Source organism: Nomascus leucogenys, chromosome 4, assembly GCF_006542625.1.
Source record: "Nomascus leucogenys isolate Asia chromosome 4, Asia_NLE_v1, whole genome shotgun sequence".
Lineage (NCBI taxonomy): Eukaryota > Metazoa > Chordata > Mammalia > Primates > Hylobatidae > Nomascus > Nomascus leucogenys.
In genome coordinates, this window is record NC_044384.1 from 77,963,014 (window position 1) to 78,107,192 (window position 144,179).

The following is a 144,179-nucleotide window of genomic DNA, read 5'->3' on the forward strand; positions in this document are numbered from 1 at the left end:
TCAGGATACTGACAATGCCTGCTTGCTTACCTTCTACATTACCTTGAAACTCGGAAACTCCAATATTTTCACTTTTGCACATACGAATTCAAGATTCATTGTCCCCTTCCCGCTTCTTACCAATATCCAGCTTTTAAAGTATTCACATCTCCTCCACAAAGCCCTTGCGCTTTCGGAAAACTTAGTCCTGCTTGTAACTTTGGAAATAATTCAGTTTGGTTTAAGCCAAGCTGCCGAATCCATTCCCCCGCAAAAATTACTGGAATGTGACCTAGGCTAGACCAGTGAGGATGAATCCCAGAACTTTTGCTTGCACATGCTCGATAAAAGCACTCTTTCTCCCCCTACTGGTTATGAAAAACGAAGCACGCGCTGGCAGCCATCCTACAGCTCCAAGAAGAGTGTGTGATAGAACTTGGATGGAAAAATAATTGTTGTCTTTATCAAAGTATTACCTTGGAAGAGACTAAATTTACTTCAAAGAAAAACTGACCAAACTAATTGAGGGACTCCCCTTTGAGAATACAGTGCCAACTCTAGAGCATATTCCTTTCTATACATTTATATTCACTGGTGGAAAACCCCTGTCCTGTGAGGGTGGGTTTTATTTTTTAAACACCCTAGAAGTTACTAAAAACCAAAAGTAAGTAGGTACGTGATCAATTTTAGTAATGGCATTTCCAGGGTTTTTAAAAAGCAGAACTTTTTACTTGTGAGTAGTTTCCTTATTGCTAAAACAGTGGTCCTGAAGTCAGTATCTCTTTTCGAGCAAATAAAACTACTTCCGTTCAATGTGGGAAGAAAGTGTTTTCACTTCTTAATTGCATCTTAGTGAACTCCGGATTTTCTTTGACATTTAAAAATAGTTAAATTCTATTGAATCTCAAAATAGCTAATCCTTTTTTAAAAAGTTTTAGCACCTGTACATTTCTTTTTAAGGGCTAAAACTCCAAGTTTACTTTGTCAAATTGCCAAGGCAACCAAGAACATTGCCATATTAACACCTGCGTGCGACATCGTTGAGTGAAGACATTGCAAAGAGGATGTTTAAAAGTTGAATGTGTGTTCTGCATAGTCTGGCGCTCTCAGACAGCCAAACAGGATAGAGGCCAGATGGTTCCGTATCTGTGTGGCCTCCCACATATCTTACATGAATTTGGAGTTCCTATTTTATAGAATTAACTGTTGCCAATTCCTTGTAACTCTTAAAACCCCCTTATTATCCATTCCAACAAAGGACATAGATATAATAAAGTTTGGCAAGAAACATTTAATCCATTTCAGCTGTCCCAAGTAGTACTATTCCTCTATCAATCTAAAGACACCAAATTTTGTCCTATTTTTAAAAATACCTCCAGTGAAGGAGTTTTCGCCAGTAACTTATCTCAGAATCAAGGATTCTAAAAGTCTGGTTTTTGTTATAACAAATAATCACACAATTATTTTTAAGACCACGGGAAGAAAGATATTATACTGATCTTCTCAATATCCCTTTTGCAGAAAGATGAGTCCTTGTGAAGCTTACTTTTATAAAAAGTAAACTGTAGGACAGTAAACTGACAGGACATAAGAAAGTCAGATTCTCTGATAACCTGACAAGCTTTTCTACATATTTACTTACAATATTTTGAGATGAACAAATGATTAAGAGGAATTTTTCTTTGAGGCTTGGCTTTCCTAATTCTAGATAATAATCATTTGAGCTTTTTTTATAGCATCTTTCTTCACAGATGCTCTAAGAACAGCCATCTCATTTGTCTTCAGGAGGCAAATATGAAATTGTGTTTCATTTTTTACTTTAGAAATGAATTTGTGGCTAGGCGCAGTGGCTCACGCCTGTAATCCCAACACTTTGGGAGGTCGAGGTGTGTGGATCACCTGAGGTCGAGAGTTCGAGACCAGCCTGACCAACGTGGAGAAACCCTGTCTCTACTAAAAATAGAAAAATTAGCCTGGCGTGGTGGCGCATGCCTGTAATTCCAGCTACTCAGGAGGCTGAGGCAGGAGCATTGCTTGAACCCAGGAGGCGGAGGTTGTGGTCAGCCGAGATCATGCCATTGCACTCCGGCCTGGGCAACAACAGTGCAACTCCATTTCAGAAAAAAAAAAAAAAGGAAAAAGAAATGAATTTGTAAGGTATCTAATGGAGAGCCAGGGTTTCTCCTTCTGTAAACAAAGTAATAAAAACAATTTTAAGAAGCTTTGTCATTTTAAAAAATGATTCAATCATCGAAGTCTAGAAAATAAAATGGTTATGGGACCAAACTAAAAAGAAAAATTAGTGAAAAGGAGGCCCTCCTTTTAATTTCTTCCGATTAAAATTTTTAAAGTGTGCATTGGATGGAAGGAAACAAGAGGTATGACATAATCTTAATTGTACATAGTGCCTAGTATATAACACGGGAAGCAAAAAGTTTATCTCCCAAACAAATATGACAATGAGTTATTGAAACTGCAAGCCAGTTTATTTATCAATGATGTCAGTACTCAAAGTTGTCCAGTTAAAATCTACTTCCTCTTGAAAAACAAAAATACACTGAAGGAAGATGCAAAGAGCTAAGAGTGGTATCATGATTCCACAGCAGTGATTGTAAGACAGTGAGCCACAAGGAAATGGGAAAACTTGAAAAGAAACAAGTATCAGGACCAAATTAGAGAAGATATGAGTAGGGCCATCACTAGAGGTGAAAACGGAGAAACCTAAGAAAACCAGTGTTGGCATGAATTATGCAAGTGGAAAATACATCTGTAGAGGGACTAGATAGAAGGACCTAGATCTAACTCCAAGTACTTGATTGGAGAAGAGAGGGAGAAAGAGAATTTATAGAATTAACTGTATAGAAGCCTAAAAAATAAGATTATCAGCCTAGTCAGGTAAAGTCTAGAAGTTCCTTTATTTGCTCATCACCTTTCCTTTTTCTATAAGACTATCAAGCAGAAGGTCAGTAACAGCAAATTTACCCTTTCCTCTCCTCTCTTGGTTTAAATTTTATAAGGAATCTGAAGAGGCTGTGGATCAGTTGGCATTACAGTGGGAAGAGCTTATTGAAGCAAGGTTGACAATAGGTCTTGTCATTCTGCTCCCTGAAAATGCCCTTCGACAACTGTGTCAGGCAGAAAGCACACACAAAGTGCTCAGGATGGAACTTGTACCCCATGGCACTGATACAACGGCCAGTGATGGGCTGCCCACATCCATGGCAGAGCGTTCCCCGGCGGTGATGGTAATGGAGCTCACAGAATGGACGTCCATCCAGTTCAAAGAAGGAGCCAGTAGAAAAACTGGTGAAGCAGTCCTAGGGGTAGAGAGAAGAGAGAGAAAAGGAACGCAAATGTTAAGAGGTAAAATGTCAGCAAAGTAAAATTTTCAGCCTTGAAATTCCTGCCAGTTACCTGCCAGCTACAGGAATTTCCCTCAGGTTCTTGACAAACGGAGACTAGATTGCCTGCTTGCAAAACAGACAAGCAAATGGATCTGTATCTCATTTCTCCTTTAGGATGCCCACATCCATTCCTCATTCAGGACTGTGAACCCTTTCACTAACTGCAGCTCTTCCTCTCAGAGAGGAGAACCCTTGATTTTCCCTAAGTCCAAAAGAAAAGTGATTATACAGACCCCACAAACAAAGCACTCTGGGTGCCAGACAGTGTCCATGGCTGAAAGGTAGTTTTCCAACACTGGGCGATTGCAGCCACCACACTTGGGTGAGAACATGGCTAAGAAATCCTTTCGGCAATATGGCTTCTTGTCCTTCTCATGAAAGCCTGGAGAGATAAAATCAGGAATTCACTGTTGCAGGTTGAGCCCTGAAAGCTACACTGGAGACTGAGAGGAGGCCCTTTCAATCTCAGTGTCCTCATATTCAAAATAGGATGATTATCGTTACCTAATTCAAAGGGTAGTTGTAAGAAATAAATGAGATAATGCAGATGAAGTGTTTTGGCATTGTGTCTGGTTCATAGTAAACATTTAATAAGTGTTAGGGGCTATTGCTCCTTAGTGCCTTTGTACTAAGTATTCCCTCAGCTTGGATAGTTCTGTCCCAGAGCCTGATATAGTTGCCCTCTTCATGTGATGCAAGAATCACTCAAATATCATCTTATCAGAGAGGCATCTCTTCAGTCCCTCCTTGTCACATCATCTTCTTTCATTGTCTTTATGGCATTTACCTTTATCTAAAATCATCTTTGTGGTCTGTCTCTCCTTACAGGAACATTAGCTCTGAGAGAAACTAGATATTGTTGATCTTGTCACCATTATATCTCTAATATCTAAAACAGCATCTGGGAAGAAAAAAAGTGTCTGATATTTTAAAATAAAATACTACTAAATAATAATTTCCAAATGGATGCAAGATCTAAACACAATGACTCATACCATATATTTGAATTAAAAATAGATGTATTCCTCTTTTTTTATTTTTTGTATGGGTATATTATTTTTATTGTTTACCAGCAGTGTATGAAAATCCCAGTTATTCCTCAGTCTTTACATCACTTGATATATCCATATATTTCCTTTTTAATCAATCAAATGGATGTTATCTATCTATACAATGTTATCTCATGGTAGTTTTGATTTGTGTTTCCCGAAAGGCTAATGATACTTAGGGTTTTTTTAATGTGTGCATTTGAATTTCATATCTTGTCATTAATGATGTATTCCTCTTTAATGTGGAAATAGAAAAACTGTTATAAATAGAGCCCAAATTCCAAAAGCAAGTTAAGTATTAATAAATTTAGCTACATAAAAATATATCTGAATGACTTACACATGTCAAAAAATCACCATAAACAAAGAACAGTCTGAAGAAAATATTTGCTAATTATATTCCAGAAAAACATAGCTAATACAAGGAGCTCCTAAGTATATGTATGGTTTCAATTATTGTTGTACATAATTAAAAAGTGAAAAAATTGTCCGGGCGTAGTGGCTTGCACCTGTAATCCCAGCACTTTGGGAGGCCAAGGTGGGTGGATCACGAGGTCAGGAGATCGAGACCATCCTGGCTAACATGGTGAAATCCCGTCTCTACTAAAAATACAAAAAATTAGCCGGGCGTGGTGGCAGGTGCCTGTAGTCCCAGCTACTTGGGAGGCTGAGGCAGGAGAATGGCGTGAACCCAGGAGGCAGAGCTTGCAGTGAGCCAAGATCGCGCCACTGCACTCCAGCCTGGGAGATAGTGAGACTGTCTCAAAAAAAAAAGAAAAAAAAGTAAAAAAATTAAAATGGAAAAATATGAATCCCTAAAAAATTGAATCAAATTGAAGAAAATTAACTGTATATCAAACTGATGACATGAGCAATAAAATAAATAATTTGGAGATTGCTGGCAGGATGACCGAATAGGAACAGCTCAGGTCTGCAGTTCCCAGCGAGATCGACCCAGAAGGCAGGTGATTTCTGCATTTCCAACTGAGGTAACCACTTCATCTCATTGAGACTGATCGGACAGTGGGTGCAGCCCATTGAGGGTGAGCCAAAGAAGGGTGGGGTGTCACCTCACCCAGGAAGTACAAGGGGTCAGGGAACTTCCTCTCCTAACAAAGGGAAGCCATTAGAAACTGTACCGTGAGGAACAGTGCACTCTAGCCCAGATACTGTGCTTTTCCCATGGTCTTCACAAACCGCAGACAAGGAGATTCCCTCTTGTGCCTACGCCACCAGGGCCCTGGGTTTCAAGCACAAAACTGGGCGGCTGTATGTGCAGACACTGAGCTAGCTGCAGGAGTTTTTTTTGTTTTTTGTTTTTCATACCCCAGAGGCGCCTGGAATGCCAGCAAGACAGAACTGTTCACTTCCCTGGAAAGGGGGTGTAAGCCAGGGAGCCAAGTGGTCTGGCTTGGAAGGTCCCACCCCCATGGAGCCCAGCAAGGTAAGATCCACTGGCTTGAAATTCTCACTGCCAGCACAGCAGTCTGAGCTCGACCTGGGATGCTAGAATTTGGTGGGGGGAGAAGTGTCCACCATTGCTGAGGCTTGAGCAGGTGGTTTTACCCTCACAGTGTAAACAAAGCCACTCAGAAGATCAAACTGGGTGGAGCCAACCGCAGCTCAGCAAGGCTGCTGTGGCTAAAGTGCCTCTCTAGATTCCTCTTTTCTGGGCAGGGCATCTCTGAAAAAAAAAAAGCTAGCAGCCCCAGTCAGGGGTTTATAGATAAAACCCCCATCTCCCTGGGACAGAGCACCCAGGGGAAGGGGTGGCTGTGGGCACAGCTTCAGTAGACTTAAACATCCCTGCCTGACAGCTCTGAAGAGAGCAGCAGATCTCCCAGCACAGGGTTCGAGCTCTGCTAAGGGTCACACTGCTTCCTTGAGTGGTCCGTGGCCCCTGTGTCTCCTGATTGGGAGATACCTCCCAGTAGGGGCTAACTGACACCTCATACAGGAGAGCTCTAGCTGGCATCTGGTGGGTGCCCTGCTGGGATGAAGCTTCCAAAGGAAGGAACAGGCAGCAATCTTTGCTGTTCTGCAGCCTCTGCTGCTAATATCCAGGCAAACAGGGTCTAGAGTCGACCTCCAGTGGACCTGTAGCAGAGAAGCCTGACTGTTAGAAGGAAAACTAACAAACAGGAAGGAATGGCACCAAATCAACAAGAAAGACATCCACTCAGACACTCCATCTGAAGGTCACCAACTTCAAAGACCAAACGTAGAAACATCCAAGAAGATGGGGAGAAACCAACGCAAAAAGGCTGAAAATTCCAAAAACCAGAACGCCTCTTCTCCAAAGGATCACAACTCCTCACCAGCAAGGGAACAAAACTGGACAAAGAATGAGTTTGATGAACTGACAGAAGTAGGCTTCAGAAGGTGGGTAATAACAAACTCCTCCAAGCTTTATAAACGAGCATGTTCTAACCCAATGCAAGGAAGCTAAGAACCTTGAAAAAAGGTTAGACAAATTGCCAACTAGAATAACCAGTTTAGAGAAGACCTGATGGAGCTGAAAAACACAGCACGAGAACTTTGTGAAGCATACACAAGTATTAATAGCTGAATCGATCAAGCAGAAGAAAGGATATAAGAGACTGAAGGTCAACTTAATGAAATAAAGCAAGAGGAAAAGATTAGAGAAAAAAGAATGAAAAGGAATGAATAAAGTCTCCAAGAAATATGGGACTAAGTGAAAATAACAAATCTACGTTTGACTGGTGTACCTGAAAGTTATGGGGAGAATGGAACCAAGTTTTAAAACACTCTTCAGGATATTATCCATGAGAACTTCCTCAACCTAGCAAGACAGGCCAACATTCAAATTCAGGAAATACAGAGAACACCACAAAGATACTCCTCAAGAAGAGCAACCCCAAGACACATAATCATCAGATTCACCAAGGTTGAAATTGAGAGGTGACAATGTGCTAGCAGCCCTTGCTTGCTCTCGGCACATCCTTGGCCTCAGCGTCCACTCTGGCCGTGCTTGAGGAGCCCTCCAGCCTGCCGCTGCACTGTGGGAGCCCCACTCTGGGCTGGCTGAGGCTGGAGCCAGCTCCCTCTGCCTGCGGGGAGGTGTGGAGGGAGAGGCACGGGCAGGAACTGGGGCTGCATGCAGTGCTCATGGTACAGCGCGAGTTCTAGGTAGCACGGGCTCAGCAGGTCCCGCACTCAGAGTGGCCGGCCAGCACCGCCGGCCCCAGGCAGTGAGGAGATTAGTACCCAGGCCAGCAGCTGCGGAGGGTGCGCTGGGTCCCCCAGCACTGCCGGCCCACCCATGCCATGCTCGAATTCTCACCGGGCCTCAGCTGCCTCCCTGTGGCGCAGGGCTTGGGATCTGCAGCCCGCCATGCCCGAGCCCCCCCGCGGTGGGCTCCCGTACGGCCCAAGCCTCCCCGACAGATGCCGCCCCCTGCTCTGTGGCGCCCAGTCCCATTGACCGCCCAAGGGCTGAGGAGCGTGGGCACACAGCACGAGACTGGCGGGCAGCTCTGCCCGCAGCCCTGGCACGGGATCCACTAGGTGAAGCCAGCTGGGCTCCTGAGTTGGGTGGGGACTTGCAGAACTTTTATGTCTAGCTAGAGGATTGTAAATGTGCCAATCAGCACTCTGTGTCTAGCTCAGGGATTGTAAATGCACCAATCAGCACTCTGTGTCTAGCTAAAGGTTTGTAAATGCACCAATCAGTGCTCTGTGTCTAGCTAATCTAGTGGGGACTTGGAGAACTTTTGTGTCTAGCTAGAGGATTGTAAATCCACCAATCAGCACTGTGTCTAGCTCAGGGATTGTAAATGCACCAATCAGCACCCTGTCAAAACAGACCAATCAGCTCTCTGTAAAATGGACTAATCAGCTCTCTGTAAAATGCACCCATTAGCAGGATGTGGGTGGGGCCAGATAAGGGCATAAAAGCAGGCTGCCCGAGCCAGCAGCGGCAACCTACTTGGGTCCCCTTCCACGCTGTAGAAGTTTTGTTCTTTCACTCTGCAATAAGTCTTGGTGCTGCTCACTCTTTGGGTCCGCACTGTCTTTATGAGCTGTAACACTCACCGCAAAGGTCTGCAGCTTCACTCCTGAGGCCAGCGAGACCACTAATCCACTGGGAGGAATGAACAACTCCAGATGGGAGGAACGAGCAACTCCAGATGCACCGCCTTAAGAGGTGTAACACTCACCGCGGAGGTCTGCAGCTTCACTTCTGAAGCCAGTGAGACCACAAACCCACCAGAAGGAAGAAACTCCGAACATGTCTGAACATCAGAAGGAACAAACTCCAGACGCACCATCCTTAAGAACTGTAACACTCACCGTGAGGGTCCGCAGCTTCATTCTTGAAGTCAGTGAGACCAAGAACCCACCAATTTCGGACATAAAATGAAGGAAAAAATGTTAAGTGCAGCCAAAGAGAAAGGTTGGGTAACCCACAAAGGGAAGCCCATCAGACTAACAGCGGATCTCTTGGCAGAAACCCTACAAGCCAGAAGAGAGTGGGGGCCAATATTCAACATTCTTAAAAGAATTTTCAACCCAGAATTTCATATCCAGCCAAACTAAGCTTCATAAACAAAAGAGAAGTAAAATTATTTACAGACAAGCAAATGCTGAGAGACTTTATCACCACCAGGCCTGCCTTACAAGAGCTCCTGAAGGAAGCACTAAACACAGAAAAAAATAACTGGTACCAGCCACTGCAAAAACATACCAAATTGTAAAGACCATAGATGCTATGAAGAAACTGTATCAACTAACGGGCAAAATAACCAGCTAGAATCATAATCACCAGATCAAATTCACACATAACAAGATTAACCTTAAATATAAATGTACTAAATGCCCCAATTAAGAGACACAGACTGGCAAATTGGATAAAGAGGCAAGACTCATTGGTGTGCTGTATTCAGGAGACCCATCTCACGTGCAAAGACACACATAGGCTCAAAATAAAGGGATGAAGGAATATTTACCAAGTAAATGGAAAGAAAAAAAAAGCAGGGGTTGCAATCCTAGTCTCTGATAAAAAAGACTTTAAACCAACAAAGATCAAAAGAGACAAAGATGGGCATTACATAATGGTAAAGGGATTAATTCAACAAGAAGAACTGACTATCCTAATTATATATGCACCCAATACAGGAACACCTAGATTCATAAAGCAAGTTCTTAGAGACCTACAAAGACTCTTAGACTTCCACACAATAATAGTGGGAGACTTTAACCCCACTGTCAATATTAGACAGATCAATGAGACAGAAAATTAACAAGGATATTCAGGACTTGAACTCAGCTCTTGGCCAAGCAGACCTAATAGACATCTATACAACTCTCCACCCGAAAACAACAGAATATACATTCTTGTCAGCACCACATCACATTTATTCTAAAATTGACTATGTAATTATAAGTAAAACACTCCTCAGCAAATGCAAAAGAACAGAAATCATAACAAACAGTCTCTCAGACCACAGTGCAATCAAATTAGAACTCAGGATTAAGAAAGTCACTCAAAACTGCACAACTACATGGAAACTGAAAACCTGCTCCTGAATGACTACTGGGTAAATAAGAAAATTAAGGCAGAAATAAAGAAGTTATTTGAAACCAACGAAAATAAAGACACAAAGTACCAGAATCTCTGGGACACATTGAAAGCAGTGTGTAGAGGGAAATTTATAGCACTAAATGCCCACAAGAGAAAGCAGGAAAGATCTAAAATCGACACCCTAAAATCACATTAAAAGAACTAGAGAAACAAGAGCAAACAAATTCAAAAGCTAGCAGGAGACAAGAAATAACTAAGATCAGAGCAGAACTGAAGGAGATAGATAGAAGAAAAACCCTTCAAACAATCAATGAATCCTGGAGCTGGTTTTTTGAAATGATCAACAAAATAGACCACTAGCCAGACCAATAAAGAAAAAAAGAGAGGAGAATCAAATAGACACAAAAAAATTATAAAGGGGTTATCACTACTGATCCCACAGAAATACAAACTACCATCAGAGAATACTGTAAACACCTCTGTGCAAATAAACTAGAAAATCTAGAAGAAATGGATAAATTCCTGGGCACATACACTCTCCCAAGTCTAAACCAGGAAGAAGTCGGATCCCTGGATAGACCAATAACAAGTTCTGAAATTGAGGCAGTAATTAATAGCCTACCAACCAAAAAAAGTGCAGGACCAGGTGGATTCACAGCAGAATTCTATCAGAGGTACAAAAAGGAGCTGATACCATTTGAAACTATTCCAAACAATAGAAAAAGGGGAAATCCTCCCTAACTCATTTTATGAGGCCAGCATCATCCTAATACCAAAACATGGCAGAGACACAACAAAAAAAGAAAACTTCAGGCCAATATCTGTGATGAACATCAATGTGAAAATCCTCGATAAAATATTGGCAAACTGAATCCAGCAGCACATCAAAAAGCTTATCCATCATGATCAAATCGGCTTCATACCTGGGATGCAAGGCTGGTTCAACATATACAAATCAATAAACATAATCCATCTCATAAACAAAAACGATGACAAAAACCACGATTATCTCAATAGACGCAGAAAAGGCCTTCGATAAAATTTAACACTCCTTCATGATAAAATCTCTCAATAAACTAGGTATTGATGGAACGTAACTCAAAATCATAAGAGCTATTTATGACAAACCCACAGCCAATATCATACTGAATGGGCAAGAACTGGAAGCATTCCCTTTGAAAATTGGCACAAGACAAGGATGCCATCTCTCACCACTCATATTCAACATAGTGTTGGAAGTTCTGGCCAGGGCAATCAGGCAAGAGAAAGAAATAAAGGGTACTCACATGGGAAAAGAGGAAGTCAAATTGTCTCTGTTTGCAGATGACATGATTGTATATTTAGAAAACCCCATCATCTCAGCCCAAAATCTCCTAAAGCTGATAAGCAACTTCAGCAAAGTCTCAGGATACAAAATCAATGTGCAAAAATCACAAGCATTCCTATACGCCAATAATAGACAGCAAAATCATGAGTGAAACTCATTAACAATTGCTATAGAGAATTAAATACCCTGGAATACAACTTACAAGGGATGTGAGGGACCTCTTCAAGGAGAACTACAAACCACTGTTCAAGGAAATAACACAGGACACAATCAAATAGAAAAATATTCCATGCTTCTGGATAGGAAGAATCAATATCATGAAAATGGCCATACTGCCCAAAGTAATTTATACATTCAATGCTATCCCCATCAAGCTACCATTGACTTTCTTTGCAGAATTAGAAAAAACTACTTTAAATTTCATATGGAACCAAAAAAGAGCCCGCATAGCCAAGACAATCCTAAGCAAAAAGAACAAAGCTGGAGGCATCATGCTACCTGACTTCAAACTATACTACAAGGCTACAGTAACAAAAACAGCATGGCACTGGAACCAAAACAGATGTATATATCAATGGACAGAACAAAGGCCTCAGAAATAACACCACACATCTACAACCATCTGATCTTTGACAAACTTGGCAAAAACAAGCAACAGGGAAAGGACTCCCTATTTAATAAATGGTGTTGGGAAAACTGGCTAGCCATATGCAGAAAACTGAAACTGGACCCCTTCCTTACACCTTATACAAAAATTAACTCAACATGGATTAAAGATTTAAATGTAAGACCTAAAACCATAAAATTCCTAGAAGAAAACCTAGGCAATACCATTCGGAACATAGGCATAGACAAAGACTGCATGACTAAAACACCAAAAGCAATGGCTACAAAAGCCAAAATAGACAAATGGGATCTAATTAAATTAAGGAGCTTCTGCACAGCAAAAGAAACTATCATCAGAGTGAATAGGCAATCTACAAAATTGGAGAAAATTTTTGCAATCTATCCATCTCACAAAGGGCTAATACCCAGAATCTACAAAGAACTTAAACAAATTCACAAGAAAAAAAAACAACCCCATCAAAAAGTGACTGAATGATATGAACACACAATTCTCAAAAGAAGACATTTATGTAGCCAACAAACATATGAAAAAAAAAGCTCATCATCACTGGTCATTACAGAAATGCAAATCAAAACCACAATGAGATACCATCTCACACCAGTTAGAATGGTGATCATTAAAAAGTCAGGAAACAACAGATGCTGGAGAGGATATGGAGAAATAGGAATGTTTTTACACTGTTGGTGGGAGTATAAATTAGTTCAACCATTGTGGAAGACTATGTGGTGATTCCTGAAGGATCTAGAACCAGAAATACCATTTGACCCAGCAATCCCATTACTGGGTATATACCCAAAACATTATAAATCATTCTACCATAAAGACACATGCACACGTATGCTTATTGTGGTACTATTCACAAAAGCAAAGACTTGGAACCAACCCAAATGCCCATCAATGATAGTCTGGATAAAGAAAATGTGGCACATATACACCATGGAATACTATATAGCCATAAAAAAGAATGACTTCATGTCCTTTGCAGGGACATGGATGAAGCTGGAAACCATCATTCTCAGCAAACTAACACAGGAACAGAAAACCAAGCACCACATGTTCTCACTCACAAGTGGGAGTTGAAGAATGAGAACACATGGACACAGGGAGGGGAACATCACACACTGGGGCCTGATGGAGGCAGGGGACTAGGGGAGGGATAGCATTAGGAGAAATACCTAATGTAGATGATGGGTTGTTGGGTGCAGCAAACCACCATGGCACGTGTATACCTATGTAACAAACCTGCACATTCTGCACATGTACACCAGAACTTAAAGTATAATAATAATAATAAAAAAAATGAAATAGTTCATTTAAGTAACTTTAAATGATAGTGTTCAGAGTGTACAGTCCTAATGATGCAATCTAAAGACAAAACAAGCTACAAAGAAATCTTAAACTGTTTTTATATATACTGGAAATTTGCTGAGAGTAAATTCTGATGCTCTTACCATATACACATGAAAAGGGTTACTATGACTGAGGATGGATATGTTAATTTGCCTAACTGTAGTAAATATTTCACTGTGTATATCAAAATATCATGTTGTGTACCTTAAAAATATACAATAAAATAATACTATATACACAATAAAAATAATTGGTTCATTTATAATATTTATGTATTTTTTGAAATTATTACAGGTAGGTTGCATAATAAAGCAAATAATTATATTAATGCCTTTGGAAAGCAAGATTTCCAGCATTAAAAAGACACAAGTAATCAAACAAATCAAACAAAAAACTATTATCATTACACTATATCAGATATATTAGTATGAACTCATGACTTACTTTTCTTTAAAAAAAAAAACAACAACAGATTCTATCTGGGCGCAGTGGCTCCTGCCTGTAAAAGCAGAACTTTGAGAGGCTGAGGCGGGAGGACTGGTTGAAGCCTGGAGTTCGAGACAAGCCCTGGGCAATGTAGTGAGACCCACTCTCTACAAAAAATTTTTAAAAATTAGCCAGACCTGTTGGTACACATCTGTAGTCCCAGCTACTCAGAAGGCTGATGTGGGAGAATTGCTTGAGTCCAGGAGTTCAAGGCTGTAGCAAGCTATGATAGCACCTCTGCACTCTAGCCTGGGAAATAGCATGAGACCCTGTCTCTATAAAATTTAAAAACCTTAAAAAGTAGATCTGAATCTCTGTCCACTGAAAAACCTAGAAGAAATGACATCCCAGAAATAATGAACACTCCTAATTTTTAAATATCCTCAATGAAGCAGTCCTTTTGGAGAAATGGATGATTCCAAGTATGTGGCAGAGTTGACAAGATAGGCCTGATATATCTTGTTGTGCCAAGGAAATAGGAAGATTACTGGGATCATATCAGAAAGATACAGTAACTAAATTGAAGGGGCTACTTCTGACCTCAGATAAAAAAATTTGAGCATTAAAAAATAACTAATTCAATAGATCAAATTATACCAAGTATATATAACTCCGTGAGTTCATAATGTTTTTTTAAAAATAAAAATTTATTAGTCTCCACTGGATATTGTTAATGAACCCATTCATTACCCTTATAATTACTCTTATTAATAGAAAGTGTCAAACACTTATCTCACCTTTCCTGTATGAGATATATTCCAAGATAACCCAGTAACTGATGATAGAAAGTTTTTGTAGAACTCAGCTAATAAATACAGAAGGAATAATAGAAAATTCAGCATTTTACTACCTATTCCATTGGATTTAGGTAATAGTCATCAATGGGGAACTTTAAAATAGAGGGATCAGGATGACACTGCTTAAATTTAGTGGTCAATGTTAGTATCAATAAAAGTGGTCAGCCAGTCATTATACACTTCTTGATGTGATTTAACAAGAAGTATACTGCACCCACCACCTGAAACCTATTCTTGTCATCCAGACCCCCGAAAACTGAACCTAAACCTAGTCATCTCTAGGTCTAAATTAATAGTTTAAGGAAAATATAGGAGATGGGGGCAGGAGTAAGGCAAGTAAGTTAAACAGTATCATGAGAAAGCAGCCAGTCAAATAGAGAATATGGGATATTTTATGGGATATAGGTTCTGGATTCATTAACAAATCAATGGTATAAAAAAGCAGCAAAGAGAGGACTAATAATAGAATTTTTTTAATTTGAGAGACAAAACAGCCAAATGCAATGCATTGACCTTGCTGAGATCCCAATTCAAGCAAACCAAGCCTGTGACATTTTCTTAGAAATTTGAATAGGAATTGTAAATGATAATAAGGAATTCTTAATTTGTTAAGCATAAAGGTAGTTTTTTTTTATTATTATACTTTAAGTTTTAGGGTACATGTGCACAACGTGCAGGTTTGTTACATATGTATACATGTGCCATGTTGGTGTGCTGCACCCATTAACTCGTCATTTAGCATTAGGTATATCTCCTAATGCTATCCCTCCCCCCTCCCCCACCCCACAACAGTCCCCAGTGTGTGATGTTCCCCTTCCTGTGTCCATGTGTTCTCATTGTTCAATTCCCACCTATGAGTGAGAACATGCGGTATTTGGTTTAAAGGTAGTTTTTAAAAAGACCTTCTCAGCTAAAAGTGATGCATGCCGAAGTATTTAATGATGAGATTACATGACTTCTAAACTTGCTTCTTAATATTCCAGCAAGAAAAAATGTGGATGGATGGGTGAAGGTTAATAGAGGAATCCATTTGGCAAAACACTTATACTTATTGAAGCTAGGTAAGGAAGCACATTTATGTTTAGACTGTACTATAATAAAAACATTTAAAAAGCAATTTGCTGAGGTATAAGAACTTTCTCTTTAATACATGAAATTTTCACTGTTAAGACATATATTAGATCTCGCCACTGCACTCCAGCCTGGGCGACAGAGCGAGACTCCGTCTCAAAAAAAAAAAAAAAGAAAATTCTTGGCTTGAGGCTTACTGATCCCATGTCCAGGTAATGGAGCTACAGTGAGAATGAGAAACTCATGGTGATTGTTTTTTAAAACCTCTTAAAACAAGTGCACCTCACAAATCAACAAATAGCCGCAAAATAAATACTTTTAATAATAATATGTTGGACATCATGAGTAAGTCAGGAAACTCAAAAGAAAACAATGAAGTTGTAATTTTTGCTAATTAGTAGTTGAATTCCTAATTTTAGCTAAGTAGTAAAAACGTGTTAAATAAATATACTCAATACTAGAAGATATATGGAATGATCCATATATTCATATATTCCTGGTAACAATATTAACCATATTATTCTTTTGGAGAGTCACTTGATAATCTATATCAAGGTTTTTTTTAAAAAAGATGTAGACATCTAAGTCCTAGGAATTAATTAATACAGATAATTCAAAGGAAGAAAACATTATGTTTAATGATATTTACTATAGTACTACTAAACACCAGAAGTAATCTAAATATGATACTATTGTTAATACATTTAGTTGTTTCCAATGTTTGGAACTATAATAATGCTTCAGTGAAAATCTTTAGGCATATAGCATTTTATTTTTTGTTTATTTACATAAATCCCTAATGGAATAACTGATAATGTTAAAATTATTATAAAACTATTATGAAATTATGATGAAACAACATGGAGAAATGCTTAAGTATAAAAAAAGAATTTTTGGCACACAATAACTTACGTGTGCACACATATATGAATAAATGTAGAAAAACCTTGGTAGGAAAAGTTTTCTGTATTGCTTTAGGTTAATAGGGTAATAAGTTAAAAACAAAAATTTCTGCAAGGTCTTTTTATTGTCTTTACACTTACAAAAAAATTAACTAATTAATCCTTAAGCACTTATTCAAGTGACATATTTGCTCTGTTTTGAAACTCACTTCCCTGAGATACCCAAATGGCTTAGTCCTTTGCTTACCTCAGGGGTCTGCTTAAGAGAACAAGTGACTCAACCACTGTGTCTCAAATACTACCTAATCACTCTCTCTCGCCATGCAGAGTAGGTAGTAGTTAGTTGGCTAGTTTGATTACTGTTTGTCTCCTCCACCAGAATACATTAATCACGAGGGCAAGAACTTTCCTTTTCGTCACTATATCCCTAGTACTTAGAATAATGCCTGACACATATATAGTAGTTGCTCAATAAATATCTACTGGATGAGCGGACATAAGAAAAATATTACAATAGCAAAATTGAGATCATCTGCTCCAGGTATATTGCAGTTTAGAGTCTCACTTCAGCCTTGACTAGAATATGCATAAATAGATTAACCTTTATGTAAGAATCCCTTCTTAGTATTTACTTAGAGAGATACCTAAAATGAAGACTATATTATCAGCAATCCCATTTATGGAGCATCTGCGTTGTACTGGTTCCACTGAAGGCTCTATCTATACTACTAAATTAAAATGAGATTTTTTCAGAGCAACCTTCTGAAGTAGGCTTTAGCCCCATTTAACAAATGCAAAAAGACAGCTTAGAGAATTTACACCTGACTAGTCAGTAGAGGAGCTGAGATTCAAATCTAGGCCTAACTTCAAAGCCTAACTTCAATGTCATACCTCTAACTTAAATGCATCCTGACTTTGACCTCTCTGTGGGAACTGACAGTATCAGCTGAGCACAAATGTTATAGCCCAATAATTTTGTAAATATGAGAGTTCTACCTCTTCCCCACTAAGACAGTATGTAAGCAAGGCATGCACAGTGTTCCGTAAAGCAGACTATCTAGAAAACACTATTTCTAGAAATCAGCTTTGACAATAGCAGCCAGATCACAACATGACAATAGAAGCAGCTAGGTGTTGGGACCCAAACCATACAGCTGCAGTTTTTCCATTACCTCATCACTTTTTCACATGCCTTGCTTTGTTCAACTTTGCTTTCTTTAAAAAGCAGACAATTTAGCAGAATTCTGAGGCCTACAGATCTGAATCTAAACTAGTAATTTTATATGCTGTCCTGTGTTCTTCCTCTAAACCCCTGAGACACAGAAGAGCTCACTTTACTTTTTATTTACTCTGTCAAATGATGTCTAAGGTCTATTCAAGGGAAACTGAATACCGTAAGTCCTACTATTTAAGAAAAACTAATACCTGCAACCACCTGTCTCAATTTTGTGTAGCATAATAGTGTTTCTCAAACTTTAGTGTGCCTTATTCATCTGGGAACTTGATAAAATGCAGATTGCTGGGTCTTTCACCCTGAATTTTTGATTCAATAGGTCTGGGACGGGGCCCAAGATTTTGCGTTTCTAAAAGTCCCCAGGTGATGCTGATGCTGCATAAAGCAAATGACACAAAACTGAGCTTGCCTACAGGTAGGCATTACTTGAGAAAACTGTAAGACATGCCAACTATCTGAGAAATGACCCTTATCTAGGCATCTGCTGGACAGCTGGTTTCAAGAGTGGGATAGCAGGGGAGTAACGGCCTCTGTTTCAACTTGGGTAAATCTCAGGAGAGAAATCAAAAGCAATCACCCAAACTTGCTGTGATACCCCTGCATTTCATAATCTAATAAATTAAGAAAGTTTCAGCTCTTGCTTTCTTGGAGGATCTCTCTGGGACCAATTACCTCTAGAGGAAGAATGAGAAATACTGACAATTAAAAGTGCCACAAAAAGAGGGAGAGTGTTTATACTCTGGTGAGGCTCTTAGCCACAGGGGAAATTAGGGAGCACCTGCATGACCTGGATAATGAACAATTAAAAAGAAACACAGGTAGAAATTGAAGAGCTCATCCCTGTGGGAGGAAGCCAAGGACCAATGACTTGAGCCTTAAAGAGGAATTGTTTGAACTGATGAAAAAAATGCAGATGAATTTAATTTCCCAGGAGGCTCAGAGGTTAAACTATCTTTATAGAAACTCTTTGTGACTATGTAACTTGGGGTGAGGCAGGATGACACCTAATTAATGAACTGATCATATGGCAGGAGACCTTTTTACAGAAAGCCAGGCATAAAAAGGAAAATACAACCCAAGTGGAGCTTCTGATCAATAAATGTCACTTTTTGTCATGTGACTCTATGTATAAATATGTTTTAAGTGTTGTTTCATGTTTATATAAAGCCATAAATGACCCTGTCAGCCCTGTCTGTCTAGAAGGGGCCTGAGTCAAGAAAATGAGAACTAGCTACCTTAATGGTGCTTTCTGGTCATCCTAGGGATTGGATATTTTTTTGTGTGTGTATCTAACTTATGTCTCTACTTGGAATATGCCTATGCCCTGTTGTTCTGCTTTCAGGCAACTTCTCCATCATAATGATCCATGGGCAATACAGTATTCACTTGCTGACTGTTGTACTCAACTAATTCTCAGACTTTTATGGCTACCAGTACAATATAAATTTATTGTGAAATATTTTAATATGATTTGGATTAAGTGTCAATGAAAAATGCTGCTTAGGTAAAACACCATCTAGAAATGAAATACCTAATGATTTGTGAAAAAGCACTGAGCAAGCTCCAGTGAACAAGCAAATTACTACAGAGCACTTTGCTAGTGGATTATGTCAGTGCCACTGTATCTGGGTCTATTCTCAAATAAAGCATATTGTGTTGGTACCACAAAAGTAAAGAGATCCAACAGCAGAAGAAGAATTGAGTTCCAGTCAAAAGGCAGTTGTGATGTTTATAAAAAACATGGAACTTGCAGAAATGATACCCAAGTTGAAATCTTGCCTCTCCAACTTTCTAACTGTGTGACTTTAAGAAAATCACTTTACCTACCTGAGACTCATCTATAACTAGGTAAAATGTTGAATAAACTTGCTGTCACGACTATGGTGGCATCATATAAATTATTTTTAACCATATACATAATAATATGCCTGATATTTAGGAAAGTCTCCATATTAGTAAAGGGCCTAAACACATGGGATTTTCTTTACTCTCTCCTGAAACATCATTAACATGACAGTTAAGGAATTATGTAAATTATAAAGAGCCATAAGGAAAGAGAAAAAAGTAAAGCATATGCCACCAGATGAGATATTAACTAAATTTTCAAGAATTTAAAGTAGGTCATAAGAGTGGTAACTGGCTTAACATAAATAAGAAAACTGGAACTTATGTCTCCACAGATGGGAGAGGCCAATAAAAATCAAGCCATCTTGAATACGATAACATCAGAGGGGCTCAGGAACTGAATGCATGAGATACTCTTCAAGGCTAGAAACAGGACTGGTTGAAAGTCTAAAGAACCATTAGAAGGTTAGATGCCTTATCTTACCATAATATGCAGTGATTATTTCTGTAAATATTGAACAAGAGAGTCTCAGTGATCAGAGATGTTGGACACCATGAGGAAACGAGTCAAGCTCTCTACTGAAAAATGGGAATTAAGTAAAAGTTGATATGCTGAATGGTGAAAAGCCCATTCCCCCATCCCCTTTTTCAATCTCAGAATGCTGGCAAAGAGAACATCTCTTTAGCATAATTGACTCAACAGAAAAGACCTAAGATTGTCATATTCAGAAGTCACTCAACAAAATGGCGAGAGCATCTTACCTGAGTACCATATAGTCAAGTCTACTAGTCAACAATTTCTGTCTATATCCATGGAGTTTGCAATTAGCATTTTAGTGTCTCATTCTTAAATAGTAATAGACAACCATGGATCAGCAGTATTCACAAAGACCAGTGTAAACAAATGTAAGGCACCAAGATGTAATATATATCAAATTCCAAATTGAACTGCAAAACATCCCTCCGAACAGGTAGCCAAAGATTATTTGTACAATTCTGGAATTCCTCACTCTTGTTCAGGGGAAAACAGGTAAAGAAAAAGGAAAACTGAGAGAAGGATTCCTTTGAAGAAAACTGTGCTATGAGTGCCCCATCACCACCAAGAAAGATGAGGTATAGTTCTTGATAACCTCAGGTTAAAAGAGGGACTTCAGTGGGACCACTCAGAGAGTTGGATATGTATGCCTTGGCATTAGTGAGATGCAGTTAGTGGTATCAGAGTTACCCCTGGAAAAAGTCCATAGATGAGTTTGGCTGAAAGAGTCTATGGCAGCTGAATAGAAACATGCAGCTAAAAATTATAACTCCACTGGCTGTCAGAGAAAAGAGTAGGTTATCCATGGTCCTTCTATGAAAATATGAGAGGAAGAGATGATCTGGAACCACGTTAATAATTTCTAAGGGTTCACTAGGAGGGAACAATGAAAGCCCCTTGAAAAAAGAATCTTTACAAAACAAATCCTCAAAGAAACATGACAAGGAGAGAATAGCCAGTCAAGACACGTAAAGGGCAATCAAGAGTTCACTGCCAGACCTGTCTTAATCCCAAAAAGAATTCAGGGAAAAAAGTCAGAGCTAAACACTGGCTGGGCCTGGAGAGCATAAAGCCAATTTAACAACAATCCTAGACAAGTTAGACCTTCCTGCCTTCTATTCTCATCTCCATCCTCCCTAGTGTTTCAACCCTAGAGCAGGCAGGTGTCAAGGCTGGCAATAAGGGGGAGGGTGGTAGATAACAAAGCGGGGTCAGGAGAGAGGAAAGGCCATACCCCTGTCCTCGCCTCCTGCAGCTTGAAGGTCCTAAAAAAGAGAGGGAGTGGCTACCACTTTTAAAGTGCTGGAAGTCTTAACTATTACACAGACTGAATTTCCTAAGGGCTCAGTTTTTGTGTTTTGTTTCTTAAATTGATTTTATATTTAGAACTGTTTTTTAAGAGTAACCAGAAAAGACAGAGGACTGCACAAGCTTTTATTTATAAGAAAGGAGAAATCCTTCCCCACTGAGTTCATTCTAAAAGGACAGGAGAAAAACAAAGTAAAGCAGCTTTCTGATTCCATATTTGTTCAAAACAAACATAAAAAGAAGAAATTTAAAAAAAAGACAATTCAGAAAACACATGAAACAAACATACAAAGGGGGAAGAATGGGTCATGTAGAAAGGATCAAGGATAAAAAAATTTTAATAAAAACTTGCCAATCATGGAAGCTAGAAGACAGTGAAGCAATGTCTTCAGAATTATGAAGGAAAATAGTTTCCACTTAGAATTCTATGCCCAGGCAACTTAAGGGCAATGACAGAATAAAAATATTTTCAGATATTCAAGTTCTCAAAAATTCTTTCTCAGACAGCTACTTACTAGGGGATGTTCCCCACCAAAATAAAGGTGGTAACATGTATAAAACATAGACATGGGACCCAGGAAACAGAGCATCCAAAGAGGAAAGTAATAAAAGGAATTTCCAAGAGTAATTACTAGATATAATTCTAAGTTAATGAACCAGAATGACTGCTACTCAGCAGGAAGAAATCATTTCATGTTGATTCAGGAGGAGGAAAGTCTCCTGGAGGGATATCTCCAGAAAAAAAAAAAAAAAAAAAAAAAAAAGGAAGAAACTGACTTATTGTCAGATGTAGTTGGCCATTTTGAAAAGAATTTCACAGTTCCGTTGCATAACTTAGTGATAAGTGCAATAAAAACTAAGCCAATTTCAAAAAGGAATCAAATGTTAACTTTAGAAAAAAATGAATTTATACCAAAAGGACACTGTGATAATAATATTAACATTACTATACCTCCGTGTGCTTGGCACTATTCTAAATACCATGCCTGTATTGTCTTTAAATCCTCATAACAACCCTATAAGGTAGGCAATTCCATTAGGACTATTTTACTGAGGAGGAAAGTGAGGTACAGAGATGTTAAATGACTTGAACAAATACCACAACCCAGATTTGAACCTGGAAGTCTGACTCTAAAATCCAGACTCTAGTGTAGTCAGTTTGCTACATGGCTTACTTGTGAGCAGTATTCTATGATTGTCGACATATGCACACTTAATACTGACCTAACCTGTAATTATGACATAATTATATATTGAAAAAACAGGGGAGGGGAAGTATGTTAGGAGTGAGTGGGGTAATAATAACATTTCTAAATCTCATCTTCCCTCTTAGACAGTCAATACATAATGGTTAAAACTGGAAAAATAAAACAATCTATAACAATATAAGTTATTATTTAAAACACATAAGCAGGCCAGGCGCAGTAGTTCATGCCTGTAGTCCCAGCACTTTGGGAGGCCAAGACGGGCGGATCACGAGGTCAGGAGTTCAAGACCAGCCTGGCCAATATGGTGAAACATTGTCCCTACTAAAAATACAAAAATTAGCCAGACATGGTGGCAAGTGCCTGTAGTCCCAGCTACTCAGGAGGCTGAGGCAGGAGAATCGCTTGAACCTGGGAGGTGGAGGTTGCAGTGGGCCGAGATCGCACCAGAGATCGCACCACTGCACTCCAGCCCGGGCAACACAGTGAGACTCCGTCTCAAAAAACAAACAATAACAACAACAACAAAACATTAGTAAATATCAGAAGAAACAGCTAAAATAATTTGGAGAGGAGAACTGGATTTGGAGATGAGAAAGGGACTTCTTCAATATTCAACAAGAAAAGGTTTTTTCAATATTACCCTTGAAGTAATATTTGAGTTTTTAAACTATGCATTTGTATTTCTGTGATTTAAAAAATCAATTTAAAGGGAAATTATAAATGTTGGAGAAAGGTAGAGAGGGATGGTATCTAGTACTGAAATGGGCACGTCGATAGTAGTGATAGGAACCAGGACTCCCATGACTACCAGGAAAGGTGTTGCTGGTCTTCTAACTACCCACTGGGGTGTGGGATACAGCCTGTCAAGACGGGTCATACCTTCTGCACCAAACACCTCTCCACAGTGAGAGCAGAAGAAGTGCTCTGGGTGCCAGGTCTGGTTCATTGCTGTCAGCACTTTCTGGAAAGGGAACACACAGACATTATAATGATGCAGAGTTGTAAAGCATGACTCTGGTTCTAAATGAGTGACTGAAAGCTGGAGAGGAGTGGGGATTTACTTACATCCAAGATGGGAGCAGCGCAGTAAGCGCAGCGTGGAGAAAAAAGTTGGTGGTAGTCATTGGGGCAGTAGGCCAAGCCACTCCGCTCAAAGAAGGGACTGGTGCCAATCTCTTCTTTGCAATGAGTACAGACAAAATGCTCAGGATGCCACGATTGACCTAGAGCATGGATCACCTGTGGAGTGAAATGAAGCCTGACACAGGAGGCCAGTTGAGTGCTCTACAGCCTATAGGTTGCACAACTCTAGGGAGCACTCTTCACACTGTACCCCTTGTAGACAACACCCCTGGAATTATACAACACTGAGGCCTAGACCTAGGTTCCACCTAAGGCCATTTGTTGTCTGTGCTTTATGGATTGATAATAAAAGGATACCCGCTTCCGGGACTGATCACTGTGATGAAAGCCTGTAAATGTTCGCAACCACTCCACTGCCACAGGGGGTGGCAGAAACAACATAGAGCACATTGATGACAGAGAAGTTGTAACTGTAGCCTTGGTGTGGAAGGGACCCCTGGAAGAGGAAAAGGCCAAATGACAGTTTTTATTCCTCTAGTTTGAACACTTTATTCCATGCCCCATGCAGTCAGGTCCAAAGCCTTTTATCATAGCTTTGGTGAAGGACGATGCAGAACAGGAGTTTGCAGCTGTGACTTAGAGCTGAGTTCAGCTGAAAATTGTAATCAATCAATTTAGACTGGGAATGTTTGAACAAAGGGAGCAGTGAGAAAGGTCATCTCAGTAAAGGCAGTACAGAAAAATGGTTAAGAACTCAAACTCGGGAGAGAGTCTCCTGGTTTCAGATTTTACCTCTACCTCTTATTAGGCCTTGGACATGTCCATTAATGTCTCTGAGTCCTCAGTTTCCTCATCTTTACAAAGGGAGTAATCCTTCTTCTTGAAGGGCTGATGTGACCATTAAATGAGGAAATACTTGTAAAGCACTTAGCTCAGTAGCCAGAGCACTGTAAGTGATTAGTAATTATTAATGCTAACTAAAATATCTTAAAATATAAGGGGAAAGAGCAATCCTTGATGAGACAGAGAGAGACAAAGAAGGCTATAGGACCAAAATTTCAGCCCATCTCACCTTCCCAGCAATCGGTTTCTGGCAGGATGCACAATGGCCCTTGGGCACTGTGGCAATGCCAAGGTCCTGCAATTCCTGCTCCAGACCCCCAAGCATTGAGTCTAGGGAGGTCTTGTGATCCTGCTTGTCTGGTAAGTGCTTCTTGCCAGCATCTGCTCTGACTGCAACCTGGCCCAAGGGAAGAACCAAGAACAGAATCAGCCTCATGTATTTTTATTCTCACTGGCATCTTCTAATGACTCTATAAATTCACCTCTACTGACTGATCTCTTAGCCTTTCCCCAACCTTCCTGCAAGACATTGGAAGAATCTAAAATTTCAACACTAATAAAAATCTTTTCATCTCCCTTTCATCCTAAACTACTCAGGCCAAATAAAATCTGACTAATTTTATATTTGTAAATCTTAATGTAGGAAATTTAGTACATGAGGATCATACCCTTTGAAGATCTTAGGATGACCCCAGTTCAAAAATTAGTCACATCTCCCTTTTACTCATTTATTTGACAATATTTGTTGAATACCTGGTTTGTGCCAATCACTGCTCTAAGCACTTGGATTAAAGCAAGGATAAGACAGACCAAGTGTCTGGCCTCATGGAATTGCATTCTGTGGGTGATAGACAATAAATAATTAAACAAATAAATATATGTTGTAATGTCAGACAGAGATAAGTTATAGAGAGAGATAGAAGGGACACAGCAAGATGGTGAGAAGAATTGATTTAGATGGAGGTAATAATCAAAGAAAGCCCCTCTAAGGAAGTAGTATTTGAGTAGATACTTGCGACTCAGAAATATTGACATTTATGGGAAAAGCATTCTAGGGGGAGGGAAGGCCCTGAGGAATAAAACGACTTGGCACATTTGAAGAAAAGTCGAAGAGGTCAGTAGGGCTAGAGCAGAGGGAGTGAAATTGAACACGGCAGGAGAAGGTGATGGAGAGAGAGGCAAAGATCACATAGCAACCTCATGGTAAATGCTTGGGTTTTACTCCAAGGTGATGGGAGCCATTGCAGGATTTCAAGCACAGGAGTGAAGGAATCTGGAGGATCCCTGTGGTAGCTGAGTGGAGAATTAAGTGTGGACAAGCAAGAGTGACAAGGAGATTATCAGATAATGACTTAGATCAGTGTTAAAGGAGAAGGTGGTGAGAAGTGGTCAGATAAGACTTGTTGATGCATTGGAATTATTTAAGCAAAAGCCCAAAATTATTATAAACCATTCAAAAAAGTATCCTCAAATTTAAAAAAAAAAAAAAAAAGGCTAACTGACCCTTCATAACCTCATAACCTGATTCTGGCTCTCTCTCCTTTCCAGCTGGGCGACTGCTACCATCTATCCACAGAATACTTCACTCATCAGAAAACTACAATGGCTCTCCATTGCCGCCACATCAAGTCTTCACTCATCAGACAAACATTCAAAGCCTCCCATCCACTGTCCTCCCTTTTTATCTTTCCCAATTTCATCTTTTATTAATACTACATTGTAAAAGGCCTCTGTTGTTCAGGACAGCTGGGCTCTTCATCTCCTGAATGTGACTTGTTACTGTCTGCCTTAAGACCTCTACTTATCCTACTTTTACTGCCTGTTATAACATCACATTGTCACCAATCAAAATGCTCATTTTCCTTCGAGACATTTTGATCATCTGACAGACGTCCTTCCTCCTCTAATATATGTCAGTTAATATTCAAGAGGTTAGTGTTCAGAAGGTTAGTGTCTGAAAGGTCTGAACGGGTGACTGACATTAATTATGACAAATAAGTAAAAATACAATATAACTACATCTACACCTACATCTCTATCTCTTCACTGGTATCTTCCAGAATACTTCTGAACAGATATAGAAGAGACAGGAAATTCTGCCTATCTCCAGTGGGGCAGAACTGGATGGCTAGGGTGCAGAGCTGAGAAGGAAACAGTTCAGTGCAAGCTTTTTGCACTTTTGATTTGTGTACAATGTGAAGGTGCAGCTTATTCAAAAGATAAATGGGGCCGGGCGCAGTGGTTCATGCCTGTAATCCTAGTACTTTGAGAGGCCGAGGCAGACAGGTCACCTGAGCTTAGAAGTTTGAGACCAGCCTGGGCAACATAGCAAAACCTCGTCTCTACTAAAAATACAAAAATTAGCTGGGCATGGTGGCGCACGCCTGTAATCACAGCTACTCAGGAGGCTGAGGCACTAGAATCGCTTGAACCCAGCAGGTAGAGGTTGCAGTGAGCTGAGATCACGCCACTGCACTCCAGGCTGGGTAACCGAGTAAGCATCTGTCTCAAAAAAAAAAAAAGATGGCGTTGTAAATTAAAAATTTAAATAAACCAATACACATGCTAAATCAATTAGAAATGCAACACAATTAAATCTAACGTACATTTTTTTCTAGTATTTTCAGATATACAGCATAATGAGCCAATCTACCCAGCTTTATTGTTGACACTGGCCCATCAAAGGATGTTAGTCATTAAGGAAAACTTGTTTGTGATGTTTATTTATTCATCTCTCTAATAAATATGTGTTGCTCACGATGTATCAGGCCCTGTGCTGAGCATTGGGAGTCCCAAGGTGAGCTCTAAAGATAAGGTCCCTGCCCTCTCCAATCACATACATTTTTATATACTGCTTTGAAATTATTTCATAGTCACCTCATGAGTATATATCAAATCCTCCAACCAGATTTAAAATGGTTGGATTCTCTGCCTTAAGGATTCTGGATTATATTTCCTTTAATAAATCTTTAAGCCCATTTATCTGAGATTTCCATTCCATGCCAGACTATGTGAGCTCACCACTTTAGAGGTGTTCTAGAGGCTAGAAAAAAGAAGCAGATTTTATCTCAATATGGGCTTGGGACTTCTCATCCTTCCTACTGTCAGAGGCATACTTTGATCTCCCTTGCTGTGTCTCAGCTTGCTCACTGGTCTCCTCTGTCCTGCTTAGTCAGGTCTCTTTAACAGTCCTTTCAGCCGGGAGCAGTGGCTCACGCCTGTAATCCCAGCACTTTGGGAGGCTGAGGCAGGTGGATCACGAAGTCAGGAGCTCGAGACCAGCCTGGCCAAGATGGTGAAACCCCGTCTCTACTAAAAATACAACAAAAATGAGCCGTGTGCAGTGGTGGGCACCTGTAATCCCAGCTACTCGGAAGGCTGAGGCAGGAGGATCGCTTGAAACCGGGAAGCAGAGGTTGCAGTAAGCCAAGATAGTGCCACTACACTCTAGCCTGGGCAACAGAATAAGACTCCGTCTCAAAAAACAAACAAACAAACAAACAAACGAAAAATCCTTCCACATCATCAAGCCCTCAGGACTCACTGCAACTAAAACCACCTTTCTTTCCATCTTTTTATGTCCAAACTCTGCCAGTTCTTCAGAGTCCATCCCAAGTTTCAACTCTCTGATTAAATCTCCAAAATCTCTCTATGTCCGTAATGCTTGCTCCACGTATGTTTGCTAACCACCTGGCTTTTATTCTATAGATGTTAAGAGACTTACGACTCATTTTGCCAAGCACACTCCAGCTCCTTGAGATCAAAGTCTGTATTATATATTAATTTTTGTGTCCAAATAACATATAGTACAAAGATGGGTTAATTCATGGAATTAAATTTAGTCTGGAAAAAGCAATGACAACTTAGGAAAATTCCTAAGTGAGAGAATGGAGAGCTGAGTTCCACAAAGATAAACTGGTGACCCCATGGGCCCTGTTTATCATCTGGACTGCACTCACCTTGGCCTGCATCTCAGTCAGGTGAGCCATGAGCTCATCCAACTGAGCAGCTGCTGACGTTTTAGAAGGTGGTGGTGATTCCTTTGGCTCTTGGGCTTCACTATAGAGGGAAAACAAAAAAGTCATATAACAAATCAAAACTCAAATAATGTTAAGCCACACATAAATTACTGCAAATGCAATTGTAATAATGAATCCCTTGGATATGAAGCTAAAATCAGAGATGGCGGTATTTTAAAAATATATTAATATGTACTAGACCAAAAATATAAACAAGTTCTCTCTGCCTTTTTTCTCTATTTCTCCCTGGTCATCTAAGTTATAAAAAGTATTATATCTCCTGTCAGTTTTTGTCAAAAAATAAAAATAAACTAGAATATAGAGCAGGCATCAACAAACTAAGGTCCTTGGATCAAATCTGGCCATGTCCATTCATTTATCTACTGTCTATAGCTGCTTTTCTGCACACTTGGGTAGTTGCTACAAAGACTTTATAGTCCATAAAAGCCTAACAAACTTACTATCTGCCTCTTTACAGAAGAAGTTTGCAAATCTCTGGTGCAGAAAATTTAGATAATATATATGATGATGATTTCATATTCACATAATTGTAAGTAAATTATAAATAAATAAAACTTTGGACCCAATAAACAGAATACAGATTCTATTCAAGTAGCTGCATAAGCGTTAGTAAAAGTAACTATGTATGAAGGTACAAAGTAAAGCTCAATAAATTTTTTAAAGTACATCATATAGACCATATTCTTAGATTGGAGTGAATAGAAGTACAAATTAATAATAAAAACTATCCACTTAAGAAAAAACAAAGCACTTCTAAATAATTCTTGGGATAAAAAAAATTAAACTGAATTTTCAAACCAGTTAGAAATAGCAATGAAAACACACACACACACACTCACACACATGCACACACACACACACACACACACACCTTTGGGAGTTGAAAGCTAAATGTTATTGAGAAGAAAATATATAAATAGACTTAAGTGTGATATTAAAAAATGGGAAAGATCAGAAATAAAACTTCCAAGTCAGGAGTCTCAGAAAAATCTAAAATAATTGAATAGAAGGAATAAATGCACAAATTAGTGAAACAGAAAACAAGAAATAAAACAAAAACTGACAGTTTTTGGGGGATCATTGTATAAAATTCCCAAATACATAGAAAAATATGGAACATTACCTAATTCATTCTATAAATAGCACAGAAACTTTTTAAAATCAAAGAAAAAATGGTGTGCATGTGTGAAGAGAGAAGGTTAAATAAAATTAGCTGAAATGTGTTTTTTTTTAAAAACATAAAAAATTTTAACAAGTCATGGCTAGGTGGTATTTATACTGGTCATCCAAAAATAGTTTGAAATTCAAAATCAGGAAAAAGATTAATATAATTCATTAACAAATAGGAGAAAAGCTTTATAAACACAATGATATGTGCTGAAAAAGCAGTGGAAGACATTTAACAACCATTCCTGTTGTTGAATATCAAGAAAAATAAGAAAATGTCTATAAACTGATAAAATGTTTCCATAAGAAATCTATAGCAAGCCTCATAATTATTAAGCAGATTTCTAATTAAGAGATAAGTTGGACATAGATCCTATTATCACTGGCAATCTTCAACATTATTCTAGAATACATTATCAAACACATTTAAAAGTAAAATAAGAGAAATATATATTTGAAAAAAAGGCAGCATATCCTCATTCTTTCTTTTAAAATAGATGGTATAATAATTTGCCAGGAAAATGTGAGATAAATGACTGAACAACCATTGGAATGAATTAAAAAGATCAGGGTGGTGATTAGATACAAGAATGAAATGAAACAGTCTCTTTCCTATTGATCATCAATAAGCAGTTTGAAAATCCAATGCGAAAAAAAGAACCTGTTCACAATTCTAACAAAAGTTGTAAAATATCAAATAATATATTTAACAAGAAATGTGTAAGAATTCTATGAAGAAAAACCATTGGCAGACATAAAGGAAGATCCAAATATCCAATTAAACAATGAGCAAAGGACCTGAATAGATATTTTTCCAAAGAAGAAATAAAAACGGCCAAAAGGTATATGAAAAGATATTCAACACCACTAATCATCAGGGACATGCATCAAACTATTATGAGATACCACTCACAAACAGATGGCTATTCTCAAAAAGTCAAAAGATGGCAAATGTTGGCCAGGGTATGGAGAAAAAAGAACCCTTTACACACTGTTGGTGGGAGTGTAGATTGTTACAGCCATTACAGAAAATAATATGGAGGGTTCTAAAGAAATTAAAAATAGAAATACCACATGACACAGGAATCCTTTTTCTGGGCATACACAAAATAAATGAAATTACCACTTCGTAAAGATACCTGCACTCATATGTTCATTGCCACAATATTCACAATTTACAATAGCCAAGAGGTGGAAACAACTTAAGTGTCCATCAATGGATGGACACCAATGGAATAAAGAAATTGTGAAATATGCACACATACACAACAGAATATTAGTCAGCCTTAAAAAAAGGAGATCCTGCTATTTGTCATAGCATCGATGAATTGGAAGGACATTATACCAAGTTAAATAAGAAAGAAAAATATTGCATGATCTCACTTATAGGTGGAATCTTTTTTTGTTATTTAAAAAGGTCAAATATGTAGATACATTGGTGATGAGGGACAGGAAAGGGGGTGAAAATGGGGACATGTAGGTTAGAGAATATGAAGTAGCAGATATGTAAGATGAACGAGCCTAGAGATCTAATGTACAACATAAGAACTATTGGTAAGGAAATTGTATCATATTTAGGATTCCTGCTGAATGAGTAAATTTTGGCTGTTCTTGCCACAAAAACAAACAAACAAAAATGTGTAACTGTGTGAGATAATAAATATGTTAATTTGCCTCACTATAGTAACCATTTTAATAACTATTCATATCCCATAATATTGTACACCTTAAATATGCACAATAAAATTTATTTTTAGAAAAGAAGGCCTACATAAATGAAGATAAATATGTCAATTCCCCTAATTAAATGTAAATTCGATGTAATTCAAATAAAAATTCTGATATAATTATTCAAGCTAATTAATAAGGTGATGTTAACATTTATGGGATAGAACACTCAAGACAATTTTGAAAAAAAAAATAGGAGGGGTATGTGGTGTCTCACACCTGTGGTCCCAGCACTTTGGGAGGTCCAGGTAAGAGAATCACTTGGGACCTGGAGTTTGAGAACAACCTGGGAAATGAGAGAGACCTGGTCTCTATAAAAATTAAAAGTTTTAAAGAAAAAAAAAAAACAGGAGGGAAGATTTGTCTTGATAGATGTGGTGTCTTATAGAGTAACAATAATTAAATTTGTATGATGTTGGTAAAAAAAAAATAGATAGGGCTGGGTGCGATCATTCATACCTGTGATCCCTTTGGGAAGCTGAGGCAGGAGGACTGCTTGAGCCCAGGAGTTTAAGACCAGCCTGGGCAACATAGGAAACCCTGTCTCTACAAAAATTTAAAAGTCAGCCAGATGTGGTGGCACACACCTGTCGTCTCAGCTACTCAGGAGGCTGGGGCAGGAGGATCACTATGGCCCAGGAGGCCAAGGCTGCAGTGAGTTGTGATCACACTACTGCATGCCAGCCTGGACAACAGAAGCAGAATGAGACCCTGTCAAAAAAAAAAAAAAAAAAAAAGAGAAGAAAGGAAAGGAAGAAGAAAAAGAAAAACAAATAGGTCAAAGGAGTAGATTAGAAAACCCAAACACAGGCTCCTGCACCTAAAAGAACTTCCTATATGATCAATGTGGCATTTCAAATCATCCAAAACAGACTATTCGACTCAAAGAATAACAACCTATTTGGGACAAAATAAATATGGATCCCCAACACACCAAATACATGAATAAATTTGAGACAAATTAAAGATAGATATAAATATTTTTAAATGTAAAGATAATAGAAAAATGAAGAATATATTTTACAATTTGGGGTAATTAAGGTTTTCCTAAGATGGACATAAAATTCTGAAGTGATTTCAAAAATGAAAAAAATATTGATACAGCTAAATTCACAAAACTTAAATATAAATAAATATTTAAAACATAATATTCAAGATTTTAAAGAAATCTATAAATAATTTATAAAAACAGAAAACTGAGCTAAGGATTCTTTTAAAAAGCAGGTTTCAGAAAAAGAAACTCAAATGTTTATTACTATATAAAAATACCCTCAACCTCATTAATCTTTAAATTTGCAATTTAAAGCAATGAGATACCAATATTTACCTATTAGTTGAAATTTTAAAAGAGGGATAATATGCAGTGTTGGCAAAATACGAATTTTATATATATACACATACACATTTATATATACCATAGGTGGTTATGTAAATTTATAAACACTTTTGCAAGGCAGTATCTATCAACATTTCAGATACATATACCACTTGATTCAGCAATTTTGCTACTAAGAATCTATCCTACAGAAAAATTGGACATATATATATAAATATATGTGCAAGGTCATTTATTAGGGTACAGTTTCTATGAGCAAATTGGAAATAAACCAATGGAGCTAAAGTAAAATAAACTATGGTTCATCCATGCTATAGAATAACATGCAACTGCTAAGCAGACATAGATTTATGTGAACTAAAAAAGACTTCCAACATACATTGTTAATGTAAAAAAGAAAAGCCCAGAACAATATGAAAATTATACATCCAGCCTGGTGCAGTCACTCATGCCTGTAATCTAGCACTTCAGGAGGCTGAGGTAGGAGGACTGCTTGAGCCCAGGAGTTCAAGACCAGCCTGGGAAACATAGGGAGACTCCATCTCTATGAAAATTTTAAAAATTAGCTCGGTGTGGTGGCACGTGCCTGTGGTCCCAGCTACTTGGGAGGCTGAGATGAGAAAATAACTTGAGCCCAGGAGGTCAAGGCTGCAGTGAGCCAAGATAACACCACTGTACTCCATCCTGGGCAATAGAGAGAGACCCTATCTCAAATTAAAAAAAGAAAAATATATACTTCCATTTATATAAATTTATAAGCTCACGTACATGAGTGTGAATATGCACACACATAAGTCTGTAAGGAGAAGAACCTGACAGCAGTTACCCGTGGAGCTGGTAATGAGTTGGTGAGAGGAAAGACTCTAAGCGGAGTGGTCTCAATTTTCACCCTATATATACATTTCCGAATTCTTCGACTTTTTACGCACATGAGTTTAAGAAATAGTTTTGTATCTTAAGTTTTATTTTTAAAACAAAACAAAACACAGGTCATCTATACTAGGAAAATAGCTAACATACATGGCCAACAGATGAAGTGGTGGAGGTGTCAGATGAGACATCAGTAGTGCAATTCACCTGTATATCTCAGTTATTACACACACACACACACACACACACACACAATGGTTCTACAACCTTCAGTAAAGCACATAAATACAGTCACAGTGTAGAGCTTTCTATTTAAAATTGTTTTAAAATATAAAATTAGTACATGTTAAGTGTAGAAAATTTGAAAACTGCAGAGAAATATAAAGAAAAAATTTTAAACACATATAATCCCCTTTCCAGGAGGCAATTACTCTGGACATTTTGGCTGATATCATTACACTTAACTATGATTGTGTGTAATTTTAGAAAACTAAAATTATACATTTTTCCTACTCTTATGCAAACATTTTTCTATCTTCTGCAACCATAATAGATAGCATTTATTGAATGTCTGTCTGCACTATGCCTGACACTCTATACAGAGCTTTACACAGGTTCTCTTTAAATCTTTTATAATAACAACCTTAAGAGCTAGGTATTGTCACCTCCAAATGAAAAACTGGGGCTTAGAGAAGTTAAAAACTTTTTTGTATATAATATAGTTGGCAAGTAACAAAGAGCTTGGGCCTGCAAACTGCAAAGTCTGTGCTGTGTATCCTGAATTATCTGCCAAAATAATGTTTAAAGGCTATATGTTTTGAAATATATAATGTATTATATAATTTATCAAACCAATAATTTATTGCTGGACACCTAGATTGTTTTCTAACTTTCGTTACTATAATCAATACTGCCAAACAAACATTTGCACCCATGTTTGATCATTTACATAGAGTAAATTTTAAGAAGTGAAATCACTGGGCCAAAAGGTATAAAAAGGTAACTGACTGTGGAATCATGTTGGTAATCAACATTAATCAACAGAGGTTAGCTAACAACCCACTAAACCAAAACCCTCTGTCTCACGACTACTCAAGCCTTTTCTCTCTCTCTCTCATCTGTACAAAGATGCAAAGCCATAAATAAAAGTAAATGTTGTCTTTCACTTAACATATTTTCAAAAATGAAAATATACATTTACTATTTATCTTTATGTAGTTACCAGCCAGAAAAAAAATAGAAGAAAAGTGGATACTTTTCTCTCTTAAGAAGAAAAGACTATCTTTTGGATATGACATGTCTTATGTCCACCTATTTTTGATCACTTAACAACAAGGAAAATATAAGAGGAAAATGGATATCTCTTAATATAAAAGATTTATCTTTTAGGTACAACATGGCCCTCTACTAGATGCAAGATTTTTTGTTTTAATCGGAGAGCAAACACGGTCAAGTATGCAAGTAATTGATTCAATCCATCGTGGACGTTTCCAAGAAGGTACACTGGAGCTTTTTCTCACAGCTCGATCAGTCATAATCCTTTCATAGCTGCTGCCACAGGCAAATGCCTTGGGAATACAAAAGGCAGAAGGACTGTGAACACATTCTGCTGCCCTATGCCCAAATGCAGAATAAATGCAGTTTCTTAGCAGGGCTTGTATATTCCTAAAAAACCTTCCAATCTCACAGTTGGGACAAATTTGTGCTTATTCAAAGAACTCCCACTGGTTTTTAACTAGAGTCCTAGTGCAGTGTAGAAAGGGAAATAGATCATTGTTATAATACTCCAACGGTTATTGAGTCAACAGTATAAAATTCTACATAAGAAATGACAGACCTTGAAGAGTTAATGATTACAAATTAGAGTGCCCACTGCAGGAAATGTTCCTGAAAAGAGAAGAACCTTTGATTTGTTCCCTGACCTTTTGAAGATAGTAAAGATGCTTGGCTATGTCATCAGCAGCAACTTACTTCACTGCTCAGAGATTTCAGTAACACATATCACAACAGATGCATCTAAAAGAATCCAGACTTAAGCAAGGGGCTTCATTGTGCTGGGTTTTTTTCCCCTACTTATTTCTCTGCTATATTTTTATGACTTGTTCCTCTCTATTATTAGCAGAATTATTTTTGTTTATGTAAAAGATACATTTCTAAATTATTGCTCATGTTGCTATTGATATATAACTATACTAGAAATGTTATTCCATTGTTATATTCAGAGCCAGTATTGAAAATACTTTGAAGGTATGTTAAAAGCAATATTTAGTTCATTTAAGCAAGCCAGAGTAAATAGTAGAAACAGAATGCAGGAATCTAGTTTGTGTGTCTAATATTCTATTTATATGGTAGCCTTGCCAGCTCAGAGTGATACCAGTCTCAGGGATGTGCATCTATCTATTACATATTTCCTAGGTCACCTGGATTTTATGTCACTCTCCCACAGAGGCCTGCCTACACAGCAAGTATCATTCAGTAATAGGAAGTACATCAAAGGCCAGTCAGGGAAACACAAACCACGTGAGTACACAGAATTTAGTCCAGAAACTTGATTACACAGGTGAGGGGAGAGCTAAGAAGCAAAACAGAACACACTGAGTAACTCAGAAGTCACTACTACCCCTAAGCCAAAGGGAAAAAGAAAAGAGGAAAAGTTACCAGAGCTAGGGGCCCAAGTCAACAGGCAGAAGCTGAAACCACAGCAGACCTGTTGTGCTCCAGCTGAAGTCATAAAGAAGATAAAGCTGCTGACAGAGATCCTGTGGAAATAGAGTGACTTGGGGGGGAAATGCCCTGGATTTCGCTGCTTTTTACCCTGCAGTCTTTCCACAGTGCCTCCCATTGGTTGAAGACAGTGAGGACCAACTGATCCTGAAGCTTGGAAAACCCAAGGGGTCAGCTCCCCTGGAATATAGAGCAAGAGAAGGAGGAAATCATGGGAAATAGGCCAGAGAGGCCCATACTATGACGAAGAGGGTATCAATAAGTTAGTATTGGTACACCATCAATTAATCACTGTGCCAGATATACAGGTTGTTGGTTGGGCTAGTTTTCATGTTATATGTTCATGCATTCACTCGCATTTCTATTGGAGTCTTGGTTTCCTAGATTTAGGAAACCAAATATTTACTGAGGACCTATTGTGTGCCAGCCACTTTTGTTATTGTTTTGCTTTGTTTTTATTTTTCATTGGGGCTTCAGGGACTGGGGAGGGACTAGGAGGAATTCTCACCTGGCAACATCCTTGGAACTAGAATAAACTGGCAATACGTATCAATAAATTGGCCTCACCTTCACCAAAGTAAAAAGCATCCTTAAGAGGGAAGTTTTAAGAAAACTTCTTGTAGCACAGTTCTTGCCTTATTTTTGCCTTGCACGTGTGCACTATTGACTGCAATCCTGAAACCAAATAAGGTGTGGTCTAGCACTGTTTCCCAAGCATGAATCTTTACTATCTATATTTTATGCCCTTTAATTTGTTTTCCAGAAAGTTGTCTGATGTTAAAAATTGCAGGCTATACTAAGGAGAGAATAAGTAAATTAATCTTTTTATTTTTTCAGACTGCCAATTCTGCTTTAGCCAGGAGAAATGATTTAGTAAGTGTATCTGTTTTAATATGGAACTTCTCATAAAAGGAAATCCCTCTACCCACTATATAAATTTTGAGCAAATATGGAAAGAAAAAGTAAATACTCATCAGTTGGCCATGGAGACCCACTGTCTTTGTTTAACCCCCATCCTAGCTCTGACATTGCTAGAATCTTGCTGAAGTTTCTTCAGGTGTGTTTTATCTTTCAGGAAACTGAAGCATAACATCTGGAATAGCGTGGACAAAACATCTGTGGTAATTCTGGGAGTATCTGCACTTCTTTAGGTGGTAATGGACATAGCAGGGCCCACTGGCCTAGACAACCCCTCCAGAAGCCAGGCACCTTGAGAAGTTGTCAAGTCAGCTTCACAGAATTCTACCTATGCTCAAGGACTATGGAAAGAGGAGGATGATATACGAATTCTAATAATAAACACTTGCAAAGCAAATTATCACCCAAAGACTGATAATAATTATCTACTAACTTTAATTTTTAAAAGCATTTAATAGAAAAAAAATACCTGTAGACATTGAGCTCCTGGATATTGGTAGTATACACAAGCTGCGCCTAAGATACATGTGACAAGAGAAGAAAAAGAATAAATTTTTGTTATCAGAATGTTGAGGCTTAATGATACCCACAGTTAATAGATGTTTGTAGCTTTTAAAGGGGACTGACAAGTGGCATATCTATGAGCTCTTCTTTCACAAGCCAGAGGAATTACCAGCTATCCCACAAAGAAAAGCCAAATTCTAAACAGAGTAGTTGGCATGTGAACAAATACTAGCAGCCCCTCCTTGCCTAAAAACCACTGAAATAGAGAAGTTGATCCTCCTTAGATAAGAACCATAAAACAAATAAAATGGGTCAGAGCTAAGCCCCTTCAACTAAACAGGATGGTGCCTAGGGGGAGACTATAATGTTATTAAACTTGACATATGAAAAGAAATAACATGTGAATCTAAAAGATGGTTGGCTGGCAATTCATTTATTTATTGAACAAATATGTATCAAGGGCCTGTCATGTGCCAGGGCTGAGGATGTAGCAGTCAAAAAGCAAAACAATCAAATAAAAACTGTAAGCCCTGGAGCTTACATTCTGGTGGTGTGAAACAGATAATAAAGAAATGGATATGTAAAAGTAATATTTTGCATAGAGGATGGGAAGTGGGGAGAGACAGCAATTATAAATATACTGATCAGGGAAGGACTCACTGAGAAGAGAATGCTTGAGCAAGGACTTATGTAGGAGGTGGGGAAAGAAAGCAAATATCTGGGGTCACATGGTTCAGGTGGAAAGGCCGGCAGGAAAAGCACCTGGAGCATCTGTGGAACCACAAGAAGGACAGTGTGGCCTGAGCAGAGTGAATCAAGGGCACAGGGACAGCAAGTAAAGGGGCCAGATCATGCAGATGGGGTGGCCACATCACCAAATGTTCAGAATGGGGTATTTTTTAGAAAGAAAATGGGTTCCAAAAATAAGTCATATTGTATCATTTTTAAAATATGTGTTTATTGGCCAGGCGCAGTGGCTCATGCCCATAATCCCAGTATTTTGGGCAGCCGAGGCAGACGGATCACAAGGTTGTATCATTTTTAAAATATGTGTTTATTGGACGGGCGTGGTGGCTCACGCCCGTAATCCCAGTACTTTGGGTGGCTGAGGCGGGCAGATCACGAGGTCAGGAGATCAAGATCATCCTGGCTAACATGGTGAAACCCCGTCTCTACTAAAAATACAAAAATTTAGCTGGGAGTGGTGGTGCGTGCCTGTAATCCCAGCTACTCGGGAGGCTGAGGCTTGGAGAATTGCTTGAACCCGGGAGGCAGAGGTTGCAGTGAGCCAAGATCACACCACTGCACTCCAGCCTGGGTGACAGAGCGAGACTCAGTCTCAAAAAAAAAAAAAAAATGTGTTTATTGACCCGAATTTGGTATTATTACATTGGTGGACCTATAAGATAATTCTATCCAAAATTTATTTTCAAAATAAACATTTCCTGAAATATCTTAAAATGATAGTGATACAAAGTTATGAACACTCAAGCAACTTTAAAAAAATATTGGTCAGGCATGGTGGCTAACGCCTATCATCCTAGCACTTTGGGAGGCCGAGGCAGGTGCATCATTTGAGGTCAGGAGAATTTGAGACCAACCTGGTCTCATGTGACCAGACATGGTGAAACCCTGTCTCTACTAAAAATACAAAAAAATTTGCCAGGTATGGTGGCGGGCGCCTGTAGTCCCAGCTACTCGGGAGGCTGAGACAGGAGAATTGCTTGAACCCAGGAGGCGGACGTTGCAGCGAGCCGAGATCTTGCCACTGTACTCCAGCCTGGGCAACAGAGTGACACTCTGTCTCAAAAAGAAAAGAAAATTCATTATCTGAATATTTTTAAATGGTTCAGACAATTATTCTTGATATGTATTCACATACCTTAATTGGTTATTTAGATATTATTGTCTCTAGCATTGGGATGTGGACATTTTTCAGGAACGTGTTTTTTTTGTTGTTTTTTTTTTAAACAGTTATTATTTTTATAAAGCTGCAATCTTTTTCAAAACTTCATTTTATGGTTAATATATTTGAAATTGTGGACAACTTTAACTGATGCTTCACTGTAGACTGTAATGTTTTTAACTGAGAACACATTTCCTGTCTAGATACTGATGAACCTGTAAGTTCTGCTAAATGAATAATCTTCTCATTTTTTATATTAAAATATGTAAATATTTCAGGCCAATATCATCATAGGTGCTGTCTTTCTACCTTCATTCAAAGCACTTTTGTTCAATAATTTTCTTACAAGATAAAACTTTCAAGTTGTCTATATCTGTGACTGTTTTAACATTTCACCAAATCTAGATACTGCAAAATCATAGACTTTCACAATTTTTCTCCATTTTGGTAGAGAATAAAAATTTATCCAAATAAAATTAGAAGTCAAAATACATCAAAGTCAAGATTTTTCTGAAGCACAATTGTCAAAATAGATAATTAAACCATATCTGCGGCCGGGCGCGGTGGCTCAAGCCTGTAATCCCAGCACTTTGGGAGGCCGAGGCGGGCGGATCACGAGGTCAGGAGATCGAGACCATCCTGGCTAACACGGTGAAACCCCGTCTCTACTAAAAATACAAAAAATTAGCTGGGCGTGTTGGCGGGCGCCTGTAGTCCCAGCTACTCGGGAGGCTGAGGCAGGAGAATGGCGTGAACCCGGGAGGCGGAGCTTGCAGTGAGCCGAGATCGCGCCACTGCACTCCAGCCTGGGGGACAGAGAAAGACTCCATCTCAAAAAAAAACAAACAAAAAAAAAAAAAAACCATATCTGCTTTCATCTTTTGATTTGTTCAATTCCTTCTTGGCTTTTGTAGGGAGAAATTTGAGCTTCTTCCTTTGCAAGCCTTATTTTACATAATTGTAACTTGCTAAAAGCTTCAAAAGCTGAATTTTCATGCTACATTCATTGGGTAATCGATTAAAAATTTCCAACTGGTCTTGAACATAATGCAATCTAAATTTGGGTTGCCTTACAAAGTGGTTTTTCAAAGGCTCAGGCATTCCCAAAATCCAATTGATGACATGCAACACAGACAGGAATATACATATAGTCATTCTGAAATGTTCCTTGCATGGTAGTGTTCAGTATCAGCTTCTGTCAGAAAGGTTTTGTAGATCAGTTACTTATATAATCTGTGTGTGTGTGTGTATATATATATATATTTATATTTATACATTTTGACAATTTTATTTTCTGTTTTGACTGACAGAATACTGCAGCTTGTTTGAATGCAGTCACAAATTTTTTGCACATTACAACCAATTCCAAGTACATTTCTGCTCCATAGCTTAACTTGGTTAAGAACATTTTTAACACAATGCTGTGCTCTATTAACATTTGTATTCATATTCTTACAACAAAAACAACAGTTTACCTTCAATGTTGAGCTTTTCAACTAAATTTACAGTGGCATTAACAATGTCAGATGTTTCACTTTTTGACTAGGAAATAAATTTTCACATATATTATTTTGATTCTTTGAATTAGATAAAAAATAAAATTGAAACATTTCAGAATTAATACATTTTCAAATTGAGACCTTTAACAACGCTATTATAAAAAACATTATTTGAAGGTTTGCGAAGGGAAATCACTCATTAATTATTACCAGTTTACTTACAAGTACAAGAAAACTTGGAATTGAAAATGAGCAAAATTAATTTATGAGTTATTTGATACTAATGGGAAGGTGTGCTTCACAATGACATGTACATAGGCCTCCTGCAGCTGCCATGTTGAAGTCATTTTAAGGCATATTCTTCTTAAATTATTAACTTTGGAAATAGATGCCAAAGCTGCTTCACCATATTTGTACCTTCTGGTTTTCAAAGGGATAGTGATCTCTCTACTTGCCTGCATGGTGCATGGTAAATATTGACAAATATTTTCTGCACGTTGCATATTCATTATCAGCTTTCTTGAGACAAACATGTGGGTTTTGTTTTGAGCTAACTGCTGAAAGGGTTTATTGTAAAATTCAAAAGGCATTATCATATAATAAAACAAATAGAGCTTCACATATACAAATAATAACAAAACTGCTTTAATAAAACAATTAGGTTACACTATACCCTATGGCAAAATTACTTAGCCTCTATTTCCTAAACATAATTTATATGACATTAAGCCACAATTTCTCCCATTTTCTACTGACTCTGAGGAGGTTCCATGCATCTCACAGGCCACCCACCACATGACCACGGGAGGGCATGAGTGGTGGTTCACCAAGTGGCCAGCAGGGGGAAAAGCCTCAGAAATTTTTCTGCTACCACCTAAGATCAGAAGAGTTAGCTATCTCTGACTACTTGTGCTTGAGCTCTTAGCTTTAACAGCCAGCACCCTGCATATAATTCTTGAAAGGTTGCCGCTAGCTAGGTTTCATCTGAACGGAATCAAGAAAAAAGACAAGTTATCATTAGCCATCTTTTGCATTTAACCATAATTAAGTCAGAATTTGGCTGGGCACAGTGGCTCATGCTTGTAATCCCAGCACTTTGGGAAGCTGAGGCAGGCAAATCACCTGGGGTCAGGAGTACAAGACCAGCCTAGTCAACATGGTGAAACCCTGTCTCTACTAAAAATACAAAAATTAGCTGGGCATGGTGGTGCATGCCTGTAGTCCCAGATACTCAGGAGGCTGAGGCAGGAGAATCACTTGAACCTGGGAGGCAGAGGTGGCAGTGAGCCAAGATGGCGCCACTGCACTCCAGCCTGGGCGACAGAAAGAGACTCCATCTCAAAAAAAAAAAAAAAAAAAAAAAAGAGCACTGTTCACTGAATATGTGTTTCATACACTGTTAGATGAGACCATGGAAGAAGCTGGAAGGAGGTCTGTTAAGCCATAGTGGCTTACTTAATGCAAATACTGATAAGAAAATTTTAAATAAACTTGAAAATCTGGGATAAAAATAAAGTTAATAGGATGTGAGAAAAACAAGCATAAACCCAGGACTCTTTCAGGTAAACCAGGATATATGCTCACCCCAGAAAGATCAACATAAGACTATGGCTTTTACTCCAAATGAGATGGGGAGTCATTTTGGGGTTTTGAGTAGAAGAATGACAGGGTCTGACTTTAGTTTTTAAAGGTGACCCTGGCTGCTTGAGAACAGACTGCAGTGGGGGAAAGGGCAGATCACTTAGGAGCCTACAGCTATAATCTAACACTGAGAACAAAGACATTAGTTTCCTAGTAAAGAGATAAATTCGTATCCTTAAAACTGTGTATGTGTCTGGAGAAAAGAACAGTTAGGGGGTAAACTACCCCTGAGCTCAAATTTCACGTCTGTGCTTCTGGCCATTTCATATAGGGAACAATGATGAATCAAAATATCATAGTACAAAATTACCAGCTATGAAAAGCAACTACTTAATTCATCTTACACTAATTCTATTCTCATCAAGCAACCTTTTAATTATAATGTACATCCATATAGACTTATCCATAGGAAGAGAATGCATATAGGAGTAAATATAGCTGTTTTACTTGATAGCTTTAACTGTAACCATAAATTAATAAATTTGATTTCTGAGTTTTGTTTTTTTGTTTTTTGTTTGTTTTTTGAGACAAGCTCTCATTCTGTCAGCCAGGCTGGGATGGAGTGGCGCAATCATAGCTCACTGCAGCCTCGACCACCTGGGCTTAAGCAATCCTCCTGCTTCAGCCACCTGAGTGGCGGGGACCACAGGCATGCGCCACCACACCCTGCTCATTTTTTAATTTTTCGTAGAGACGGGGGTCTCACCATGTGGCCCAGGCTGGTCTCAAATTCCTGGCTTCAAGTGATCCCCCTGCCTCAGCCTTCCAAAGTGCTGAAATTACAGGCCTGAGCCACTGCACCTGCCCTGGGTTTTTAAAATATATATATAATCACTTGTCAGTTTGGTTAGTTTGAGTTGGTTCTCTAGAGCTTCATCATCTCTGTATAAACTAATAATTGAATGTCCTAATCTATTCAGCAGAAAATAAGACCTGGGAAGTAGTGACCCTAAAAAGTCACCCTGAGAAGACTTGTCTACGCTGCCACCTGGCCTTCCTCAGGTGATCTCTGGCCTGAATACCATTCCAGTCAAACTGCAACATGCATCTCTGATGCCCCCACAGTAACATCAGAATATCCCCAGTGAATCAGACAATACTCTGCCTGTGACCATGTGCTCATTAGAAAAAATTTAGTTCTTGGCTGGGCGCAATGGCTCATGCCTGTAATCCCAGCACTTTGGGAGGCTGAGGCGGGTGGATCACCTCAGGTCAGGAGTTTGAGACCAGCCTGGCCAACATGACGAAACCCATCTCTACTAAAAATACAAAAATTAGCTGGGCGTGGTGGTGCGTACCTGTAATCCTAGCTACTTGGGAGGCTGAAGCAGGAGTATCGCTTGAACCTGGGAGGTGAAGGTTGCAGTGAGCCGAGATTGTGCCACTGCACTCCAGCCTTGGAGACAGAGTGCGACTCTGTCTCAAAAAATAAAAATAAATAAAAATAAATAAAAATAAAAATTTAGTTCTCAAAAACTCATTCCTCTGTGATGATTTTCTCAATTCTCCTCCTCTTTCCAAAAACATCTTTAGATAAACATTAAGGCATTATTTTTTCTCTTTCTTGGATATATTATTCTCCTTTCATATCATTTTGTGTGAGATACAGTTAATTTTCAGAAATGCACTCAAACATCCATGTTTAAGGACTATAATAAATGAAAAGTTACCGGCAAGGGACTTGTGTTATCCTGAACAGAAAGGACCTCCGAAGTCTCATCAAGGTTATTCTCCTTTCTGGAATGCTGATCCAGCGGAAGAGGAGCTGGGCTGGAATATTCATCACTGTCCTGAAGGGTGGAGCGTTCCAGTTCCTCCAATAAGGCATCTACACCATAAGAAGCAAGACAATTATGACAGAGAATATTTAAATCTCTACAGTCATTTTCTCCTTAAATATCTTCACTGTGCCCACATTCATCTCCTTTTCTTCAGTTATGGCTATTTTCAGCTACTTTCCCTTATTTCTTATTTCACTTCAAGAATGTGGTGAATCCTACCAAGAAATGTTTAATGCCTCCATAAATTGTGGTTTATTTCTTACTTTCTATGGTTGCATTCAATTCCATAGTCTTATGCTATAATTTGATTTTTTATACCACAGGTATTAATTTTCATCATTCATTTAGAGTAGATTGCCCACAAATATCCTTAATTAGAAAAAAATAAAACTGGGCTGGGTATAGTGGCTCATGCCCATAATCTTAGCACTTTGGAAGGCTGAGGCAGGAGGATCCCTTGAGCCTAGGAGTTCCAGACCAGGGGAACACAGCAAAATCCAGTCTGTACTAAAAATACAAAAAAGTCAGCCCAGCATGGTGGCACACACCTGTGGTCCCAGCTACTTGGGAAGATGAGGTGGGAGGATCACCTGCGCCTAGGTGAGTCTGCGGTGAGTCGAGATCACGCCACCACACTCCAGCAGCCTGGGCCAAAGGAGTGATACCGTCTCAAAAAAAAACGAAAGGAAGGAAAGAAAGAAAGACAGACAGACAGAAAGAAAGAAAGAAAGGAATCCTAAATGCTTTTTTCTATCAGAAAAATATAAGCAATTATATTACCATTTTTCAAAACATACGACGGAAATAACACTTATTCTTAATCCTAATGATATTTTTTCTTAAATCTTAACAATTATCCTGAGCACGTAACAAAATTTTCAAAGCAAGGTATAAGTATCCTGTCTTTTAGGGTGTGGAGAGAAAAAATGGCTGGGGAGAAAACTGAGATATTGCAAAATCAAGTAAGATGTTGCAATTTAAATAGTTGGGATTTGTTACTCTTTCAGTTTTTTTTTTTTTTTTTTTGGAAAAGTATTATATACTAGTATCTGTTACAATGAAATAAATAATAATTAATAAAAATTAATACATGCCAGGCACTGTGCTCAGGAGTTTACACATTTCATTTAATCATCCTAACACTTTGAGGCAGATGACATTATTGTTCTTATTTTGTAGATCACAAGAAAGAGACAAAAATAATTTGCTTAAGCTCATGAATGCAGAACTAGGACTTGAATCTGGGCTATCTGATCCCTAGCCCCTGCACTAACTGAAAGTTATAAGTTCCAGTCTCCTGTCTTATACATATTCTCTGGGTTACCTTGAGCATGTCATGTCCTTCTCTGATGCAGTTTCCTCATCTACATAACAAGGCAATTTGATTAGAACAGTATTTTTCAAATTATGGCTCAATACTCATTAGTGGATCTCTAGCGGATTTCTTACCACAGATTGTAGCTTTCAAACTTTAAACACAGAATTATATTATTTCTAAGGACCTGCCTACATCTAAAGTTCTCAGATAAGGAAAATAAACTTCACAGGTCATTAAAAAAAAACAAATTTTTCATTTATTTTAGATTTTGGAGGAATGAGTATTTCTAATGGTTATAGATCTAATCTTTTTTTTACAAATGAAATATACAGATCTTTCATAATCATCCATTTATCAAAAATGTTCACTTTTATGTACCATTTTAGAGATAAGCAAACTGAACTAAACTTTAGGGCAAATGAATAACTGTAATGGGAAAAAACAGATGAGGGGGAACCTATAGCATTAAAAAGTCGAGAGACTTATAATAAATTTCAGTGTATGAACTTTATTTGGATCATTAAATCTACTTTAAAAATGAAACAATCAAGACTATTGAATACTGTCTGGATATTAAATAATATCAAGTACTGTTTATTTTAGGTGTGATAATGATATTTGATAATATTAAGTAATTCCGTTAAGTTTTTAGGTGTGATGGCATTTTACAATATTAAGGAATTACTATTAAGGCTGTTGTGGTTATGGCAATGGCATTACAGTTATATGTATAAATATATATTTATTTATTTTAGAGGTTAGTGTTAAAATATTTACAGATAAAATGACATCTGAAATTGTTTTAACATAATTACAGGGGTGAAAGGAATGGGTGGACATATATATGAAATAAGACTGATGAAGAACTGATTGTTTCAACTGGTTGATGGGTATATCAGAATTCATTAAACTATTTTCTCTACTTTTGCTTACTTAAATTTCTTTATAATAGAAGTGTTTTAAAAAGAAAGACAAATAGGCCGGGCACGGCGGCTCATGCCTGTAATCGCAGCACTTTGAGAGGCCGAGGCGGGTAGATTGCCTGAGGTTGGGAGTTCGAGACCAGCTTGACCAACATGGAGAAACCCTGTCTCTACTGAAAACACAAAATTAGCCAGGCATGGTGGCACATGCCTATAATCCCAGATACTCAGGAAGGCTGAGGCAGGCAAATCGCTTGAACCTGGGAAGCAGAGGTCACGGTGAGCCGAGACCGTGCCATTGCACTCCAGCTTGGGCAACAAGAGCAAAACTCCGTCTCAAATAAAAAAAAAAAAAGAAAGAAAATAAAGAAAAAAGAAAACTAAGGTAGAAAACGAAAGAAAACTTTTTGCCTCAGATTTTTATTAGCCAGACCCCACACCAAATTTGAGAATTTCAAATTTTTATTCTGCATCTTTCAATTAAGCTAGAGCCCCTTTCTTTTCTATTTTCTAAGCTTTGCTCTAACTAGAAGCCAAAGATCCTCCTGAGCTCAAAATAAAAAGTCATTTACAATAAAGATTATAAGAGAGAGGAAACCATACCACTAAGAGTAGGAAGTTGCCCTCAGAAGCACCAGCTAACCAAAGTTATCAAAACCTTTCTTTCTGGGTCATGAGTTACAGGCTTTTCTCTTCCTGTTTCATATGAGTGTGCATATCACCAACACTCTGAGGTTATTATGCCTTTTGCCAGATTTTGTAATTTGAAGACGGCTAATTTCAGTATGACAAATATGGGATTCCTGGACAGTGGGGGTGGGGGAAGCGGGGACTAGACTGAAGACTCTATAATTCTTCTCTGTAGTCTTTTACTGTGGAGATGAAATAATATCAATATTAACATGAAAGGAGTAAAGTGAGGTCTCTTGGGAGTCTCTGTGGGTTGCATGGATTTCATTCGGAGGCAGAATCTGCTCCTGGTTCCTCTTTATCTATCATGCCTAATGCCTATGTAATGAAGGTTTAGGTAAAACCTTCTGGATGTATACAAGCTGCTAGCCTCTGAGGCACTACTGCAGACAGGAAATATTTGCTCACTTGAGCCAACCTGTCCTCGATGCCATTTCTCTGCCAGCAGGAAGAAAGATCCACACCAAGTCTCAAGTGTAGTTACTGGGCTGATGACAATTTGAAGAAACTGCTGAAGTGTAGCCATCAACAGCCTGTGGAGATGCAGCCAACTGGATAATCTGCACAAATGTTAGCTTCCAGGCTACTTGGTACTTTCTGTATTTCCGGACAAGATTTACCTAACATTTAGCCTGCTCAGGAGATGCAAAACAATATAAATTTCTGTTAAATCTGGCTTACTTCATTGGCCAGAACACCAGAACCAATAAACTTCTAAAATAAGAGAGCACCTTGTTGCTTAGTTTTGGTGTCAGGTGTTCCCGACAGTGACACTGAAAAAGTCATTTTGTTTTTCTTAGTTTTCTCATCTGAAAAAGAAGTGGATAATACCTATTTCAGAGGGTTGCTGCAGACACTAAAATGATTAACATATGTAAAAATGTCTAGTTTTTGCTTGACTTACTAAATAAGTATTAGTTTCCTTTTGAATTATTTGCCATGAAAGCCATTTGGTGTCTCCCCTGCCCAAAAAAAAAAAAAAAAAAAAAAAAAAAAAAAAACAGAAAGAAAAAAAGGAAAAAGAAAAAAGGTCCTAGCCCTAGTGGAACTCAAGCAGAAATTCACATATTCTCCCAGCACTCACGTAGGATAAGAATTAGAATTCTACCCCAAGTCCAAAAAAGAGTCTGGCCCATTATCAAAATAGACTTTACCTCCAAAGCAGTTTGATATTTATTAAATGCTACCTTTTTCTCTTCATTAACATCTCCTGCCTCCTGGTAATTTGCCCTTTACTTTTCCTCTGTTTCTCCCGCTTTGAAATCACACACCATTTGTTTTAAGACAATGTAACAATGTGCAAGATAATTTTTGTTGCTGTTTTTTGCACTTTTGACATACCCCATCCCTAAACACACCCCAAACCAGGGCACTGTGGAATTAATATAGTTTGGAATTTGGGTATAGTTTAGTGACTCAGTGTTAGTTAAGATGCTGGCAACAGATGTTGGCAAAGGCTATGGAATGAGTTCCAAGAATGACAAACCTTACATTACTCCAAAGGTTTGAAATCCAGGATTTCTCTGCTTAATGTGGCTAATAGTTCCACTGCTGGTTTTAATTGCCTTAGAGTGGAAGGAGGTGTCATATTTTCAGGCCACAGTAATCTCTTCCTTCAGAATTCTGAATAAAAAGCTTAGCAACAAAATCACTAGAGTTAGAATGCTATGCCTTCTTGATTTAATACTAAAACATGGAACAAATGAAACCACTCTGGCCTTTTTCCAACCTCTACAGATCCCTCATTCTCATACTTCTAGTCCATCTTTTCTTCCTCATAACACCCCAACTCCCTTTTTGCTCTTTCTTTTCCTCCTCAAATCACATCTCTGCATTGTCTTGCTATGTGGCCACCTTATGATCTCCAGTGACCTCCAAAGGGCAAAACGCCCATAATAAGACAATTGCAGTAACAATCCAGTCCAAAAGTATTTGCCAAGAGTTTATTCTGCAGTTAGCACCAAACTCTCCATCTATTTTGCCACTGCAAACAGTGAACCCGTAGTTCCCCAAAACAATCATAGTTCCTCATGCTTCACTCTTGGCAGGGCTGAGGACAGGAAAGAAGTGAAAATAAAATCTTCCATTACTACCCTCAGTCTAGCCAGAAGCATACCCCACCACATAAGGAGATGGCAGCCAAGTCTTCACTCCCTCAGTTTCTCCTCCAAGCTCCTCACTCACCTAACTCTTCCATTGTCCTACATCCAAGATGCTCTTGTCTCACAGGCCGTGAGGAACAGCTTTGGCATGTGCTGAAGAAGAGGACCACAAAGGAACTGGATGAGACAGCATAAGGCAGCCTCTATAACCCTTTTTGGTTCCTGTATTTGCTTAGCACTTCCTCTCTTCTGATTTGTTTTTTTTTTTTTCATAGGTTACAGTTTTAAAAATGGGACTGACACAGAAAGGTAGATAGTAAGATTTGCGTTATGGCAGTGCATTGGCCAGGGTGATAAAGGGATTCAAAATTAATTTTGCAAAATCTGAGGACCTACTCTGTGCCAGGATTCATCTTGGATTCATGGGAATGGCAGACTTATACTTGGGTTTTTTCCAAGTGTACGTACCCCACTCTGAGCATCTTTCTTTTTTTCTTTTTTTTTTCTGTGAAGCTGGGAGACCATAGAGGCATAGTCTCCTTCTTAAAATTTCCATCAGAGTTGACCAGCATCCATTTCATTTTGTTGTCTTATTTATTCAGAAATTATGCTTATCTGCTTTCCTGCATGGAATGTAAATCCTTAAAAGTAGAGCAGAAGTGGATTCATGCTTGGATTATCAGGGCCTGGTTTACTCAGTGGTCCCAAAAGCGAACATCTACAGGGGGTCACAAAGAAGGAAGCCAGGTTTGACACCAGATGTTAAACTGTGTGTATCTCAATTAAGCATAATCCCTGCCTAGATACACTGCCTTATAGCAATTTCTTTGGAAAGTGACACTGAGGTTAACTCCTCACCTTTTTACCACTGTGATTTATTCACCTTGAAAGAAACATTTACAAAAGGCCTACTATAAAAAGGCAATATGTAAGGAACTATAATTATGGCCCTGTGAAATAGATTTTTCCCCTTTTTTACCAATGGTGAAATAGGTTCATGTAATAGCAACTTGCTAAGATAATTAATTGGTAGCTTTGCTACTTACTATAATTGCAAAGTCTGCGATCTTTCCTTTACAACACAGCCTTTTTTTTTTTTTTAGAGACAAGCTCTCTGTCACCCAGGCTGGCGTGCAATGGTACTATCATAGTTCAGTGTAACCTCCAACTCGAACTCCTGGACTCAAGCGATTTGCCCTTCTCAGCTTCTGGAGTAGCTGGGACCGTAGGTGCATCCCATCACGCCACTAGGTTAGCTTAAAAACTATTTTTATTTTTTATTTTTTATGTAGAGGGTGGTCTCCCTATGTTGCCCAGGCTGGTCTGGAAGTTCTGGGCTCAAGGGATCCTCCCACTTTGGCATCCAAAAGCGCTGGGATTCTGGGGGTGAGCTACCACATCCAGCCCACAGTGGCTTTTTTTTTTTTTGGAATAATTCATTCTCCATTCCACTGTCTGTACATTTTTTTTTTTTTTTTGAAAGATTTCTCCTCTGTATTACTTTAAGCATCCACTGGATGTCAGCACTGTTCCTTCCAAAAGTCTGCTCACTGCAAACTCAATCTTAAAAAATTTCCACTGACACTATGCCAATCGATTATTACAACTGAAAATGACATTAGCCCTATGAAAATGCAAAATACTCAGTAGAGAATATAAAACATTTGTCTAATATGAAGTGGTATCTGAGTCAAAGTACTGGAAGGAAAAATGTACTTCAGCACTTGTCTACAGTTTAACTTAATATTAATGTGAAATTTAAAATTGGATCCCCAGATCTTGTTTCCAGCTTCTTTCTTTTGGGACTTTTAGCCCTGGATGCCTTATTTTCCAGAGGTAAAGGATGTTCTTGCAAATCGTTCCTTGATTGTAATGGATGAAAAGAAAAAAGAAATGGGAGAGGCCCACTGCATCACCAACTGCAACGGAAACTCCCTTTGATGAATCAGGAAGACAAATTAACGTCACACGCTAGTGTGCAGAAAGGTAACTTCTGATAAAGTTGCTACTGTATAAACCGCAAAAGCAGATGGCTTCCGGCCGCAGAGCTTAAGAGACCCTTCAGCTTCTCGGTGTAGGTCACCAGAGTCACGTCACGCTAACAACCCTTTCGCCTCCCTCTAGGTCAGGCACTGCATCCAAGTTAAGCAACCGACGCCGGCTCCTTGGTGTCCCAACAAGGTCTAGTAGAAAAAGCAACTTTATAATTTGTTTCACAGATTTGATTAAGAGCCAACTGAGTAGTGGGCCTTGTGCTAGGGCTCCGAGGACCCGAGGACCCCATGGAACCAGATTCAGTCCCTGACCTCTAGGAGCTCACAGGTGAGTGACTCACACACAGGACGACGAGATCAATAATGTAGACATGAACGCTGGCTAGCCAGTCCCAGAGGAGGTGTCATCTGACCAAACCAAGGTAAGTCTGGGCAGTTACGCAGACACCCCGAGAAAGGTACAACGCCCAGATAAAAAGTAAGAAAAAGTAGGAAAAACCCTCCCATCAGACCAGCAATTGGCTCGACGTTTGAGCCCGGATGTACGGCACGCGTCGCGACCTAACCCGGAAACACTGCCTCCCGAAAAAAAAGGAAACTCTAGACTGCGGAAAGTAAACTACCTTTCCCGTCGTGAATCAGTCAGAACCTCCCGGCATCCTCTCCACCTCTGGTTTCCCATCTATTTTTCCTAAAGCCTAGGCGAAATAAGACTTCATCTCCCAGAAAGCCTTTGGTTAAGTTAACGGTGCGCATGCGCCAAGAGGCAGTCCCTCGTTGCCCCCATAACCCCGCCTCCGTTTTGCCGCCGCCATTTTTTCGGAGACTTTCATCCGGCAACCGACGGGGCTTTTTTTCTTAAAGGAGAAGCGACAGCTCAAAATACTACCCCCTTCTCCGCGCAAGATCTGGCGGCGCTGGGGACAGAAAGGCCAAAGACAGGAAAGTGGGGTAGGGTGGAGGCGGAAGAACGCCCAGGCTACTTCTGCGGCCTGAAGAAGAACAGAAAGAGCCCTTGTGGTATCAGTGGCTCCTTAGGGAGGCAGGTGCGCGCGCAGCCAGTCTAGGGTTTGTGTGAGGCGGGGAAAGAGGTGCGATTTCTTCTCACCCGCCTCCCTCGCGAGACCTGCCCCTCGCACTGCCCCTAGCGCGCATTGAACTCTGGAGGGGGGAAAAAGGTCACTTAGGGATTGTCGCGAGACACAGCCGTTTAACGGTGAGAACGGGTGCGCGGGGAAGGAAACCTCGCGCGCTCCCTTTTAGCCGTTTCCTGATTGGCTGAAGGAAGGGGTGGGGGCGGGAACCTGGGACGCCACTGCGTGTAAGACCGCGAGGGGCGGGGTGAGGAAGCCTGTCCTGTTCTCCGATTGGCCCGCTGAGCGTCTGTGGCGGGCGCGCGCGCGCCGCCAGCAGTAGAGGACCTTGAGTGGCAGGGGGTGGGGGGGGCGCCCTCGGAGCCGGGCGGAGGGGAGGGGGGAAAGAGGAGCGCAGGGTGAGAGTGAGCCGCAGGCTTCGGGAGGCGAGGGGGCGGGGGGAGCAGCGCCGAGGCCGCCGCCTCCGCCTCCGCCGCCTGGGACTAGGGGGTGGGGGACGGACAAGCCCCGATGCCGGGGGAGACGGAAGAGCCGAGACCCCCGGAGCAGCAGGACCAGGAAGGGGGAGAGGCGGCCAAGGCGGCTCCTGAGGAGCCCCAACAACGGCCCCCTGAGGCGGCCGCGGCGGCCCCTGCAGGGACCACTAGCAGCCGCGTGCTGAGAGGAGGTCGGGACCGAGGCCGGGCCGCTGCGGCCGCCGCCGCTGCAGCTGTGTCCCGCCGGAGGAAGGCCGAGTATCCCCGCCGGCGGAGGAGCAGCCCCAGCGCCAGGCCTCCCGACGTCCCTGGGCAGCAGCCCCAGGCCGCGAAGTCCCCGTCTCCAGTTCAGGGCAAGAAGAGTCCGCGACTCCTGTGAGTAACAGTCTTTCAGGCGGTGGGAAAGACCCCCCTCTGTCCGTACGCAACCCTCTCGGCTCCCGTAGCGCCTGCTCCACGTGACATCCTGCCTGGTCTGCCCCCTGCCGGCTCCGCACGCCAGATGTGTCACACCGTTTCCCCGGGAGCCTTCATGGCTCTTGTCTGCGCCACCCTCCTCGCTCCCGTACCCTCGCCTGTCGGGCCGTTTCCCCACTCCCCGAAATCATCTTTTGATACACCCCTGCACTCGCTAGTGATCCACCTCCTCCCTGCCACCCGCAGGCTCATCCCTCTTTCTGGCATCCGCACCCCCTTTGTCAACCTATCCCTTTCCTTCAGGCGGCTCTCCAGTATTACATCACATGCCCTTTAGGGAATCCACAGCCCGATCGTAGCCTTCAAAAATGTGTCCCCCCCCTCTTCGCGTTAGCTCAAGAGCCAGCTGTACTAGTATGTTTATGTAGCTTTTTTTTTTTTCACTTTTCTAAATTTTCACAACCCTTCTCATTCTTTTGAGAAATCTGCTACTTATTATGGTCGGGGTAAAAGCCCACTGCTACGATTTTAAGTATGGAGTCTTTCACGTAAAATTATATGAGTATTCTTTAATGTTTGTTTTTACTAAGTAGCATATGTTTTATCTTTTTGTTTCGTGTTTTTAAATGTAGGAACTTCATCCTTAAAATTGGAATCATCTGCGAGGAATTCCTTTACCTAGACGTAATAGAGGAAACATGAACAGGTGGCCAGGACCATTGTTTTAAATTGTTCGTTAAAATAATACTCATGTTAAGAATACTGAAGCACACAAGTTTGTAAATTGTAGAAATTAATCACATTAACCATTCAGTTCATGACTGAAAACGTCATTAGTGACCTTTGACTTTTGAGTGAAAACAAATTAGTTAAAACAGAGAAAATTGAAGTGAGGGGGAGTCAGTTTTAAGTGTTCCCTTTCTTCCAGTAGAGATAGTGGCAAGGTTTGACTTAAACCAGACCTAATAGATTTAAAACTTGAAACAGACTTTGTCCAAAATTAAGAGTTAAGCCTGTGTCTTGGCATGCTTGCCTTAGAAGCCTCTCAGAAAGAGAAATAAAATTCAGAGGTAATCATATTGTGGTATTAGATATGCTTTCAAATTTTTGAGTGTCCGCTAAGTTAACATAATTTAGAGAATTTATTGTAAGAACTGCAGTTCTGTCGACAGCAAAAATCTGTACTTAACAGATTCAGCTGCAATTAGACTTCTAATTGCTGTAGATGCATTTCATCTTACAAAAATTTTATAGTTCTATATTGTTTAATCTCATAAATTTGAAAAGATACATGTATATCATTGACCTCATTTGGCTATGAATTCCGTGAGCAAATTCCTTAACCTACCCAATGCCTTAGTTTCCTTACCTATAGAGGGTAATCTCTACAACGTGAGTTTGTGAGAATTAAATACAGCTTGTGAAGCGCTAGACACAATGCCTGTTGTAAATACTAAGTACAAGTTGCGTTTTTCAGTAACGGTGAGATGGTAGATCCTTTAGTGGTTTGTAGTGATGTTTTTCATGTAAATTATGCAAAATATGATATTTTCACTCTTTAATATTACTATTCGTAGAGAGGGTAATACTTAAAATATTTTTAAAATTTCCTTTTATTCTCACCTACCCCTTGAAAGTTAAATATACCTATATCTCAAGATAATTATGTCTAAACTGGTACCTGCCGTTTTTTTTTTTTTTTTTTTTGGAGATGGAGTTTTTGCTCTGTCGCCCAGGCTGGAGCAGTGCCACGATGATCTCTGCTCACTGCAACCTCCACCTCCTTGCTTCAAGCAATTCTCCTGTCTCAGCATCCCGAGCAGCTGGCATTACAGGCGCTCGCCACCAATCCGAGCTAATTTTTATAATTTTAGTAGAGGTGAGGTTTCACCATATTGGCCAGGTTGGTCTCCAACTCTTGACCTCAGGTGATCCACCCGCCTCAGCCTCCCAAAGTGCTAGGATTACAGGCGTGAGCCACTGCGCCCAGCCTGCTGTTTAATTTTTGAAGGAAAATAAATACTTTTTATCTAAAATAGTAATTTTACCTGCTGTCATGATTTATTTTTGCCCTAACTCTTGGCAACAAAGTACTAGTGACGCTTTAATTCCATATAAATGTTACTGTTGTATATGGATGAAGATGACTTAATTAAATTCCTTCCTTTTTTCTGCACAATGTTCCTTGTGGGGAGGAAGAAATAAGTCTGAATTCTTAGTGCCACCCCCCTCCCATCCAATATCATTAAAAAATAGTAGTGACAATGGTATTCTTCTTTCAGCCCCAAAATTATTTCTTGACTGTGTTTTTGATCAGGTTGTTAAACAAATTTTCATCATAATAAAGTTTTTGTTACACATTTTTACCTTATTCCATAATCTGGAAATCAAAGGAATGCTAAAGCATTTTAGCTTGGCAAACTTGTTTGATCAGTATCTGGGCCTGGTACTATGCTGAACTAGGTGGTAGAAAGAAAAATGAGACATGGCCCTCATCTTCAGGGACCTTGGGGTGTAAGGGAGAGATGCATTGATTAGTGGAGATAAGTCAAATGTGTGTATGGTGTAAAGATTTTCAGTCATAAAATACATTTTAAGACTTAATTTTTTTCTATGTAATTTAATCCTTTAAGATATTTCAAGAGGTTTTGAGTCCAAACCCTGGTCTAGTATCTTTGACTTTGAGTCATTTCTGTTTTCCAAATGACATTTTGAAAATTTTAAAAAGGAAGATTTATTCTGTATAACTTACTTGTTCATGCTAGTCCTTTTTCCATATCCCAGCATTTCCCTGTATACGGTCTTAGTAATCAGCTGTTTAACCTACATTTGATTCTCTTAATTAAAGTGATAATAAAGTATACCATAGTTTAAAAGGTCAAGAAATAGATAGATTTGGATTGGTTGAAACCTCTGTCCCCATTGGAAGGCAAAATAATAGAGTGGATAAAGCATTGGACTTTAGTCAGAAAGTTTTATGTTCCAGCCTTGTACTATGCAGTAAGTGGCCTTGAGCAAGTCACTTAACCTCTTCATTTATAATTGCTTCATTTATAATTGATATTTTATGGATTTGTGAGATGAGCTTTATAGTTCCATATTTAGCTTAACAGTTTTTATAATCTGATGTTTATAACAACTTTTTACAATGAACTATTTAGGGGTTATTGGGAAGAGGAAATAGTTGTGGATGAAGGGGAAATAAAAATTTTTCATTGTATGTGCTCAAGAGAGGCACAGAGTTAAATGCTAGAATCGTGATAAATTGAAGCATAGCTAGTAGGAAAAATAAACCAAATTTGAAGAAAGTTTATGTATCCATGCTAACAGTAAGACTGATGATCATTTGCTGTATGTTAGCCAGTAAATTACAGTTATTTCAAGTGCACGTTTATATACTCTGTATATATTATATATAAATATATATTATATATACTAATATTACTGTATATATATTATATACAGTAATATATAATATATAGTAATAAAAATTAAAGTACCATTAAAGTATTTCCCAGCCAGGCGTGGTGGCTCACGCCTGTAATCCCAGCACTTTTGAGAGGATGAGGTGGGTGGATCACCCGAGGTCAGGAGTTCCTTAATTTTTGAAGTAAAATCTAGTAGCATTAGTATAGTAGTTTTTGTCTATGATTTTTTTCTGATTCATCCATGCATTCTGCTAACAGGGAATGAAATTGTCAAATTAAGACTAGGTTAAAATGTGTAAGTCTTCTTTTCATTCTTACATATAATAGCCCTTCGTTTATCCTGTGCATTTCAGAACTTAAAACTTTAGGGACAAATACTTCTTAAAAATTCTAACTTCGCTGTTGAGTAACCATATTAGCTAATACTGAGTATTTTTAGATGTCTTCCTTCAGGTTCGGATTAAGGAAAGTAGTTTTATTTTCTGGTATATGAAATTCCATTTTTGGTATATTTTCTTGCTAAAATTAAAACAGTAATAAACCTTTAGGTGACCTTTCTTGCTGTTTCTGTTTTGAAGCTCATGGATAGTGAGGATGAAGAGGTGGTAATACTCTGAATTGAAAAAACTTACAGTTCTTTGGAGAAGCCTTCAGTTGTACAAGACTGAAATCCTGAGTGATCAGGATCTTAATATGATAGAAACATTGAACCAACTTTCAAGGTTTTTGGGAAAGTTTGTTATATAATTTTTCAAAAATTTAGCAATTATTTTTGTAGTTTTTAAAGATAGGATGATTAGCAGTTATGGTGTGTTAATTGGGACATTGGTAATGTGATTTAAAATAAAATTATAATGCCAGTCTTTTTTTAAAAAGTATGGAACAAACAATGATAACTATTCTTTCTAAGTAGAATAGATTTTTGTATTACACTGTGGCTTCTGTATTTGTCTGGGTATTTATAACATAATGTAACATAATAGAGTCTTCATTAGGTTTACTTTTGGGAGGAGCAACAACAAAAAACTTCGTACTGTTCAGAGATACTCTGTGGTTTCTGTAAGATAAATGTTCAGGGCCTGTTGATTTTTGAATTTTAGTAGTAAGTATAGGAAGTTCATTATACTGTTCTCACCAGTTATGTATGAGAGAAATTTTTCTGAATTAAAAACCTGGGGATGTGTCTGATTTTTGTTGTTTTGGGGGGTTTTTAAAAAATCTTCAGGCTATAACAATTTTTAAGCTCTTTACTGTTGCTTTTTAATTTGTAACGGGCAAGTTACATTTACTTGTGAGGTCCATCTATTGTCTTTTTACAAGTAGATTTTGATTTGGTCTTAACAAACAATTTTAGGGTCTTTTTAACAGTTCATTGAGTTTTTATTATGAAAATTGTTAAATATACACAAAATAGGGAAAATAGTATAATGAAACTCCAGTATTGATCACCTAGCTGAGATTTTGCCGTGCTTGCTATGTCCATCCTTCCTGTTTTGGCAGAAGTATTTTAGAACACATCCCAAACATTGTCATTTCATCTCTAGTTAGTACATTTATATAAAATAAGAATGTTTTCTTATCTAATCACTTAATATAACAAAATTAGTAATATTTTCTTTGTATCAATATCTTAGTTAAAAACAGGTGTTTTAAATGATATTCTAGCTCTGTGCTGTCAGTTATGGTAGCCACATGTGGCTATTTAAATTTACATTAATCAAAATTAAAAATTCACTTTCACAATTACATGAACTGTTTCAGGTGCTCAGTGGCCACATGCGACTGCCATATTGGACAGTGCAGATATGTTTCCATCACTGCTGAAAATTCTGTAGGACAACAGTGGTCTAGATGCTTTCTTTATCACTCTGGAGGCGAACCTGAAAGAGATAAATATTTATATTTTCAGAAAATGTGCTAGATTGTTCATTAATGTTTGATTCTTATTTCTTTCAGATGCATAGAAAAAGTAACAACTGATAAAGGTAAGACTTGGTCATCCTTACCTCTAGCATATATTACACTGATTATCTTATAATCTGTTAGAAAGCCTCATCATTCAAATTGGTTCCCATTTAAAAGTAATTTTTACTTGGTAAAAAATTGCTGGAGTTGTTAGAATCTATTTAAGACGACAGCAGGTTTGGATAAAGAGTATATTGGCATTATTTAGAAACCTAATAATGACAAATCAAATTGTTTGATGGTAATTTATAGTAACTTTCTTAAGCCTTTTATTTTTAAATGAGGTAACAGACTGGAAGGATACACAGTATACAGGTGAAGTGAAGGCAAACATTTTTATGCTAGTGGAGATACAGATTAAAATTGCAGGGTGAAGAATGCTAAGTGTTCTAAGAATTCAGCCTGGTGAATAATTAAATTAGGTCAATATTAGGTCATTTTCCTTTAAATCTGAGTATTAGCACACCAGATGTATGTATTATAGTTTTCTGTTTTCCTGGATTATGGCAGGAAACTAATGTTCACTTTTTCAATACCTTTTAAAATACTTTATTCTGGCTTTACAGATTAGGTTATTAAAATTGCCCTAACATGTTGGACCAGTTGCTTATTCGTTTCATTTTTGTTTTTTTCTAGTTTTTGGGTGTGTTCCTTGGTGTTAAATTCAAACACACAGCATCCTCCTTAAAACTGAACAAATACACTTTTAGGCACATTTCATTTATTGTGTGTGACCTTGACCCAGGCTTGACACAGCCAGTTTCCAAACTCCTAGAATCCACCTAGTATCTGAGAGTCAATTAGCTTTTAAGGTCTACTTATACCATACTACTATTTTTATAAAAGAATATATGTATATGCATTTTATATATCAGTGTATGTATTACATGTACATGAGAATCTTAAGATTTTTCTGTTCTTGATAAAGAATTCGAGAACGTATAAGGCAAGTTTAAAGCCTGGATTTTGTGCCATATGGAAGAATGATAGTGTAATTTAAGAACCAATAACTTGAATTGGTGGTGGCTGCTTTGTAAATAATTAGGTTTCAATGCTGAGGTTTCTTATTTCTCTGAATTTTGGAATCTGAGTCTAATATTTCATAGTATACCAGGCAGAGGTTTTTCATACCTGGCTTTTTTTTTTTTATGTAGAAACCTTTGCATGATTATTTTGTCTAGCAAGTTTTTTGTTCCTGTTGTTGTTACTTAGAAAATAGGTTATGTCTGCCAAAAATGGAAGGTCTCACATTTCTTATTCAGAGATCAATTTGCAGATTTTATGATCTAGAGAAAATGTAGAGACAGGTAACAAGTCTAGAGCATCTGATTAAAACAAAAAGCAACCTGCTTTTGTCAGAGCTGAAATTGCCTTACGTGTCCAAAGAAATCACTGAGTTGCCTTGAGGCGAACTTGAAGAAAGGTGGAAATTTGGAGCCCCTTTTGGAAAGAAAAGTAGATGACCTTTGGGTAAATGTCTTTTTTTTGTTTGTTAAGTAGAGACAGGGTTTAGCCAGGCTGGTTTTGAGCTCCTGGCCTCAAGTGATCCGCCTGCCTCGAGTGTAGATGTCTTAAACTAGAAGTTGACTTATTGGCATGTTTTGTGGTTGTGCAGCTGTGGAGAGATTAAAACTGCATTCTGGATAATTTGATCTGAAGATCAATCCCACTTTACTGTTTAAAGGCCCTGGATCTAGATATTCTCAAATGCCAATCTTCATCTCTATTAGTTTACCTATTAAGGTAGCTGTTCAACTCTATGAACAGTAAATAGGTATTTAAGAACTGTAACATTCATACAAGATGAATGAAGAAAGAAATGAAGGCTCGGGTAGTCACTTTTTCCAGTTGTGTTTCATATTTAGAATTCACCTTAATTACTTTTCTTCTGGTCATTTAACTTCTCAGTTATTCTGTCACTCTGGAATAGTCCTCATGTTCAGTCTGCTAAATTTTAACTGAAATAACTCATGTTCATTTCAGAAGTTAAGGGTTTTTCAAAACTTTAAACAGGTTTTATTATTTAGAGGTAAGACTGGCCTTCTGTTGTATTAATGCTGAAAAGATGTCTTCAGGATTGTTTTTACTCTTATCTACTCAAACCATCTAGAAATTGTATGCCTTCTTTGAGTTGAAGGGAAGAACCTTTGACATACACATAAACAATATTGCACACACAGAGTAGGCAACTTTCCATGTTTTTTACATTAAGTTGCAAAGTGCTACATTCATTTTTTTCCAACTGAAATAATAAACATGAGTATTAGTTCCTGTTTTTGCTACCCTTTTTTAACCGTGATTGGTATATAAAACAAATGGAAAGCTACTATGCTAAAATAGTGTTAACTCATTCAACAAGTAATTGTTGAGCATCCACTATGTGTCCGGCGCTATTCTAGGCACTGGATTCTACTGGTAATCAAATAAATGAAGAAGTCAAAACAGTGTAATAATGTTTGATGTAGTTGGAGTTGGGAAAGCTGAGTTTAGATGAAATGATAAGGGAAGACCTTTTGGTGAGGTGACATTTGAGATTACACCTGAATATGCAGGTAGTTAATTTGGACAAGGAACATTCCACACAGAAGTTAAAAAGGAAAAAATACTTCAAACTTGAAAGCTTAGTTTACCGCTGGCAGAGGATTATCTTCATCATTGTGGAGTTTCCAAGAGTGTTAGCAGAAATCTTAAGGGATGGAGATCTAGTTCCTTTTTAACTTGGCTTTATGTTTTCATTGTTTCTCTGTTTTGAACCAGTGTTTTACTTTGATTATAAAGTAAAAGAATGGTCTACCTACATGTAATTTTTAGTTATCCCAGTGTTCATTTTAACTTACTTCATTTTCTAACCTCTGACTAGACATGTAATGAAGCCTGATTTTTTTTTCTCCCATCTGTTAATGTCCTTAGTGAGGAATAATAGTTAAAACTGCTTCTCAAGATAAAACATAAAAATGGAGACCGGAATACCTTAATGTTTATTAAAGTATGTTTTAAGTGTTTAATGGAATGATAATAAATACTGTAGAATCCAGTAGATGTGGGCAGTGCTCCAGTTATTAATGTTAGGTTATTTATTGCAGAACTTTTCAGAAACTTTGATTTTTGAGTAATGTGCAGTGTAAATACCAAAATTTTGCAGCGATTACCTAACCTATTTGACTTATTTTTCCAAGACCCCCTTTTTAAAGAACATTTCGTAAAACTGGAGTTTACAGAAAACATACTTGGAAATACTGCATGCTTGAAAATTTGATTGTATAAAACTCTGGATCTCAACCTTTTATTCAAAATCATTTTACTCTTTTCAGTTGCTCTTATGAAATAGTGATGTTTGACAGTGATTACTGTGAGTCTCTGACTTGTGTAGTCAGGAAAAAAGAAGTCAGTCATCAAATAAACTCATAACAGATCTCAGCATTTACTTAGATTATTTGGAGCTTAACTGTTAAGTATTTACCTTATCTAGTTTATCATAATCAGCATACTATCTGTAATTATTACTAAAGTTATTAGTTTATTTTGATTATTTTTCCTCCTGTCTGGATGACATCCTCAGTTTTTTTCTTATATTGATGCAGTCTAATTTATAGCTTATGCCTCTGTGCACCATTTTTTAAAATTAGAATTAATTTGTTATTAACAGTTTTCATAAATTTCAACAGTTTTATTTTTCATGTATTGAAATATCTTTGATTATCTTATCCTCTCAAATCAGTCTGTTGTATCCCATTCATCATGGCCTCTTGTCAACTTGCAACCTCAACATAACATTGACTGTTTTTACTTCCTTTACAGATGTGTCTCTTTTATAGTATACTTTTTTGTTGGTTTTTCTTTCTTTCTAGTATATTTAAAGAATATTTTTATTATTTCTAAAAATACAGAAGACACATTTTTATGCTTTTTTTCCCATTCCAGTGAGAAAATCTAACTTTTGTAATTCTTACCATTTGAGTTTGTGTACAAAAGGAAGAATTGAGAAGATACTGAGAACATTGTCTTCACAATTCTTTCTTGAAAGATTTTGAATCTCCTTCCTAATGACCTAGTTTTCCTAGTCGAAATAAAATCTTGTAGGTTTTGAATGGAAGAAGAGTTCTGGAAGGAAAATCTGTAGGTGAGAAAGGGCGTGTATAAGCCCAGTCTTAACACTCAGATAGGCTTTTAAGGTTTTTTTGTTGTTATTTGTTTTTGAGACAGGGTCTCATTTTATTGCCCAGGCTGGAGTGCAGTGGTGTGATCATGGCCCACTGCAGTGTTAATCTCCTGGGCTCAAGCCATCCTCCTGCCTCAGCCTCCCAAGTAGCTGGGACTACAGAAGTGTGCCGCCATTTCCAGCTAATTGTTTTTGATTTTTTTTATAGAGACAGGTCTCACTGTGTTGCCTAGCCTGGTCTGGCTAGGCAGTCCTCTTGCCTCGGCCTCCCAAAGTGCTGGAATTTATAGGCATGAGCCACTACACCCGGCCTGTTAGTTTTAACTGAAATATTCCCCTTTACCAATTAAATGATACTGTTCTAAATTTAAATGTAAGTTAAAAACAACAACAGCAACAAAAGCCTCTTTCCCTGGCTTCTCTTAGGACTACTGAGATTGGCTAATATTTCAAAGCAAACTTTAATTATTTATGGAAAACAAAGTGCAGCTAATGATAGAAATACACAGAGTAGTTCAGTTAGGTTTCAGAAAGTCAAGTTTCTGACAATATAATGTTCAAGCCTCAAAGGCTAAATACAGTAGATAGGCATTTTTGTTTGTCCTTCCTTCCTAATCTTTTAAGGTAGCAGTAACTGTATTATTTCTGTTAGTATGAGAATAATTTACTCAGACATCTTGTTCTATGTTGGATATGGCCCAGATCCTTTATTCCGTATTGCTAGTTCAGACATCCAAACCTCCTTTGGTTCTTCTTTTCCATTATTAATTTCCTACAAATAAAGATACATGTCACTTATAATATGTGAATTGTGATGCAGGCTTAAAAAGGCTTGTTCATCAGCTTATTTCAGTTATGAGATTACCTATCAGGTAAATGAGTCTTAACTTTACAATAATTTGCCTATTACAGTTCAACTTATTGCCATCTTTGACACAGTTATAAGTTTATTGTGCTATATATATTATTTTACATTGAGATCCCTTTTCCTGCCAAGACCAACCACTTGAGAGTTAAAGCAGAATGCCCTGATAGAAGAAAACTGAAGCAGAGGAAACTTAAAATCCTTAGTGGGGAAACCCATATTCAGCCAGTACAAATCCAAAACCTTTAAGAGAGACTTGTCTCTACATGAGACTTGTCTCTATATCCTCATTTTGAAATGAGCCTTAGTGGATAAGAATCTGTGACAAAAAGGAATTGCCCCCTGACTGTTAAGTTCAAAAAAGAAGAAATTCCTCTGAATTAAAACCAGCCAGAATAATTTAATGCTATCCGGGCAGAGGCTTCTTTAGCTTCATAACAAAACCATCTAAAAATTCAGTGGCTTAAAACACAGCAATTTATTATTTACTGGTTGGGCCGTTCCCCCCTCCTCATTGGTCATTCAGTTCAGACTTGTTTTATATTATGGTGGTTGCAGCACAGTGTTCCAAAATCCCGAAGGCAGTAACTGTAAGGTGTCTTGAAACCACCCCCACAGTATAATCGATCAATTGTATTTCTGTATATTAGCAACAAAAAATAGAAAATTGAAGTCATAAAATAAAAATAAAATTTATATTAGTATTTACAACCCTATAAACAAGATATACTGCTCCATTTACTTAGGTTTTTAATTTTACTCAGCAATGTTTTGTACTTTTCAGTGTATAGGTCTTTCAAATTTTTTATCCCATTTATCCCCGAGTATTTCATATTTTTTGATGCCGTTAGCTTAATCGGGATTCCCACTGTGTTTAAGAGTGGGATTGATTCTTTAAGAAAGAAGAGGTGCCTAGATGCTTTGTGGATATCCAGTCATGGCTACTATACATTTATATTCTATTATTTAACCATTACCTAACTGAAGGGCATTTGATATTTCTGGATTTTTTTTCCTGAGATTACAGGTGATTTTTAGAGAAATTCTATTAAAATGTACCATACGTGTACAGAAATGCACATATTATAAGACATATACATGTACTCTTGTTTCTCCTCCCCCTTCTTTATTTTATATTATAAGTGGGCAGACCCAGGGTGAGCCCAATTATGTAACCATTTACACAACTGAAGAAATAAAACATAATTGTTTTGGAAACTCCCTTACGCTCCCTCAAGTCAACCGCCCCCAAGTGTAACCACCATTTTGACTTTAAATAGCAGAAATTAGTTTTGCCAATTTTTGAATTTTACATAAAGGAAATAATACAGTAGGCACTCTTTTGTGTCTGGCTTATTTTGCTCATCATTTGTGACAAGTGCTGTGTTTGTCATAGATCGTTTATTTTAGTTGGTGTATAGTGTCCCATTGTGGGAATATAACCACAGTTTAACTGTTTTACTGTTGATGGATGTTTGGGCAGTTTTCAGTTATTAGTCTTTATGACTAGTACTGTGATGTATATTTTTGAAATATAGTGTTATTGGGATATAATTTATATATCATAAAATTCACCCATTTCATATGTACAATTTAGGGATCTTGGTACATTTTATGAGTTGCACACCTATCACAATACAGTTTTAGAACTTTTTCTTCACCCTGATGATGTCTTTCATGCCTATTTATAGTTAATCCGTATTCTCACCCCCAACCCTAGGCAACCATTAATCTACTTTCTATCTATATAGATTTGCTTTTTTCTGGATGTTTTGTATAAATGGACTCAGACATACAATTTGTGTTTGTATATAGGAAGCACTGCATGCAGGCAGGACAAATTTGTATCTAGAGTCTATTCCAGTAAGAACAAAGCACTGCCACTTCCATGATGGAAGTGGTCCAATGTAGCGAACCTTGCACCAGGTGAGCTGGCTGATCACCCCAGGGAATGGTGCCATATCAGGAACTCGGTGTTGGTCTCCACTGCTGGCACATTGGGCAATTAGCAGTGGCTGTAGCCAGGTCAGCCTGGGTTTGGTTTTCAGCAGTCTCAGTTTTGCAGCTATAGTAGGTAAGTATTGTTTTCAAGAAAGACACAGAAACTTTGAGGTCATTTTTGTGGTGCTTGAGCTGGGAATTTTAACCCCTGAGCACTGTTTTTGTTTTTTTTTTTTTTTTTTGAGACGGAATTGCACTCTTGCCCAGGCTGGAGTGCAGTGACGTGATCTCGGCTCACTGCAGCCTCCGCCTCCTGGGTTCAAGCGATTCTCCTGCCTCAGCCTCCTGATTAGCTGGGATTACAGGTGCGTGCCACCACACCTGCCTAATTTTTTGTATTTTTTAAGTAGAGACGGAGTTTCACCATGTTGGCCAGGCTGGTCTCAAACTCCTGACCTCAGATGATCTCCCTGCCTCAGCCTCCCAAAGTGCTGGGATTATAGGCATGATCTACCGTGTCCGGTCTGCACATCCTTTTCTTTATCCACTTTGTGTTTTCTAGTTAGGAGCAACCAGCTAATTTCATTATATCATTACTTTGACCAGAATTTTCTAAGGTATCAAACATATGATCTTTAAAATGAAGGAAATTCTGTCATTTGTGACAACATGGGTGGAACCAGAGGACATTATGCTAAGTAAAATGAGCCAAGCACAGAAAGATAACACTCTATGATCTCGCTTATGTGTGTAATCTAAATAACTGTCTCATAGAAATATAGTTACTGAAGGCTGGGGGGTTAGGAGGTGGAATGAGAAAAGGGGAGATGGAGATGAAAAGATACATACAGACTTTCAGTTAAATTGGGAGAGTGGGTTTTAGTGATCTATTGCACTGTGTATTAGTCCCTTTTGAGTTGCTAGAAAGGAATATGTGAGACTGAATGATTTGTAAAGAAAAGAGTTTTATCTGACTCATGGTTCTGTAGGCTGTACAAGCATGGCACCAGCATCAGCTAGACTTCTGGTGAGGCCCCCGGAAGCTTTCGCTCGTGGTGGAAGGTGGAGGTGGAGCAGGTGTGTCACAGAGCAAGAGTGAGAGGGGAGGAGGGGCTGGGCTCTTTTAAACAACCAGGTCTCACATGAAGCAATAGAGAACTCACCTATTACCACAGGGATGGCACCAAGCCATTCCTGAGGGATCCACCCCCATTACACAAACACCTCCCACATCCAGTATTGGGGATCACATTTCAACATGAGATTTGAAGAGGACAAACATCCAAACTATATCACACTGCATGGTGACCACAGTGAATAATAATGCATTACATATTTCACAGTTGCTAAGTTGGTGAGTTGATCTGTTCTATTGTTTTGAATGAAACTCTTATTAAGTTTATCCATCTGTCCCCAGCAGCCACCAGATGCTCAGAGAGCACCAGCAGGTGATGCAACTGCATGGGTCCCTTTATCAAAACTGTATACTTAGGCTACAATAAATTTATACACAAATATCTTTCTCTGCTCTTTCCTTTTCTTAAACGTGTCCTCAATATTAGTGCTATACTTGTATATGTCTTTCATGCCCCAGAATAAGCGGTATGAACAGAACAAGATTGTACTGTGGTTGTTTTTAATATATTTTGTAATGCAAAACTGCTGCTGGAAGAGAGAAATCAATGAGTAAGCCAGATATTGGTGATAGCCAAAAACAACACATTTCATAAATATTGAAAATGATCCATTTTATATGAACCAGGCTAAATCTAGACGATAATAGTTTGTTTTTATGTGCTGACAATTCCCAATTTTATGTTTGTAGCCCACCCTGTCCTTTGAACTTTAGGCCTGCTGATGTTTTACTCAGCAGTAATCTCAGACTTGGTCAAAGCAGAACACATATTCTCTCTAGTGTCTCTTCAAGAAACAAAAATCCCTGATCTTTTTCTTTGTTTTCATCATCAGTCCAATTGTTCAAGTCAGAAATCTAGAATCCCAAATCCTTGGCATCTCCCTCTATCCCTGTTAAGTCATTCTCTAGTCTTGTCTCGTCTGTTTCCTAAGTATTATATCTCTAATTCTTTCCATATTCAGTGGTATTACCCTCTTTAAAGCCATTATTATCTGTTGCCTGGCCTATTGCAGTAAGTTGTTAGCTGGTCACCTAGCATCTACTCTTGGCCCCTACCTAGCTCATTGTCTAGCCTGCAACCAACATGAACATTAAAAATGCAAATCTGATCATGTCACCGTTCTGTTTAAACTCTGTCTGTGGCCGTTAGGATAAGATCCAAAATCCTGGAAGGACCTTGTTGGACTTTTTCATGCCTCCTCGGCATGATAAATGATGGGCTTTGTCATGTTTTCTCTGCTCCAGTCATATTTATCTTCTTTCTTTTAATTCTCAAGACATGTACATGTACTCTTGTTTTTCCTGCCCCTTCTTTATCAGCTAGCTACCACTTATTCTTCAGAGTTCACTATATTTATTTAAACTTAAATGTTGAGCTAATTCTTAGCCATAGAGATCATTAAGTTAATGAGCACTAGTTTTAAGAGCTGTGCTTTCAGAGAAACCATCCTTTCACCTTCTCAAACTTATGTCTGAGCAAAGTCTTAATGTTTTTAAGAAGCAGAACTAATTCACCTAATGCCTATACTTTGAGCGTTGATGACATTACTTTGATTCTATTTTTGTTTTGCTCCAAACTTTTAATATCTGCAGAAATTCTGTGAAAGCCTAATATTTTTTATCTTTTCTGTCAGTGCACCAGTGGCTGATGTCTGCTTTGAAATCAGTAAGCCAGGAAAAAACATATGTAGATGGAGTAAACAGAGATGACTAGAATAAGAAAGAAAAATCTAGGCATTAATACACAGTGTTGATTTAAAAATGAGTAAGCCATTTTGGAATGTAAACATTCTTAATTTCTTAAATACAATTTTAAAATCTCATTTATTTTCCGGTTTTTAATCACAATAAAATTTCTCTAGTTCTGTTTTGAAAGATAAGGAAATACAGCATGTGGCTTTAGGTTAAAATTCACTCATGGAATAATTCTTACAGGTGTTTCAGGCTGGTATGTTATATAAATGGGGCCCTCTTTTGGCACTTGAATCCAAGGCTGGGTGGAAATGAGCCAAATCTGGATTGAGCCCTTGCACTGGCGCTTTCTGTTTATCGTTTATATGGTTAGGTGTGGTATAGTAGAAAGAATATAGACTTTGGACTTAGATATACCCGTGTTCAGTTCCCTCCGCAGCTTTTAATACGTGCACTTGGGAAAGTCAGTTACTTGGTTTCTTCATCTATGAAGTTAAGAATAATAAATACTTGATAGGGTTATAACTGATTTTTGAGAAATGAAAAAAATATATATTATCTGGCAGTTAATACTTAAGATTTATTAATTGCCCAGAAGAAATTTAAATACTTAAAGAGATATTTGAAGACCTTTACCTTTAGTATCTTCCCAGCTTATCAACTAACCACACCGTTTCACCCTACAATAAAATAATAGCATTGGTTATGTTAGAATGGCCCTTTTAACTTAAAGTATTTTATCATGACCAAGTGGCTCTCATCTTTTGGAATTTGATGGTTTGACTTGTTTATAATAGTTATCTCTGGCTGTAGGATTGAGATAAATCATATTTCATTGTCTGCTATCTAGAAGAATTAGAAGAAAACATTCCTGCCAGTAGTATCAATCTCTCTCTTTTTTTTTTTTTTTTTTGGTTTTGAGACGGGGTCGTACTCTGTTGCCCAGGCTGGAATGCAGTGGTGCGATCTCAACTCATTGCAACGTCTGCCTCCTGGGTTCAAGCAGTTCTCTTGTCTTGACCTCCTGAGTAGCTGGGACTGGCATGCGCCACCACGGGCCTGGCTAATTTTTGTATTTTTAGTAGAGACAGGGTTTCACCATGTTGGCGAGGCTGGTCTGGAACTCCTGACCTCAAGTGACCTACCCACCTCCGCCTCCCAAAGTGCTGGGTATGGGCTTGAGCCAGCACGCCTGGCCTAGCATTAATCTCTTACTGTCTCAATTCATAGTATAAACCACTCTTACTTCATACCTTCTTTCAAGAATGTACAGTTTGGCCCTTGAACAACATGGTAGGATTAGGGGCACCACCTCCCCCTCACAAAAACCTGCATCTAACTTCCCAGAAACTTTACTAATAGCCTACTATTGACCAGAAGCTTTATCAATAACATAAAGTCAACTAATTCATATTTTATTTGTGTATTATATCCTGTATTCTTACAGTAAAATAATCTGGAGAAAAGAAAATGTTATTTAAAAAACCATAAGGAAGAGAATATATTTACTATTGATTAAGTGTAAGTGGATCGTTATAAGGTCTTCGTCCTCTTCTTCACATTGAGTAGGCTAAGGAGGAGGAAGAAGAAGAGTCGTTACTCTTATCTCAGGGGGTGACAGAAGTAGAAGGAGTGGCAGGAACATTTGGCGTAACTTTACAGAAATACAATTTCTGCCTGACTTCTTTTTTGCTTTTTCGTTTCTCTACAATTGTTTCTACACTTTAACCATTTGCTTTAGTTTCAGGGCAGATATCATAGAAGGGTTCCTGTCATAAAAGGAAGTCAAAAGCAGTCTTGAATAATTGGAACCTTTCTGCCAGAATTTCTAAGTTTTTAATGTTAGTTTGTTTTCTGGCATTGCTTCTTATATGTTGTCTTTCTCATCATCTGGCACCTGTTCAAAAGCACTCATCTTCATCATGTCATCTTGTTAATTCCTCTTGTGTGGTGTCTGTTTGCACTTGACTTTATTCAAGATGCTTATTTTTAAACTCTTCACCATCACCACTCCACCACCACCTTTTTTTTCTTTTTTTTTTTTTTTTTTTTTTTTTTGCCATATTCACAATCTCTTTCATGATTTCCTTGATTGGGTCTGCCATAAATCCTGTGAAGTCATGCACAACATCTGGACACAGTTTTCTCCAGCAGGAATTTTCTATAACGATGGCATCTTCAGTGGTGTAATCCTTCCTGACTTTCATGATGTTCTCTCTATTGGGATTTTCTTACACGGAGTTAACAGTTCTTTTCCATAGAATATTGTGTAATGAGACTTAAAGATTCTTATGACCCTCTAATTGGGAAGGTGAGTTAGAGACATTGTGTTTGGGGGGCAAGTAGACCACTTCAACACCTTTGATGTTAAACTCATGAGGTAGCCAGGGGCATTGTCCAATATCAAAAGAACCGTAAAAGGCAGTCCCTAACTGGCAAGGTACTTCCTCACTTCAGGGGCAAAGCATCAATGGAACCAATCTAGAAAATTAGTTCTTGTTTTCCTGACCTTTTTGTTGTACAACCAAAAGATTGTTGGTTTTTCTCTTCAAGGCTCAGGAGTTGGTAGCTTTATAGATAAAGGGCAGCCCTGATCATAAACCTAACTGCTTTTACGCAAAACAGTGGAGTTAGCCTATCCTTTCCTGCTTTAAATCTTGTTGCTTACTTCTCCTCCTTACTAATAAATGTCATTCGTGGCATTTTTTTCTGGACTGGGGTAGTTTGCATTAAAAACTTAGGCAGATATCCTTCCTCAACTGTTTTCTTAACAGTGCCTGGGAACTTGTCTGCTGCCTCTTGGTCAGTAGAAGCTGTTTCTCCTATTATCTTGACATTTTTAAAGCCAAATCTCTTTCTGAAATTATCAAACCATTCTTTGCTGACATTAAATTCTTCACCTTTCTTTTGCTTTAAGTTGTCATATAATGACTTAGAGTCTGTAGGTATGCCTTTCTTATAGCAATTCTGTACCCACATAAAAGCTGCATCTTGAATGTGAGATAAAAGTATTTTGCAAAAACTGCAAGATTTTTGCACCTGCTACTGTAGGTGCAGCAATGGCTTCACAAATTTCCTTTTCTTCAGTACTTTTTATGTTGGATTCATTTATCTTAAAATGATGAGCAACTGCAGCTACACACCTCAGCCTTCTATGCTTATCAAGCAATTCAACTTTTTCTTGTAATACCATGACTTTTCTCTGCTTCTTGGAAGCACTTCCTGTATCACTAGTGGCAACTCTTATGGGTCCCATAGTGTTAGTCAAGGTTTCAGGTATTGCTCTAAACATAGTGAAAAATGAGTTAGAACTGAGAGATACCACTTTTACTGTGACAGTAAATTCACTCAGGTGGTGATGATTATCCTGACGACATTTTAAGCAGATAGTTGAAACAGCTGAGCTCGCTGCAATAGCAACAGGAGATAGCTATGAAATTATTATGTACAGAGTTAATTTTATGCAGTTATTCAATAGTACATCTTTATGTTTCTTTACATTTCTCTGGACTTTGGATGATGCCATATATAGTTTAAGACTTTGTGAGTGTAAGTTGTGTTGAATTTTAACTTTTTATATTTGTGTATATTTTACAGTGATGTCATCAAACAGAGTAGTATCTGTAGTTTATGCATTCATGACATACCTTAATTTTTCAATATTTCTAGGCTACACAGTTTGTCTGCAAGTTTTTTCAAATTGTCACAAATCTCCAAAAAATTTTCTTATATATTTTAAAAAACCTGCGTTATGAGTGGATCCATGCAGTTCAAAGCTTTGTTGTTCAAGGGTTAATTAACCCAAGGGTAGTTATATTCACTGTGCCTGCATGTTGCTCATGCAGTGACTAGCACGATGTCTTCCTTTACCCAAGCTAGTATGGCTTTTTTCTCTTATTATTTATGTATCAAGGAACCTCCTCAAGGTTAACTGCTATTATAAGAAACAACTGGAAATTGTCTTTGAAGTACCACACGAAGAAACTTGGCTTGTTTCCTGTCTGTTGATGATTGTTTATGCTAATGTATGGATTGTCCTTCAGTCGTCAATTTCTATTCCAGAAACCTGGCAGTACTTTTGTGCACGTGTGTGTGTGTGTGTGTGTGTGTGTGTTGAGGTGAAATTCACACAAAAAAGTAGTAAAAAATACTTGAAAGCATACAATTCAATGACATTTAGTACATTTACAGTGTTGTACAACCATCACTTCTATCTAATTCCAAACATTTTCATCACCACCAACAAAGGAGACCCCTGTACCCATTAAAAGCAGTTATTCCCCCTTCCCTCCTGTTCAGCTGCAACAAACATTAATCTGCTTTGTCTCTATGGATTTACGTATTCTGGATATTATATGTAATTGGAATCATACAATATGTGACTTTTGTTTCTAGCATCTATCATACAGCGTATTTTTAAGGTTCACATTGTAACATGTTAAGACTTCATTCCTTTTTATGGCTGGATAAAAATTTTCGTTGTATGTACATATGACGTTTTGTTTATCCATTCACTGGTTAATGGATATTTGGGTTGTTTCCATAATTTGGGTATTGAGAATTGTGCTTCTATGAATATTCATAAGTAATAAGTATTTCTTTGAATAGCTGTTTTCAATTTTTGTTGTATGTACCTAGAAGTGGAATTGCTGGATCATATGGTAATTCTGTGTCTAAGGTTTTCTTAACATTTTTCTTAACACTGTTTTCTTAGGTTTTTCCATAACACTGTTTTCCTCATTAGCTGCCTCATTTTACATGTCCACTAGCAATAAACAATGGTTCTAATTTCTCTGCATTCTCACCAACACTTCTTATTCTCTTTATTATTTTTAGTAGCCATTGTATGTGGGAAATGGTAATCTCATGTGATTTTGATTTGCATTTCGTTAATGACTGATGTTCCGTATTTTTTCAAGTACTTTTTTGGCCATTTGTATATCTCCGGAGAAATAATCTGTTCAGGTTCTTTGCCCATGTTTTAATTGGGTTGTTTCTCTTTTTGTTAAAATCCAAAGACTTTATATATTTTGGATATTAGACTTTTACCAGATATATGACTTGCAAATATATTCTCCCATTCTGTAGGGTTGTCTTCACTTCTATGCATTTTTTAGTGCTAGCTCCTGTGTTAAGGTCTTTGATCCATTTTGAGTTAATTTTTATATAAGGTGTAAGGTAGGAGTATAACATCATTTTTTGCATGTGGATATCCATTTGTCTTAGCACCATTTCTTGAAGAGACTGCTTTCCCCTACTGAATGGTCTTAGCCACCTTCTTAAAAATCAGTTGACCATAGATGTATAGATTTATATCTGGACCTTTAATTCAGTTAGTTGATTTAATTATTATTAGTCTTATGCCAATAATACATTGTATTGATTACTGAAGCTTTGTAGTAAGTGTTGAAATTGAGAAGAAAAAAGTGCATCTTTAACTCTGTTTGTTTTCAAGATGGCTGTAACTAGTGTAGATCCCTTGCATTTTCCTGTGAACTTTAGGATTGTGTTGTCAATTTCTACCGAAAAGGAAGCTGGGGTTTTGATAAGAATTACATTTAATCTGTGGGTTTATTTTCAGAGTATTGTCATCTTAACAATTTTTCAATATTTTATTCCTTTTTATTCTATTGTAAAGGTAGTCATTAATTTCCTTTTTGTTCATTGCTAATATACTTAAAACAATGAATGTTATGTGTTGGTCATATACTCTAGCACTTTGAATAAAGGTAATCATTTTCTTAATTTCCTTTTTGTTCATTGCTAATATGCTTAAAACAATGAATGTTATGTGTTGTTATTATATTCTGGCACTTTGAATTTGTATATGACCTTTAACAGTTTTCTTTTGTGAAAATTCTTTAGAATTTTCTATATGTAAGGTCTTTTCACCTGCAAATAGAGATACAGTTTTACTTCTTCCTTTTCACTTTGGGTGCCTCTTTTTTTTTTTTTCTTGAGTAATTGCTTGGCTAGAACTTCCAGTACAGTGTTGAATGAAAGTGAAGAATGAGGGCATCCTTGTCTTGTTCCTGACCTTAGCAGGAGAGCTTTGTCTTTTGCCACTGCGTATGATGTGAGCTCTGGGGTTTTTGAAGGTGTTCTTACAGCCATCTTGAAAACAAACAGAGTTAAAGATGCACTTTTTTCTTCTCAATTTCAACACTTACTACAAAGCTTCAGTAATCAATACAATGTATTATTGGCATAAGACTAATAATAATTAAATCAACTAACTGAATTAAAGGTCCAGATATAAATCTATACATCTATGGTCAACTGATTTTTAAGAAGGTGGCTAAGACCATTCAGTAGGGGAAAGCAGTCTCTTCAAGAAATGGTGCTAAGACAAATGGATATCCACATGCAAATGGGATATCCCAGTTTTTTGTGTGTTCTTATCATGAAAGTTTAATTTTGTCACGTTCTTTTTCTACATCAATTGAGATGATGGTGTGTTTTTTCCTCTCTTTATTAATGTGGCAGATTACGTATTTTTTTTATGTCGAACCACCCTCATAATCCTGGGACCTGTCTCAATTGATTATAGTGTTTAATCTTCTTAATATGATGCTGTATTTGGTTTGCAAGGGATATTGGCTTATGGTTTTTTGTGGTGTCTTTGTCTGGCTTTGGTGTGAGAATAATGCTGTGTTTATAAGGATGAGTTGGGAAGTGTTCCATCTTCTATTTGTTAAAAGAGTTTGAGAAAGACTGGAGTTAATTCTTTAAATGTGTGGTAGAATCCAACAATGAAACCATCTAGAGGCTTCTGGCCTTTTTGTTGGGAGCTTTTTGTTTACTGACTCAGTTGTCTACTTGTTAAAGGTATGTTCATCTTTTCCATTTCTTGTTGAATTGTTTTTGGTAATTTGTGTGTGACTAAGAAGTTGTTGATTTCATCTATGTTATTTGTTGGCATACAATTGTTCATTGTGTTTTCCTATGTTTATTTTAGTGGTAGTGTCCCATTTTCATTTCTGGTTTTAGTAATTTGAGTCTTCTCTTATTAACCAAAAGTTTGTTGATTTTGTTATCTTGTCAAAGAACCAACTTAATTTACTTTATTCTGCGAGCTTTGGGTTTACTCTGCTCCTTTTTTCCTGGCTCTTATGGGTATGATATTAGGTTATTGATTCAGGCATGTGATTTTTTTTTTATTTTAATGTAGGCATTTATATCTAGAAATTTTACTCTGAGAACTGCTTTCACTGCATCCCCTAGGTTTTGGGATATTTTGTTTTCATTTTCAGTCGTCTCTAAGTATTTTGTAATTTTCTTTGTGATTTATTCTTTGATCCATTGGTTTAACGGTGTGTTAATTTTCACGTATTTGTGAGTTTTCTAGTTTTCCTTCTGATACTGATTTCTAGTTTCATTCCATTGTGGCCAGAGAACCTACTTTATATGACTGCAGCCATTTGAAATTTATTGAGACTTTTCAATATGTCTGTGATTTCCCCCCCCGCCCCGAGTTGGAGTCTCGCTCTATCGCCCAGGCTGGAGTGCAGTGGTGTGATCTTGGCTCAATGCAACCTCTGCCTCCTGGGTTCAAGCAATTCTCCTGCCTCAGCCCCCTTGAGTAGCTGGAACTACAGGCACACGCCACCATGCCCGGCTAATTTTTGTATTCTTAGTAGACAGGGTTTCGCCATGTTGGCCAGGCTGGTCTCGAACTCCTGACCTCAGGTGATCTGCCTGCCTCAGCCTCCCAAAGTGTTGGGATTATAGGTGTGAGCCACTGTGCCCCGCCCAATGTCTGTTTTTTAATATTATGTCTAATTTTGTCTAATATGTCTAATTTTTTAATTTTGCTTGAGTTCTGTATTTCATTATCAAACTTCTGACTGGTGTTTGGTTCTGTTATTGAAAGTGGGGTACTGATGTCTCCATTTTTGTGATTGTGATATTACCTGTTCCTCTTCAATTCTGTAAATCTTTGCTATATATGTTATGTGTTGATCTATCTCGAGAGAGAGATGGGGGGAGAGGGAGAGGGTGCCTATGTTAGCTATGTATAGGTTTATGTTTATTATATTTTCTAGATTGACCCTCTCATTAATGTATAATGTTCTTTGTGTTTTGTAACAATTGTTGAAGTGCATTTTGCCTGATACTAGTAGGGCCACCTTTACGAGTTGAATTGCTTTCCTCAAAAGATGTTGAAGTCTTAACTCAGGTACCTGTGAATGGAACATTGAGAAATAGGGTCTTTGTAGTAAATAGGCTTTTGTGGTAATTTGTTATGGCAGCCCTAGGAAACTAACACATTTTGGTATTGGAAGTGGGCTATAAAAAAGTACCTAAAAATGTTGGCATAGCTTTGGGATTGGGTAATGGATATTGGCTTTGAGTATTTTGAGGTGTGGCGCATGTCTCTAATCCCAGCTATACTAGTGAGGCTGAGGCAGGAGAATCGCTTGAACCTAGGAGGCTATGGTTGCGGTAAGCCAAGATTGCGCCATTGCACTCCAGCCTGGGTAACAAGAGTGAAACTCTGTCTCAAAAAAAAAAAAAAGTAAAGGAAAGAAAAAACAGCCTAGATTGCCTTGAAGAGATGGTCAACAGATATATGAGTTTTAAAGGCAGTCTGATGAGGCCTTAGAAGGAAATGATGAACATGTTACTGGACAGTGGAGAAAAGGTGATCCTTGTTATAAAGTTGCAGAGAACTTGACTGAATTGTGTTCTATCATTGGGTAAGCAATGAACTTCGGTATTTAGCTGAGTAGATTTACAGGCAACGTGTAGAAGCTATAGCCTTGTTTTTTCTCGCTTATATACTAATATGTGAGAGGAAAGATATAAATTGAGGAATGAATTGTTTAGCAAAAAGGAGCCAGCACTTGATAATTTGGAAATTTTTTAGTCTGTCCAGATAGTGTATTGTGGTACAGGACCAAGGCTGTGACTGGACAGCTATTCTCTAAAGAGGCTTGGTATATAACTTGTAGATCGAATCAGCCATCTCAGCAGTTCCCAGAATAGACATGCAATTTTTCAGGAAAGATCTGTGGAGGACCCTCATTTGGTGGCTTCGGCCCTCTGAATTTCATGAAAGACTGACAAGGTTTTTGAGAATATTGTGACAGCAGAAACACTGCCAGGCTGGCCTGAATGGGACAGAGGCAGAATGGAATTAAAGAAGAATGATGCTGAGGGTAGAGCCGCAAATGCTGGGTCCTGGGTGTATTAGACTTCTTGGGGCCACGATGGCAGGGCTATTTCCCCGGTGAGCTCAGAGTACAAACCATTATCCACAAAGGTGTATTCTTAGGCCTTAAAGTCTCATGCTTTTCTCTAGGTTTTGGACTAACCTGGGACCCCTGACCCTTTTTCCCCCTCCTTCTGTTTTCTTCCTTTTGATATGGAGATGTCTAATCTATAACTGTCCCACCATTGTTTTTTGGAATCAGCTCCACAGATGGAGAAGAATTTTGCTCTAGAGTGGACCATACCCCCAGTCTCATTCATAACTGATCTAGATGATGAGATTTGATCCCTTTTGAGTTGAGTTGATGATTTTTAGGTATTGTTTGGATTTAGACTTGATACTGGAATGGGTTAAGACTCTGGGAGGTTAAGATTAGGTGAATGTATTTTGCACATTGGAAGGACATAAATTTTAGGGAACCAGAAGATGCAGACTACTACGGGTTGAATTTTATCCCTCCAAAAATGTGTTGAGGTCCTAGCCCTTAATACCTGTAAATATGAACTTATTTGGAAATAGGATCTTTGCAGATGTAATCAAGTTATGATGGAGTTATTCTGTATTAGAATGGGCCCTAATCCACTATGACTGATGTCCTTAAAAGAATAAGGACATCATACATGGGACAGAAGGAAATACCATGTGATGATGGAGATAGAATTGAAGTTAGCAGCTATAAGCCAAGTTGTTGACCACCACCAAAAGCTAGGAAGAGGCAAGGAATGATTCTTCTCAGAGTCTCAGAGGGAATGTGGTCTGTTATTGTGTTGATTTTGGACTTTTATCCTCCAGAAGTATGGGAGAATAGATTTCTGGTTTTTTTTGTTTTTTTTTTTTTTGAGACGGAGTCTCGCTCTGTCGCCCAGGCTGGTGTGCAGTGGTGCAATCTCTGCTCACTGCAAGCTCCGCCTCCCAGGTTCACGCCATTCTCCTGCCTCAGCCTCTCCGAGTAGCTGGGACTACAGGCGCCCGCCACCACGCCCGGCTAATTTTTTGTATTTTTAGTAGAGACGGGGTTTCACCGTGGTCTCGATCTCCTGACCTCGTGATCCGCCCACCTCGGCCTCCCAAAGTGCTGGGATTACAAGCGTGAGCCACCGCGCCCGGCCGATTTCTGTTGTTTTAAGACATCCCAGTTTGTTGTGATTTGGTAGAGCAGCCCTGGTAGACTAATACATTATTTCAGCTCTCTCTTGCTTACTATTCACATGTAATATCTTAATCCATTCTTTTACATTGAACCTGTTTGTGTCTTTGGACCTGAAGCAAACTTGTCCACTATGGCCCGCAGTCTGAATGCAGCTCAGGACAGCTTTGAATGTGTCTCAACACAAAATCGTAAACGTTCTTAACACATTATGATCTCTTTTTAAAATTTTTTTATCTCATCAGCTATCATTAGTGTATTTTATGTGTGGCCCAAGACATGTCATCTTCTTCCAATGTGGCCCAGGGAAGCCAAAATATTGGACACCCAGGTCTAACGTGAGTTTCTTGTAGACAAACTGTAGATTGGTTGTATTTTTTGTTAATCCATTCTGCTAATATGTACCTTTTAATTCCACAGTTTATATATATTTAAATTACAGATAAGAATGGCCTGCCATTTTGCTTTGTATTTTCTACCTGTCTTAATATCTTTTATTTTGATCTTCATTTTCTTTTTATTTCCTTCTTTGTGTTGCAGATATATGGCAGTGTACCATTTTCTCTTTTCATTTTCTGTGTATTTTTATTTTCTTAGTGGTTACCTGGGGATTGCATTTAGTACTTTAAACTTTATCTAGTTTAATGCCAGTTTAGCTTCAGTAGTAAACATATCTCTGCTCTGTACTGTTCTGTGCCTCACCAGTTATGTTATTGTTGCAAAGTGTATGTTTTGATGTCAAATGCCCATTAACATAAATTTATAATTGCTATTTTATACATTTGTCTTTCAAATCATGTAGGGAGAAAAAGGAGTTACAAATCAAAAGTACAATATCATATTTTTGCCTTTGTAATTATCTTTGCCAGTGTTTTAATTTATGGCTTTCAGTGCTCTCTAGTGTCCTTTAATTTCATCTTAGAGGATTCCTCACAGCATTTTTTATAGGGCAGATCTGCTAGTGATAATCTGTTTTTGATTTTCTGGTAATGTCTTAATTTCATCTTCGTTTTTAAAGAATAGTTTGGGCAGCTGTAGAATTCTTGCTTGATGATTTTTTTTTCTTTCATCACTTTGTTATCACACTGCCTTCTGACTTCCATGGTTTCTGATGAGAGGCTGTTAATCTTGTTGAGCATTCCTTATTGCTGATGAGTCACTTCTTGCTGTTTTTATGATTCTATGTATTTGTCTTTCTACCAATTGTATAATGTGTCTGGGTGGGAATCTCTTTCATTTATCCTACTAGAAGTTAGGTAAAGTTCTTGTTTGTACAGACTTTATTCCCCAATAGTTTTTCAAATATTCTTTCTGTTCATTTTCTCCTCTCCTTCTGCAAATCTTATTATGCATCTGTTGGCATGCTTAATTGTTGTCTAAACGATCTCTTAGGCTTTATTTTTCTTTATTCTTTTTTTCTTTACATTCTTTATACTAGATCATCTCTGTTGGCCTAGCTTAAAGTTCACTGATTCTTCTTTTTCAAGTCTGCAGTGAATTTTTTATTTCAGTTATTATACTTCCCAGCTCCAGAATTTTTTTCCCTTAGTTCCTTTTTTTTTTTTTTTTTTTTTTTTGAGATGGAGTTTCGCTCTTGTCGCCTATGCTGGAGTGCAATGGTGTTATCTTGGCTCACTGCAACCTCCACCTCCTGAGTTCAAGTGATTCTCCTACCTCAGCCTCCCAAGTAGCTGGGAATACAGGGATGCACTGCTACAAGCAGCCCAGCTAATTCTTGTATTTTTAGTAGAGATGGGGTTTTGCCACATTGGCCAGGCTGGTCTCAAACCCCTGACCTCAGGTGATCCGCCCACCTTGGTCTCCCAGAGTGCTGGGATTACAGGTGCAAGCCACTGTACCCAGCCTCTCTTGGTTCCTTTTTTATAGTTATCTTTTTATTGATATTCTGTATTTGTTGAGACATATTTTTTCTGATTTCCTTTAGTACTTTGTCAGTGATTTTCTTTAGCTCTGATTTTCTTTAGTTCTTTAAACATTTTTTTTTTACAACTTTTATTTTAGATTCGGGGGTACATGTGCAGGTTTGTTACTGGGGCATATTGTATGATATGAAATTTAGGATACAAATGATCCCATCACGCAGGTACTAAGCATAGTACCCGGTAGTTTTTCGACCTCCCCCCAATAATCTCCAGTTTCTGTTGTTGCCATCTTTATGTCCATGAGTACCTAATGTTTAGCTCCTACTTCGGTCTCTGTGGTCTCTAAAGGTTCTGGTCCTTTTGCTTATATTCATCAAGTGATTTGACAGATTTCCTTAAATGTCTTTACTTACCTTTTTCTCGATTCAGTGCTCCCTTGGCTTTTATAACCTTTAACTATTGTCAAGAGTTTCCACAAAGTTGATTCTGACAGTTTTTGTTCATGATGTGTTTATTTCTGGAGGGACATTTTTGCTGTCATCTCTGACAGTGTTTTTTTTTTAAGACTAGATGTTTAGGGGACGGGAGCAGTAGTATTCAATAAGATAGGCTATTATGCCTTATTCATAATGGTAAGCGATTGTTATCAAATTGACATCATTTATCCAATGAGTAAAATCCACAGTATTGGAGGTTGTGGGCATACCATCCTTTCATCATGAAGAAGAAAGGAGCTTTGTTGAGGACAGGAGGTTATGGAGTGGGTTCAAAGTCCAACTCGGTACAGTTGGGTTAAGGAAAAAATAGATGTTTCTATTATTAAATGTTGTAATACTTCATAGGTGGTATTGAATTGTTCTTTTTGATGAAATTGTTTTAAAAGTAGTCATGACCTATATGTAGAAGTCCTTCATTATTAATCTCAAAATATGATTTCTAAATCTAGGTGTCCTTAGCTAACCTTGTGATTTTGAATAAGCTGCTTCTTTGGTTTTCCAGATACTTTATGGGTAAAACGTAATGGATTGTGCTTAGACTGAATGGCCTTTGAGGTATTTTCACCTATATTAATGTTTTATTTTTTATTTTTTCTATTAGAATAGCTCAGATAGGAGGGTGATGCAATAATGAATGGAAAAGACAGCTGAAAGGAAATGCACAACTGATTTTGATGGTTGTTTGGAACTGTTCGCACTGCTGTTTATCTCTGTTTCAAACTAATTTCATTACTTCAGTATATTGTCATAAAACTTTCAGTGTAATTAAAGCTAAAATAGCCTATAGTCACCACATTGCTCCATAGTAAACTATTTTTCAATGTTAAGCAAAAATGTTGCCCTACTGTATATATAGTTTTGTGTCTTTTTTATACATTTAACAATATTTTTGCTGATAATTCCATGTCATTTTTAACATAAACCTACCTCTATATAGTATTCCATCATAGTAAGGTATCATGGTTTATTTAAGAACTTTATCTTTGACAGAGGGTTAGGTTGTTTCTGTTCTTTGCTATTATAAACATGCTACAGTTAACCTCCATGTGGTAGTTTATATTTCTAGGGCATATACTTAAAGGTGAAATTACTACACATATTTTTGGACCTTCCTTGGAAGTAGCCAGTACTTACGAATTTCTTGTATCTTCTTCCAGAAATGTTATTATAGTATGTAAGATATATATACACACTCACACACACACACACACTGTAATGACTAATGTATAGCACTGTTTTTAAGTAGTAGAAGAGTAGAAAACTAAACATTCAAAGGGGGATTGGTTTCATAAGTTACATATTTGTGTGTATATATGTATCTCTTACATATGTACACAATTATTTGTGAAACCAATCCCTCTTTGAATGTTTAGCTTTCTACTCTTCTACTACTTAAAAACAGTGCTATACGTTAGTCATTTATAAATATGATTGTAATTTTGTAGGATAAATTTCTAGTAGTTGAACGTCATGTGGAAAGGTATATACATTTATAATTTTGATGTATATCGTCAAATTGGTCTGCCTGGAGGTTTTGCTAATACATTATCATATGTGTGTTAGAGTACCTGTTTTCCCACAGTCTTGACAATACATTATGTTGTCAAATGTGATCATCCCTAATATGATACATGAAAAATGGTGTCATGCTATCGTTTTGAGTCTGTTGTTCCGAGTGGATTGAGCTTTGAGCTTTTGTTTTTGTTTTTTCGTTCCTGTTTTTCTTTTCTTTTTTGGAATGGAGTCTTGCTCTTTTGCCGAGGCTGGAGTGCAGTGGCGCAGTCTCAGCTCACTGCAACCTCCGCCTCCCGGGTTCAAGTGATTCTCCTGCCTCAGCCTCCCCAGTAGCTGGGATTGCAGGTATGCACCACCACACCTGACTAATTTTTGTATTTTTAGTGGAGACGGGGTTTCACCATGTTGGCCAGGCTGGTCACAAATGCCTGACCTTGTGATCTGCCCGCCTTGGCCACTCAAAGTGCTGGGATTACAGGTGTGAGCCACTGCGCCCGGCCTGTTAGTTCCTATTTTTCTATTGGGTTATTAGAATTTGTTTATGGTTGATTTTTGCCATGTGGAAAATTGTTTTTATGTGTATCTTATGACTTGAAATTTTATTACTGGGCCTTTCCCATTCTAAGTTTATTAAAGAATCTTCTATTGTTAAAAATGGGCTCACTTCTAATGTACTTTTTTTTATATAGGTCTGAGTAATTAGCTACTCCAGGTATGAAAGCCAGTTTCTGAGATTAACTTTTTATTAGTTACTACTCAAGAGAGGATGACCTACCGTAATTCATTCACCCTTAAAACATGACAAAATACAGGATAACAATAACAGATTTTGTGTGTGCTCCTGTACACAGTGTCTTATAGGACAACTGAAACAGAATAGCACCAGAGCTGGACTTTACCATTCAGTTGCTCTATAGATTAGTTCAAATTTATAGTGTAGTTCTAAGAAAAACTCTTGATTAGAGTGAAAAGTACTCTTGTTAGGAATTCCTCTTTAGTAATTTGTTATAGACTTGTTTGGTTGTAAATAACATCTAGATCTATGGTTCTTTCTTTTTGGTGCCTCTGTAGTTCTGGTCATCTTTTTGGGACTAATTTAGTTTCTTTTAACTTAGATCTAAAAGGTAGAATTTCATGAATCCAATTACTTAAGTGTATTTTGCATAGTTAGCATTGCATTTTTTAGAAGATAAGGCAGTATAAAATTACTACTTTGCAACATGAAGTAATTTCTTTAGCATGATGACATTAAGGATAAGTTTTATCTCATTTTCCTTTTTTTTTATTATTTCAATAAAAGTCTTCGGTTTTTTTTCCTTTGAGAATATTTAATTTATCTTCAACTGTATTTACAATTAGTAGATATATAGGGTTGGTTATTGGTTAACTGTAAACTTAAAGAGAATGGTATGTCTTTTTATTTAGATCCCAAGGAAGAAAAAGAGGAAGAAGACGATTCTGCCCTCCCTCAGGAAGTTTCCATTGCTGCATCTAGACCTAGCCGGGGCTGGCGTAGTAGTAGGACATCTGTTTCTCGCCATCGTGATACAGAGAACACCCGAAGCTCTCGGTCCAAGACCGGTTCATTACAGCTCATTTGCAAGTCAGAACCAAATACAGACCAACTTGATTATGGTACAGTACAACTAGAATATGGCTGTTTACTAATTAGTTGCTGTTACATTATAAATGTAATGTTGAACATTTGCCTTAACAGCTTAACTGTCAGGGGCAGGTGTGATGGTGTAGGTAGTATTTCTTTGAACGGTTTGCAGATATTCTGCTTTTGTGTAATTACCCCATGCAGTAATTTGATTTGCATTTCTTGACTGCAGAGAGAAAATATATCTACACTAATAAAATTTTGTTTTTTGCTTTGTTTTTCTAGATGTTGGAGAAGAGCATCAGTCTCCAGGTGGCATTAGGTAAAAAAACATTAATATTTCATTTTTAAACCTTTGGGGACATAGCATAGTCACAGTAAATCATTCAGAAGTTGCTTCCATTTGAAATTATTTTGAGCTGTGAGAGAAATTAACTTCAGTTTTGATACTGCATTTAGATTCCATGTTGAGCTTGATTAGAACTTAAACCATGTAATCTACTTACATAGCTTAGAAATCATGTCTTGAGCATCTTCTGTGTTTGGACTTATTCCATGGTAGGCACTAATGTGAAATATGGGTGTTTTTGGCCAAGGTTTTGAGATTTTATTGGAATCTTTTGTGTTGTGATTTATCTGTTAATAGGTCTTTTGATATAGCAGATCACCAGACAGTATTACAAAGTCAGTTGTTTCTTAACTTTTAATGCCATTGAGTTGTCATCACCCTGTCTTTATCTAGGATTTATGTCTTTTTAGTTTCAATCATTATTCTTTGTGATAAAGCAGCTAGATTTCAGTCCAGTTAGGTCATTAGGATGAAAGTGCTAGATGACTTTATCAGTTTTTGGCTACCTCTTAAAAAATTACCAAATAAAATCCCCTCAGACATGATCCCTACAACCAGAATGTCTCATTTCTATTTACTTATTTTTAGTAGTGAAGAGGAAGAGGAGGAGGAAGAAGAGATGTTAATCAGTGAAGAGGAGATACCATTCAAAGATGACCCAAGAGATGAGACCTACAAACCCCACTTAGAAAGGCATGTCTCAGATTTTACTGCAGACATGTCAATGAAATATAAGTAGGAAAGCACTGTTGCATGCTTTTATTTTGTCTATTGCCCAACTAATGGGTGTAGAATTAATGTTAAATGAGTAATTAATTATGCACTTCTTTTGTAAGTCTAACACCTTACCATACTCTGATAATAATCCTCTCTCCCATTTGTAGAACTTTATTTTGATTATATACAAGTTTTTATAAGTCTGCATGTTTTATCTCAACAAAGTATCATGAATTGCGTGAATACTTAGAATTTTTTAACTTATTGTCTTGTTTCTCTTTACAATTATAGTGAGATTTGATTTACAGGCATCTTTAGTCTGGGGAGGGTTCATTCCATGAGCAACATATACATATATTTGGATCATTACTACACATGTGAGGATGATTGGTAGGAAATCACATTCATGAACTGAGGAGAGTAGTTTTATAACAAATCAATGATAACTCTAAGCTTTAATTTGTTGTCATAGTCTTCCTTGAAAAGATCTTTTGTCTAGTATTGAAATCCATTTGTGTTTTCAGGGAAACCCCAAAGCCACGGAGAAAATCAGGGAAGGTAAAAGAAGAGAAGGAGAAGAAGGAAATTAAAGTGGAAGTAGAGGTGGAGGTGAAAGAAGAGGAGAATGAAATTAGAGAGGATGAGGAACCTCCGAGGAAGTGAGTAGGCAATTATTATTAAAAATGGAAATCTAACAGATTTTGAAACAACCAGTGGAAAAAAGAGTGGGAGTGTGAGGAAGGATGTTGACATGTACATGCTTCAAAATATGTATTTTTTAACTTAAAAAAATTTGGCCTCAAGCAGCTGACAATTTCACTGGAGAGACTGAGTAAAAAAATGTTTAGGTTTTTTAGTTCTATTGCAAGGAGAAGGTATTTTTTATTCTTAGTGTTTTTAGTTGATACGTGGTAGCAACTCTAAAAGTAATACATTGAGATTCATCTAAGTCTTTCATAGTATTGCATAGTTTATGGAAGGTATATATTTAATCTGTCTTACAGACTGATTTGAAAGTGAAATTACTTCAGTGTAAAATTACTTGCTTGATTTGCCACATATGTCTTTGACTTTACGTATTCTTGGTTATCCTTTGTCACTTGTTCTTTGGCCGTGTGCGTACGTGCGTGTGTGTGTGTGTGTGTGTGTCTTCAGAGTGTGTGTGTGTGTCTTCAGCCAGCCTTCACTGTGTAAGTTTTGATTCAGAATATGTCTACTGTTACCCTGTCTTCAATTATAGGAGAGGAAGAAGACGAAAAGATGACAAAAGTCCACGTTTACCCAAAAGGAGGTGAGGAATTTTTACCTTTACTGTTTTACACCTTATTCCAATACCGGGCACTTGACTCACACATTTAGACTTCATGATAATCCTGCAGGAATGGGTATTTAAAAATTTCACAAAAGCAACTTCACTAATATCCTAGATGCACAGGTGTTATGATCTGTTTTCATTGTAAGATCTTGAAATTTCTAACAATCTTAATACTTTACCTTTGGGGGGTTATTAGTTTATTTGTGTTACTTTTTAATTCTGTCAAATATTTACTAGTTCTTGGTTACTTCTAATACAAATTCTGTGTAATCTGTATAGTACTAAAGAGATTTTAATTCTTCCTACTATAAAATAGCTATTCCCGATAGCACAGTTTGAGTCAGAGGCCACTGTGCAGAGTGCCACTTCTTTTTTTTTGCTAACTTTTCTTCTGCATTTTGATAATAGAAAAAAGCCTCCAATCCAATATGTCCGTTGTGAGATGGAAGGATGTGGAACTGTCCTTGCCCACCCTCGCTATTTGCAGGTCAGTGAAGTTGTTATATAAGAGCCTTTCAGGTTGTGTTCCATTACTTGTTCTTGCACCACGAGACTTTAATTTGTTGGCTTGTGTAGGCTTTATCGTTGACATATAATGTCAAGAAAAGTCTTTCTTTAAACGTAAAATGACTTTAACCCATTTATGCCTAGTGTTCCATTATTAGAACACTAAGCTTGGGCAAGTTATTTATATCCTACTGCTCAGGGTCATCACCAAGGTCTGATTTTTCACAAAAAAAAAAAAAAAAAAAACATTTGCAACCTCCAGCATAAATGGGTTAATCATTATTAGTCCATTTGTGCTGCTATAATAGAGTACCTGAGACTGGGTAATTTACAAAGAACATACATTTATTTATTAGCTTGTGGTTCTGGAGACTGGAAAGTCCAAAAGCGTGGTGCCCACATCTCACAAGGGCCTTTTAACTGTGTCAGCCCATGGTAGAAGGGCAAGAATGGGCTGAACTTGCTTTTGTAACAAATCTACTCCAATGATAATATCAACCCATTTATATAAAGGTAGAGCCCTTAAGACCTAAGCACCTCCCATTAGGTCCCGCCTTCCAACACTATCACATTGGGGATTAAGTTTCCAACACATGAACTGTGATGAACACATCCAAACTCATAGTACCTTCTGTTTAAAAAAAAAAAAAAAAAAAAAAGGTGACTAAGAATCTGAACCCAAATAGAGGACTTTCCTTGGAATCTTTCAATGTTACGGTAATTCCCAATGTGGTGTAACTACAGAGTAACAGATTTTATTTTAAAGTGATTTAGAAAAAAAGTAAAATTAGAACTCAAACCTGTGATTTCTTGGATACTGTGTAGAATGAATAAAAGACTTTGAGGTTTTGTTTTTATTTTTCTTGAGTAGATTATTATTATTATTTTTGATGAGTAAAGGTACCACTTATATTTGGGTTCGGCAGGAAACATGAAAGTGAAATATTGCTTAGGAAATACCTGTTTGATCTTCAGCAGCAAATATAACATGACACTAAGGCCTTACTTCTGGATTGTGGTTCAGTTATAACAATAGCTGCTCCTTCTCTGCTGTGTGCCATTTGCTGCTCTAAAGCACAGTACAATACATAATCTCTTATCCCCATAACAACACTTTGAGATAGTTATTGTTATCTTCATTTTACAAATGAGAACTGGAGCTTGAAATATTTGTCTCCTAAGATTACAAAGGCTAGTGAATGACAGACCCAAATTGGAAACCAGGTCTATATATTTCCATAGCCTATGTTCTTAGCCACTTTATTATACTCCCTCACTATCCATGTGTGAAATCTAAGTATTTGGTTGTCCTTCAGTACTTTTGACTTAGCAAAGACAAGTACTTTCAGGAAGCCTTAAGTTTTTTGGTTTTTTTTTTCCGCCCCTTTCGCTTTCTCTGTTTTAGCACCACATTAAATACCAGCATTTGCTGAAGAAGAAATATGTATGTCCCCATCCCTCCTGTGGACGACTCTTCAGGCTCCAGAAGCAACTTCTGCGACATGCCAAACATCATACAGGTACTTTTAAAATGTATTTATCAAGTAGGTAATTGCACTGTGCTTTAGTTTTGCATGTTGGTAATAATAACGTTTTTCTAACATAAATCTTTAAAGATTCTATAGTCAAGTGCGGGGAAAAGGTGTGAAAATAAAATCTAGTAAGACAAATTTTACAAGGGATGGACAGACTAGGACTTCTAAATTTTTATCCTTTGACTTCTTGAACTTCTGTGACCAGGATAATGATCTTTTATTGAGCATTTATTCTGTATCAACTGTGGACTAAACACGTTATGTATATTATTGCTAATCAGTCTATTCAACACCACTAAATTTGTTTATATTGATCTTATTTTACAGCTAAGAAACTAGAAGCTTGGCAGGATTAAGTAACCTGCCCATGGTCACATAGCTAGTTTTTAGGAGAAGCATAATACTCTGCTGCTATTGAAACTGTGCAGGCTAGCTGTTGAATTTGCATGTAAACTCCCATAGGAACTGTCAAAAAGTGATGCTGAGTGTCTGCAATATGTATTATAGAATAGACTCAAATTCAATTTATTTGTGACCACTGACCATCTCAGTGCAGTGTACGTAATAGGAACAAATTGGGTGCATACCACTGAGTATGTCCCAGACACTTGATAATTGCACATTACCTTCTCAACAGTCTTAGAGAGTAAGTCTAGGAATTCTAGTTGTAGAACTATATCTCCTGCCCAAGGTCATACTGATAAATGTAATAACTCCTTCATTTACTGTAGGCAAGTTACTTCTCTTTTCACTTTTCCTTCTCTGTGTTTTAAGGATACCAATATCAGTTATTGTAAGGATGAAATGAGATAATATAAAATGCTATTGACTACACAGAGCCTGGCACAATACCAGGATTGAACTTGAATCTTAATCACTCCAAAGTCTGCAGTTTTCTTATACCATGTTTCTTCAGAGTTATTTCCACAAGTAACAGTTATTTCTGTTTCTTGATAGGTACTGCAATTTCTCTGTTCCTTCTGCTCCCTGTTAATACTGTTTTATGCCATAGAAAAGTCATTTCTGAGAGCCACTTTAGATTGTTTTAGTTAAATATCACAAGCCTATGAAAAACTGTTTTATAAATTCAGTCCATTTCAAATATTTATATTTGGTTAATACAATTTATGATGTTAGTTTTCCTTTTGCAAATTAGTATATACAGACTTTTTTTTTGCAAATGTCATTTATTTAGCAAATAGACGCCCCACACAGGTTTGTCCTGCTGTGGAACTGGAAATGTGGACATGACCTGGGAGATGCTAAGAGTTTCCTAAGTTAGAACTGTGCATTTTTAGACTTTGCTATATAAAGCATGGAATACAGACCAACGAGCATTGACATCACTTGGGTTCTTATTAGAGATACAGAATCTCAGGCCCTGCTTCAGACCTGCTGAATCAGCATATACATTTAATAAGCTATCCGGTGATCTCTAAGCTGTTTGGAAAGGAGTATAAGATTAAATTGGATATTGTTCACCTTTTAACTTAAATTCATGTTTTCATTCTCATTAATTCTGGTAATTTGAAGCAAAAGGAGTAGAAAATGTAGTGGTCATTAATTCCACAAATATATATATTGAGCATCTCTTTGTGCACAGGCTTCTCAAACACGGTAAAGAAATGAATAAGTACAATGCTCCTTTGCTTCATAGATTCCACACCATGTTACCACATTCATCAGAAATCCTGCATAATGGAGTTCAGAGTGTTGTGAGTGACAAAGGGAGGTAGTTGAAAGGTGCAGAAGATGGGTAGGAGAATAAGGTAAAGTAGTACAGGTGTTGTTTACATATATTTGATAGCAGCAACTCCAGTCTTTTGAGAAAAGTTTATCTTGGGTAACATTTTTTAAGCCTGAAACAGGGTATGATTACCTCTGGATCAGTTTTCTTCTATATAGTGCCAAGTTCTTGTTTTTTTGTTTTTGTTTTGTTTGAATGCCAGATTCTTTCTGTGTAAGCATTCAGTTTTCATTGTGGAAAAAATTGTTTTAAGGAGTAAAATATATGGAAAATATAGTTGTTTACTTGCTAAACACTTGGTATCCAAGACCTGGATTAGTGGTAAAATTGAGATTAGGATTCCATTTCTTATATTTTTATCTAGTTTTTCTGTTTGTTTGTTTGTTTTTGTTTTTGTTTTTGTTTTTAAACAGGTCCTTATGCTACTGAATGTTGGATTTTTTTTTTTAAAGCAATATTTTTCTTTTTTAAATTTTGTTTACCCAAAGTGTTTATACATTGAAAACAGCATTGCTTTTACTCTATATTGCCTGCCCCATCATCTGCTTACTTACTGTAAGGGAATATACTTACAGGGTATCTAAATAGAACACTAACCGCAGTATTTTCTTCATAGATCAAAGGGATTATATCTGTGAATATTGTGCTCGGGCCTTCAAGAGTTCCCACAATCTGGCAGTGCACCGGATGATTCACACTGGCGAGAAGCCATTACAGTGAGTATTATTTACTGGTGAACATCTGGGTGAGAAGGATATATGCCCTGCTTGAAGGTTTGCCGCTTTACAAACATATTAGTTGCCACTGCTGTTTACTTTCATCAAATAAATGAGTGGATATTGATTGGGGCATTAGTTAGAGGCCTTTTTCTTAGTTTCCCTCTGTTTTTCAGGCAAACAGAAGAAGATCAGATTAGTTTTCCATCTAGTAACATTTCCCAATCCTTCAAAAGAAGTATGTTACTGATTATTGTGTGTGTGTATATATGTGTATATGCTCTAAACTCTAAACCTTGATCCTGGATAAGAGCACTCTTTATTTCTCTGTTGGATCAGCCATTTCCTTTTCTCCTCTCCTTAGATGTGAGATCTGTGGATTTACTTGTCGACAAAAGGCATCTCTTAATTGGCACATGAAGAAACATGATGCAGACTCCTTCTACCAGTTTTCTTGCAATATCTGTGGCAAAAAATTTGAGAAGAAGGACAGCGTAGTGGCACACAAGGCAAAAAGCCATCCTGAGGTGCTGATTGCAGAAGCTCTGGCTGCCAATGCAGGCGCCCTCATCACCAGCACAGATATCTTGGGCACTAACCCAGAGTCCCTGACGCAGCCTTCAGATGGTCAAGGTCTTCCTCTTCTTCCTGAGCCTTTGGGAAACTCAACCTCTGGAGAGTGCCTACTGTTAGAAGCTGAAGGGATGTCAAAGTCATACTGCAGTGGGACGGAACGGGTGAGCCTGATGGCTGATGGGAAGATCTTTGTGGGAAGCGGCAGCAGTGGAGGCACTGAAGGGCTGGTTATGAACTCAGATATACTCGGTGCTACCACAGAGGTTCTGATTGAAGATTCAGACTCTACCGGACCTTAGTGGAGGCATGGGACAGCTCAGACTTTGTATTTAAAAGTTAAAAAGGACAAAAAAAAAATCTAAAGCATTTAAAATCTAGTGAAATAACTGAAGGGCCTGCTCTTTCCATTGTGGATCACAGCACACACATACATACACCCTCCACCCCTCCCCAATCCCCATCCCCTGTTCTCCCTCTATTGCTCCCCTTATAAAATTGATGTTGTCTTTACCAGAAAGGTAGACAAAAAAGAAGCAGCAGCAGCTCTTAAAGTGAGGGTTATTCTCATACTCGGTTCCAGCCATCAGCAGACTTCCTGCTCATCGGCAGATCCCCCTTTCCAACCTGTAACTCTGGTGTGCTCTGGATCAGCTTTTAACTTTTAATCGTATATTACTGTCTTCTAAATCCCTTCTCCTCCTCTACTGCTGGCCCATGGTTCTGGCTCCTACCCTCTGCGGCACATTTATCTTCAAGTACCATAGAATTCTAATCTCTGGAGGCTGGCAGCTTGACTTGGCACTTTAGGGCCCCTTAGCAGGGTGAGCTGTTAAAACAGCACACATCTCTCATCCCCTCTTCCTTTATTCCCCACTGGGTTTCAGAAAGGAAGGATACATGGGGACCACCTCCCTCCTCTTTGATCCCAGCATCTCAGTCCCCCTCCCAACCCTCCATATGGCTCTCAATGGTGCTCACTTGCTTGGAAGCAGGCTCCCAGTAGGGAGGGGGCTGCCCTCTACACAGTCTCTTTGACTGTAAGACAGGGCTCTGTATCAGTGAGACGATGAGAAAAGTCCCAGGCTAATGGCAGAAATTTGCACTTTGAACATGTGTGTTTTTGTGTTGTGGAACCTGAGATTCCTTATTTATTAACAGAAAGTCTGATTTTTTTTTTTTTTTGGAGTCTTTGTTGCTATATTTTGTGGGGCTGGGAGAGAGAGATTAGATTATTTTGACATGGGATCCCTTCCATAACAGGTACTTTGAAGGCAAGACTTAGGGTTGAAGAAGCACAGCCAGCCTCTGAAATCATAGCTCTCCAGTGGCCTTTAAAGAAAGCTGGTCCTCAGCACTAACAAAATCACTACAATAGCCTAGTGCTTTTTTGGAAGCCTTTTTAGGGAAGAATGTTAGGTTCGTGGTAACTAGTATGCTCTTTGAGATTTTTAGAGTGTTGAGACTTAAGAATTTTGAGAGGATGAGGAGGGTTGTTCAGAATCTAAATTACAGATAGATGATTGTTTCTTGTGAATTTGTTTCTTTTCCTTTTTTTTGTCCCTACCATTTCCTTACATTTCCCTCGGGGCCCATCTCTGGCTCCTTGCTTTTTGTTTTTTGCTTTGCTTTATCATCAGTTCATTCCAGCTCCCTGTTAGTGAAGGACACTGCTGTTAGTGAAGGAACAAAGTCTATGAGTCCTAAAATTTTAAGTCAAAGAAAACTGCTCTGTTTCCCCTTTAGTAACACTTCAGAAGAGGAAAAACTTCAATAGCCAAAGTTAATAATCCTATATAATAATTGCTTTGGCTTTCACCTAAAATTCTGGGAATCACAATTTCTTTGGGATAGAGATTGTGTTGGGGAATAGATTGCATATTGCTGTTCACTGGAGAGAAAAGGTAGTGTTTTTGTGCAAGGTCATACCACCAGAAGCCCCAAATCTTATTTTGGCTCATCTTCAGGTAAAGAGTAATTCCTATCCTGTGTGCCTCAGAAGCTAGAATCGAAGGCTTACCCTACTCATTGTTTATTGTCAGAAATGCATGATGGCTCTTGGAAAGAATGACATTTTGCTGGAAAAAAAAGATAAAAAAAAAGAACAGATTGTTTTTCACAAACATAGCTTATCAGTTTTTTTAAAGAATTCTTTTTTCTCAAAAAGAGGAGTAACAAAATGTCATTTCTGAAAGAGGCTTACTTTATACCCACTAGTGTCAGCATTTGGGATGCCAGGGAATAGAGAGTGAGACACCTACAATCACCAGTCTCAAATGCGCTATTGTTTCTTTTCAGAGTGTTGCAGATTTGCCATTTCTCCATAATATGGGGATAGAAAATGGAATAAAGATAGAAGGGATGTAGAATATGCTTTCCTGCCAAAATGTTTTGGAGTTGACTTTGGTATCTTGACTATATTTGAAAATACAAGATTGATTAGATGAATCTACAAAGAAGTTGTCCTCCTCTCAGGTCCCTTTTATACTCTTTGACTAGCTAGCATCTATATTCCACACTTAGCTTTTTTGTCACACTTACCCTTTGTCTCCATAAATTTCATTTGCAGTGGTTAGTCATCAGATATTTTAGCCACCTACACAAAAGCAAACTGCATTTTTAAAAGTCTTTCTGAGATGGGAGAAAATGTATTCTCCTTTCCTATACCACTCTCCCAACAAAAAAACAACTGGTTAGTTCTACTAATTAGAAACTTGCTGTACTTTTTCTTTTCTTATAGGGGTCAAGGACCCTCTTTATAGCTACCATTTGCCTACAATAAATTATTGCAGCAGTTTGCAATACTAAAATATTTTTTATGGACTTTATATTTTTCCTTTTGATAAAGGGATGCTGCATAGTGAAGAGTTGGTGTAATTAAACTATCTCAGCCCTTTCCCTGCTTTCCCTTCTGCTCCATATGCCTCATTGTCCTTCCAGGGAGCTCTTTTAATCTTTTAATCTAAATTCTGTTACCTTTTTAATAACTCTTCCCACTGCATATTTGCATCTTGAATTGGTGGTTCTAAATTTGGAAACTGTAGTTGAGATACAACTATTTAATATTTCTGGGAGATGTGTATCCCTCTTCTTTGTGGTTGCCCAAGGTTATTTTGCATAATTGAGACTCCTTGGTATGCTTCAGAGAGTTTAGGCAAACACTGGCCATGGCCGTGGGAGTACTGGGAGTAAAATAAAAATATTGAGGTATAGACTAGCATCCACATAGAGCACTTGAACCTCCTTTGTACCTGTTTGGGGAAAAAGTATAATGAGTGTACTACCAATCTAACTAAGATTATTATAGTCTGGTTGTTTGAAATACCATTTTTTTCTCCTTTTGTGTTTTTCCCACTTTCCAATGTACTCAAGAAGATTGAACAAATGTAATGGATCAATTTAAAATATTTTATTTCCTAAAAGCCTTTTTTGCCTGTTGTAATGTGCAGGACCCTTCTCCTTTCATGGGAGAGACAGGTAGTTACCTGAATATAGGTTGAAAAGGTTATGTAAAAAGAAATTATAATAAAAGGGATACTTTGCTTTTCAAATCTTTGTTTTCTCTTAATCTAGGTAAGGCATATTAAAAATAAATATGTAAAGAAAAATAAAAGTTGTCTTCATGGAAGCAACTTGTCTTCCTTGGTTGTACTGAGTTACAGTTATCCTAGGGGTGAAACATGTGATGCTGCTAAGCAAACCAAATGCCCTCAGAACAGGTGTTAGGTGGGGCATACTATTGTTTGCTTTTGTTGAGAATCAGGTGGTTAATTTTTGACTGTTTAGTTCTTGATTTCTAATGCTGAAATAACATGATTCTGTTATTCAGCAAACTTAGAAATCTTGATGTTTTGACAACTGCCTCCTAGGAAAACTGGCCATATTAACCTAGTAGGTGCAACATGAAGGATTATGTGAGGTTAATTTTACCCTGATAATGACAAAACCTTGATAGCATTTAATATCAATACTTCTTCTCAAAATTGAATGTTTATATCAAGTACTGATTTTTATTTTAAAAAAGAAAAAACTATAATCCTTCTGCCTTCCAAAAGCCGTACTGTGATAGCTGCCCAGGCTGCTCTCTTACATCTCCCATTTATTGTTTACTTTTATAAGTGTGCTTCTAAGATGGTATGTGTTTCAGCTTATTGACAATATCTGTGATATAAATAATGAAAGCTAATTATTTCATTTAAGGATGAAACTTTTAGCACTTACCCAATAGGCGTCATTCTCTAAGTTAAATGCAATAGAATGACAACCCTCCCAGTACCTTTAACTCTTATACCGTCATTTCAAAGCCCAGCTCATTCTCTTATTTTAAGAAGCCTGTGGTATGACTGGGTAGGGGAGAAAAAAGGAAAGCATGTTGTCACTTGAGTGAGACTGCTTTAGAAATGTTACCAAGTTAGCGCTGGGTGTTTCCTGTTCTTTGGAAGAGAACAGGCCTAAACAGTACCTTCCTCCTCCTATGTAGCTACCAGGAAGGCACCATGATTGAAATTAGAGATGCTTCCTTGCTTGATTTTTAAGTATAAATTAAATTACCTTTAAAAAGTACTTAAGGATAGGAGTGAAAAAATGCTATGTTTTTAAAGGACTTACTTCACACATCCTTTGTTTCTTGAACAAAATGTGAACTACCTAAACAGAAAATGAAATTGGAAAGTCAGTGGGAGAGACAACTGTGGAATCAGATTTCTATTTAAATTCAAGCGTCGTTACTTGATTTTGTGCATGTTATTTCTTGAAGTTTCAGTTTCTTATATGGAGAAATAACATTTACCTCAGAAATATTCTGAAGATAAAATGGAATTGCTTTAAAATATTTAGCTCACTGACCCATGGTAGATACTTAATAAATGGCAGCTGTATCAATTTCATTGAATGAACATTTCGCCAACCTATGAGAAAAAAGACATGGGAAGCATAAGGGAGAATGATAATAAAATGAACTGATTCTAAGTGTGTATGAAATAGATTACATTAGGCAGGAGTGCCATGAGGATTGGTATGATAGTGACCTTGTTGCTAAGTGCAAAAGCAAAACAATGACATAGAAACAAGTGTGCTAAGTACTGAGTGGAGGAGAGAGATGGAGGCAGACGCTGCAGGGGAAAAAAAAATCTGATTAAAAAGGGCCCTTTGATTCCACAGGCACAAAAATCCACAGCCAGGAATTTGCTACCACCTCTGAGTCAGGCAGGGGGTGGGGGTGGGGTGCACAATCCCATTAGTAGAGAATGCCCAGTGGGTTTAGTCTTTGAGAGTCACATTTCTTATTTGGACCAGTGTAGACAGAAATAAACCCAGCTCACTTGTTTCCTGGGACAGTTGAGTTAAGGGATGGCTTTCACAGAGCATTCACCGCTGACCCCTCACCGTCGGGACCTCTGTAGCCGCTCTATCTGGCTAGCAAGGAAGATTCGTTCAGACCTGACTGCTCTTATGGAATCTTATGTAAGTTGCCTATTTTGCTGTTATCTGTTTTCCCTTCATCTTTTTTGATCCAGCAACTTACCATCATGCATCAGCTCTGTTACCAATTGTGAAAGCTCTAATCATATAGTCATTCATATAGGTTATTTGACATGGGCCCTTCCCTTGAGGAAACCCATGTGACCTTATTTTCTTCCTCCGGGCTGTTTAGGAGATATGTTACTTGAATGAGAAAATATATATGGAATTCTAGATAGGATTGGCTTATATGTCTTGGAGGCTATTCCAAATTTGTTTGCATATATTCTGAATACTACTAGAACAGATTAGCCATGGTCCCTCTCGGTTCTTCATAGCCATTGTTCTGAATTTTTTAGCTATGTAAATGAAAGGTTAATGGGATAGGAAGAGTACTATGAACGTCGGAGGAATTTGTAAATCCTACCAATTTCTCCTATATAGCATTAGCCACCCACCTTTTAGTATTCTGCATCAAAAGTAGAGTGTGTCTAAAGAGAAAGGTAAGCTATCAAAAGGATCTCCTGGAAGATTGATTGGAAACTTGTGGAAGTGTCGAATTCTTGAGCTAACTCTGGAGTTCCAGATTTGTCTTCTAACAGTAAGGGGATCCCCATCAATTTCCACCTGAGATATGCTGTGGAAATACTCCAACCCCTGTGGAGGGTTTTGAATTTAGGCTCTCTGAGAACTGATTTATCTTTGTACAGCCTCACCAGACGGAAATCAGACTCTTTGGGAGTGCTCAATGGGGAGAGGGAAGTTAGAGAAATTCTACAATGGCAATATTCCAGGTCTTCCTAGTTGTGGCCGGTGTCTTTTACAAGTATGTTTAAAAATACTTGAATATGATTAAAATATTCCAGTTACCGAAAGAGTTTGAAGTGAGAAGGAAAAATTCTTCTAAATCAGTTTTCAACCTTTAGAACTCAATGAAATCTGAACATTCTTCCAAGAAAAATCCATAGGTACTCAGTTTCAGGGAGTATTGGGTCTTTCTAAAGCCCAGTCATAGAGCCCAAATTAAGAGTTCCTACTGTAGACATATTATTTACTTTACAACTTGGATCCTTGGCCAGGGAGGTGGGTGAGATTTTGTATGAAATTTAGGGGTGATTTAAGGACATTGGGGTGATTACCGAAGATGTGGTGTTTTCCTGTATCCTCGGCCAGGTGAAGCATCAGGGCCTGAACAAGAACATCAACCTGGACTCTGCGGATGGGGTGCCAGTGGCAAGCACTGATCAGTGGAGTGAGCTGACCGAGGCAGAGCGACTCCAAGAGAACCTTCAAGCTTATCGTACCTTCCATGTTTTGTTGGCCAGGCTTTTAGAAGACCAGCAGGTGCATTTTACCCCAACCGAAGGTGACTTTCATCAAGCTATACATGCTCTTCTTCTTCAAGTCGCTGCCTTTGCATACCAGATAGAGGAGTTAATGATACTCCTGGAATACAAGATCCCCCGCAATGAGGCTGATGGGATGCCTATTAGTGTTGGAGATGGTGGTCTCTTTGAGAAGAAGCTGTGGGGCCTAAAGGTGCTGCAGGAGCTTTCACAGTGGACAGTAAGGTCCATCCATGACCTTCGTGTCATTTCTTCTCATCAGACTGGGATCCCAGCACGTGGGAGCCATTACATTGCTAACAACAAGAAAATGTAGCAGTCCGTTCTCTTCCTTGCTTTCTCTTCTAATGGAATATGCGTAGTTCCCTGGGGCCTCGCTTTCCCATCTTAAATTTCTAAAACGGTTAAGACTACAGGCATTTTCTTTCTTTTTTCTCTGACCACCTGCAGCCTGTTGAAGGACTACAGGCATTTTCATCAAGTAGCATTGGAGACTTACACAAATGGGCATACAAGTTTAGCCCGGGGGGTGTGATTGTGTGTGCGCATGCATGTGCTGCAGGTGTAAGAGAGTGGGAGCAGGGACAACGTCCTTCCACTTCAGGGTTCTAACCTTTCTAACCCACTAAGTAACCTCTACAGGCATTTAACAGCCTTACAGACAGAATATACCTATGTTAATTCTAGTTCTGGATGACTCGGTCTGAGAAGATTCAATTTAAAATCAGACTCTTTGTTTGATTTAAACTCTTAGAGAATAAGAATAATAATGGCTAACTTTTATTATCTTCTATATTAAGGCAATATGCCAAGCGTCTTTATGTATATTATGTACAGCGTTTACAACCTTGTGAGCAAGGTGGTGTTACTCCCATTCGATAGATGAGAAAACAGGCTCACAGAGATTTGGTTAAGCTCACACAGCTAACAAGTGGCACACTGAGTTTGCACACAGATCATTCTTCTTGTAAAGCCTATGTGCCTTTCACTTTAGAGGCTTGATCATGAATCACTGCACCTCTTTGTCACAGAGTGTTGGAAGATGCATCCATGTAATCTATTCCCATCGCTGGAAAACAGCTGCTGTTAGATGTCCTCAGAAGCCAGTTGCAAATTTTAGCGTTAAAGTCAGGATTTATTGTTCATACTTGGCAGTGAAGAGGGCAGCTGGAGATCTTAAGATTCCATTTTGGAAAATGATTAGGCCCGCCAAACTTCTGAACTTTGGAAGCTGGGGATATTTAGTAATACAACCTGGTTTTAAAGTGCTCACTAAATGTTCTTGAATATTGGGTTGGGCACAGCTTATACCAGGTTACCTCACTTTTAATTAGTGATGCAGGCAGTGTAACCCAAGCATTTGTGGACAATGAGTGGAATACTAAAGTTAAAAAGTCATCAAACTTTCACCTCAAATTTTCTGGACTTAGTCATGAGGAGAGGGTGAGGCCTACTCTGTTCCTACTAGAGATACCAGAGACTGAAACTATACAGTAAAGCCTCTGTGCTGCACAACAAAGGGGCAGGCTCTGCTTTTAATTTCTTGTAAGAACCACACGTAGTATGAAAGGTTGGTCAATGTGGACATTAATGGAAAAGGCCATGTACTGGTGGTGCGATGTGAATCCATAAATTTTCAAGTGTGTCATTTATTTTATACTTATCAATTAAAACTCAAGATCATGGATTGGGAGACCAAGTTAATTTAATTAATTGGGGCTTCTGTATTCGTAAATGAACCATGAGTCAGGGCTAACTCCCATAGGTTTCATGAGGTGTGGATGAGTAGCTTAGCTTGTATCCTTTCTCACATGGGCGTGTGTACAAAACTCCATGAAGTCAGTATTACCAGAGTGCTCTGGGCTAGGCATTGTAACAGTTCAGGGAAAGTAAGGCCCTACTTTCTAATATGCATTTGTGGCAATATGGTTGTGGGTGTGTATACACACACACGTACATTACTGTAATCAGTGATGCAGACAGTGTAACCCAAGCCTTTGTGGACAGTGAGTGGAATACTACTCAAGTTAAAAAGTCACAGAACTCCTTCACCGCACATTCTCCGGACTTAGTCATGAGGAGAGGGTGAGGCCTACTCTGTTCTCACTGGAGATACCAGAGATTCTGTAAACACACACACAAACACACACACACACACGGTCGAAATTATAAGTCCCAGGTTTGTTAGGAAGCTAAAGGGAGGAGAGGGGCCCAAAGGAGTTTCCTGGAGGAGGTAGGAGTTGTGTCTCAGTACAAAACTGCAAAATACTCTGCACTGGTTGAGTACAAAATAGAAGTCATGAGAGAAGGGAAGAGGCGGTCATTTGTAATTTTGGCACTGAATGTATAGTCTTACTCCATTCAAGCTTTCTCTTAATTTCTTCTGCTTAACAGCAGCATTCTCAAATAATAAAATTTCTGCTTATTAATATGAAGCTCTTAGAGCTATCTGGACAATACTTTTGTTCAATGGAGAAATATGTCTACAATTTCTTAATGGGGAATAACTGACTATGAATTTGCTGCATCTAAAATGACCCCATCAATTATACATGTAAAAATAAATTTTTGAAATTTTTTAAATAAAAAATTAAAAGATGTTGCCCCCATACTCCCTCCATCAAAAAAAAGTTTTTAAAAAACGAGTATCCCCTCTCCAAGTGTTTTTATGTTCAGCAGGTACAGCAGCAGACATCTGCAGAAGTTTCACAACTCACTGGAGCTTGGCTTAAGCTCTCATGAGTTGCATGTAAAGGAATATGTATAGGAGGTGGATTTGAAGTGGCAGAGGGTCCACAAAAGGCACAAGTACTAACCACTGAATGGGAGGAGATAGAAAAATGTGTAAGTCACAATTAAGTCACAGAATCACCAAGTCTTTACCAAGTGCATTCTCAGCACTTTGCAAAACGCTGTGTATTTGTCTTTCAAGAAGCATACAATATGCACCCAAAAGAAGTGTGGGGAAAGCTAATCTTAGAAAAAGATAAAGGGGAAATGAGCAGTAGACCATGCAACAAAAATCAACATGTATGAGATCTGAATGTGTAGACATTGCATCATGTTTATTTGAAATGGATAAATAGAAAAAGGGACTGAATGGATTAGTGTTCTAGGTGTGTGTCGTATAGTAAAGAAGAGGATAATGATGACACTATGGAATTACGTTTTTTTAGGAATATAGAAGCCCAAGAAGATTTTGTTCATTAGGTTTTATTCTGTTGATCTGATAAGATCTCTGGGAAATCATATATGGTATAACTATATAGATTGAATTATAGTTTAAGATACATAGATTTAGTTTCTAACCCTAACTCATTTTGTAAAAACAATTTCTTCTGCCTCCTTTTCAGAGAGTACCTTCTGAAAAGCCCACTGTGGGTAAAGAGATCTTGTTTTCCTGAGTCAAGGAACTGCATGGATGAGAATTTTTCTTGCATTCATTTAAGAGGGTGATTTGGAAACGGCACGCAAATCAGCACAAACTTGAAGGCCAAGCATGGAATAAAATTAGCCTTAAGATAATCAGGTTTAAGTGAAGTGAGAGTTTTAATAAAAATGGAAAATGTAAAGTCATAGCTCTGGTATTGCTGTTATTTCAGGCTGCTATGGATCAATGCCCAAAGGATGACTCATTGTTGTGATCACTTGTCAGACAGGGAGAGGACTAGTAAATATTTCAGGAAGACATATCTGAAAAGTTATTTAGATTGAATTTTGTTTGTGAATCCTCAGCTCCTCATGGGGTACCTGAGCATCTCTGTTAAGGGGTGAAATAGAGGCACAGGAAGCAGAGAGACCTCCACCAGGATGTAAAGGGGATTGGTAAAGAGGAAGGGGGTGGGGGAGAGTAGAATTTGGATTTCACTTCAGTTGATTCTCTGTGTGTGTGTGTGTGTGTGTGTGTGTGTGTGTTACTAATGTAGTGTTAATGTAGTGTTTAGGTCAGGACATTTCTTAAAAGGAATGGTTTGGCCTCCTGCCTCATCCCACCTCCACTGCAAGCATCAGACCCACCCAAGAATGAGCTCTCGGAATGTGGGTACATTCAAAAGCGAAAAATGATAAAAACTTCATTTCTTGGCTTCTGTAGCATTCTGAGAACTACAGATAGAGACAGAATAAGATAATTTGATAGTTTGATGAAGTGTCTGGGTGTGACATAAAATCTATGTGCTTTTGATTCTTAACATAAAAGATATTATTTGGATCAATCTGGTTTGAACACATAGAAAACAAAAAATGCAAGAATAGCTAATAATAAAGTTCTTTTCTCAGCAATACCATGAGTTACTTCTTTTCTGTATCTTTGGATGAATGAGGGGAATTTCAAGTGACTTCAGCATTGGATGAAACATAATCCTCCTAGCCAGGGCCAGGCTCAATCACGCGTGCTGAGTAAATCTCCATGATGCCAGGCCACTCACACTGGGCAAAACTCCCAGGGCCAGTCAGCCTAGAAAAGGTAGATGGCCCCTATATCACCAGGCCAATGCTTTGCCCTCTGAATATGTAGTCCTATCAGCTAGACTGCAGATGAGAATGATTTCCTTTTATATGGCTTAATTTCAAGTAGCTGACCTCCCCCCCCATTAAGCCTTTGACTTCAAGAGAAGAACCCTGACTAGCCCTTTTTTTTTTTTTTTTTTAAGTCAGGTTGGAGGTAGAAACCAAATTGTTGAAAATCACATAGAGGAAAATATGAAACAGTTACTGAGAGATTCTGTATTTCTATCCACATATTTAAGGTAGTATGAAAGGGAATGATGTAACATGTCAGGCAGCTCTGCATTATTTTATATTATTTAATCCTCTGACATATCTCTTAGATGAGGAAAATGAGAATGAGCATTAACTTGCCCAAATTTCCTCCTGTAGCATCTGACAGGGCTGGAGTCTTAATTCTGGCTCTAAAGCTCACTTCACTACACCTTATGCCATAGGACATCTGGTAATCAAAATTCTCTTACTCTAAAATCCATTCTCTGTCTTTAATCCTCTCTCCTTGGCTAAAGCCAATACAGGCTTGTACAGAATTTTGCTCTGTAACAAAGTCTATATAAATTTCTAAACTTTGAGACAAGTCACTCTTTTTTCTGAGCTTCCTCATTTATGAAATGAAAATGATGAAAAATAGCTAACTAACTTCACAGTTGTTACAGACAAATTGAGTATCTGAAATTACTTGTAACTGACATGCAGACATCACCAGGTATATTTAATGCCTCAGGTAGCTTGGATTCAGAGTTGATTGAGGAGCAAGCTCCTAAATATCTCAGAGAACACCACCTGCTTACCAGGAATGATCTGGCCACAGCCTCGACTTCACCCTATTGTGCCTACTGGCCTTTGGCCACTGGAGGTTGACCCAGCAGTCTCATCTCACTCACAGCCTCCAGGAATCATCCACCTCCCTGAAGAGTTACAACCCAGGCTGTTCAGCCAGGAGGCAGCTTTCACAGCAGGCGTGGTCAGACAAGTCCTGGAGAAGCCTGGTAGGCTCCAGAGGGAGCCAAGGAAACATGCCGGCTAAGGAGCTGCCCAGGATACATTAAAACATGCATTTAGACTTAGAATCATCCCACCATATGCCTACACCCTCCTCTTAATACCAGAAGGAACTCAAACTTCATTTAGTTCAATCCCTTCATTAAACACAACATGAAGAAGCCAAAGAAGTTCAGCAATTTGCCCTGGCATCCCAGCTAGAAAGTGGCAGAATGAGACCTACAGTCCATGGATCCCCTGCTGCACTTTCCTGCTTCTCCTTTCCTCACTTTAGGAAGCGTCTGGTAAGTCTTTCTTGCTCTCTTGTATGCAGCGCCCTCTAGCTCCCTCAACTCTAATAATCCTTTAAAAGCTCTAGGAACAGCACCTCATCCAGACTTCTTTTGCCACTCCAACCCCCACCTCTACTATAATTTGAGGGTACTGTATTTCATCCCTCCCCTGATATGATGGGGGAAAGATGTAGCCCATTCTGAGGAATACATTCTGAGTAATGGCTAAATATGTTACTCATTTCAGGGTAAGTGTTTGAACAAGGCACTCAGGGGAGCTTTTTAAAAATAATATTCTGGGCCGGGCACGGTGGCTCACACCTGTAATCCCAGCACTTTGGGAGGCTGAGGTGGGTGGATCACGAGGTCAGGAGTTTGAGACCAGCCTGACCAACGTGGTGAAACCCCATCTCTACTAAAAATACAAAAATTAGTTGGGCGTAGTGGTGCGTGCCTGTAATCCCAGGTACTCAGGAAGCTGAGGCAGGAGAATCGCTTGGACTCGGGAGGTGGAGCTTGCAGTGAGCCAAGATCGTGCCACTGCACTCCAGCCTGGGCGACAGAGCAAGATTCGATCTCAAAAATAGATAAATAAATAAAATAAATAATATTCTGAAGCAGGTGTCTTCATGTCAGATCAACCCTTATTCCACAGGTAAGGTAAAGGCTTAGGACTAATTTCTCTTCTCTTAATCCCTGACTCCTGTGTCCAAAGCTTGGGATGGAGGTACGGTTGGAGGTTACACAAATGATATGGTTTGGCTGTGTCCCTACCCAAAATCTCATCTTGAATTATTTGTAGCTAACCTGCACGTTGTGTACATGTACCCTAAAACTTAAAGTATAATAATAATAAAGAATTGTAATACCCCATAATCTCCACGTTTCAAGGGAGAGGCCAGGTGGAGGTAATTGAATCATACCGGCCCATGCTGTTCTCGTGATAGTGAGTTCTCACGAGATCTGATGGTTTTATAAGTGTTTGGTAGTTCCTCCTGCGTTCATTCTCCTTCCTGCTACCTTGTAAAGAAGGTGCCTGTTTCTCTTTCACCTTCCACCATGATTGTAAGTTTCCTGAGACCTCCCCAGCCATACGGAACTGTGAGTCAAACTTCTTTATAAAGTACCCAGTCTCTGATATATCTTTTTAGCAGTGTGAGAACAGACTAGTACAACAAATAACTTGAAAAGACACTGAAAAAAAAAAAAGGCCAATATTCCCAACCTGGTTCTAAGCTCTAAAGCTCAGTCTTTTGAAAGTTTCCTGCCCTACTCCAACCAAATTTAGCAATGCATATTGACATCTGCTTTAGGCCAGTACTAAGAGTACAGAAATTAATAATAATAGATAGTAGCAAATATTTATATGGTGTTTACTCTGTTCCAGTCATTGTTCCAATTGCATGCATTAACTCATTTACGCCTCACAAGAACCCTATGAGGTAGGTACAAAGATCTTTGGTTTACAAATGAAGAAACCAAGGCCCAGAGAGCAGATTGGTCTCTGACCTTGAAATACGGTCTCCGGAAAGACAGCAGGTGTACGATCAACTGCTAGAGAAGTCCGTGCAGTCGGTAGTGTCATGTGGGCAACAAGCTGTGGAAGGACAGAAGAAAAGATCAAAGAGGGGACCTCTCAAAAGGGGCAATTTGGGAGTGAGAACTTGAAGGGTTACTAGGACTTTGCCCTCAGGAAAAAACAGAGAAGAGTGGGCAAGAACATTTTAGATAAAAGAAGCAGCACTGCACTTGTCAAGGCTTGGCTGCTGAAAAGCATGTGGCACGTCTGGGACCATTCGTCATGACTGAAGTTCAGAGCTCTCTGAGAGCTACAGTAGAAGACGAGATGAGTGAAGTGACAACACCTTGAGGAGAGAATCTCTGAAAGGTTTTTGAATGGGGAGTGCCAGCATTTACACTTTGTTTCAGAAAAGTAATTCAGTTATGTCTGTATTGGAGGTGAGAGTGACTGGAGGTAGAGGAACCTATTAAGATGCTGTAATGCTCAAAGTAAGATATGTTTTAGTTATTCATGGAAATGGTAGAGGCACTAGGATACAAAGATGAGCACACATAGTCCCTGACCTCTTAAAACGTGCGTTCTGGTAGAGGAAGACCAGCGACACACAATAGTATAATTTAGAAGGTGATAAGGATTATGTAGGAAATGGAAAAGGTGATAGAGAATTACTGAAAGTAGTGGCCATTAAGGCAAAGAGTGGAAAGCCCACAGGGATAGTTATCTAGGGCCTCATAGCTCTACACCCAAATCATGAGCTGCTCAGGAACTTCCCAGCAACGTCCCAGCCAGTAAAGATGTAGGCGAAAGGAGAGGAGAACTTGGACTGGGAGATTAATTTTTATGGTGTTCTCGTTGGTAAAGCCTTAGCAACAGCCAGTGTGAGAGACTGGAACACAAGCATGGCCTGTTCTGTAGGTATTGTTGGTGTATGCCTTACATTATTACTCTACCATTTTTAAGAAAGCTTTACCATTTTCCTTTTCTTTAATTCTTAAGAGTTTACATTTCCCTGATGTGAAGGAGCTAGGCATGAGTGGGCCTTAGTAGGAGAAAGATAATGTTAAGTGCAGAGCCCCAAGGCAGGAATGAACTTCCTATCTTCAAGGAACTGAAGGAAGGCCAAGTTGGTTGAAGCCAGGTTAGTCAGGTGAGCAGGGGAACAATGCCTGTGCCAAGGCCCTTGAGCCAAAGATTATGAAAAACACACCAGCTGTTAAACAGTTGGGTTTATTATTTGTTGCAAAGAGGAGAAATGTGCACCTTGGGGAACACTGAGACGCCTCAGTAAGGGTGTGTTAGAACCTATTACGGGATTTAGGCTTTGTTCGGGTGATTCGGGGGTGGCTCTAAGGAAGCAGAGGTTTGCTCTGGATTGGATGCTGTCAGAAAGTGGGGACAATTCTATGGGTATTTTGTGAGTCGTGCATGCAGTAACCTTGTTTTTATCCATGCTTAGACAAGACAAAATTATGAGGTGACCTTGTTTCATTTTATCATGGTCTTGTTTCATTTTATCATGGTCTCCAAGTAACTTTGTCTGAGGTTGTTATTCTATAATACTGTTTAGATTTTTTAGGCTCACTGGGCTGTGAGCCTCAGACTAGCTTCTAATAATATTGCAATTGAGCTGTAAACATCAGATCAATTTTGGACATCAGGAGTACATTTTTTTCTCCTCGTTAGTGACAAGATTATGTATAGAAAGAGATCTGGATTTTATTCTAACTGCTGAGCACAGACAACAGGTCAGTGTGTGATTAGTATTGCCACCTGGATAACAAAGAGCAGCTCTTAGATTTAAAAAAACAAAACCAAGATATGCAGTCTTAGAATTGCCCTTGCTCTTCCAACAGTACTCAATCCAGAGCAAAGCCACACATCATTAATTCCTTCCCAGAATTAACTAACCCAACTCCAAATCCTACAGCGAATCCCTCTTAACACTTTCTCACTGGGGTGCTCCAAAGTCTCCCATCGTGTGCCCTCTCTCCTCATTGCAACAAGCCAATAAACCCAATTTTGTCTAACTATGGACGTTGTCCCAGTGGTTTGGGCTAAAGGGCATCAACACTGCAAAGAGAACTACTGGAAAGTTTTACGCAGGAAAGTGACATGATGGGGTATATATTTATTTAAATGAGTACTCAAGCTGCTATGGGCAGTAGGGCTTATGGGGGCAACAGTGTGGGAGCTAAAAATCTGAATGATGAAAAGCCAAATTAAAATGATGAACAAAAGAGGACAGCCCTGAAAAACATGGCAGAAGATTTGGCATGGAAAGCCATGGAGAAGATGGTGAGTTTTAGGAAGAGAGAAGAACCAAAGAGCACTCCCTTCCCATCTAGGAGGATAGAGAATAAATTAGGCAGGAAACAAGGAAAGGGGAGTAGATATTAGGCATAGAATAGAAAATTGCCAGCCTAGATTTTAAATATGTTGAGTAGAATATGGAGAATAGGAAGCATGGGGGAAGGAGTGAAGAGGTGAGTGACGGAATAAAGCTGGTTAGGAAGATTGGGGCTCAGTCCTGAAGGGCCTTAACATCATGCTGAAGAATTTAGATTTCATTCTGTACATATAGATAGTGACCCTCTTAGTCAACATTAGGCCGGGTACGGTGGCTCACGCCTGTAATCCCAGCACTTTGGGAGGCGAGGCAGGTGGATCACAAGGTCAAGAGATAGAGACCATCCTGGCCAACATGGTGAAACACCACGTCTACTAAAAATACAAAAATTAGCTGGGCGTGGTAGCGCCCACCTATAGTCCCAGCTGCTCGGGAGGCTGAGGCAGGAGAATCACTTGAACCCGGGAGGCAGAGGTTGCAGTGAGCCGAGATCACACCATTGCACTCCAGCCTGGCATCACAGCAAGACTGTGTCTAAACAAAAAAAATAAAAATGAAAAATAAATCAACATTAAAGAGACCAAGACAAGAAGAAAGGATAGGAAAGACAAGGTAAAATCACTGGAGTCATGTCACATCCTCTGCCTTAGTTCTTTTTGTTGTTGTTTGTTTATTTTTTGTTTTTTATTTTTTTGTTTCCTCTGTCTTAGTTCTAAAGGGAGCTAAAAGGGGCCTATTGTTCAAATCCAAGCACAGAGTTTCCTCTGATTCTGGGTCACCAGAACTTTAGTAGACCTAAAGAATATTGGTAAACCACCCACTTTCCATTTCTCATCTTGGGCAAATTTGCATCTCCTAAGAAAGGTTTCATGTTATTTATTTTATTCTATCCATGCTCCCTCCTCCATCTCCACATAACTAACTCCTGTTCATGCTTCAAGATCCATGTCATCCTTTTGAAAATGTCCCTGACTAGTACCCTGCTATCACTGCTGTCTCCTCTTTGCTGCAACTTTACCTTATACATTATCTTCCATCAGTACTGCTTCTACTACTGATTACTGTCACTACCACTGCTACAGACAAGGATATTGAGCTCTGACATGGAAAAAGGTGCTTTGCACACAGCAGCTCTATTAATCCTTAACACAACCCATTGCACTTGCTGATAGCTGATACCATTTTCACTTTATAGATGAGAGAACTGAAGCTCAGAAAGATTAAATCACAAAGTTGCAGAGCTGGGATTAAAATTTATGTATTTGGGTATACTTTTTCTTTATATAACTATTATATTGCATAACACATTGCATATTAATTATTTGTGTATATGGCTCTCTCCTGGTGGAATATGGGCTCTTTGAAGGCAGAGGCTATGTCTTCTCTGGCATATGATAGGTGCTCACCAAATGTTTCCTGATTAAGAGGAGGAAGGCAGGTAGAGATAGTGATGGAAAGAATGCAAGGTGGTGTGCAATGGGAGAATTACTGTTTCATACTAATGCCTATCAACCTTTTTCATAGAAATGATGATGTTTTTATGGCACACAGGGACAAATTGGGGGATCTAGATTCTAGGAGAAAGCTGACCATCATAGGTATAGTATCTGTAGCAAGTTCAGTTAACCACTTGGGTTACTATAGTGTTGAAGGGATCAATATATCTTGGGCATCTGTTGGGCATTCTGTGCTTTATATCAGGGGTTAGCAAGCTATTTCTCAAAGGGCTAGAAAGTAAATGTTTTAGTCTTGTGAGGTATAAGGTCTCTGTCACAGCTATTAATAGGCAATAGATAATACATAACAAATGAGTGTGGCTGTATTCCAAAAAAAACTTTATTTACAAAAACAGGTGCCTGTCCTGTGGGTCTTGTTTGCTGACCTCAGTTTTAGATGAATATTGTGCTTCAGAGCCTTTGGGTTCTCCTCCTCTTAGTCTGATTTTTTAAATGTGGATGATGTCCAATTTATTAGTTTGTTCTTTTACAGATTGTGCGTTTGATGTCATGTTTAAAAATCTTTGCCTAACCCAAGGTCACAAAGACTTTTTTCCCCTATATTTTCTCCTTCAGTGCATTTTATCCTCAGCACAATCCTTCTTAAGAATGAATGAATGAATACATAATTTAAATGAAAGGAAAGAAGATCTTTCTTTCTTCCCTATTTCATATTTTCCCAACCCCAGACTCCCAAACCATGAAGCTCAGCAGATATTCCTTGAACTCCATCTGATTTTTGAGCTCCTAACCTTGCTGATCTGTTTACCTATAACTTAGCGATTCCCAGCCTTTCAATGCTGCAACATATTCTTTTTACAACATACACACCCCACTTTTACTTGCATACCTCCACACACACACACTTGCTTTAAAAAAATTAGTTTCAACATAGTTTTGAAATTGAGTTTAAATTTATTTTTCATTGTCAAATTTTTTAGGAACTGAAGAATATCTGGTTTATGACAGCCCATCTCTATGAGGTAACGAGAACTATCACCAGGCAGGATGGAATTTGGACCAAGAGCAAGGCTAAAGGAGTGAGACTGGGGCTGAAATAAGCAGTGGGCCTAGGAGGTGGGTTTCAGAGGTTTACTGGGTCTCCCTCCACAGCTACTCAGCTCTGTACTCATTTCTCTTTATTTTTAAAAAAGAATATGTGGTGTTTTATGTAAATACATATCATATAGAAATTTGAAAAATGAGTTATTCAAGAGGGAATATGAGGACAAAAAAGAAAAGTTGGAACTAAGATTGAGTTTAGCAGTAGAAATGTTGTGGAAATGACCAGAATTTGGTTCTAAGCTTTCTAGAAGTCAAAGTAAGGCAGAAGACCTCTTCATTTTACATAACTTACAGTATCCAGTAGAGGGCAACAACCCAATTGTCCAAGAGGAGCTTGTTCCAGAGAAGACAATGTGTAACGTCCAAGGAACAATTCTGGGCCAGTAGCCCAGCAGTCTCCATGCTATCATCAGCTGGGGTGGAATTACTGCAGCCCCTCCACCCGGTTACCCAGGGTTCTAAAAGGAACTTTTGGTTCCTTTTAGCATATGGTCTGGTTCCTTTTAGCATATGGTTACACATGCTACCACCTCCCCCTTTGCCTTCTCTGTTGTTTACTATTTTTTGGTCAACTTGCCTAGAATATTTTGAGGCAGTGAAAACTAAGTTTTATTTATCTTTGTATTTATGATAGCACTTAAAATGGACAAAAATGGGGCTCGAAACTGGTTTATGAATGAAATAATAATACACTTAAGAATCCAAGAGGGGCGGGTCATTTAAAAGAATCCAATAGCTGGTTCCTATCACCTGAGGCTTCTCAAGACCTCTTTCTGGTTTTCTCTCATTCATTCAGCTAACTTTTAGAGCACGTACCTCTAAACTTTACAGCACCTATGTCAGGGTTCTGTCTGATGCTCTGAGGCTGAGCCCTGGCAGTAATTACAATAAGCACAACACCAACCCTCCCCACACTAAAAGAGCTCTTAGTCAAATTGGGAAAAGAACTCATGCCAAGTGACATGCTCATATAAATATACTGCTAAGGTTGGGTGGTCGTCAAGAGGAGTAAGAGATGTTTTCTTCCTGGGAGATTGAAGGAGTATGTGTGTGTGAGGGGGAGGAGCAGGTAAAGACATATTCTCAAGGGAGCTGACATCTGAACCCAGTCTTGATTAATGAGTTAGACTTCATCAGGCAAAGGCACAGCCAGGAATCACCATGACACATCAAGGGATCAGTGTGTGGAACATATTGGGAGTGTGTCATGGGAGGGGGAACCTGAGGGCTAGCTAGAGATCAGGATGACAAGGGAGGTCAGGACCCAATGACAAACAGTCATATCAAGGTGGACTGGCATACATTCCAGTTTATGACCATTGTCCCATATAATTAAAACACCTTTTTTTTTTTGGTCTCAACCGGAGTTCAGATTTGGATGATAAATTATATATAGACTACTCTACTTATAAGATAATCCATTCTCTCTTCTCTCCCACCTTTTTTTTTAAATCTCAGGCCAAAACCTTCTATTCTGCCTTGGCGCTCACCTCAACTTTCTCAGTCAGGGAGCTCAGTTTCTGGAGCCTGGGGGGATTTTCAAAGAAATGAACTGAGGCCATCAGAATGGAGCTTCCAGTTGCTGTTGAAAGGATTCTCCCAGGCCAGCAGAATTAAACAAATCTATGTGTGTCTGGCTGAGGCCAGAAGGAGTCTGGTGCTCCTGCTCCCAGCCCTGGATCAAACTCTGTTTCTTTCTGGGAAGTCCTTCTTTTCTTTCTCACATCTAATCTTCAAGATACAGCAGAAATTCCATCCTCTTCCAGAAGCCTTATCAGACATCTCTCAGAATTTGTATCCCTGCTTCATTTTCAAATAGAAAATGTTTGAAGCTGTATCACATTTCACAATGAGTAATTTATATATTAGGTGTATCTGCCCCACTCAACCATGAGCCCTGGTTGGACATCTTTGTGTTCTTCATGGTACATAGAACTCTGCCACTCACCTCCTCACATCACCATCGGAATGATCATCATGGTCAATTCCACATCATGACAGCTCAAGGTGACAGGCCAGGTACTATGGGAAGGGATTTCCTTGCAGTATCTCATTTAATCATCACAGTAATTTTATGACATCAATTTTAATATTATCCCAACTTTAGAGATTAATTCCCAGAGTGGTGGGGCAATTTGCCCAGGGTCACTGAGCCAGTAAGCAGCTGTGCTGGAACTTGAGCCTTGGTCTGTGTGATCTGACTCTGGGATCCCAATCCTAAAGCAGCAGCAAATCGTCATAGACATGAACTTTCACATTTAGAAAGGCTGGAGAGTGTTCCAAAGTGCTTTGCTTCCATTAGCTCATTTAATCCTCTCAAGTAACCTAGGAATTTGACACACTAACTCCATTTTAAAGAGGACCAAGCTGAGGCACAAAAAACTTGCCAGCGACGAGTATTTGCCTCCACGTGGGTGAGGACATGCTTGCCATACCTGAGCACAAGCATCTCTGCCAGGTACTTGGCCTCCTGGGTCTGGGTGGTTCTCAAGGTGGTTGCTGAGGGTCCGCACATGCTGCGAGAAGCAGGGCTGAATTTCTGGGGTCTCCGGGACCTTCGGAGAGTAGATGCTGTGGTGGACCTGCACTCTGGCTGTGACCTATAACCTGATGGTACCCCAGGTTGTACGCCTTGAAGTTCTGGCACTTGGCTGAGAACTTACCATTAAGGCTGTGGAGGAAGCGGAGCTTAGCATTGATGGAGCCGCCCAGGCATCGGTGTAGTTGAGCCAGTCGTCAACGAGCTTTGCCTGGGTTTCTACGACCCTCTCCCTCCTGGCACCATGTGCACGTGGTCTGGAAAGAGGTGGTTACTTGCTGCAATGCCAGCCCGAGCTCTGCATTACTTAGGTTTTCCCAGCTGCTGTCCAGCAGTTCCCCCTGCACGGACATTTTCAGTGCCTGCTTGCAGCCTTGAGACCCCAGCATCCTCGCATGCCTCATCATTGGAACCCTCTAGGGGCTCCTCCTTTTTCTGAGACTAGCTACTGCTCTAAATGAGCCTCTGAGATAGGTGCTTTATAATCTCATTTACCTTCTCACCATTCTACTTTTGCACACTTGCAAACTAAGACCCACAGAAGCCAGGTAAAATGCCTAAGGTCACAGTACACACAGAGCTAGCATCTCAATCCAGGTTCCTTTGATGCCAAAGCACAATTTCCATTCACTGATCTATGCTTGGTGTTTCTCCTTTCTATTCAGTATCAGGGTCTTGATTTTTTATCCCTCCTAGGGCATTTGCAATTAAAGAAGACTCACAGAAAGGAGTATGGGATTGCTCCTCGTTCCAGCAGGTTCTAACAGTGTGCTTGGAGAAGAAGTCTTTTCTCTCCACCCTGTATGGGGAGAGGCAGCACTGGCCAGAGGAATGGGTGCTTCTCAAGACCTGAATTGAAATCTGGGCTTTGTCATTTCTTCAACTGAGCCCTCCCACTCTCACGGCTTTCTTCCCTGAGTCCCACTTCCTTCATCTGTTACAGAATGAGAACAATAATAACCTCTTCAAGCTTGAGCTGTTGGATATAAAATGCCCAGCAGAGTGCCTGGCACAAAATAAGGTGTTCTTTCAGGGAAGTGGGTTAAATGGCTTGTTCAAGGTCTGGGTTTGCATCCAGGTTTGTCTGAATCCAAAGCCTAGTGCTCTTTCAATGCAATGCTTCTTTCCAATCTCTATGTTTACATTCTTTTATTAAAAAGTGTGATTGACTTATCATAAGGGAACCTGGGACTGGATTATTTGCTGGAGAGATGGCTGTCTTCTGGGAGACAAATCTTTTTTCCCTCTTGTTTCTTCCCAGGACAGGGATAAGTACTCATGCTGCTCAGTCCCCTAGCCTCCTGACCTGGGAACAAGCGCTTCATGGCATTATAAATTCAAAGGAGTCTGGGAATTCAGCGTGTTTGGTTATAGCTCTTTCCCAGAACCTGGCGCCAGTCTGTGGGCATTTCATAGCTGTAGATACAAGTGAAAATAATCATGCTTTGGCTGAATGGTGGTGAATCATTTGCTGACAAGGACAAGATACCAACAGGAGGAGGGCAAGGAAAACTCTCTGAGGATGTTTTATTTCCAGCCCTGGGCAGCATTTGCTGAGCTGGGAGATTAGGAGGCACCATTTGGTGCCCAGTACTCACATCCCCCAATTGTTTAGAGGCAGCGTAAGGACCATGCAGGCAAGACAGTCTTCAGAGTCAGATGCCAAGGCCTCATGTGACCTCAGAAAAGAAGTGTGACTTCCTGTAAAACAGGAACAAATAGGACTTTTTAGCTGTTAACTTAAAAAAAATTACAACACATGCTTGTTATGGAAAATTAAAAGTGTAAAGAGGTTATATAAGGTAAAAAAGACCTTCTTCATCCAGTTGTGCTTCCCAGAGATAACCACTGTGAATAGGTGGGTGTGTCACCTTCCAGACATGTTTCTATGTGTGCACGCATGGACCCCAGGCACATAGGCACATACTACTGTCTTTTACAAAAATATAATAGTGCCAGGCCCTATATACTTTTGCCTGTGGAGAAGCTGATTCCCAGAGAAAAGAGGTGATGTGCACAAGGTCACACAAAGACAGATTGGAGCAGAGATGGCCCTGACCCTGTGTCTCTTGCCTGTATTTCCAGGCTCAGACCACCTCCTAACCTGCCTCACTCTCTTGGGCTGTGTGCATTCTAATTGAGCACCATAGGGGATACAAATGCAGACAATTATTCTGGCAAATAGTCAAGGACAATAGTCAAAATATTTACCACTCTGCAAGTTGCAGGCCCAGCCAATCAGAACTAACAGTGGCTGCAAATGACCTTCCTGAGGTTACTGGCCAAATATTGGCCCTGCATGTAGGAGTCTCATTTCACACCCTACATATCTCTCCACGGATGGCTGGAAAGGAATCCATGAATGAATAAATAAGGATGCAAAGTGATCTGAAATAATATCGCAAAGGAGGAAAAACTTCTTTCAATAGAAGTGTAATGTTATCAACTGCAGCGTTATCTGCCTACATATTTTTACAATCAGGGCCCTGTGAAAGGGGAAGAGGCAGGAAGTAGAGAGGAGATGTTTATTGGAGTTCAACAGAACTGGACTTGAGATATGGCTCTGCACTTAGTGGCTCTGAGACCTTGGGCAAGTGACTTAATCTCCTTGCCTTTTTTTTTTTTTTCTGTAAACATCTCTGAACGTGAGGAGGAGAGGCACAAAAAGTAATTTAACCACGATTATACTAATTAAGGGACAGATAGGCTGAGGGGTCTGAGGGACTTTTAGTCTAGTGGGCTTATAATTTAATGTCAGGGGTAGCCCAGTGATCCTGAATTTTGCCAACAGAAAAATCATGAGATCTATGCAGATTTGGAAACAGGACTTTATTTCTCATAAAGGGTTATAGCCTGCCAATGGTCATCCTGACAGGCTGAGAAGTATACCTTCAACAGAGACCAAAAGGCAGGTACTTTGAAGAAGGAGGGGTTGAGGCAGGAGTTTTATGCTACATAGGTTGGCTAAATATACATATTCAACAGGTTACAGGAGAAGCTATGAATATTCACCAAGTGGTTTCTGATGCATGCGTACTGAATAAACATGCATGCTACAAATGATCTATGTTCATATTGGAGAGGGTACTTAACATTTAAATCTATTACAGTAAGGCTCTCTATATTTCAGAAGGTAAAACAGGGACATAAATGCTCTCAAGTGCAAAGCCTCTATAAAACCGACCAGAACCAGTTCATAGTCGGTGGTCTTTTACCAGGAAAGTTACTGAACTCTCTTTCTTGTCTAATCAAAGCTGTAGTTATGGCTTGTGGAACAGGAGGTCGGTTAGTCAGCACATGGTGGTGAATTAGCTGCAGTTATTTTAATACTGCTTTCCTTGAGGCCAGTGCTTGTTGAGCTGCTTAAGAAAGAAAAACCTTGTGGCAGTTAAAACAAAGTTTATTCTTTAAGTGTAGGGGTGCATGACTTAACCTTTGCCAGGCATGGGCGTAGGTCCTGCTTATAATTTGATATCTTACTGCCACAAAGAGTCTGTTCTGTCAGTCATATGATTTCTATTTTAACATTCATGCTGGTCAGCTGGTGTGTCTGTATGCAAAAGTGAGAGGATGTAATGAGGCGTGTGTGATCTCTTCTCTCCCTATGGCCAGGAACTCCATTTTTAAGGTTTCTCTGAGGTCTCCTTGGCCAAGAGGGGGTCTGTTCAATTGGTTGGGGTGGGCGCTTAAGATTTTAATTTTAGTTCTCAATCCCATATAGGGTCTTGAGGCCTTTCTCATCCTCAATTCAATCTGAGGGCAATTTTGAGTTAAATCTCCAAATAACTTCTATTCTCTCCTTGTGCACCTCACCTCTACCCCAACATACACAGGAGAAGATCACCTGAACAATAAACTTGTAGGTTTAAAGAAACTACCAGGCACCTGGCAATCCCTTGCTTCCTGCAGTCTTCCTGTCTTTCTTGTGATACTTTTTCTTAAGGATTTCTCATGGGTCTGCCTCACTTGACAATGGATGTATATACTCTCAGTATTTAGCTTGGAGAAGACCCAGACTCATGAAAGAGATGCAGAGAGCTAGGAGGGAGAGACAGAGACAGACAAAAACCATGACTAGCATCACTAAATTAACCATGTCCTCGAGACTCATAATTCATACCATCTTTATATGTTCTCTAGGTAATTTCCGCAACCTTCCAACAAGTGTTCCCATCTCCTGAAGGACAGCTGGGATCACGGCAAACTCTGAGACAAAAACCTGCAGTGGCTCCTTGTTTATAGCATTGGCTCCCAATTAAGCATGTTAAAAATAGAGGTTTTGGGTTTCAATGTATGGAACTTTAGAAGATGAGTTCTGAGAACTAAAACTATCTACACCCTACAGAGCTTCTACATTAACGTGACATTACTATTCCACTGTCTTCACTAGCATAACTTTACCATTCCAGTGACTCTTACCTGGAAAAATGGCTTGATTATTCATTATAGGAATTTCCCAAAATATCCATCAACTCTTCAATGAAAAGTATCAGCAGACAGTTTTTACCTTTGAATCTCTTGCCTCGCCTTGCTTTTCCCACCAATCTCAGACTTCCTTGTTGTGATTTTTGCCCATTTCAAATCAAGACCTCCCCGCTCTCTCCATGGAGGGAAACGGCTTAAATGAAACTTAAATTCTCAATAAATTCTAACCTTGCTCTCTGAGATACTGCCAAATCTCTGCTGAAATGATATTTTCCCTATCTCATCAACAGTTTGTATTGGTGATATTTGGGGAAATGGCATTTGACAGTCCCTAGAAAATTTTGTAGCACAGTTAGATTTGAGAACTCCTTGACAAAATTAAGTCCTAATTCTTGAGTTTAATGTTCAAGGTCCCCAGCAGTCTGACTGTTGCCTTGGTTTCAAATCGAATGTCCAATTAATCTCTTTTCCCTCTCTTTATTACACTTTATGCTTACGAAATCTATGCTATATTTATTTTTTGTTTTCTAATTTTATTTTTTACTGATGCTTTGTGTGTGTGATAATTTAATATATTCAAATAACCTGTGAAGATCAAATTGGTGCAATTGGGATATCCATTACCTTAAATATTTATTTATGCTAGAAACATTTGAATTATTCTTTTCTCGCTATTTTGAAATAAAGAATATATTATTGTATAGTCACCTCTCTGATGTATCAAGCACTGAGTCTTATTTCTTCTATCAAACTGTATATTTGTACCCATTAATCAACCTCTCTTCATTTTCCCTCCCTGCTCGTCTTCCTAACATCTGCTAAACACCAATCTACTCCCTATCATCATGAGATCCACTTTTTTTTAGCTCCCACATATGAATAAGAATATGTGGTATTTATCTTTCTATGGTTGACTTATTTCACTTAACATAATGACTTCTAGTTCCATTCGTGTGGCTGCAAATGACAGAATTTTATTCTTTTTCATAGATGAATAATATTCCATTCTATATATATACCACATTTTCTTTATCCATTCATCCATTGATGGGAACTTAGGTTAATTCCATATTTTTGCTATTGTGAATAGCACGGATCTCTAGGGCAGGAGCAAAATTCTGCTAGTCTCTTTGCTAAAGCACAGCAAGAATCACCTTTGTTCCAATTCCCGGTAAGTTTCTCATCTCCATCTGAGACCATCTCAGCCTGGACTTCACTGTTTATATCACTATCAGCATTTTGGTCAAAATCATTCAACAAGCCTCTAGGAAGTTCCAAACTTTCCCACATCTCCCTATCTTCTTCTGAGCTCTCCAAACTGTTTAAATCTCTTCCTGTTACCTAGTTCCAAAGTTGCTTTCACATTTTTGGGTATCTTAATAACAGTACTCCACTTTACCAGTACCAATTTACTGTATTAGTCCATTTTCGTACTGCTATGAAGAAATACCAGAGACTGGGTAATTTATAAAGAAAAAGGGGTTTAATAGACTCACAGTTCCACGTGGCTGGGGAGAAATTCAAGCTGGCTTATTCACTATCATGAAACTTATTCACTATCATGAGAATAGCACAGGAAAAACCTGACCTCATAATTTAGTTACCTCTCACTGGGTCCCTCCCATGACACACAGGGATTACGGGAGCTACAATTCAAAATGAGATTTGGGTGGGGACACAGCCAAACCATATCATTCCACTGCTGACCCCTTCCAAATCTCATGTCCTCACATTTCAAAACCAATCATGCCTTCTCAACAGTCCCCCGAAGTCTTAACTCATTTCAGCATTGACTCAAAAGTCCACAATCCAAAGTCTCATCTGAGACAAGGCAAGTCCCTTCCACTTATGAGCCTGTAAAATCAAAAGCAAGTCAGTTACTTTCTAGATACAATGGGGTACAGGCATTGGGTAAATATACCCATTCCAAATGGGAGAAATTGGCCAAAACAAAGGGGCCACAGGCCCCATGCAATTTTGAAAACCAATAGGAGAGTCATTAAAGTTCCAAAACGATCTCCTTTGACTGCATGTCTCACACCCAGGTTGCACTGATGCAAGAAGTAGGCTCCCATGGCCTTGGGCAACTCCACCCCTGTGGTTTTGCAGGGTATAGCCCCTGATCCTGGCTGCTTTCACAGGCTGGCATGGAGTGTCTGCAGCTTTTCCAGGTGCACAGCCCACGCTGTCAGTGGATCTACCATTCTGGGATCTGGAGAAGGATGGTGGCCCTCTTCTCACAGGTCTACTAGGCAGTGCTCCAGTAGGGACTCTGTGTGGGGCCTCCAACCCCACATTTACCTCTGCACTGCCCTAGTAGAGGTTCTCCATGAGGGCTTTGCCCCTGTAGCACACCTCTCCCTGGACATCCAGGCATTTTCATACATCCTCTGAAATCTGGGGAGAGGTTCCCAAACCTCAGTTTTTAACTTCTGTGCACCCACAGGGCCAACACCATGTGTAAGCTACCAAGGCTTGGGGCTTGCACCCTCTGAAGCAATGGCCTGAGCTGTACATTGGTTTTTTTAGCCACAGATGGGGCACAGAGCACCAAGTCCTGAGACTGTACAAAGCAGAAAGTCCCGGGGCTTAGCGCACAAGACCATTCTTTCCTCCTAGGTCTCCAGGCCTGTGATGGGAGGGGCTGCCATGAAGACTTCTGACATACCCTAGAGACATTTTCCCCATTGTCTTGGCACTTAACATTTGGATCCTTGATAGTTACATAAATTTCTGCAGCCAGCTTGAATTTCTCCCCAGAAAATGATTTTTTCTTTTCTATCACATTGTTAGGCTGCAAATTTCCCAAACTTTTATGCTCAGCTTCCCTTTAAGACACAAGTTTCAATTTCAAACCATGTCTCTGTGAATGAATAAAACTCAATGCTTTTAAGAATACCCAAGTCACCTCTTGAATGCTTTGCTGCTTAGAAATTTCTTCTTTCTCTGGTGCCTCCTTGATTAGCTCAATAATCAATGTTCTGATTTCTTTTTCTGGCAATTCAGAGATTTCTTCTTGGTTTGGATCCATTGTGGTGCACTAGTGTTATATTTTGGGGGTGTTAAAGAACTTTGCTTTGTCATATTACCAGAATTGTTTTTCTGATTCCTTCTCATTTGGGTAGACTCTGTCAGAGGAATGCTATGGGGCTCAAGGATACTCTTGAGATTCTTTTGTCCCAAGGGGGTGATCCCTTGAAGCCCTTCCACTAGGGATGGGGCTTCCTGAGAGGTGGACTGCAGTGATTGTTATTGTTATTCTGGGCCTAGCCACCTAGAAGAGCTACTGGGTTTCAGGCTGGTGTTGGGGAGTGTCTGCAACTTGTCCTGTGGTGTGATCTGTCTTCAGGTCTCTCAGCTGTGGATACCAGCACCTGCTCTGGTGGATGTAGTAGGGAGTGAGGTGGACTCTGTGTGGGACCTTGATTATAGTTTTGTTTAGTGCACTGTTTTTTTGAAATGCTAGTTAATGTAGCAGTGTAGTTGTCACATGGACAGACTCAGGACTTCTGGTTAGCCAGGATGTTACAGATGATGGAATTAGCTGTTGTTTTCTCCTTTCTTAGAGCAGCGTTGTTCTTTTTTGAGTTTCTGTAATGGCTTGAGTTTGTTGGCCTCCAACCAGGAGGTGGTGTTTTCAAGAGCACTTCAGCTGCAGTAGTATAGGGGGAATACAAGCTTGCCGTAAGGTATTCAGATTTCTTGGGTGATGGGTGGGGCCATAGAGTTCCCAAAAGATTATGACTTTTGCCTTTAGCTACCAGCGTGGTTAGAGAAAGACCATCAGGTGAGGGCAGGGTTAGGCCTGTCTGAGCTCAGACTCTCTTTGGCTGGGGATTGCTGCAGCTGCTGTGGGGGATGGAGGTGTGGTTCTCAGGCCAATGGGGTTATGTTCCCAGGGGGATTATGGCTGCCTCTGCTGCATCATACAGGTCACCAGGGAAATGGGAGAAAGCCAGCAGTGACAGGTCTCACCCTGCTTACATGCAGCCAAAAAGGCCAGTCTCACTCCCACCATGACCTACCAAGAGCACCAAGTTTATATCCAGGCAGCTGGTGAGCAGGGCTGAGATCTTGCCCCAGGCTACAAGCCTCCCCACTGAGAAAGCAGATATGGCTTTCATGCTTTACCCCTTCCCACCTTCTGTGGCTTCTGTACTCATATCTACACTTCCTGTTCACCTCCTATCCCCCAGATTCTGCCCAGGAAAATTCATGTTCGGCTGAAATTATTTCAAAGTTCAGCTGGAAGTTTCCTTCTCACTGTGGTTCTTCCCGAATTCCACTGGCAGCCGTCCCCAAGGAGCCCTGTGAGATAAAGTCAGAAATGGCTTCCTTGGGTTTCTTGGGGGTCAGGAGTGTGTATACAGCTCTTTCTGCTGCTGCTTCTGCTTTTATATTTCACTTGACTCTCTAAATTTGTTTCAGCTCTAGATAAGGTTAAATTGTTTTTCCATGATCTGGATTTTCAGGTTCCCCAGTGAGGATGTGTGTTCAGAGGTAGACTTTCCCCCTCTCACACTCTGGGCATTCACAATTTTTTAGCTGTCTCATGGTGTTTCCAGCAGCAAGCTACTTCTTTCAAAGGGTCAGTGAATTCTTTTGGTTTTGCTAGTATGCTCCTGTGGTAGTTCTTGAAGCAACAGTTCACAGTGTGAGTCTCCACATGCTGTTCTGTCTGTCTGAGTGGGAGCTACAAGTTATTCCTGCCTCCTATCTGCCATTTTTTTTTCCAATTTGAGTTAGGAATGGTCTTTTTAATGTGTTGTTGAATTTGGTTTGCTGGTATTTTTTTCATATCTAAATTCATGGGAGATGTTGGCCTGCAGTGGTCTTTTTGTTGTGTCCTTGTCTGACTTTGGTATCAAGGTAATGCTGGTCTCATAGAATGAGTTCGGAAGTTTTCTTTTATCTGTAATTTTTTGAATAGTTTGAGTGAAATGGGTATTAGCTTTTCTTTAAATGTTTTGTAGAATGCAGCAGTGAAGATGCTAAATCCTGGACTTTGATGGGAGACTTTTTATTATGGCTTTGACCTTGTTGCTTGTTACTTGTTGGTGAGTTTAGGTTTTCCATTTCTTCATGATTCAGTCTTGGTAGGTGTATGCATCCATGAATTTATCCATTTCTTTTAGGTGCTCCAAAGTTTTGATGTATATTTGTTCATAATAGTCTGTAATGATTTTTTTTTGTATTTCTGTAGCCTCAGTGGTTATGTCTCCTTTTTGTGTTTGATTTTCTTTATTGGGGGTCTTCTTTCTTTTTTCTTGGTTAGTACAGCTAAAGGTTTGTTGATTTTGTTTACCTTTTCAAAAAACCTACTTTCTGTTTCATTAATCTTCTGGATTTATTTAGTTTCAATTCTATTTATTTCTACTCTGATTTTTATTATTTCTTTCCTTCTGCTAATTTTGGGTTTCATTTGTTCTTGCTTTTCTAGTTTCTTGAGGTTCATTATTAGATTGTTTATTTGAATTCTTTCTATTTTTTGATGTAGATATTTGTTGTTATAAAATTCCCTCTTGGTACTGCTTTTGCTGTATCCCATAGATTTGGGTATGTTGTGTTTCTATTTTCATTTGTTTAAAGAAATTTAAAGAAATTTTAAAATTTCTTTCTTAATGTTTTTATTGACCTGTCATTCAGGAATATGTTTAATTTCCATGTGTTTGTGAATCCTTCAAGGTTTCTCTTGTTATTGATTCTAGTGTTATCTCATTTTGGTCAGAAAAGATATTTTGTATGCTTTCTACATTTTTTAATTTGTTGATACTTATTTTGTGGCTTCAGATATGGCCTATCTTAGAGAATGTTGCATGTGCTGATGATAAGAATGTGCATTTTGCAGCATTTGGGTGAAATGTTCTGTAAATGTCAGGCCTACCTATTTGGTCTCGTGTGCACTTTAACTTCATTGATTATTTGTTGATTTTCTGTTTTGGTGATCTGTGCATTGCTGAGAGTGGGGTGTCAAACTCCACTATTATTATTGTATTGCCACTTATCTCTTATTTTAGAATTATTAGTGTTTGATTTAAATACTCATGAGTGCCAAAGTTGAGTGCATACATATTTATAATTGTTATATTCTCTTGCTGGGTTGACCTGTTTATCATTATATAGTGGTCTTCTTTGTCTCTTATTAGTCTTTGACTTGCAGTCTATTTTATCTGATATACATAGAGCTACTCATATTCTTTTTTGGCTTCCAGATGCATGAAATATCTTTTTCCACTCCTTCACTTTTAGTCTATGTGAGTCTTTATAGGTGATGTGGGTTTCTTGTAGGAAGCATACAGTTGGTTCTATTTCTTTATTCATTTAGCTATGGTCTGCCTTTTAATTGGAGAATTGAGCCCATTTACATTTAATGTTATTATTGATAAGTAAGGACTTTCTATGGCCTTTTTTGGGGTTTCTTTTCTGGTTGTTTTGAGACTCCTCTCTTCCTGTTTTCTTTCTTTATTGCTTTCCTTTGTGAGTAAGTGATTTTCTCTGGTAGTATGTTTTAGTTTGTTGCTTTCTATTTTTAGTAAATTTATTATAGGTATTTGCATGTGGTTACATGAGGCTCCAAAGAACATCTTATAGATAGATATAACAAGTTATTTTGGGCTGGGCATAGTCACTCACACCTGTAATCTCAGCACTTTGGGAGGCCAAAACAAGAGGACTGCTTGTAGCCAGGAGTTTAAGACCAGCCTGACCAGCAAAGTGACCCTGTGAGACCTTGTCTGTATAATTTTTTTTTAATTAGACAGGCAAAGACCAGCCTGACCAGCAAAGTGACCCTGTGAGACCTTGTCTGTATAATTTTTTTTTAATTAGACAGGCATGGTGACATGTGCATGTAGTCCCAGCTATTTGCGAGTGTGAGGCAGGAGAATTGCTTGAGCCCAAGAGGTTAAGACTGTGGTGAGCTATGATTATGCCATTGCAATCCAGCCTGGGTGACAGAGCAAGACTCCCTTTTTTAAAAAAGTATTTTGAAGATGACAACTTATTTTAGATTACCAGGAAAAAATAAAAACAAATAAAAAATGAAAGAAAACCTCTACACTTTAACTCCATTGCTACCACATTTTGACTTTGTGTTGTCTCAGTTTACATGTTTTTTTATTTTCCATCTCTTAACAGGTTAACAATGTTAGCTATATCAATAACTATTACTGTTTTCGATAGATTTGTCTTTTGGCTTCATATTAGACTCATGAGTGGATTACACACCACAGTTACAGTAATAGAATATTCTGGGTTTTTTATATACTTATTCTTAGGAGTGAGTTTTTTTTTTTTTTTTTTTTTTTTTTTTTTTTTTTTTTTTTTTTTTTTTTGAGATAGAGTCTTGCTCTGTCACCCAGGCTGAAGTGTAGTGGCGCAATCCCAGCTCACTGCAACCTCTACCTCCTCAGTTCAAGTGATTCTCCTGCCTCAGCCTCCCAAGTAGCTGGGATTACAGTCACCTGCCACCATGCTGAGCTAATTTTTGTATTTTAGTAGAGATAGGGTTTTGCCATGTTGACCAGGTTGGTCTCGAGCTCCTCATCTCAAGCAATTCACCCACCTTAGCCTCCCAAAGTGCTGGGAATACAGGCATGAGCCACCATGCCTGGCCAGCAATGAGTTCTATACCTTCAAATATTTTCTTTTTGCATGTTAGTGTTTTTCCTTTTTCTATTTCTGATTGAAGATCTCCAGTTGGGATTTCTTGCAAGACAGGTCTGGTGGTGGTGAATTATCTCAGCTTTTGTTTGTCCAGGAAAAACTTTATGACTTCATATTTGAAAGATAGCTATTTTGGATACAGTATTCTTAGATTATAGGTTTTTTTCTTTCAAGACTTTGAAAATGTACTACTCTCTTTAGTCCTTCTTTTCTTTGAGAAATCTGTTGCCAGATGAATTGGAGTTCTTTTATATGTCATTTGGATCTCTTCTCTTGCTACTTTTAGGATCCTCTCTGTCTTTGAGAGTTTTACTATTATATGTTTTGGTGTAGTCTGGGATTGAATCTGTTTGGTTCTCTGATCTTCTTATACCTGGATATTAATCTTTTTTAAGTTTTAGAACATCTTTTTGTTATTATTTCTTTGAATATGCTTTCTACCTCTTGCTGAATTCCCTTTTAAACTCCAATAATTCTTAGATTTGGTCTTTTAAAATTATTTTGATCTTGTTAAATTTCTCTGATAAATTCCTAAATTATTTTTTGTGTTATCTTGGAGATCTCTGAGTTTCCTTAAAACTGCTATTTTGAATTATTCATCAGAGTTCACATATCCCCATCTCATTAGGGTTAGTCACTTCTGTTTTGCTTTGTCCATTTGGGGAGGTCATAGTTCTCTGTTAGATGTTGTTTCTTGTGGACGTATATCTATGTCTTTGCATTAAAAGATTAGTTATTTATTTCAGTCTTCTATGTCTGGCTTGTCTTGTCTTTCACTATATATGTTTGTTTAGAGATTCTTTGTAATTTACCTGTTGATTGTCTTTTCTTTTCTTCTTTCTTTCATTCTTTTGTTTTCTTTCTCTCTCTCTCTCTCTCTCTTTCTTTCTTTTCTGCTAGGTTGTTGTCTCCTTTTCAGCTCTAGATGACAGCTTAAGCTTAGGTCTGCCTCTAAACAATCAGAGTGCCTCCTGTCTGGAATGGGGTGGCTTCAAAGGGGATAATGGGGGAAGGCCAGATAGGGGTTTGTGCCCAGACGACCTGTGGAACAAACACTTATAGAATGGTGCTGCTGAGCAGCCACTCTGATTTGGCATGTCCTTTGGCTGACTTACAGAGCAGAGTTTCCAGGGCTGGAGATGATAGTCTCACCTCCCTCATTTGTCTCTGGCTGTCCTCTGAGATATGTTTTCCTTTAGGCACTTTCAATGATTCTCTTGGGTTGAGGCAGAGACATGTTTCCTATCAGGAAACCCAAGATGATGGGGAACCTGTTTGTCAACCTTGATCTCACTTTTACAGTGCAGAAACTGTGATTTGAGGAGAAATTTTTCACATACTTGGTGCTGAGCAGATTTCAGGGAGAAGCATTGCTAATATGGATGTCTGATTTTCTTTGCGTCTGCTCAGAGCTTTCTCTGAGCACCTCTCTGTGGCTCTGGGAACTATATTCTCCCATATTTGAGTTCTGGGACATTGCTGGTGATAATCTTGGTGCTGTATATTTTTTTCTGGTTTTCTAGGACAATGGGAGGTAAAACTAGCTTGCTTCTATGCCACCATTTTGGAACCAGAAGTTACAAACTGTACACTTTTCACTAGCCTGTATCCTTGTATTTTATCAGCTTCATGCTTTTATTCATGCTTTAGGCTGTGCTAATCCTCTTACATCTCAGCATCTTTTTCTTACCTGTGTTGTAACTGGTCTCCAAAGGCAGTTCCAAATTAACCACCTACCCCAGGATTCATCTCACTTGGAAATCCTGTTCTACAGTGAATCTGTGCTGGCCCTGTGACTCACTTTAATTAAATATTGCAGACATGAAGCTGTCCCTGCACCTAGAAGGCCTGGGAGCTTGCATATCTAGGAACCCAAGCCAACCGGCTATTCTAGCTCTGTCAGCGTCCTGGCTCAGCCTTCATGCTATTTTCATGTAGGTGCTAGATACGTAGCTGAACCATGTTGGACAGTCAGGCCTAACTGAGCTCCTGGCCAGCATACCAGGAAACACAAGTGGTGTCCTGCTGAGCCCAGTGAAACCACAGAATAGTGAGGGAAAAAGGACTGTTGTTTTAGACCACCCGGTTTTGTGGTGGTTTGTTATGCAGCAATAGAAAACCAAACACCACTTTCAAGGCCTTTCTCAAAAGCCACTCCTTTAGTAAGCATGTCACTATCCCACTAGTGTCCCATTCCGCAGCTGGCAGTGGGAATCACATAGTTCCCTAGTGTAGTCAAACAGAAGATATTTAGCTTCCTGAGTGGAGCCTTCCATCTTGTTTTTGCCTCCCCAAAATGTATTTCATAAATTCAGCATGTTTGATAATCAGTGGGCCTTTTTAGGTGAGACCAGCAATTTAGGAAAAACTGTAAAGGGTTAGAAAAATTTGTGATATACAATTACCCCCAGCAGATCAAATGTGCTTCCTACAGAGATAAAACTACTATCCAGGGAGGGGATCATAGCTTTTGATTTTGAAAGTTACCCAGTTTACAGTTTATCTACTAGAGACAAGGATAACTACCATATTAAGGAAATATAGAGGTATAACCCTAGGAGCATGTATGAAGAAAAAAGTGGAGGGAGATGATATGGTTTGGCTCTGTGTCTCCACCCAAATCTCATCTCGAATTGTAATCCTCAGGTGTTGAGGGAGGGACCTAGTGGGAAGTGATTGGACTATGGGGGCGGTTTCCCCCATGCTGTTCTCATGATAGTGAGTGAATTCTTACAACATCTGGTGGTTCTAAAAAGTGTTTAGCAGTTTCCCCCACACTCTTCTGTCTCTCTCCTGACACCATGTAAGATGTGCCTTGCTTCCCCTTTGCCTTCCGCCATGAGAGTAAGTTTCCTGAGGCCTCCTCAGCCATGCAGAAGTGTGTCAATTAAATCTCTTTTCTTCATCAATTACCTAGTCTCATGTAGTATCTTTACAGCAGTGTGAGAATGGACTGATACAGAGGACATGACATTCGAACTTCTTGGTTTATAGTGCAGTCTTTTCACTAAATTGTTACCCATGACCATATTTTCTGCCTGTTTTAAAAGCCAATAAAATACAAGTCTTCCTTAGTGGTGAGCAGTTGATTTTATTCTGGAAGCCTGGAACTCCTCGCTGTGTCAGCATCACCGACCAGCAGAGGGCGGTGCAGATGCAGATGCACACATCTCCCTGCAAGTGAGAAACGCTGTGAGGAGTGTAGTTTGCTGGCAGCGCCCAGGGGCTGCCCAAGTGGGATGGCATTTGGGCCAAGTCTGTACTCTCCCCATACTTCCTTTAGGAAACTGAAGGGGTCTTTCTTAGAAAGATCTTGCAGCTAAAACTTGAAGGATGAACAGAACTTACACAGACTAAGAGAGATAGCAAAGTGTTCTAGCAAAGGAATTATTCATAAGCCAGACTAGAAGCAGAATGTCACTCCTCTCCCTTGGTTACCAAGGAACTGTGCTCCTAGCGGATCCATCTCCTTTCCACGAATGGTCCTAAATGTGACCTCACCTTGAATCTGAAAATGCTGCTTCTGGTTGATGGGCCCCGTAAATCCTCTGGGTTCTTACCCAGGTAAGTGTTGGTGTCATGATCAAAGTCATCTGTCGTCTTCTGGAGGGGTTGGGGAAAAAAAGTGTTGGACTTTGAACACTGGAGAATCTACGTGGACAGAAAACCTGTTCCTCTCAGTTTTGGCATAAATATCACTGGGGAATTAACTCAGGTCCCAAAAGAGAACAGTCACTTCTACCCATTCTTGTGGCCAGATGACAGTTGTGTTAAAATTAAGCAACCTCCCACCAGCACCTGGAGCTAGAATGCTTCCTCTGGTTTATGTGGAAGATTGTACAGTAAACCTATAGCAGCTCGAATAGGGAAAGTCAGAACACTGGGAGAGGGCACCAGATCATTGTATGGGTGTGGATAAATCTTGACATAAATTCATAGGCTCTCAGGGATGGCAGGGTTGGGGTCTGTACAGAGCATGTTCGCTAAGTGGTATCTGGTTGAACAGCTATAGTTACAGGGAACTCACCACCTTCAAAGGCAACCCAGTCTGCCTTTGATCTTCTCTGACTAATAGAAAGGTTTGCTTTCTGCTTAGTAGAAATGGATCTCCCTGGTGATCTCATGTTTCATTCTTAGTTTTGGAGCCATAGTGAACAATTCTACCTTTTATTTTCACCTGACAGAGCTTCAAGTTGTTGAGTTATATTCAACCAATTATTGCTATACAATAATTATTATTATACTTCAAACAGCCCATTCTATGTCAAATACTGTGCTAGACATTTAAGATACAGTTTAATCTTTAAAACCACCTGTTGATGCAGGTCCTATTCTCATTTTAGAGTTGATGAAACTGAGGCTGAAAGGCAATAAGTAACTTGGTAGTAAGTCATAGAGTTGGGGTCCCATCCAGACTGGAGCAACTTCAGCCCTCATATTCTCTACTCTCATGCTCCACATTTACAATCTAAGATGATTAAAGAGCTGAGAAAGGGGTGTGGAGGGAAAAGATTGGTGAAAGGAAAGCATACATCCTAAGATGTTTCACATATTGGAGAGAATGTGATGTTTTAAAAAAAAAACTGTATTGTTTATAGCTGAACTTGACTTTCTTTAGGTCTAGGATGAAGAAGCTACTGGATTTGGAAGTGGGTGGTACAGGAAGTGGTTCATTGCTATGTGGGACCTGGGCTCCTGGCCATTCTGCAGGTAGCACAATGGTTACAAGTGCAGCCCTGGAGTCACACTGTGGAGCTTGAATCCTGGCTTTGCTACTCACTTATTAGCCATAAGTCCTTGGGTAGCTTATTTAATTTTATTTTGCTTCAATTTCCTAATCTGTAAAATGGGAACATAATAGTACTTCTTGTTGTAAGCATTAAATGAGATAAAACATTTAAAATGATATCTGGCACATGGTAAGTGTACCATAAATGCCAGCAATTATTATTGTTTCTGCCCCAAGTTAGTGGCAAAGCAAGGTAGGTTTGGAAACTCTAATTTAGTGCTATTTATTTTTTAGAGACTGAGTCTCACTCTATTGCCCTGGCTGGAGTGCAGTGGCGCAATCTCGGCTCACTGCAACCCCTGCTTCCTGGGTTCAAGTGATTCTCCTGCTTCAGCCTCCCAGGTAGCTGGGATTACCTCCCGCCACCATGTCTGGCTAACTTTTGTATTTTTAGTAGAGACAGGGTTTCACCATGTTGGACAGGCTGGTCTCGAACTCTTGACCTCAAGTGATCCCCCACCTTGGCCTCCCAAAGTGCTGAGATTACAGGTGTGAGCCACCACACCTGGCCTTTTTTCTTCTTTATCTTTGGTAGGCAAAGAGATACGTTGCACAAAGTATTGTTTATTTCAGCGGCCATATTCTGATATTTTGAAAAGCATTTAATTGTGGTTAAAAAACACATAATAGAGAAGTTAGCATCTTAACCAATTTTAAGAGTACCTTTCTATAGTGTTAAGCACGTTCACATTGTTGTGCAATCTCCAGAGCACTTTCCATTTTGCAAAACTGAAATTCCATACCTGTTAAACAACAACATCGCATTCCCTCCCTCCAGCTCCCGGCAACAAATATTCTACTTTCTGTCCCTATGGATCTGACTACTCTAGGTAGCTCATATAAGTGGAATCACACAGTACTTGTCTTTTTGTGATTGACTTATTTCAGTTAGCATAATGGCCTCAAGGTTCATCCATGCTGAAGCATAGGTCAGAATTTGCTTCCATTTCAAGGCTAAATCATTTTTGTATGTAGATACTACATTTTGTTTAGCCATTCATCCATCTATGGACACTTGGATTGCTTCCAGCTTTTGGCTACTGAGAATAATGCTGCCATGAATATGAGTGTATAAGTATCTTTTTGATACTCTGCTTTTTATTCTTGGGGGTGTATACCCAGAAGAGGAGTTGCTGGACCATATGGTAGTTCTATTTTTAATTTCTTGAGGAGCCTCCATACTGTTTTCCTTAGTGGCTGCATCATTTCACATTCCCACTAACAGTGCACAAGGGTTTCCATTTCTCTACATTCTCACCAATACTTCTTTTCTGTTGTTTTGTTTTTCAATAGTAACCATCTTATTGGGTGTGAGATGGTATCTCATTGTAGTTTTGATCTGCATTTCCCTGATGTTTAGTGATGTTAAGCATCTTTTCATGTGCTTATTGGTCATTTGAGAACAAAGAAGATATACAAATAACCAATAAGTGCATAAAAAAATGGGTCCTTTGTCCATTTTAAAAATCAGGTTGTTTTGTTTTTTGGTAGTAAGGGTTTAAATATTCTGAATATAAACCCATTATCAGATACGTGATTTGAAAATATTTTCTCCCATTTTGTGGGTTGTCTTTTCACTCTATTGATTATGTCTGTTGATGCATAGAACTTAAAATTTTTGATATAGTCCAATTTGCTTTGTTTTGTTTTGTTGTTGACGTTGCCTGTGCTTCAACTGTCATTTCCAAGAAACCATCACCAAATTTAATGGCATGAACTGAGTCTAGTGCTTTTATCCTCAAATGTGGAGGTAGGTTCCATTAGGCATGAGAAACAACAACTCAAGCTTCAGAAACCCTTGACAGGTTGCAAAGTGCTTTTACCCACATTGGATTATTTAAACTTCAAAGCAACAATTGGTTCATGAATGATGAAACAGAGACCCAAGGAACCAAGTGAGAGTTACTAAAAAATACCCAGGGGAAAAGCATTGGGCAGAGTTATTGTTTAGGATTATTAATCAATGGTGGGCCTGGGTCTGTAGTCCAATATTCAAAGTTGTTCCAATATCATACACGAGTTTTGGGAGCCTCTTAAATCTGCAAGTTGAAATCAAGCTGAAAGTATCCAGAAATACAGGCCCCCCTTGCACACGGTAGCATGGGGGTAGCTTCAGATTAGACTCAAAAAGATGTTCAACTCATGGGTCTTCTCCAGAGTTGGCAGCGCATGAAAGTTGGAATAATGAGCAGCACAGCAGGATCCTTGCCCAAGAGGAGACCCAGAAAGAGCAAGAAACACTTTGGGCACATAGTGTTTAAAGAACTCAGAAGAGATAGACTGAATTATGGCCATGCACTATGGCAAGGATAGATTGTTCCTAAATATTGATTTACCTCTTGGTGGCTTCCAATCCATAAGGGGCAGTTGTGGATCTCACTTTGTGACAGCAGATATGGAATCTTGTCAGGCTACCTGGTAGTGGAGCAAGTAAACTTAAATAGAAGAGATTTCCCTCTCTGTAAGAGCCTCACAGAAGCCTATGTGTGATATTTGGGAGGAGGGGTTCTTATAACAGTGTCTTGACAAATGTGCAGATACATGAAATTTGATAGTGCGCCTGTCAAGCACACACTTCACTTGGGCAGGCTGGCAAACTGTCTTGGGGGTTCAGCTTCTGATGTGTCCCTTTGGGGTGGAAAGGGGAGCCATGGCCTATTATCTTAACATAGGGAGTCAGCTTGTTTGTTTACCATGTGATTTGCCTTTCTTCTCAGGTCTCAATTGCCTGATAGAGGACCTGAAGGCTTGAAGAACTGCAAACTTCACATAAACCCCCTTGCTGTTCACAATTACTCTGCAGGTGCAGGAGGAGAGAGGGTAGCTCATCAGAGCCATCTCCCAGAGCATCCACCTCTGACCCTACCAGAGTGCAAGAAACTTGCCATGACACGTTGAAAATGAGCTGGAGTACAAAGTCATGTGCCTAGCCACAGAATATGCTCTGGGATAATCCTCCAGGCTTGCTTCTCAGGAGGTTAATATCATGCAGGGTCAGGCTTGGTATATGTAAGTCCACCCTGTGTTGCCCTTGTGGTTGGTAGCATTGCGTTTTGTCATCTTTTGCCTGAAATCCAGCCACTGGACAAGCACCAGACAGTATGAATTATTAGCAAAAGCATTGCAGGCATCTTTTTCCCAGCTGACCAAATATGCTGTCTGGATTGCATGATCAAACATGCTGCGAGCAGGAAGTCAGGAGTGGACTAATGATGCTCTGTCATCTTCTGTCTCCTGGAATTGGGGTTCTTTGATAACCTGTGTTTAAATAGGCTGTGAAATTTGGTGTAGACATCTACACTCAGAAATAGTGGGGTATAAGTAAGCACCCTTCCTTCTCTTTGTCTCTCAAACATTTCTGTAAATTCTCTACTCTTCACACTTCTTTACATTTATATTCTGCCAACCATCGTAGATATTAGTAACAAAAAGGAATAAAAGAATCAACAAACAAGAGAACACAAGAGACTAGTTATGCAAGGTAGGGCAGGATTAAAATTAGGAACTGGTGCAAAAAAGAGAATAGATTAAATAGGTGATATTCAAAGCAGAAGCATCTGAACACAAGAGGAGAAAAAAAATTTTCATGAGAGCAAAGTTTAAAAGTAATTCACTAAAAATAAGATTGTTTGAAAAAATATAACATCAGGAAAATAAAAAGAATATTTATTCATAATAATAGTTATTATTCCTCATAAGGAAAGCCCACCTGAGACTTGGTGTCTAGTTTTTATTGGGGGTCACTCATCAAGGCATGGAGTAATATACTGACCTTAGCTACTTAGTCACCAGCCCCATACCGCACCCTAGAGGTCAAATTGAATACAGTGAGGCCCAAGGCCCCAGGTGAATGGAATGAAAACAGGCGTACTCCAAAGGCTCACAGGTTATTCACAAGAGATGCTTATCACAGGCCAGTCTTTTCTTAGAAAAGTGCAGGCCTGCTGAGTTATGCTTGCTCCCAGGTGTGTTTAAGATGAAAGTAAAAGATATAAAATGAAAAGGCAAAAGTGTAAGGCCACTAAGGTTAAAATCACCCAAAAATGATTGAAAGAAAAAAAGAAATCGCAGCCAATTATTAATCAGACTTGAAGTCTGTAAGGCGCTTACTGAGAAACTCCTTAGAGAAAGGTTTCCTGCTGAAGCAACAAGCTGTCTTTCTTCCTGAAGCAGGGCTTGGCAGACAGCTGTGAAATACCCTGCGGTTTGCCAGGCTCTTCATCTCATGCTCGGATTGTACGTATTTTCCTGCAGGGAGTTCCATGGGGCAGAATCAGCTATAGCTTCCCCAGCAGCATCTATAGAGTAGGTCCCACCCACTGTACAGTGAGGCTGCTGGGGCACTTACAGCACGAGAATCTGCAGCATTTCTGAACCAAGTCTGCAGAGGGGATGGCTCAACTGGAGAATCAGCCATATATAAGGAGTAGCTGAGCAATTAGAGGGAACTAGACTAAGAAGTAGATTGGGATCTTTGTCCTCAACTGGGCAAAGATTGAAAACAGAGTCCAGCCCTTAGATACAGTATAGATGACAGTGGATGAGAAGAATGCAAGGGGGGTCAGATTCTAACCAGGTGAGGAAAGTTACCTGAATCCTCATTCTGCCATTGGCCTGACATTTAATCAGGTCATTCATCCGACATTCAGATCCATCTAAATGACATCTTGTTATCACATAAGGAGGCAGACAAGGAGTAGGGGAGTCTCTCCTGATCACCTTTGTTTAATTTCAGATTGAATATTTTATAAACAAACTGAAACTTATGCCTGAAGAATGTGTGTGAAGCATAAACAGATAGGTTTAGCAGACCGAGGGCAGGTATTTAACTTAAGAGTAATTGATGCTTTGGGCCGGGCGCGGTGGCTCACGCCTGTAATCCCAGCACTTTGGGAGGCCGAGGTGGGTGGATCATGAGGTCAGGAGATCCAGACCATCCTGGCTAACACGGTGAAACCCCAACTCTACTAAATATACAAAAAATTAGCCAGGCGTGGTGGCAGGCGCCTGTATTCCCAGCTACTCGGGAGGCTGAGGCAGGAGAATGGCGTGAACCCAGGGGACGGAGCTTGCAGTGAGCCCAGATCGCGCCACTGCACTCCAGTCTGGGTGACAGAGCGAGACTCCATCTCAGAAAAAAAAAAAAAAAAAAAGAATAACTGATGCTTTTAAAGAAGATTGACAGAAGGATACAGGTGTGCAAGCAGAGACATCCTTCCGTATAACTGGCAAAATTAACCAAAGTGACCGACATCTAGTTATTTCCTACTGGACATTTTGAGTTTTAAGGATAAAACTATTCTCAAAGTATCCAGGCAGATTAGCTGCAAAAGGTCAAAAGCATCAGGCATCTTTGGATGTCCCTTCCTTGGCACCATTAGAAGTGAAGGAAGCTATCTGCAAAATTTTGAGGGGAAAGTGTTGCCAATAAAGGGTCTTGACTGCAAGTTGTCCAGGTTCTTGCTGTTCTGAACAAAGAATTGGACAAAAAGCACAGCAAAATAAGGAAAGAATGAAGCAATGAAAGAACAAAAGCAGGAATTTATTGAAAATGAAGGTACTCTCCACAGTGTGGGAACGGGCCCAGGGAGCAGCTCAAGTGCCCAGGATACAGAATCTTCTTGGGTTCAAATACCCCCTAGAGGTCTCCCATTGGCCACTTGTGCTCACCTCATGTAAATGAAGTGGTGGCCTGGAATCAGGCTGATTGGTTGTGGAAAACATTGCAATATTACAAATGGATATTACGAACTATATCACAGGATGGTGGACACTCCCCGCAATATGGGGAGTAATATCAGCCCCTCTCCCCCCCTGGATATCACAAACCATATCACAGGAGGTGGACACACTGGGTATTAACAATATTTCGAGTAATATTATCTTTCCTGTTGAAAATTATGATCAATATGACAGAAGAGTGTACACCTCCTGCCATATTGGGAGTAATATCATCCTCTCCCCCGCTGGATATTGGGAACAATGTCACAGGGTCTTGTATTCCCCCTTTGATATTGGAAGTAATATCATACTAGTTTCCTGGATATTAAGAACAATATCACAGGGGAGGTGTACACTTTTATGATGTTGGGAGTAATATCATTCTCTCTACCCCTGGATATTAGCAACAATATCACAGGTGGATGTACATTTCCTGCAATAATTGTCTCCCCCCCAGATATTAGAAACAATACCACAGGGGTAATGTACACCCATTGTGATATTGGGAGTAATATCATCCTCTTTTCCCCTGGATATTAGGAACAATATCACAGGGTTGAGGTGTACAACACATGCAGTATTGAAGTTCATATTATCTTCTCCCGTTTCGGATATTGGAAGTAATATTATTGTCTTTTCTCCTTGATATTAGCAACAATATCATCCTCTCACCCCATGGATATGAGAAACTATATCACAAGGGACGTGTACATTCCATGGAATATTGGGAGTAATATCATTCTTCCCTACCCTGTATATTAGGAACAATATCACAGGGTGAATATTCACCCCCTGTGATATTGGTAGTTATATCATTCTCTCCCCCCTGGATATTACAAACAATATCATGGGGGTGGGAGTGGTGTACACCTTCTGCGATATTGAGAGTAATATCATGTTCTTGCCCTCTGGATATTAGGAACAATATCACAAAGGTGGGGTATACCCGCTGCGATATTGGGAGTAATATCATCCTTCGCCTCCCTTAATGTTAGGAACAAAATCACAGGGGTTTGTACACCTGCTGCGATATTGGGAGTAATGTCTTCAACTCTCCCCCTGGATACTAGGAACAATATCACAGGGTAGATGTACACTTTCTGCGACATTGGGAGTAATATCGGCCCCTTCCCCTTTGGATATTAGAATCAATATCACAGAGGGGGTGTACTCTGCCAGCGATATTGGGAGTAATATCATCCTCTCCTGTAATGGATATTAGAAACAATATCATAGGAAGTGTGTACACCCTCTGCGGTATTAAAAGTATTATCATTCCCTCCCCCCAGGGTATTAGGAACTAAATCACAGGAAGGGTGTACACTCCCTGCGACATTGTGAGTAATATCTTCTTCTTCCCTAGAATTTAGGAACAAGATCACAGGATGGGTTTACACTTACTGCAATATAGGGACTCATATTATCCTCTCTCCTTTTGGATATCAGGATCAATATCACAGGTGGGGTATACACCATCGGCGATATTGGAAGTAATATTATTCTCTTTTCTCCTTGATATGAGCAACACCGCCTGCAATATTAGAAACAATATCACAGAAGGGACGTACTCTTCCTGCAATATAGGGAGTAGCATTATCCTCTTCTTCTCTGGATACTACGAACAATATCACAGGAGGGATGCTCACCTTCTGCGATACTGGGAGTAATATTATCCTCTCCAGACCTGAATATTAGGAAAAAATCACAGGGGGCTGTGCACTTCTGCGACATTGGGAGTAATATCATCCTCTCAACCCAGGGAATTACGAACAAGATCACAGCGGGGGTGCACACCCCCTGCGATTTTGGGAGTAATATCATCCTCCCCCAACCTGGATATTAGCAACAAGATCACAGAGGGGGTGTACACACCCTGCAATATTGGAAGTAATAAGATCCTCTCTCCCCCTGGATATTAGGAAAAATATCACAGCGTGGGTGTACATTTCCTGTGCTGTTAGGAGTAATATCATTCTTTTCCTCTCTGGATATTGGGAACAATATCACAGGGCTGGTTTACATTTCCTTCGATATTGGTAGTAATATCATTCTCTATTCCCCAGAATGTTACCAACAATATCACAGGGGGTGGTGTACAGGTGGTTTACACCCCAGTGATATTGGGAGTAATGTCATTCTCTTCACCCCTGGATATTAAGAACAATATCATAGGAAGGGTGTACATCCCCAGTGATATTGGGAATAATGCCATCATCTCCTTCCTTGGAAATTAGGAACAATATCATGGAGGGTGTATACACCTTCTGTGCTATTGGAAGTAATACCATCCTCTCCCCTCCTGGATGTTAGGAACAATATCACACATGGTGTACACCCACTGTGATATTATGAAGAATAATACAGGGTGTACACCCACTGTGACTTTACGAAAAACATACCCCTAAAATGTTACAAATAATATCACAGAGTATACAGTAATATCTCCCTAGTATATTACAAATAATATCACAGTGTGTACACCCACTGTGATAATAGGAGTAATACCTCCCTGGGATATTATGAATAATATCACAGGCTGTACACCCACTATGACATTAGGATAAATATCTCCTTAGGATATTATGAATAACATCACAGAATGTAGACCCATGGTGTGTACTCACTGTGAAATTAGGAGTAATATCTATCTAGGATATAATGAATAGCACAGGGTGTACACATACAATGTACACCCACTGTGATATTAGGAGAAATATCTCCCTAGGATATTACGAAGAACATCACAGAGTGTACACACATGATATACACCCATAGTGACACTAGGAATAACTTTCTAAGGTATTATGAATAGCATCACAGAATATACACACATGGTGTGCACCCACTGTGACATTAGGAGTAATATCTCCCTAGAATATTACGAATAAAATCACAGGGTGTTCACACATGGTGTACACCCACAATATATTAGGAGTAATATCTCCCTAGGATATTATGAATATTATCACAGGGTGTACACCCACTGTGATATTGGGAGCAATATCCCTCTAGGATATTATGAATAGTATCACAGAGAGTACACCCACTGTGATATTAGGAGAAATCTCTCTCTGGGATATTACAAATTATTACTGTGATATTAGGAGTAATATCTTCCTAGGACATTACGAATAATATCATAGAGTGTACACCCACTGTAATATTAGGAGTCATATCTTCGAAGCTAGGTTATTACGAATAATATCACAGGATGTACACACATGGGGTACACCTACTGTGATATTAGAAGTTATATCTAAGGTACTACAAATAATATCACTACATCATGTGTGTACACCCACTGTGATATTTAAAGTAATATCTCCCTATAAGATTACAAATAACATCAAAGAGTGTACACTCCCTGTGACCTTAAGAGTAACATCTTTCTGAATATTACTAGTAATACCACAAGGCATATGCCCCCTGTGACATTTTGTACACCCTTTGTGATATTAAAAGTAATATCCCCCTAGTATATTACGAATAATATCAAAGGCAGTTTATGCACATGGTGTACACATCCTGTTACATTAGGCATAATATTTTTCTGGGATATAGGAATAATATCACAGGTGTACACACATGGTGTACACTCCATGTGACATTGGGAGCAACATCCCTCTAAGATATTAGGAATAATATGTGACTTTAAAAGTGTGGAGTTTAAAAGTATGACTTTAAAAATAAGGTGTACACACCCTGTAAAATTAGTAGAATCTCCCTAAGATATTATGAATAATATCACAGGGTGTGTACACACATGGTGTATACCCCTTGTGATGTTAGCAGTAACATCCTTCTAGGATATTACAAATTATAGCATTGGGATGTACACACATGGTGAACAGCATAGTACTATTAGGATTAACATCCAGGTAGAATATTACAAGAAATATCACAGAAGGTGTACACACATGGTGTACATGCCCGGTGACTTTAGAAGTAACATTTTCCTGAAATATTATGAGTAATATCACAGAGTGTACGCCTCCTGTGACATTTGGAGTAATGTCCCCTAGGATATTCCAAATAATATCACAGAGTGTACGTCGCCTGTGACATGAGGAGTAACATCTGCCTAAAATATTATGAATAATATCAAGAGAGAACACCCTGTGTGACATTAGGAGTGACATCCCCCCAGGATATGACGAATAATATCAGAGGATGTACACGTGCTGTGACATTAGGAGTAACATCCATTTAGGATATTACAAATATTATCACAGTGTGTACACCTGTGACATTAGGAGTAACAATATTGGGAATAATATCACAGGTTGTACACCCCCTGTGACATTAGTGATAACATTTCTTTAGGATATTAAGAGTAACATTTCCATAAAATATTATGAATAATATCACTGTTTGTACAACATGTGTGACATGTACAATATCACAGGGTGTACACCCCTGTGACAGTAGGAGTAACATCCCCCTAGGATATTACTAATAATATCACTGGGTATACATCCTCTGTAATATTAAGAGTAACATATTTCTAGGATATTATGAATAATATCACAGGGTGTACAAACACTGTGATATTAGGAGTAATAGCTCCTTAAAATATAAGGTGTAATATCACAGAGTGACACTAGGAGTAACATCCCTCTACAATATTGGAAATAATATCACGTGGTGTACACCCCCTGTGACATTAGTGGTAACGTTTCTTTAGGATATCACAAATAATATTACAGGGTGTACAGCCCCTGTGATATTAGGAGTAACAGTTCCATAAAATATTATGAATAATATCACTGTACAAGGTGTGTGACATTAGGAGTAACATCCCCCAAAACTATGATGAATACATTCACAGGGTGTACACTCTCTGTGACACTAGGAGTAACATCTTCCTAGAATATTACAAATAATATCACAGGCTGTACACCCCCTGTGACACGAGGAGTAACATCTTTCTAGGATATTATGAATAATATAACAAAGTGTACACACTTTGTGAGGCAGGAGTAACATCCCCCTAGAATATTATGAATCATATCACAGAGAGTAAACCGTCTGTGACAATAGGAGCAACATCCCCTTAGGATATTAAGAATAATATCACAGGGTGTACATCACACACATGGTGAACAGCATAGTAATACTAGGATTAACATCCGGGTAGAATATTACAAGAAATATCACAGAGGGTGTACACACATGGTGTACATGCCCGGTGACATTAGGAGCAACATCCCCCTAGGATATTCCGAATAATATCACAGGGTGTACATCGCCTGTGACATGAGGAGTAACATCTGTGACATTAGTAGTAATATCCCACTAGTATATTGTGTACACCCCCTGTGACATTAGGAGTAACATCTTCCTAGTATATTACAAAAAAATTACAGGGTGGACACCTCTGTGACATTAGGAGTAACATCTCCCTAGGATATTACAAATAATATCACAGGGTATACCCCCATTGTGATATTATTTGTAATATCCTAGGGGGATGTATCACACCCCCTGTGACTTTAAAAGTGACATCCCCCTAGAATATTATGAATAATGTAACAGGGTGTACACCCCCTGTGACATTAGGATTAACATCAACCTAGGATATTAGGAATAATATCAAAGGATTTACACCCACTGGGATATTAGGAGTAATACGTTCCTAGGACATTACTTATAATATCACAGGATATACCCCCACTGTGATATTAGGAGTAATATCTCCCTAAGATATAAGGAAGAATATCACAGAGTGTACACATATGGTGTACTCCCACTGTGGTATTAGAAGCAATACCTCTCTAAAATATTATGAAAAATATCACAGGGTGTACACCCTCTGTGATACTAGAGACAATATTTACCCTGGATATTACAAATATTATCAAGGGAGTATACACATGTTGTACACCCACTGTGATATTAGGAGTTATATCTCCATAGGATATTACAAATAATATCTCGGGGGTACACCCACTGTGACATTAGGAGTAACATACCCTTAGAATATTAAGAATAATATCGGGCCGGGTTCAGTGGCTCATGCCTGTAATCCCAGCACTTTGGGAGGCTGAGGCAGGCAGATCACGAGGTCAGGAGATCGAGACCATCCTGGCTAACACGGTGAAACCCCATCTCTACTAAAATACAAAAAATTAGCCGAGTGTGGTGGTGGGCGCCTGTAGTCCTAGCTACTCGGGAGGCTGAGGCAGGAGAATGGCACGAACCCGGGAGGCCGAGCTTGCAGTGAGCCGAGATCATGCCACTGCACTCCAGCCTGGGCGATAAAGCAAGACTCCATCTCAAAAAAAAAAAAAAAAAAAATATCATAGGGTGAACACCTGTGACATTAAAAGTAACATCTGGCTAGGATATTACAAATGATGTCACATTGTGTACTCCCACTGTGACACTAGGTGTAACATTGCTCTAGGATATTATGAATATCACAGGGTGCACACCCACTATGACATTAAAAGTAATATCTCCCAAAGATATTACAAATAATATCACAAGGTGTACACTTACTATAATATTGAAAGTAATATCTTCCTAAGATATTACAAAAAATATCACAGTGTTTGTACACTATGTGTATACAAACACTGTAATATTAGAAGTAATAGCTCCCTAGGATATTACAAATATTATCACAGTGTGTACATCCAGTGTGATATTATAAAAAATATTTACCTAGGATATCATGAATAATACCACAAAGTGTACACTCATGGTGTACACCCACTGTGATATTAGGAGTAACATCTTCCTAGTATATTATGAATCATATAACCAGGCATAAATCCACAGTAATATTGGGAGTAATATCTCCCTAGGGTATTATGAATAATATCACAGAGTGTACACCCACTGTGATATTAGCAGTAACGTCTCCCTGGGATATTACAAAAAATATCACAGGGTGTACACCTATTGTGACATTAAAAGTATCATCTCCCTAGAATACTACAAATAATATCACAGGGTGTACACTCTCTGTGACATTAGGAGTATTATCTTTCTAGGATATCAAGAATAATGTCACAGAGGGTGTACATTCACTGTGACATTAGGAGTAACATCCCCCTAAGATATTATGAATGATATCACAGGGTGTACACCAACTGGGACATTAAAAGTAACATCCCCCTAGGATATTACGAATAATATCACAGGGTGTACTCCCCCTGTGACATTATGAGTAAAATCTCCCTAGGATATTAAGAATAATATCACAGGGTGCGCACCCCTTGTAAAATTAGGAGTAACATGTCTTTAGGATATTACGAATAATATCACAGAGTGTACACCCATTTTGACATTAGAAGTAACATCCCCCTAGGATATTATAAATAATATCACAGGTGTACACTCCCAGTGACATTAGGAGTAACATCCCCCCAGGATATTACAAATAATATCACAGGTGTACACCACCTGCGACAGTAGGAGTAACATCCTCCTAAAACATTATGACAAATATCACAGATTGTACACCCCCTGTGATAGGAGTAACATATCCCTAGGATATTACGACTAATGTCACAGGGTGACCACCCCCTGTGACATTAGGAGTAACATTCCCTAGGGTATTACAAATAATATCACAGTATGTACACCCACTGTGACATTAGTTGTAACATTCCCCTAGGGTACTATGAATAATATCACAAGGTGTACAACTTACTGTGACATTAGGAGTAATATCTCTCTAGACTATTACTTCTAATATCACAGGGTGTACACCCACAGTGATATTAACAGTAATATCTTCCTAGTACATTACAAACAATATCACAGTGTGTACACACATGGTGTACACCCAC

At 38.9% G+C, this 144,179-nt stretch overlaps 3 protein-coding genes across 5 annotated transcripts; 2 read left to right on the forward strand and 1 right to left on the reverse strand.

Annotated features, from left to right (window-relative positions):
• Positions 1 to 2,443: 2,443 nt before the first annotated feature.
• Positions 2,444 to 52,265, reverse strand: LPXN (leupaxin). 2 transcript variants are annotated; one of them, XM_003275340.4, is made up of 9 exons: positions 49,824 to 49,990; positions 44,598 to 44,755; positions 37,847 to 37,893; positions 28,554 to 28,653; positions 24,824 to 24,991; positions 23,734 to 23,907; positions 23,548 to 23,629; positions 3,617 to 3,765; positions 2,444 to 3,296 (listed from the first exon to the last, which is right to left on the reverse strand). In XM_003275340.4, the coding sequence occupies exons 1-9, from the start codon at positions 49,834 to 49,836 to the stop codon at positions 3,027 to 3,029; spliced, it is 1,161 nt and encodes a 386-aa protein (XP_003275388.1). In that variant the 5' UTR covers positions 49,837 to 49,990; the 3' UTR covers positions 2,444 to 3,026. The 2 variants fall into 2 exon arrangements, with proteins under 2 accessions (XP_003275388.1, XP_030666711.1); XM_030810851.1 differs by lacking the exons at positions 24,824 to 24,991; positions 49,824 to 49,990 and adding an exon at positions 51,203 to 52,265 and having other exon boundaries at positions 2,876 to 3,296.
• Positions 52,266 to 53,120: 855 nt separating this feature from the next.
• ZFP91 (ZFP91 zinc finger protein) lies at positions 53,121 to 95,853 on the forward strand. 2 transcript variants are annotated; one of them, XM_003275342.4, is made up of 11 exons: positions 53,121 to 53,680; positions 59,107 to 59,135; positions 84,589 to 84,798; positions 85,052 to 85,088; positions 85,704 to 85,808; positions 86,357 to 86,491; positions 87,073 to 87,123; positions 87,556 to 87,634; positions 89,060 to 89,174; positions 91,553 to 91,652; positions 92,017 to 95,853. In XM_003275342.4, exons 1-11 carry the CDS (start codon positions 53,340 to 53,342, stop codon positions 92,525 to 92,527), a joined length of 1,713 nt encoding a protein of 570 aa, XP_003275390.1. In that variant the 5' UTR covers positions 53,121 to 53,339; the 3' UTR covers positions 92,528 to 95,853. The 2 variants fall into 2 exon arrangements, with proteins under 2 accessions (XP_003275390.1, XP_012354150.1); XM_012498696.2 differs by having other exon boundaries at positions 85,707 to 85,808; positions 92,017 to 95,827.
• Positions 95,854 to 96,206: 353 nt separating this feature from the next.
• CNTF (ciliary neurotrophic factor) lies at positions 96,207 to 100,550 on the forward strand. Its single transcript, XM_003275343.2, has 2 exons — positions 96,207 to 97,688; positions 98,859 to 100,550. Exons 1-2 carry the CDS (start codon positions 97,575 to 97,577, stop codon positions 99,345 to 99,347), a joined length of 603 nt encoding a protein of 200 aa, XP_003275391.1. The 5' UTR covers positions 96,207 to 97,574; the 3' UTR covers positions 99,348 to 100,550.
• The last annotated feature ends 43,629 nt before the right edge of the window (positions 100,551 to 144,179 follow it).

Bases quoted from the DNA above. Each gene is read 5' to 3' on its own strand.
- ZFP91 (XM_003275342.4), top strand. From the start codon at position 53,340: ATGCCGGGGGAGACGGAAGAGCCGAGACCCCCGGAGCAGCAGGACCAG. The intron at 85,809-86,356 runs GCATGTCTCAGA...TTGTGTTTTCAG, and splicing joins TACAAACCCCACTTAGAAAG to GGAAACCCCAAAGCCACGGA. The intron at 89,175-91,552 runs GTACTTTTAAAA...TTTTCTTCATAG, and splicing joins ACATGCCAAACATCATACAG to ATCAAAGGGATTATATCTGT.
- LPXN (XM_003275340.4), bottom strand. The intron at 37,894-44,597 runs GTAACTTTTCAT...CATGTATCTTAG, and splicing joins ATAACACAAGTCCCTTGCCG to GCGCAGCTTGTGTATACTAC. The intron at 23,630-23,733 runs GTAAGTAAATCC...TTCCCTTTCCAG, and splicing joins GCGCTGCTCCCATCTTGGAT to AAAGTGCTGACAGCAATGAA.
- CNTF (XM_003275343.2), top strand. From the start codon at position 97,575: ATGGCTTTCACAGAGCATTCACCGCTGACCCCTCACCGTCGGGACCTC. The intron at 97,689-98,858 runs GTAAGTTGCCTA...ATCCTCGGCCAG, and splicing joins CTGCTCTTATGGAATCTTAT to GTGAAGCATCAGGGCCTGAA.